A 105527-nucleotide genomic window follows, 5' to 3' on the forward strand; every position below is an offset into this window, starting at 1 on the left:
ATTGGGTCAGAATAAATATTGTGAGATATTGTGAGATAGAGGGAGAATATAATGATACCGTGCAGGTAGAATGCACATGTGAAGGTATTCCAGTTGCTGGGAGCAGCCATATTGATGACCTAAAACCCCAAATAGCAATGTTCAGATACATACACCATAAATCGTGAGCTCTGTTATGAAGTATAGAAGCAGAACTACTAAAGTAGTTTATATGACATATTTTATTAAAAGTACAGAATATTTAGCAACATATAAAACACATACAGTAGATAAAATTATAACTTAAAAGACAGAAAGGGCTCTTCACACTGTGGGGGGCTGGCAGGGTGCCTCTGCGTCGATGGACACCTGGTTATTATACTGTATTCCTGTCACGTTCTGCGAGGTAGTCACTGCGGAGAGAGAACGTGGCGTCATTAGTTTGGCAACTGAAGACTGGGAATTATTATTAGTGCTTGGGAATATTCAGAGTCGGGTTTTCCAAACACTTAGGCGACCCGGTTCCATTTCATCAAAAATTCCCTTTTATTTCCAAATATATTGTGTAGTCCACCCAGACATACAAAACTTCCCATTACATCCCTGGCCCGGGGACACTTGTCTCGTTAGCCTCCCTATAACATACACTTTCCACTGTTAAGAGTTCCTTAAATCTTTCTACAAGTCAGCCCATCAGGCCATGTTTGCAGGATTTCCCAGTGTGAGAAGACAATAGTGACTAGTCTACTCAGTAAAGGTGAATTCCCAGATGCGAATCATCGCCGAGTCTCCCAGTATGGGGGATAAAGAAATACAGGCCGCCGATTCCTGCCTCAGTGAGGTCACTGGTTCTACCTAATACTGTTTCACCCCACAGGACGGCTGCTTGCACTGTGACAAAGGGACGGGGCACTTTAAATCTTCTGTTATTCCTGGGTAAACAAATGCCAGGCCGGAGAGTGAGCCCTGTACAATTCCCGGGAGCTAAATACCAGTCTGAGACCGAAAAGCCTCCAGAATCCTCTACGTCGTGATCAATGGATCAATCCCTTCATTACATTACACGGCCATGTACGGCCGGGAGACGGCTGTATAAAGGTTAAGAGAACGCTTCTATTACTTAAAGATCGATTGTGAATCCCAGCGATGAACGTACTGGGTGTACTGCCTTATATATCATCATACGACTGCAGTCCTCACAGTAATATAAACGCAATGGGTCATTTCGTATCCTTCTTATATACACGGCCTCCGAATTAGAGGCTGGAATGAGCTGTAGAAAATGGGCAACGTTCTAGGGGGAGATGATGCAAACCTGCAGGAGAGATAAAGTGCAGAAGTTGCCCATAGTAACCAATTAGATTCTAGCTAGCATTTATCTAGGACAAGCTGGAAAATGTAAAAAAAAATCTGATTGGTTGCTATGGGTTACGTCGTTGCTTTATCTCTGTCGAAGTGAGGGAGACATATTCCCTGAGCTTTCTGGCTGGTCAGCCTCATCCATGTTCTTTACATGGGGCACAGACCGCACCTTCCAGCTGCGCACACTTGTGGAAAAGCGCAGTTCTAGGTGCCATTTACACAAACGTATATAACCATTCCCAAGCACAATAGTGACACGCAATGGAGACACTGCGTCTGATTCATGCTTGTAATTAAAGCAAAAAAAGCATGTAACTTTGGTGGTCATTCCGAGTTGTTCGCTCGTTGCCGTTTTTCGCAACGGAGCGATTAGGTGGAAAATGCGCATGCGCATGGTACGCAGCGCGCATGTGCTAAGTATTTAACACAAAACTTAGTAGATTTTCACAAGGTCGAGCGACGTTTATTCCACGCTTGAGTGATCGTAGTGTGATTGACAGGAAGTGGGTGTTTCTGGGCGGCAACTTGACGTTTTCAGGGAGTGTGCTAAAAAATGCAGGCGTGCCAGGTAAAAACAGAGTGGCTGGAGAAACGGGGTAGTGGCTGGCCGAACGCAGGGCGTGTTTGTGACGTCAAACCAGGAACTAAACGGACTGAGGTGATCGCAATCTAGGAGTAGGTCTGGAGCTACTCAGAAACTGTTAGGAATTATTTAGTAGCAATTCTGCTAATCTTTCGTTCGCTATTCTGCTAAGCTAAGATACACTCCCAGAGGGCGGCGGCCTAGCGTGTGCAATGCTGCTAAAATCTGCTAGCGAGCGATCAACTCGGAATGACCACCCTTGTGTCTGGAACAAACCTCGCTGCCATGCAAGGGATGGAAATACATATATATGTTTTCTGTGCAGGTAAATACTGGCTGCTTTTGCATGTAGCCCACAAATGTTAGATAGCTTTATTTTATTTATAGATTTAAGTTTGAACACACCCACCCAAATCTAATCTCTCTGCACATGTTACATATGCCCCACCTGCGGTGCAACATAGTTTTGCCCAGTTGCTTGCCTTTTTGCTTTACTTACAAACATGAATCAGGCCCATTCATGATTACTAGAGGACATAAAAAGGGTTAAACTGAGCAGTGTATTAGGAGACATGAACGGAGGGGTTGGTAGTTAAGCGGAGGCAGGTAGAACTCTGAGGTTTTGTTTTCAGAAACCTGTGAGTGTAGACAGGGCCGTTGAGACATCCAGTTGGCCTGGGTACTCCGGGGGCGTGGCCTATTCCAAGAAAAAAGACCACACTCCCTCCTGCGACAAAAAGGGGCATTTGTCCACCTCAGCAGCTAGCTTGGGCCCCTGTCTGGCTCCTCCTCCAGGCCTGGGAAACTAGTACCTGCTCCCCACTCCGTCTTGGCACCCATGAGGATATTCCGGAAATGGGAGTCTCTTGAAATGTATTTGGTGAACTAATACTCCTTTCAGACCGCTATTTGCGAGTCGCACCTGGGATTTGTGCACGAGTCCTTCCCAGGTGCGACTCGGTGAGACCCCTTTCAGACAGGCGGCCCGAGCCGGCAATATGCCAGGTTGGTGACGTCACCACCGACGTGTGCGGAGGCAGTGCTTGGAGATGAGATGATCTCCAAGCGCCGCCTCTTCCTATGTTGCGAACGGGTCCCGGGTCGCATTGACCAGCCTTACCCATTTACACCGCACCGCGAGTCGGGTTGAACACGGTTCAACCCTGTACCTACCCTGGTTGAAATACCAGGACACTCGACTCTGGTTATTTCAACTGACCCCTTTTAGACTGCGCCGCAAACCGGATTGCTGCACGATCTGAAAGGGGTATAATTCTCAGAACTCCATGGTGATGGCTGGGATCAACCTCAATACGAGGCAACAATGGTTACCACTGTGCTATCGTGCCGGCCCAGAATTGAGCATTTAAGTCAACTTTATTTCTGACTCTTCATGGAAAATCCCAAAATATAAAATCCACCCACCAGAACTCACTTTTACCTCACCTAGACAGACGTTCTTCGCTTGACCAGTAGCGTCCTCATTACACTTGGATTTCGTGCTGTCCAGCGTCTGATCAGATGTTTCATTTTCTGGCAGAAGGAAATGAAAGAACAGAGATAAGATAATCTGCAGACGTTTCCTTACTAGGAACATTTCACCGCGCTTTTGGTTCAGTATACAGTCTCTACGCCCCCTGGTACAGGCCGCCTCATTACAGACACAGAATACAAGGCAAAGGCCGCGGGAAGAGTCGGGAACACCTTGTAATCAGCCTTTTGTGCGCAGGCTGAAGAATGGGGAGTAGCAGGTGTGCAGAAAGCGAGTAACAAAAACATGGCGTGCGCACAGAATCCCCAGCTGCACCCGGGAGAGAGCGCGGCGCATTGTCATCTCGTTCATTCCCCGTAACTCGGATAATTTGCCGATTGTGTCAGTTTGTGGCTTAAATCGGAGTTTTGTTCTGTAAAAGGTGGAAACATAAACAAGCCTTCACCATTAATTAATTAGAATCCCATTAGGGAAGAGAAGTGCTGGGCCTTGTCCGCGCTGCATTACTTAAGACAACATCCCTCCCTCTCTCAACAGTCGGCAGCCCCCATTAATGGGTTAGCCATAAGATATTGTGGGCTTTAACATGAGTGATGCTTGAAGCACGGTTATATACAACTTAAATCAAGGCTTCTTTCAGAGTGGTAAATATGTGCTTGAAAGAAGCGACGTTGCACGATTAGCACGGTGATGAATGGAGCGCTGTTTGTCTGAACAATTAGTGTCGCCTAATTATACCACAATGCTGGTTCTCCGCATGGCCCAGCACTTTATAGCTTTCAGTATTATTATTTGAACCGTTTCAGAGGTTTCCCTAATGGATAAAAAGCCTGTGATAAATCTGCTCAAAGGCTGCGGCCGCCACGAGCGCAGAAGATGGAGGGGACGGGTCTACAATGAAACGGGTTATTAAATAATTTTCTTTAGTAATTATCGGTAACATCACTATAATACTGCATGCAATGGCAGAAATCTGCGTCAGAACATTTCCTAAACATCGATAATGTACAGATGTAGGCCCTCATTCCGAGTTGTTCGCTCGCTAGCCGCTTTTAGCAGCCGTGCAAATGCTAAGCCGCCGCCCTCTGGGAGTGTATTTTAGCTTAGCAGAAGTGCGAACAAAGGGGGTCATTCCGAGTTGTTCGCTCATTATTTTTTTTCGCTACGGAGCGATTAATCGCAAACTGCACATGCGCAATGTACGCAGCGCGCCTGCGCCAAGTAAATTAGCTCAAAAGTTTGGTATTTTACTCACGGCCTAACAAAGTTTTTTCATCGTTCTGCTGATCGGAGTGTGATTGACAGGAAGTGGGTGTTTCTGGGCGGAAACTGACCGTTTTCTGGGAGTGTGCGGAAAAACGCAGGCGTGTCAGGGAAAAACGCGGGAGTGTCTGGAGAAACGGGGGAGTGGCTGGGCGAACGCTGGGTGTGTTTGTGACGTCAAACCAGGAACGAAAAGGACTGAACTGATCGCAGTGTAGGAGTAAGTCTCGAGCTACTCAGAAATTGCTAAGAAATTTCTATTCGCAATTCTGCTAATCTTTCGTTCGCAATTCTGCTAAGCTAAGATACACTCCCAGAGGGCGGCGGCTTAGCGTGTGTAATGCTGCTAAAAGCAGCTAGCGAGCGAACAACTCGGAATCGGAATCACCCCCAAAAGGATCGCATCGCAGCTACAAAAAAAGATTGTACAGTTTCTGGGCAGCTCGAAACTTACTCCTAGCTTGCGATCACTTCAGACTGTTTAGTTCCTGTTTTGACGTCACAAACACGCCCTGTGTTCAGCCAGCCACGCCTGCATTTCCCCAGGCACGCCCACGTTTGTAGCTGACACGCCTGCGTTTTTCCACACACTCCCTGAAAACGGTCAGTTACCTCCCAGAAACACCCACTTCCTGTCAATCACTCTGCGGCCAGCAGTGCGATTGAAAAGCTTCGCTAGACCTTGTGTGAAACTGCATCGGCTTTTGTGAAAGTAGGTCGCGCGTGCGCATTGAGCCGCATGCGCAGAAGTGCCGATTTTTTAGCCTGATCGCTGCGCTGTGAACAATGGCAGCTAGCGATCAACTCGGAATGACCCCCGTAGTCTGGCTCATGGTGGCTATATCTTTTGGGGGTGCATGAATCGGAGCGGCAAATGCTACGGCTTGTCGCGGCTAGGAGCGGGACAGTCATGCAACAAGTAATTTACCACCCTTTATCTAAGGCGCTTCTCAATTGACCGTCAAGTGAATGTTCAATCTCAGTGTTTATGGGGATAATTGCCCTTAAAAGATAAAACATAACACAGGCATAGCATAATACTGTGATAACAATAAAGCACGTAATATATAGATGCAAGATCCAGTCTCGTACCAAAAGGGATGGTCTACTAAATAGTAGACAAACTCGCTTTTTGTGGAGCGGATCACCGACTTAGAGATGTTCTTGGTCTGTTTGCTGCATGGACGATGTTTCCTTATTCAGCCAATTTATCATATATAGAGGAAATAATACTTGGATAGTGTATTACCATAAAAAATGTATTTCCACAAACAACATAAAATCTCTAAAAGATGGATTCTCACCAGACTGAGTGGTCTACCAAGGTAGACAAATGCGTTTTGTTTAAGATAACTACCAGGCGTCCCCAGGAGTGATCGTCCCCAGCCAGGCGTGACCAAGGTGAGGGTAGCAGGACTCTGGTGGACCTCTCGCCTGGCTGGGGACGATCACTCCTGGGGACGCCTGGTAGTTATCTTAAACAAAACGCATTTGTCTACCTTGGTAGACCACTCAGTCTGGTGAGAATCCATCTTTTAGAGATTTTATGTTGTTTGTGGAAATAAATTTTTTATGGTAATACACTATCCAAGTATTATTTCCTCTATATATGATAAATTGGCTGAATAAGGAAACATCGTCCATGCAGCAAACAGACCAAGAACATCTCTAAGTCGGTGATCCGCTCCACAAAAAGCGAGTTTGTCTACTATTTAGTAGACCATCCCTTTTGGTACGAGTCTGGATCTTGCATCTATATATTACGTGCTTTATTGTTATCACAGTATTATGCTATGCCTGTGTTATGTTATATCTTTTAAGGGCAATTATCCCCATAAACACTGAGATTGAACATTCACTTGACGGTCAATTGAGAAGCGCCTTAGATAAAGGGTGGTAAATTACTTGTTGTATGATATGTTTTTGAAGTATTGGTGATACTTTTAAACCACCCCTTGTTTTGGCTGCTGGGGCGCACTGATTGTTATCAATTGTTTTTTAAGGAGCGGGACAGTGCTCGTTAAGCGCAGATGTGGCTACATCAGTATCAGTCGTAGAAACTGGCGCTACATATGTGTCCTCGCATAGGGGGAATTCAGTTAGAGGTGATAAAGTGCAGGATGTACTTTACCGCATTTTCCATTTGTACAAAGCCCCAGCCGCCGGGTCAGCGCTGCGGAGGGGTTGGCCAGCTTTTGCTGGCAATACCCCATAGAAGCCTGGTGTGAGGGAGCCGATCGGATCCCCCCGCGGCTGCCCCCGTCACTCTGCACAGAATAACACCGGGGGCCAAAGACTGGAAGCCAGGGAAACGCCGGGGATCGCGAAGGACAGCTCTTATCGGAAGAGCTGTCATTCGCAATGCTAAGGGCATGTGTAAGCACATATGCGCTTGGCACCAGGAGGATTGGCGGCGTTGGGCGGTGATGTCACATAGTACATCCCGCCCATTGCGTTACGTTTTCGAGTGTAAGATAATTAAAAAATTACAAGTGACTAACCTGGAGAATTAAAGCACGCTAATTGCACCTGCAATTGAATAGCTCGTTAACTAGTTTTCATGGAAAGTGAAAACTTTTCACGCGGAAACTGGTTATCACTTGCAATTGAATCTCCCCCTTACAGTTGCTTCAGTCGCCCCAAATAACCCCTCTCAGCGCGACAGGTCCCATGTGACTGCAGCGATCGTCTCTCTTGCACAACATGTGCTGGTGACTCGCAGAAATATAACACTGGGAGTGACAAAACTACTTCTCTTACACAGATCAGTGCGTTGTGCGACATCTGAACATCTGTGTCCGTCTGAGTCTGTTGTACAGCACGTGTCATTAAAGTCGCAGGCCGGGGGGTCTCTGATACAATGTCAACAGCTTTTCGGGGGAACGCCGCAGATACTATGTATCCCTGCAATGTATGGAGGAAGGGTCTCTGATACCTGCTGCAATGCCCCATAGTTCCCTATGGAGAAAGCGACGCTGCCCGATGTATCAAGTGAAGCTGTGATTGGGGTTTGCCGACACACCTTTCTGTATGTTCTTCTAGGGCTGCTGCGGACAGGGCGTCGGAGAAGTAGTTCCCATCACTAAGATCCAGCTATCCTCTTCTTAGCCGCTAGATCTGCCGGGCCTATGGTGTAAAAGGGGCCTGGGTTGGCTGCCGCATCATTCCTCCTATTAATCTGACCCCGAGTCCATAGTCGGTAATTACGGCACATGTGTGAATTGTAGATAACGTCTGTGTATGCAAGTACTACTACTAATAGCTCCCAATAGACCAGAAATAGTGCAAGTTGACATGGCATGCTGGGACTGTTAGTTCCACATCAGATGGAAGTCCTAACTTGTCTATCTCTACCAGTAAATGTATGGTTCTGCAAGTTCAGAGTCAGAGCAGCAGATGGCGCTCTTGTTTACGTGACTGATGCTGTCCCCATCTTACCTCTGATATGAACAGCTGTAACATAGTAGGGCTGGACATAGATGGCATGACCAGCAATGGTTGATGGTTTAAAAACATTGTAGGACAGCCATTGATGGTTGCTAGGTGCAGGTACGCAAACCATTGCCACAGGCTACCACTGGACTCCCACAGCCAATGTCCACCCTCAGTGACAGATATTGATGGTGAGCCCTCAGACTTGGAGAGTGATAAAGTGGAAAGAGATTTAAGTGCCAACCAACCAACACAGCCTGTAACATGGCAGCTAGGAGCTGAGTGGCTGGCACTTTATCTCTCTCCACTTTATCTCCCTTGACGGTTTAGTACATCTCCCCCAGTGATCCATACACATCCCACCTTTTTTCCACATTGAGTGGGCCTTTTTCAGCTTCATCAGGAACAGATGTACAATGACCAGCAATACACAGATCATGAGAGACACCAGGACCAGAACGAGCGTGCTATCCGATTTCCGCCTGAAAGCGTCCAGGTCTGCAAAAAATAAAAGAAAAAATACAGTACTTACAGTTGTGGTGACAAAAATATGCATTTAATTCTAGGTGATATCTACACATAAGAAAGGCCCCCACTTCTGGCACCAATATCACCAAAATTCCTGAGAGGAAAGCAGTGAAGACGGAGTCCCGACATCTGTCCACCCAGACAAATGTGAAAAAGTATAAAGAAGGAGAACAATTACAATGGTATCCACTTACACGTTCGATATTTGTATATGATACAAATTATATGGTGTATATGACCTGTGCCCTAGAATAGACCACAAAGTACACTGTTCAATAAACCTGTGGCTTGAACGAAACTCTTTGTTGTCATAACTGGTCAGCAATCTTCTCTTCTTCATTTTCATGGGGGTCTATTCATGAAGCAGTGAAAAGTGTGGAGAAGTGATCCAGGGGAAAAGTTGCCCATGGCAACCAATCAGCTGCTCTGTATCATTTTATAGTGTGCAAATTACAAATGTTACTTCAATGCTGATTGGTTGCCATGGGCATCTTCTTCACTGGTTTACTTCTCCACACTTTTCACTGCTTTATGAATAGAGCCCTTAGTCCCTTACAGGGCTGTGGAGTCAGAGCCCGTTTTGGGTGGTGTCGGAGTGGGTAGAAATGTGCTGACTCCGGCCTGAAAAAGTGAGCAGCACTACTAATGTGGGGATTAACTACTGGGTCTTCAGTGTGCACACCGCAAGGATGCGTGGTCACGTTTCACATTGGGGACAAGGCCATGGGTCCTGTCCCCCCCTTCATTGCACATCACGCTGGGGACGTGCCTAGTGCTTCCCAAGTTACTGGGCTGCCGTGAACCTCTTGCATTACTGAACATATCCATAAGCCACTTACTGTATAAGGGGGAGGGGTCTACTACCTACCTTTCCGTAGGCCTGACACGGTCCGCTGGTCCTTGGTGTGCTATTTCAGTGCCATTATTGGAACAGATTCTACACCTTAGTGGTCCTCTACCTGCTCCGGAATCTCAAAACCCCGGTCCTCTACTTTATTCCACGTTACATTTGTCCTTCTTCACTGCAAAGCTCCTCCCCATCACTTTCTTGCTGGACTCCCAGTGAGGACTGTGGTTTCCAAGAGACACTGGTCCCCGGCTTAGCCAGCACCAATAATTATTGTATGTTCGCAATTGGGACATGCCGTGCTAGTAGCCTGTGCAGCCAGACAGACAGGTGGTTCATCCGTGTGGTGAAACGCACCTCACAGGTAACATGACATACTGTAATGCACTCTTCTCATTTAATTTTAGCCACAGTGGGATTTTCCATGCAGTTACCAGCAGTCCTGTTTACATTAGTTACCTGAGCTGATATTCTTATTATCCTTTGTTGTTGTGTCCTCGTCAGTTCCCGATATTGTGTTTCCCTCTGGTAACAGGATCAGAGTTACAGCTTCTAAGAGGGTAACCAAAATATGAACAGTCAGTATTCAGCCACCACTTGCCTTATCTATTAGGTATTGGAAAACAATCAGCCTGTGGTCCGCCCAGACACGCTCACAAAATGCTCCGGACAAGCACCCAATTTGAATTTAAGGGATACTTTTTTTTAGGGATACTCCTTGAAATAGTTGGTCCATGTAGGCCCATCTTAATATATAGGCACACCGGGCAGCTGCCAGAGCCCCACAATTCTAGGGGAATCCACAGGGGGCGGCTGGTGGTCACACAATCGGAGCTGCCAGGCAGCATTTTCAACCTGCCTCCCAGTGAATGGCTGTCAGCGTGCTGATTGGTGGATGGCTGGAGCTATCCACCAATCAGAGTGCTGATAGCCATTCACTGTATGGAGTCAGGTGGAGAGAAGGCACGGGACTGCAGGATAGGCATGTTATGATTATTTATTGGTTCGTGTGAATGTGTGGGTAGGGGCCCCAGTGCATTGCTTTGCCCAGGGCCTACAATGCTGAGAAGACAGTCCTGGGCTCATGGGCTAATGCAGCCTTACTGGTCATTTCATTTGTGCAGGTTCTTTTTGTGGCCATTACAGATATATTATTACTGTGATAATAGTTAGCAAAACTTAAACGTGCAAAACACGCCCTCTTCAGTGCCGCGCACATAGGTGTGCCTATTACACAAATCTCCCCTGAGTATGCTGCACTCTGCAATGAGTGGGTGAGTATACAATAAAATACCAGAACGTTTCATATACAGTAGCGTTGATTTACATGCTATACAATGTTATAAATAGTTACCTGTGGTTCCATGTCCGCTTGTGACTATAATATCCGATCCTAATGTATTTCTTTCTGCTATTGCAGTAAGTGTTACAGTCCCTGAACGGGGAAGACAATATGAACAGTCATAAACAAGTCATAAAACTGCGAAGCTTATCCTCCAGTCTGCGCTTCCTTCATCTATTTGGGCCCCCATTTATCAAGCCCTGGAGAGTGATACATAGCACGGTGATAAAGTACCAACCAATCAGCTCCTATCTGCCATGTCACAGACTGTGTTTGAAAAATGACAGGAGCTGGTTGGCTGGGGTTTTTATCACCGTGCTATGTATCACTCTCCAATTCTTGATAAATCTGGACCTAAAGGTGGGTACACACTAGTAGATATATCTGCAGATCAACTGATCTGCAGCTATATCTATGGACGGATCGGGCAGTGTGCTGTGCATACACACTGCCCGATCCGTCGGGGACTGACGTCATGAACTGGGCGGGCGTGTACACACGCCCGCCCAGTTCAGCTGTCAATCACCGCCGGCCGCCGCAACATGTGTACGGGCGGTCGGCCGACCGCCCCATACACACACAGCGACGCGCCAATATATCGGTAGATATATTGGCCGTCAGCTGTGCTATGCGGCTGACGCGATACGTCTGTGAACGACGGAGGTCACAGACGTATCGGCCGTACACACTGGCCGACGGTCCCGCGATATATCGGCCGTTCAAGAGAACGGCCGATATATCGACCAGTGTGTACGGGCCTTTAGTATTTAAAAAATTAGGACTAAAAGAGGTCACACCCCTGACCCACCTAGACACGCCCACTGCATACACTGGCTCCACCCCTAGATCATTACACCTGTGGTTTATGCCCACGGCTAGCAGAGGCTTTGAGAACACCGAATACTGCACGCCAGAGGCGGATTTAGGGGTTATGCCACCACTAAGCACAACACTATTGCCCCACCCCCCTCCACAGCAAGTGACGCCGCTGTCCTGCACAGGGGTCCAGGCACAAACAAGCTGTCTGTGGTTCTGTATCAGCACACGTTTATGTTATGTTCTAAGAACACAGCAAGGTCTCATTCACCTGCTATGTCATTTGCGTTACCTAGAGCAGCGTTTCTCAAATCCGTTTTTCTCTATCGTCCTAGTGGATGCTGGGGTTCCTGAAAGGACCATGGGGAACAGCGGCTCCGCAGGAGACAGGGCACAAAAAGTAAAGCTTTTGGATCAGGTGGTGTGCACTGGCTCCTCCCCCTATGACCCTCCTCCAAGCCTCAGTTAGATTTTTGTGCCCGGCCGAGAAGGGTGCAATCTAGGTGGCTCTCCTAAAGAGCTGCTTAGAAAAGTTTAGCTTAGGTTTTTTATTTTACAGTGAGACCTGCTGGCAACAGGATCACTGCAACGAGGGACTTAGGGGAGAAGAAGTGAACTCACCTGCGTGCAGGATGGATTGGCTTCTTTGGCTACTGGACATTAGCTCCAGAGGGACGATCACAGGTACAGCCTGGATGGTCACCGGAGCCTCGCCGCCGGCCCCCTTGCAGATGCTGAAAAGAGAAGAAGGTCCAGAATCGGCGGCAGAAGACTCCTCAGTCTTCTTAAGGTAGCGCACAGCACTGCAGCTGTGCGCCATTGCTCTCAGCACACTTCACACGGCAGTCACTGAGGGTGCAGGGCGCTGGGGGGGGGCGCCCTGGGCAGCAATGAAAATCCTTTTTTTGGCAAAAAATACCTCACATATAGCCTCCGGGGCTATATGGAGATATTTAACCCCTGCCAGAATCCATTTTTAAGCGGGAGACGAGCCCGCCGAAAAGGGGGCGGGGCCTATCTCCTCAGCACACAGCGCCATTTCCTCACACAGTTCCGCTGGTCAGGAAGGCTCCCAGGCTCTCCCCTGCACTGCACTACAGAAACAGGGTTAAATTATTATTATTATTATTATTATTATTATTATCATTTATTTATATGGCGCCACAAGGGTTCCGCAGCGCCCAATTACAGAGTACATATGCACATAATCAAAACAGTGACTTACAGTTGAAATCAATTTTGGACAAGTACAGGGTAACTAAGCATAACTACACCAGTAAATGACAGAGATAAGTTCCAGGTGGCCCAAAAACTGTGATTTGGGCAGTTGAGAATTATTAAAGAAGAAAAGGGTGAGCACATGAGGGAAGAGGGCCCTACTCGTGAGAGCTTACATTCTAGGGGTAGGGGTAGACAGACAGGGGTGACACAGATGGGGTACATAGAAAGCATGGAACAGGGGGTTAGGATGAGATTTGGCTGGGTTTGGTAAAGAAATGGGTCTTGAGAGCCCGTTTGAAGTTTTGTAGAGAGGTGGAGAGTCTGAGGGGGAGAGGTAAAGAATTCCAAAGGAAGGGAGCAGCACGTGAAAAATCTTGGAGATAGGAGTGGGAGGAAGTAATCAGGAGACAGGAGAGGCGGCGTGCATTAGCAGAGCGAAGAGGACGGGTGGGAGAGTAAAGGGAGATAAGGTCAGAGATGTAAATGGGAGAGGATTGGGTGAGAGCTTTGTAAGTGAGAGTGAGAAGTTTGAATTGGATTCTCAAGGGGAAGGGAAGCCAGTGAAGGGCTAGTAGGAGAGGGGAGGTGGATGTAGTGCGTTTGGTGAGGAAGATGAGCCGAGCAGCAGCATTGAGGATAGACTGGAGTGGAGAGAGGTAATTGTCAGGGAGGCCAGTTAGGAGGAGATTACAGTAGTCCAGTCTGGAAATAATCAGTGAGTGAATAATGATCTTAGTGGCATCCTGGGTGAGAAAAGGTCTGATCCTGGAAATGTTTTTGAGATGAAAATGACAGGTTTGTGAGAGGTGCTGAATGTGTGGTTTGAAGGAGAGGGAGGAGTCAAGGATTACACCAAGACAGCGTACGTGGGGGCTAGAGGAGATAGTCGTGCCATCAATGGATAATGAGACTGTGGGAGGTGAGGTTGTGCGGGAGGGTGGGAAGATGATCAGCTCAGTCTTAGACATGTTGAGTTTAAGAAAGCGCTGGGACATCCAGGAAGAGATAGCAGAAAGACAATTAGAGGCACGAGTGAGGAGAGCCGTGGAGAGATCAGGGGAGGAGAGGTAGATTTGAGTGTCATCAGCATAGAGGTGATACTGGAAATTAAAAGAACTAATGAGTTCACCTAAAGAGGACGTATAGAGAGAGAAAAGGAGAGGCCCAAGAACAGAACCTTGGGGGACACCAACAGTTAGTGGAAGTGGGGGCGAGGTAGCATCATGAGAGGAGACAGAGAAGGAACGATCGGAGAGGTAGGAGGACAGCCAGGAGAGGGCAGTATCACGTAGACCAAGAGAGTGAAGGATTTGCAGAAGAAGAGGGTGGTCCACAGTGTCAAAAGCAGCAGAGAGGTCAAGAAGAATAAGCAGAGAGTAGTGGCCCTTAGATTTGGCGGCATGGAGGTCATTGCAGACTTTTGTGAGGGCAGTTTCAGTGGAGTGGAGAGAGCGGAAACCAGACTGGTATGGGTCAAGCAGTGAGTGAGAGGAAAGAAAGGCAGTAAGGCGATTATAGACAATACGCTCAAGAAGTTTGGAGGCAAAGGGGAGGAGAGAGATCGGTCGATAGTTGGAGAGAGTGTTAGGATCAAGGGTAGGTTTTTTAAGAATAGGGGAGACAAGAGCATGCTTGAAGGCAGAGGGGACAGTGCCTGATGAGAGGGAGAGATTGAGAAGGTGGGCAAGATGGGAACAATCAAGAGAGGGGGGGCAAAATTTGGCTAAATTGTGATTTTATAAAAGCAGCTATAAGGGAGCACTTATTATAAGGCTATCCCTGTAAAATATAGCGCTTTGGTGTGTGCTGGCAAACTCTCCCTCTGTCTCCCCAAGGGGCTAGTGGGGTCCTGTCCTCTATCAGAGCATTCCCTGTGTGTGTGTGCTATATGTCGGTACGTGTGTGTCGACATGTATGAGGACGATGTTGGTGAGGAGGCGGAGCAAATTGCCTGTAATGGTGATGTCACTCTCTAGGGAGTCGACACCGGAATGGATGGCTTATTTATGGAATTACGTGATAATGTCAACACGCTGCAAGGTCGGTTGGCGACATGAGACGGCTGGCAAACAAATTAGTACCTGTCCAGGCGTCTCAAACACCGTCAGGGGCGTTAAAACGTCCTTTTACCTCAGTCGGTCGACAGACACAGACACGGACACTGATTTCAGTGTCGACGGTGAAGAAACAAACGTATTTCCCTTTAGGGCCACACGTTACTTGTTAAGGGCAATGAAGGAGGTGTTACATATTTCTGATACTACAAGTACCACAAAAGAGGGTATTATGTGGGATGTGAAAAAACTACCTGTAGTTTTTCCTGAATCAGATAAATTAAATGAAGTGTGTGATGATGCGTGGGTTCCCCCCGATAGAAAATTATTGGCGGTATACCTTTTCCCGCCAGAAGTTAGGGCGCGGTGGGAAACACCCCTTAAGGTGGATAAGGCGCTCACACGCTTATCAAAACAAGTGGCGGTACCGTCTATAGATAGGGCCGTCCTCAAGGAGCCAGCTGACAGGAGGCTGGAAAATATCATAAAAAGTATATACACACATACTGGTGTTATACTGCGACCAGCGATCGCCTCAGCCTGGATGTGCAGAGCTGGGGTGGCTTGGTCGGATTCCCTGACTAAAAATATTGATACCCTTGACAGGGACAGTATTTTATTGACTATAGAGCATTTAAAGGATGCATTTCTATATATACGAGATGCACAGAGGGATATTTGCACTCTGGCATCAAGAGTAAGTGCGATGTCCATATCTGCCAGAAGAATTTTATGGACACGACAGTGGTCAGGTGATGCAGATTCCAAACGGCACAAAGGTGTATTGCCGTATAAAGGAAGAGGAGTTATTTGGGGTCGGTCCATCGGACCTGGTGGCCACGGCAACTGCTGGAAAATCCACCGTTTTTACCCTAAGTCACATCTCTGCAGAAAAAGACACCGTCTTTTCAGCCTCAGTCCTTTCGTCCCTATAAGAGTCATATCTGCCCAGGGATAGAGGAAAGGGAAGAAGACTGCAGCAGGCAGCCCATTCCCAGGAACAGAAGCCTTCCACCGCTTCTGCCAAGCTCTCAGCATGACGCTGGGACCGTACAGGACCCCTGGATCCTACAAGTAGTATCCCAGGGGTACAGATTGGAATGTCGAGACGTTTCCCCCTCGCAGGCTCCTGAAGTCTGCTTTACCAAGGTCTCCCTCCGACAAGGAGGCAGTATGGGAAACAATTCACAAGCTGTATTCCCAGCAGGTGATAATCAAATTACCCCTCCTACAACAAGGAAAGGGGTATTATTCCACACTATATTGTGGTACTGAAGCCAGAAGGCTAGGTGAGACCTATTCTAAATCTAAAAAATTTGAACACTTACAAAGGTTCAAATCAAGATGGAGTCACTCAGAGCAGTGATAACGAACCAGGAAGAAGGGGACTATATAGTGTCCCGGGACATCAGGGATGCTTACCTCCATGTCCCAAATTTGCCTTTCTCACTAAGGGTACTTCAGGTTCGTGGTACAGAACTGTCACTATCAGTTTCAGACGCTGCCGTTTGGATTGTCCACGGCACCCCGGGTCTTTACCAAGGTAATGGCCGAAATGATGTTTCTTCTTCGAAGAAAAGGCGTCTTAATTATCCCTTACTTGGACGATCTCCTGATAAGGGCAAAGTCCAGGGAACAGTTGGAGGTCGGAGTAGCACTATCTCGGATACTGCTACAACAGCACGGGTGGATTCTAAATATTCCAAAATCGCAGCTGATCCCGACGACACGTCTGCTGTGCCTAGGGATGATTCTGGACACAGTCCAAAAAAAAAAAGGTGTTTCTCCCGGAAGAGAAAGCCAGGGAGTTATCCGAGCTAGTCAGGAACCTCCTAAAACCAGGAAAAGTGTCAGTGCATCATTGCACAAGGGTCCTGGTAAAAATGGTGGCTTCCTACGAAGCAATTCCATTCGGCAGATTTCACGCAATTTTCAGTGGGATCTGCTGGACAAATGGTCCGGATCGCATCTTCAGATGCATCAGCGGATAACCCTATATCCAAGGACAAGGGTGTCTCTCCTGTGGTGGTTACAGAGTGCTCATCTTCTAGAGGGCCGTAGATTCGGCATTCAGGATTGGATGCTGGTGACCACGGAGGCCAGCCCGAGAGGCTGGGGAGCAGTCACACAAGGAAAAAATTTCCAGGGAGTGTGATCAAGTCTGGAGACTTTTCTCCACATAAATATACTGGAGCTAAGGGTAATTTTATAATGCTCTAAGCTTAGCAAGACCTCTGCTTCAAGGTCAGCCGGTATTGATCCAGTGGGAAAAACATCACGGCAGTCGCCCACGTAAACAGACAGGGCGGCACAAGAAGCAGGAGGGCAATGGCAAAAACTGCAAGGACTTTTCGCTGGGCGGAAAATCATGTGATAGCACTGTCAGCAGTGTTTCATTCCGGGAATGGAAACTGGGAAGCAGACTTCCTCAGCAGGCACGACCTCCACCCGGGAGAGTGGAAACTTCATCGGGAAGTTTTTCCACATAATTGTGAACCGTTGGGAAATACCAAAGGTGGACATGATGGCGTCCCGTCTGAAAAAACGGGACAGGTATTGCGCCAGGTCAAGAGACCCTCAGGCAATAGCTGTGGACGTTCTGGTAACACCGTGGGTGTACCAGTCGGTGTATGTGTTCCCTCCTCTGCTTCTCATACCTAAGGTACTGAGAATTATAAGACGTAGAGGAGTAAGAACTATACTCATGGCTCCGGATTGGCCAAGAAGGACTTGGTACCCGGAACTTCAAGAGATGCTCACAGAGGACTTATGGCCTCTGCCGCTAAGAAGGGACTTGCTTCAGCAAGTACCATGTCTGTTCCAAGACTTACCGCAGCTGCGTTTGACGGCATGGCGGTGGAACGCCGGATCCTAAGGGAAAAAGGCATTCCGGAAGAGGTCATTCCTACCCTGGTCAAAGCCAGGAAGGAGGTGACCGCACAACATTATCACCACATGTGGCGAAAATATGTTGCGTGGTGTGAGGCCAGGAAGGCCCCACGAAGAAATTTCAACTCGGTCGATTCCTGCATTTCCTGCAAACAGGAGTGTCTATGGGCCTCAAATTGGGGTCCATTAAGGTTCAAATTTCGGCCCTGACGATTTTCTTCCAGAAAGAATTGGCTTCAGTTCCTGAAGTCCAGAACTTTGTCAAGGGAGTATTGCATATACAACCCCCTTTTGTGCCTCCAGTGGCACTGTGGGATCTCAACGTAGTTCTGGGATTCCTCAAATCACATTGGTTTAAAACCAGTCAAATCTGTGGATTTGAAGCATCTCACATGAAAAGTGACCATGCTCTTGGCCCTGGCCTGGGCCAGGCGAGTGTCAAATTGGTGGTTTTTTTCTCAAAAAAGCCCATATCCGTTTGTCCATTCGGACAGGGCAGAGCTGCGGACTCGTCCCCAGTTCTCTCCCTAAGGTGGTGTCAGTGTTTCACCTGAACCAGCTTATTGTGGTGCCTTGCGCCTACTAGGGACTTGGAGGACTCCAAGTTGCTAGATGTTGTCAGGGCCCTGAAAATATAGGTTCCAGGACGGCTGGAGTCAGGAATACTGACTTGCTGTTATCCTGTATGCACCCAACAAACTGGGTGCTCTTGCTTCTAAGCAGACTATTGCTAGTTGGATGTGTAATACAATTCAGCTTGCACATTCTGTGGCAGGCCTGCCACAGCCAAAATATGTAAATGCCCATTCCACAAGGAAGGTGGGCTCATCTTGGGCGGCTGCCCGAGGGGTCTCGGCTTTACAACTTTGCCGAGCGGCTACTTAGTCAGGGGCAAACACGTTTGTAAAATCCTACAAATTTGATACCCTGGCTAAGGAGGACCTGGAGTTCTCTCATTCGGTGCTGCAGAGTCATCCGCACTCTCCCGCCCGTTTGGGAGCTTTGGTATAATCCCCATGGTCCTTTCAGGAACCCCAGCATCCACTAGGACGATAGAGAAAATAAGAATTTACTTACCGATAATTCTATTTCTCGGAGTCCGTAGTGGATGCTGGGCGCCCATCCCAAGTGCGGATTATCTGCAATACTTGTACATAGTTACAAAAATCGGGTTATTATTGTTGTGAGCCATCTTTTCAGAGGCTCCGCTGTTATCATACTGTTAACTGGGTTCAGATCACAGGTTGTACAGTGTGATTGGTGTGGCTGGTATGAGTCTTACCCGGGATTCAAAATCCTTCCTTATTGTGTACGCTCGTCCGGGCACAGTATCCTGGCTGAGGCTTGGAGGAGGGTCATAGGGGGAGGAGCCAGTGCACACCACCTGATCCAAAAGCTTTACTTTTTGTGCCCTGTCTCCTGCGGAGCCGCTGTTCCCCATGGTCCTTTCAGGAACCCCAGCATCCACTACGGACTCCGAGAAATAGAATTATCGGTAAGTAAATTCTTATTTTTTTTTTAGGAGACACTGCATGTTTTCCAGGTCTCCTGAAAGCGTTAGATCCACCTGTGTACAATGTGGAAGTCTGTAATGAACACAACTGGGCTGCGGCTGGTAGCTACGGACATCATGTTCTGTCAGCAGTCCCACAGGACTGTATTTTGTCACACTGACCTAGAACAGTACTTCTCAGACTAGGGACTCAAGACACAATAACAGTCCAGGATTTCAGGATATCCTTACTAGAGCACAGGAGACTTAATTATGACCTCAATAATTTTTATTTAGACATCTGTGCTCAAGCATGGATACTGTATTCTTAAAACCTGGACAGTTATGGGGCCCATAGCACATCCGGGAAAGTGACCGCCGATTTCTGGATCAGGTCATTGGCAAAACCCAGTATGTTGGAAAACCCTTGATTTGCTGATTCCGATCCAAAAATGATTGGAAATTTGATTTTCACCATGTAGGATTTCTCCTGATCCCCCCAAAAAACGCCATTCATCGGATTGGCATCGAGGAAGAATGCCAGGTAGATGTATGACCTACACTAGTGTGTCTTGGGGGTATCAATTTGCCGGCTGTCCGGATACCCGGTCCACGCCACCACCTGAGGGGGAATAGATTAGTGTGATGACCGGAGGTTGCCACTGGGCCCAAAGCGTGGCAAGCGCATCGAGCCCGCGAAGGGTCACACTGCGTTCGCCACTGGTATTCCAGCTGACGGGATTCTGATGTCGGTCTGCTGTCCGCCAGGATCCCAACAGCTGGGATATCATACTGATCCCGTCTTAAGGACTAATGCCCTTATTTATCAATGAGGGATACATTTCACTGTGAGTGATAAATTGCACCAGCCAATCACCTCCTGTCATTTTTCAAACCCAGCCTGTAACATGGAAGTTAGGAGCTGATCGGCTGGTGCAATTTATCACTCACAGTGAAATTTATCACTCATTGATAAATAAGGCCCTAAGTTTGAGAAGCACTGACCTAGAAGACCATTATACTGAGTGAGGGGCATATTTGCTTGTTATGCTTTATTTAGAGTCATTCAGAATGTGCGTGCCGGTTACTGCATAATATACAAGTTTTGGCCAAAACAAGCAGACTGGCCAACATGATCTGTACGGTGAGTTCAGTCCGGTCTCCCCTGTGATCCTCACCTGTGACGGGGGTGCTGGGAGGAGATAGCGTACAGCTGGCCGGATGCTCCAGGGGGCTCTACACACTGCAGGGAGAAATGACTGTCACAACTGAGGGCTGGTGCTGACCAGGGGGAAGCCTCAGTTGTAACAGTAAGCACTGACCTAATGGATCCGGCCGGAGACCAGGTCCAAGCGACCAGGCCGATGCAAGAACTTGCAGCCTGCCTTGAACGTCAGGAGACTGCACAGGGCCATGTGATCCGCTGTTTCCATGACCTCTCCTCTCGGCTGGATGGAATACAAGTAACCCTCCGTGGTTCAGGGGCGTCCAGTGTGCCGACTGCAGTACCTTTGGTGGTATCCCCACCCACCATTCCCGTTTCTGCTCCTTGTCTCCATTCACCGACACCTGCCAAGTTTGATTGTTCCCCAAAAGCCTGTCGGGGTTTCCTAAATCAGTGTGAGATATATTTTGAGTTACAGCCTGGCAGTTTCCCAACTGACCGCACCAAGGTTGCTTACATCATCTCCCTCCTCAGTGGCTCCGCCCTCGATTGGGTATCACCTCTATGGGAGAAGTCTGATGCCCTGCTCTCTTCGTATGCAGATTTTGTGGCAACCTTCAGGCGCATCTTTGATGAACCAGGTCGTGTGACCTCTGCCTCCTCTGATATCCTCCGGCTACGTCAGGGGACACGAACAGTCGGTAAATATCTGGTACAGTATCAGATCCTAGCGTCCGAACTTTCCTGGAATGATGATGCTCTTTACTCAGCCCAAGGAGGGGCGTCTGTGTCTACAGCCCAAGGAGGGGCGTCTGTGTCTACAGCCCTAGGAGGGGTATCCAATGTTCAAGCTCTAGTAGGGGCATATGAGTCTTCTCAAAAAGGAGTTTCTGATCTGTCAACCCCAGGAGGGGTGCTGGAGAAAACAACCCTGAGAGAGGTGTATGATTCATCAACCCCAGGAGGGGTCACCAAAGTTTCAGTCCCAAGGGAAGTATCCAGAGCCAAGTTCCCAGATGGAAATTTTTGTGCTACAGATGCAGTTATGAACTCCTGTTTGCCGTCTTCAGAGAGCACCACCCTGTTGGCATCCAGCATGGACCAGGTCCGGGATGGTCTAACTGAACACTCGGATACCACTCATTCCGGTTCTAACCGGATTCTGACTCCTTCAGTTCCAGATGATTCAACTGTCTTTAGACTCAATCCGGTTCCATCCGTCTGTCTGAAGATTCCTTCGGTTCCAGCCGATTCCGATATCTCTGGACCCAATCCGGTTCCATCCGTAGGTCCAAAGACTCCTTCAGTTCCAGCTGATTCAACCGTCTATCCAAAGACTCCTCCGGTCCCAGCGGGTTCAAGCTTTTCTGGACCCAATCCGGTCCCATCCGTCTGTCCGGATCAGCCTCCTTCGGTTCCAGCCGATTCCAATACCTTCGGATCTAATCCGGTCCTATCCGTCGGTCTAAAGTCTCCGCCGGTCTCAACCGGTTCAAGGTTGTCTGGACTTAATTTGGTCTCGTCCATAGATCCGGTATAGTCTCCTCTGGTCCCAGCCAGTTCAAGTTCATCAGGATTCAATCTAGATCCTTCCATTTGTTCAGGTAAAGAACTTATAAGAAGTGTCCTGGGGCCACTCCTAAAGGAGGGGGTGCTGTCACGATCTAGGTAATTCCTTATCAGTATTTACCTTCCAAATGCCTCCTGAGACTGTCCCAGTGTTCCAAGCCTGGATTCCATCTGCACTGTCTGTGTGCAGCACGCTGCATCTCATTGTCTCAAATCTCTTTACTGTGATTCTGGCAGCTTCATGGTTAAAGCTCACATTCAAGTTACAAACAATCTTTCCCTCCAAAAGCTACCATGGGCGCAGCCATGTTTTCCTAATCACATGTTACCTTTCAGCCTATCAGCTGCACTCTGCTCTCAGCCTGATTACACAGCAGCTGCACTCTGGTCTCTGGTTAATCAGCCAGCCAATCCCTGCTTCCCAGCAGGTATAAATATCCTGTTCCTGGGGTGGAAAGATGTCAGTGCTTCAATTGTCTTCAGTGATTCCAGTGTGCAGTTCTCCCATGGACTTTCTCTGCAGTACAGCCTGACTCCCTGGTGATTATACTCTGCAGGGTAACCAGACACTCCAGTGATTAACCCTCTACAGTCTACCCTGATTCACCTGTGTCTGAACTCCGGCTTCCCAGCAGCCATTCTCCAGCTTCTTCTACAGCGATCCCCAGCATCACTTCATGCTTCACCTGTGCTTCTAAGTACAATAGTGCATTTCTATCTGCTAACCCCAGCTTCACTCAAAGCTTACCATTGATCCCAAAGTAACCATCGGTGTTCCGTCATCGATTCCAAGTCACCATCGGTGTTCCGTCATCGATCCCAAGTATTTCTCTGAACTGTGTTTCCTATTACCAGTACCAAGTCATCAGTATTCCTCTGAACTGTGTTTAATAAAACCTTTGAACTTTCCCTTGTTGTCGTGGTCACGCCTTCGGGCATTTGTTCTAAAGGTTCCCTGCATGTCCAAGAACCCTGTACTGCCTCCCAGGTACACATATACCTCAGCCCCTACAACTGAGGCTTCCCCTTGGTCAGCACCAGCCCTCAGTTGTGACAAGGACGCTCTGGGCGGCTCTCACTGCAGGACGCATGGGGCATAGGGCAGTGCCCATGCTCAGTGGTTCCCGAGAGAGGGGGGGAGGGTACAAATTACCCGGGCTCAGGTCTGATGGAGGGGCCCAGTGAGGGTCCAGTAGAGGCCCAGGACCTCTTACCTTGCAGCAGCTGCAGCTCTTTTCCTCAGCCCAGCGCACTCTGCTGTATACTGGACTGCAGTGTGACCATGGAGGTGCTTAAAATACTATGTTTTTTTCAGTATTTTTTTTTAAGGGTACATGACCACACCTCCTGTGATTAGGCCACACCCCTTGAAAAGTACCCGGGCCCATCCCGGATCTCGACCGCCCTGCCCATGCTGTCCCCAGTGCACTGACATCGCCCGCACACCCCTCCCTTTGTATTTCTATTTGATGTACGTTTTTCCACGTTTCCACATTAGGGAGACAGCACTGTGTGCGTTGGGTAAAATGCACACACTGTATGCACCAGCCTGCCGGTCACAGGGATCAAATCATTCCCTACATTCGTCCACGACAACTATTTTTAATTTGTTTCAATTATTTACATTTGATTCATTAAAAAAAAATATTTTCAGTTAATAAAATAAAACACTTTGGTTACACAGTTACCAGCAGATGCGCCTTCGCCTGCGCCACCCGTCGGCGCGTCAGGGCTCAGTGTCGGACGTCTCTCTGAGGACGGAGCAGAGGCTGCAGCATCTAAGGGTGAAGGTAAAAATAAAATATATCATGTCCTGAAATAGGAAAGCGCTTTATATTATAGGTCAGGTGCTGGAAGCGTCCCGGGAAGCTGAGGAGAGCGCTGCTTTCCACCACTCTACCAAGTACCAAGCCTTGGAGAGAGATAAAGTGGACGGAGATAAAGTTCCAGCGAATGGATATCTAGGTGGACCTTAAGTAGGTCGACCGTCAATAAGCCGAGCCCATATGGTCGACATGACAATTTTTGGGAGATTTTTGCATTTTTTCAACTTTTTTATACTTTACTATCTACGTGGACTACGATTGGGAATAGTAGTAACCTGTGTAGAGCGCAGCGGTAGCGGAACAAGGAACCGTGCCCTAAGCATGATATAGCGTGCAAGGGGACACAGTACACTAATTGGGGTTCCATGTGATGTGACGGAGAAAACAACACTAATGTTTTTGAAAAAAATGTTGTGTCGACCTTTTGTGTGTTGACCATATTTCATGTCGACCTCTTGATGTGTCTGCCTTTTGTACCCGTTGACCTTTTACAGTATCTACCCTTTGACCGTGTCAACCTTATGACCCTTTCAACCTTTTCCATGTCGACCATATGGGGTCGACCTACTGACCGTCGACCTAATTAGGGTCGACCCATTGATCCATACCCCAGCCAATCAGCTCCTGACTGCCATGTTGCAGGCTGCGTTTGAAAATGACAGGAGCCAATTGGCTGGTACTTTATCTCTCTACACTTTATCTCTTGCCAAGGCTTAGTACATTGGGGGTCATTCCGAGTTGCTTGCTAGCTGAAAATGTTCGCTGCGCAGCGATGATGCAAAAATCGGCACTTCTGCGCATGCGGCGCAATGCGCACGCACGACGTACTTTCACAACGGCCGATGTAGTTTCACACAAGGTCTAGCGAAGCTTTTCAGTCGCACTGCTGGCCGCAGAGTGATTGACAGGAAGTGGGCGTTTCTGGGTGTCAACTGACCGTTTTCAGCGAGTGTGTGAAAAAACGCAGACGTGCCAGGAAAAAACGCAGGCGTGGCCGGGCGAACGCAGGGCGTGTTTGTGACGTCAAATCCGGAACTGAACAGTCTGAAGTGATCACAAGCGCTGAGTAAGTTTGGAGCTACTCTAAAACTGCACAAAACACTTTGCCGCCGCTCTGCGATCCTTTCGTTCGCACTTCTGCTAAGCTAAAATACACTCCCAGAGGGCGGCGGCTTAGCGTTTGCACGGCTGCTAAAAACTGCTAGCGAGCGAACAACTCGAGATGACCCCCATAGACCACAAAGTCTTCTGCAGCAGCTGAGGATTCCTACAGACGTTACACAGGAGTCTGTATGTTTGTACATACGGCTAGGCGCGTGCCAGTGATAAATGGCTATTTTGTGAGGACACAATTTCTTTAATAAATAAGATGGGCGGGTGCCAGTCCCGCATTCATTATACATGAAAGCACTGGTCGCACTAATACAGATCGTTACGGTACCACAGGAATTGAGAAGGTGCCATCTCTGCCGTCACCTCAGGCCGCAGAATGACTTGGCACATACGAGGCCAAGAACATCCCCGCCACCTTCATTACTTATGTCTTTCATTTGTGAAATTGCTGCAATACCGCCACAGGTTGAGCTCAGCTAAAGCCTTAACAGCCAATAATTAATCCTCATCGTCAATCTCCCTTCGTTACACAAAGCCCGCCGTGTGCCAGTCTCTGATCTGCCACAATTACTTTCAATTAATTTACTAATTGTTTGTTTCAATCCTGCAATTAGTGAATGCACACAGTCATTTTATCGCAGCCATCAGGACGGCTCTTTCATCCGCCTGGTCTAGACACATTCAAGGCTCCTGTCTACGAGATATTAAAGGTGATGAACATGAAAAAGCAAAAGCTGCTTTATGGCAAATTAATTTAATTGAACTTGAAGTTCTATTAGTTATGCAAAAGAGAACATTATGTGGGCTAAATATCTGGAAACTGCATCTGTTTCCAGAAAGGTTTAAGTGCTGAGCGGAGGATGGAAACTACCTGACAAGTGGGGATAAGTGCGCCGAGTGAGCGACTGACGGGAACAACCTATACAACCCAAGTACAGACAGTGAGAATAAGGGGTCTATTCACGAAGCAGTGATAAGTGTGGAGAAGTGAGCCAGTGGAGAAGTTGCCCATGGCAACCAATCAGCATTGAAGTAACATTTATAATTTGCATACTATACAACTGTACGGAGCGGCTGATTGGTTGCCATGGGCAACTTCTCCACAGGCTCACTTCTCCACTCTTTTCACTGCTTCATGAAGAGACCCCTTAGGGAGGAACAAATCTCTGCCATTAACGGAGCAAACGTGTACGGGGAACAGGGCCGTAACTAGGGCGGTGCTAGTTGTGCTTTCGCACAGGGCTCACTGCCCCACGGCGCCTGCATGTTGTTTACAGGGTCCCTTGAACGACACCGTGCAGCCAGTAGCGCTACTGCAGAACCTTAGACGCTCCGGCCAGGCACCCTGCAACTTGTGGAGCTATAAGAAGTTCTGGCAGCGCTCTACTTCCAAAAGTCGGTGGCCGCGGCTTTGGGAAGTATACATTATTATATTGTTCCAAGAGTTATATAAACCGCGCATGCTTCTCTTGTGTCACATGGTTACATGATATTATGCAGGAATAAGGTGATGCAACTTTTGAATTGATCAATAGCACCGTCTAGCCGCATCCTTGCGCTATCGCCAGGTGTAAGTATACACATTTGTACACCTGATGCAGAAACGTCGCTGCTATTTGGGCTACGTGTACCTTTGGATTGCTGCGACTCAAAATACGTGCGTAAGGCCACAGTTTTGCAACAGACATATTACTGTATGTGTAAATTCACAGCACAAAATGCAGCAAACTCTAACAGGTAACTGCAATATAACATGGTAGCTGACCGATCAATTTAGTAATACCTCTCAGGTGCCTGAAAGGGAGGGGTTATTCTAAACAAAAAGATTTCCCCCAACACACCAAGAGGTATCAGCAATAAGACTTGAACACTACATAATTATAGAAAATTCTGAGATCTTGGTTACATAAACAGTATTTGCAAACATATGGTAAGCCACGAGGCCTCGGCACAGCTTCTCTGATACTAGTGGTCCCTAACCATACATAATAACAGCACCCACTCTGGGCCATATAATTGCTGGTTGTCATGCATGCACCTGAGAGGTGTTACTAAATTGATTTGAGCAGCTACCAGAAGGGACCAGCATTTGGAGGGCATGCTGGTTCTTGTAGTGCCATTTGGAGAATCTAGGGGTAACTTCAGGTGAGTTGGCTGTTAATTTAGATATATGTTTGTATGTGCTATTATCACGTGGCATAGCAATAAGCAATTATATGGCCCAGAGTGGGTGCCATTATCATGCAGCGTTAGGGGCCACCAGTATCAGAGAAACCTTGTGTGGCCTGGTGGCTTAACCATATCTTTGCAAATATATGTAACTAAGATCTCTGAATGTTCTATTATCATGTAGTTTTCAAGTCTTATTGCTGATACCTTTTGGTGTGCTGGGGGGAACTTTTCTTTATCTAACAGGTAACTGTCTCTTCCAGCTTCTGCTCTTCTCACATGTTCTCTTGTTCCTTAGATAGTCAGCTCTTATCACCGAGGCTGATATCCCCATAGCATTTAATATCCTCTCTCTGAGTTGTGATGGGTGCCGGGGACATATCATTAATAATATTAATAGTACATTTTATCTTATTGTTCCAACTAAATCTGCTACATGATCTCTTCACAAAACATCCATACGGTAACACGCTTCTTTTTAAGTCGTCTCAGTGGTTTCGGGGGTAGAAGCATTGTATTTTAATGCTTAAAGTAGCCAATCTGCTATGCCAAATACATTCCCCCTTTCAGTCACTAAGCGCTGCTTTGCTATTGATTGGAGTGGTGTGTAGCCGCTTGGTACAGAGAGAATGCGAGGTGTTACAGCTCTCGTTCAGCCATTGATCGTATCCAGGTGGTTGGTGCCCCTCCAGCTGGGATTTAGCACATTTGCAGAGCATGAAAGCCATTTCACTCTATAAATGTACAAGTTGACTGTGATGCCAATACCATTACCACTAATTCTGTACCCGGCTTCCTGCTTTCAGCGCTGACATGTCTGCAGCTCCCTCCTGATCAGAGAGGGAAGTAGCGGAGGCCTAGGCCAGTACACATAAGTGCACAGAATATGCATTAACCCTTTCAGATGCAGCTGCAACACTACGGATGGTACTACGACTAAGTGCAGAAATAGCTAGAGCAAGATAAGGCTTGGCAGAGGGGATAACAAGGAGGTAGATGGAATTGAAGGTGTTACTGAATGTACTTATTTAAACAACGCGGATTTTTAATACAACAGTAGATGTGTTATTTCCCCCAAGGTCATTATCCAAATGCAAAACCTAGGTAGAGGCCCAGCAATGCCACTGTAGCCTCCGGGGCTAGTGTTCTGCTATGAAACGAGTTGACAGTGGGCCTCGTCTAACCATGCACCCCTACATAAAACGCTGGTCCTCCAGGATTGCTGCGGAGCCAGGGAGGGGGACACCATATATTGTCACACTCACTATAGTGCCGCCACTTTCCTCTGATGTCCCATTACCAGGATGCAGCAATAGGCACAGTAATTCTTCCTGTATAGGGTATGAGAAATCATTAAGTTTGAAGTTACATTAGTTCACGCTAATACTAACGCACGCGTTTCAATTGCACACAAAAAGACGCTATAATTATGCAAAGCGTCTGCTCAGATGGAATGTGACATTGCTCTTAGCACCACAAAACTGTTGCAGGATTGTGATTGGTGGCCAAATAGCAAAAATTATTTCATTATTATATATATATATTTTTTTATTTTTAACACATACTAGTTTTGCATATGGATTAGTAGCAGCCTGTCAGCTATACTGAGCGTAGGGGCCAAGGTCAAGTGGATGCGTGGAGGTCAAAAGCTATTGGTGGCATATAGTTCAGGGACAAACTAGTATTGGATTGGTAAGAGCGTCATTAGTGTATTGTAGTGCTTAATATAATACTCAGATGCGGCTACACTGAGCGGGTGAGTCACTGCAGGCTGCGGGGGCTTGTCATTCCTACTTCTGCAGACTGTATTAAGGAATCACCTAAGTTAAAATCGAAAATGATTACCTTGTTGTGTAAATCATTGGACCCCACCTCTGTATGTAACAGTTATTATATAATCCTTGGCTTAAACCGATCCAATCCAGAGAAGTAGACAAAGAACAGTGTGGAATAAAATATTACAGGATCAATAGTTAACCCTCATCCTTACTTTAAATGTTATATCCTTGTTTCTATTATAGCGAGCATGTTAAAAACATATAGTATGATACGGCGCCATCTACTGCTCATATTAGGAACATCAGCCTGAGGTCAATATCCGTCTGCTCATAAAATTTGCAGATAACTCATAGCACACTTGTGGGATTAGGACGGTCATTCCGAGTTGATTGCTCGCTAGCTACTTTTTGCAGCGCTGCGGTCAGATAGTCGCCGCCTATAGGGGAGTGTATATTCGCTTTGCAAGTGTACGATCGCTTGTGCAGCCGAGCGGTACAAAAACAGTTTGTGCAGTTTCTGAGTAGCTCTGAACTTATTCAGCCGCTGAGATCACTTCAGCCTGTCCGGTCCCGGAATTGACGTCAGACACCCGCCCTGCAAACGCTTGGACACGCCTGCGTTTTTCCAAACACTCCCAGAAAACAATCCCACAAACGCCCTCTTCCTGTCAATCTCCTTGCAAACGGCTGTGCGAACGGATTCTTTGTTAAATTCATCGCTCAGTAACGATCCGCTTTGTACCCGTATGACGCGCCTGCGCATTGCAGTGCATACGCATGCGCACAGGGGCGGATTGGGAACAAAAAGCGGCCCTGGAAAAATTTGTACTAGTGGCCTCACATGGGCAGCACCAGAGGTGTAAGGTCTAGCCATGGGCCATGGCAGCAGCACCCTCCCCCAAAAACTTTCCAGATAGTGGGCATGTCCTGCATCAAAGGGGAAATTAAAAAGAAATAAAATTAAATATTATGAGCACATTATATGATACACCTTCAGAATTTAGGAAACTATATAATTCTATAGAAAGATATATTTTCTTGCTTATTACACCAACCGTATACCAATCACTGGTGGTCATTCCGAGTTGTTCGCTCTGTAATTTTCTTCGCATCGCAGCGATTTTCCGCTAATTGCGCATGCGCAATGTTCGCACTGCGCCAAGTAAATTTGCTATGAAGATTGGTATTTTACTCACGGCATTACGAGGTTTTTTTCTTCGTTCTGGAGATCGGAGTGTGATTGACAGGAAGTGGGTGTTTCTGGGCGGAAACTGGCCGTTTTATGGGTGTGTGTGTAAAAACGCTACCGTTTCTGGGAAAAACGCGGGAGTGGCTGGAGAAACGGAGGAGTGTCTGGGCGAACGCTGGGTGTGTTTGTGACGTCAAACCAGGAACGACAAGCACTGAACTGATCGCACTGGAAGAGTAAGTCTCGAGCTACTCAGAAACTGCACAGAGAAGTCTTTTCGCAATATTGCGAATCTATCGTTCGCAATTTTGATAAGCTAAGATTCACTCCCAGTAGGCGGCGGCTTAGCGTGTGCAAAGCTGCTAAAAGTAGCTAGCGAGCGAACAACTCGGAATGACCACCACTATTCACTCAATCTTATATGTCAGCCAAGCAGGCAGACAGAGCATACACTAGATCATCTGCAATCACAGGCTAAGTGGCAAAGAAATTTTCATATATGCAAATTATTTTGCATCTTATTCATTATGTCTATAAATAGGACCACATGTCCTCAAACAAAACAGGCCCCACGGGTGCAGGGGCGGATCCAGAAAAAAATTACAGGGGGGGCACCATAAGGGGCGTGGCTTCGTTGGAATGGGCGTGGCTTCGTTGGAATGGGCATGGCATTGCAGGAAAAGACTACCTTATACCCCAGTTTTGCAACCTGCACGCCCAGACGTTGGCCACCACAGGAAAGAAAAATAATCCTGATTCATGCCCCTTACATTATTTGTCATTTTTCCTCCTTTTAGTAATGCCCAGTATACATTATGCCACATACTGCAATGGCCCTTAGACATTATGCCACACACAATAATGCACATGACACAGTATGCACACACCGTAATGCCCCCGACACATTATGCCACACACCGTAATGCCCCCGACACATTATGCCACACACTATAATGCCTGTGACACATTATGACAGGAATTGCAATGCCCGTTATACATTATGCTACACACTGCACTGCCCCTGATACATTATAGCACATACAATGTCTGTGACACATTATGACACACACTGCAATGTCCGTGATACATTATACCACACACTGCAATGCCCGATACATTATAGCACATACAATGCCTGTGACACATTATGCCACACACTGCAATGACCTTGAGACATTATACCACAATGCCCGTGATATAGTATACCATACACCGTAATGCCTGTGACACATACCGCAATGCCCGTTATATATTATGCCACACTGCAATGACCCTGAGACATTATACCACATACCACAATGCCCGTGATATAGTATACCACACACCGTAATGCCTGACACATTATGACACACACCGCAATGTCCGTGATACATTATGCCACACACTGCAATGACCCTGAGACATTATACCACATATCACAATGCCAGCGATATAGTATACCATACACCGTAATGCCTGTGACACATTATGACACACACCGCAATGTCCGTGATACATTATGCCACACACCGTAATGCCCATTACACATTAAGTCCTACAGTAAGGCTTCTAATTACTTTTCAAATACCTGCTCGTTGTCAGGGGTTTCATGCACTGGGTGTCATGCTCGTTGCCAGGGGTTTCATGCTCTTGGTTCCATGCACGGTGCCAGGGGTTTTCATGCTCAGGGTGTCATGCTCGTTGCCAGGGGTTTCATGCACTGGGTGTCATGCTCGTTGCCAGGGGTTTCATGCACTGGGTGTCATGCTCGTTGCCAGGGGTTTCATGCACTGGGTGTCATGCTCGTTGCTAGGAGGTAGTCCTTGTTGCTAGGGCTGTGCTCCCAGTGCCACATATGTCCCCAGTGCCAGATATTCCCCCACGGTGCCAGGTACTCACATGCCCCCAGTGCCAAATATAGCCCCCCCCCCCCATGTGCCAGGTACACATATACCCCCCCAGTGCCACATATGCCCCCAGTGCCAGATATTCCCCGACAGTGCCACATATGCCCCCAGTGCCAGATATCCCCCCCCAGTGCTATATATGCCCCCAGTGCCACATATGCCCCAGTGCCAGATATTCCCCCCCAGTGCCACATATGCCCCCAGTGCCAGATATTCCCCCCCCAGTGCCACATATGCCCCCAGTGCCAGGTAATCCCCCCCCCCCAGTGCCATATATGCCCCCAGTGCCAGATATTCCCCCCAGTGCCATATATGTCCCCAGTGCCAGATATTCTCCCCCCGCCCTCCCTGCCAAATATGCCCCCAGTGCCAGATATTCCCCCCCAGTGCCAGATATGCCCCCTCAGTGCGTACCCCCCCCCCCCCCGCCGCTTCCTCCGCCGCCGCCGCTCCCCCCGCTCCCCTGCTGTTAGGAGGGACACGGAGGGCACAGCGCACGCCTCCCTGTGTCCCTCCTGGGTCTCCGGCGGCCGCGGGTCACTCTAATAAAGGAAGTGCTCACGAACGGCACTTCCTTTATGAGACCCGCGGCCGCCGGAGACCCAGGAGGGACACAGGGAGGCGTGCGCTGTGCCCTCCGTGTCCCTCCTAACAGCAGCGGAGGAAACGAGACCGCAGACTGACATGCGGACGCTCGTCCGCATGTCAGTCTGCACTAAATCAGTGGCGCCCCCGCAGCCCCTCGCCCCCAAGCCACCGCGAGGGCTGCGGGGGCAGGAGTTACGCCACTGTACATCCTTCAGGACCAGCAGCAGCAGCCTCATGTCGGGTGGGTGCGCCGCGGCGTGCGCACAAAAGAAAATAAAAAAAAAAATACAAAAATCAACTAAAAATGACAGGGGGGGGCACGTGCCTTGGTGCCCCCCCCTAAATCCGCCACTGCACGGGTGCGTCGGCCCACCGGGAATCTTCCCTGTGGTCCCTATGGCCAATCCACCTCTGCATGCGCAGTTTAGACCTGATCGCACCGCAGCGAAAAAACCTAGCGTGCGACCAGGTTGGAATGACCCCCTAGGTTACCAATGCTATGCCAGCCCTAATGACATAAAGATACATTTGCTTTGTTAACTAATGCAGTTGACATTTTCCATGACGGTCCCGTATGAGCTGATCATGTAATATTTTGCTAGTAAATATATAGGACAGGTGTCACATACTGTATACTGGGAGCTAGCAAGCAGCGCCAATTTGGTCTGTCGGTTAATTCCCAGATCTTTGAAACCCGCTGCATTTGCAATCCATGTCGCCATCCCAGCGTCGGTATTCCAAGCAGTGTTGGGATTCCATGCGTCGGGATTCTGACTGCCGGGATCCAGAACTCAAGGATATGGCTTGGGTAAATATTGTGATGCCCAGAAGTGGGCATTACAGTGCAATGATCCAGCGCAAAGTCCAGGTTTTCCATTAACTAATATGTGCTCTGTCCAAACTAAACACTGACTGCCACATAAATTATTACATGTGATCAGCGACTGCACCAATCCCACAACATATACGTCAAGGACGCGTATCTGGGTTTTACAAGCCTTTCTAGAAATATGCAATGTGTTACGGGAAATTCCGTGAGCGTTTTTATGCAGGGAAAATACTATGATTTTCTGGCTTGGAAACCCAGTATAGCACTGGGAGAACTGGGCTAGATGTGTGTGCGGCCTAATCATGTATCAGCTGCATAACACCTGGGGGTAACTTAGTTCTCTGCCCCCCTGGCTACTTCCTGTCACGCTGTACACAGTGTTATAATCCCAGCATTGTGTGAGGAAACCTTACCTGTGGAATGTGGAAAAGCCTGTGCGGTCATTTCACGCTGCGTGATCGGCGATTCCGTGACTGTCGCTGCAACAATTTATAATTACCACTGATTAGCGCAAAAACATTCTTATTGATAAGGGAGCAAGCACTAGTATCATTTCACCAACAGCGCAGGATCACACGGATTATAACAACGTAGTAAAAGATGTAAAAACCAAGTGTCCACGTATATAAGCAAATTTATATGCAATTATATAATTACTAGGTGATTCATCGCGCCCTACGGGCGTTCTTCACACCGTCGTAAGAGGCTACGCTCCCTTAACCCTTGCACGCCCTTGTGGCGTGCAATATTTTTATTATATGGAGTATTACCTCCAATCAAAATTGTGTGAGTGGTTAAATATTGCACTGACAAAGGGCGTGTAATGGTAAAGGGGTCGTAGCCCCTTGCAACGGCGTGAACAGCGCACACGCAGGGACTGATGAATCATCTAGTAGGTGCTTTGGTTGGGGGAGTGGCAGGTTCGGGGGAGACACGGATGGGGGAGGGGGTCCGGGGGGTGCCGGGGGTGGGGGAGGGGAGGTTGTGGGGGTGCCGCGGGTGGGGGAGGGGCTGCCGTGGTGGTGCCGTGGGTGGGGTAGGGGAGGGTGTGTGGGTGTCAAAGGTGGGGGAGGGGGTCTGGAGCCAGCGCGGGTGGGGGAGGAGCGATTGCGGGGGTGCCACGGGTGGGGGAGGGGTGTGTGCTGTGGTGCCGCGGGTGGGGAAAGGGCGGGTGCGGTGGTGCTGCGTGTGGGGGAGGTGGTCCAGAGCCACCGCGGGTGCTGGAGGGGGGGTGTGGGGGTGTTGCGGATGGGGCGCGGAGGTACTGCGAGTGGGGGAGGGGCAGGTAATGCTTCTCCACCTGGAAGCAGCTAGGCTGCTGTCCTCCCTTTGGCAGTGGCTCTCCCGGAGACTCGCACAGCAGGAAGTCACTATTGTTAGCGCCGGTGTCCCAACGCGCCGCATTACAGGGAAAAAGATACACTCAATAAACTACAGCTCCCAGCAGCCGTAAGGGCCGGAATGCTTCGACGCTAAGTGCTGCTGGGAGCTGTAGTTTATTTAGTGCGTCTACTTCCCTGTAATGCGGCGCGTTGGGACACCGGCGCTAACAATAGTGACTGGCTGGCAGAACTGACTGACTCGCTGAATCACTGTAAAAGGTGAGAGTGCTGTGCAGTGTCAGTGATACTGCACACCCACTGCACTGCACAGCACTGTCACCTTTTACATTGATTCAGGGTCCAGACATTACCCTCCGCGATATCACCCACTCTATCCGTTACATTAGCCATCTCTGGGCTTCCAGGCCGGCAGCCCAGGTGCTGTGTTGCGGAGTCAGGGCCTCTGGGGATCTGGGTGCGGCTGTGGCGGGGAGGCACTTCTGTGACATCACACGCAGAGGAGGCTCCGGGGCTCAGAGAGTATGCGGCGCAGGGAGGGCTATGAAAGCCTTCTGCTGCGCTGCTTTCATACACATCTATGCCGGTGACCGCAGCAGCTTTTGTTCCACCTGCGCCGCGGCTAGGGAGTGGGGATTGTTGATGCCAGAGGGGGCAGGTGGACTGGCAGCAGGACATCAGGGACGTGCAGTCAGGGGAGGTAGGAGGCAGTGCCTCCCCTATCATTACTATTAGTGCTTAAAATAATACAAAGAAGATAGTGATACACAGATTCTGTGTCAGATGTATCTGCTTTGTATTATACTAATAATTGTTACTTTCAAATTAGGTTTGGGATCGGTGCCTCCCGTTGCCAATAGGAAAGGTGCGGGAACGGGGGGGGGGGGTGCAGGGCCAAGCCATTGGCAGTAAAAGGCTATACAAAATAACATGTAAAGCGGCACTTGTATAAGTGTCTTGGTGACAGGGGCGTGCAATCACTGCACAGGAAAGCACGCCCCTGTCAGTCAGCCAGATGTGATTGGACAGCGGATCTGTCTCTGGATATAGCTGTCCAGTGATGGATCTGCTGTCATCACTGCTTGGGCGGCGGGGATGCGGCGGAGGTGCGGGTATTTGCAACGGCGGGACCCGGCGGGGATGGATCCAAGAGGATCCAGTCCCTGCCTGTCATTTTGCAGATTTCGGAAGCGGAGCGGCTCCAATTTAAAAAATGGCGCCATCAGCGTCATTTTTTAAATCTAAGATGGCCGCCACGAGCCAATCACGGCTCGCTGCATCATCGCCCCGCCCCTCAGCGCTGGCTTATATAAGCTGTCAGTCCGCCGGCGGGGAGGGAGTGTGCAAGAACTCCCGAAGACAGAAGACGCCGGAAAGTCCTGGGAGGCAGCGCCCATGGAAAAGAGCTGGCCAAAGGCTACCACCCTCCAGGTGAAGACAGAAGACGCCGGAAAGTCCTGGGAGGCAGCGCCCATGGAAAAGAGCTGTCCAAAGGCCACCGCCTCCCAGGTGAAGACAGAAGATGCCGGGAAGTCCTGGGAGGCGGCGCCCATGAAAAAGAGCTGGCCAAAGGCCGCTGCCCTCCAGGTGAAGACAGATATTTTCTTTACAGGAGGACTACAGTTGCCAGCGGGCCCTGATTGTCCGGGCATGCAGGCACTTGTGGTTGTCCAAGTGCCGACATGCTGGGTTCTGTAGGCCACCTGTATAGAACATTGGGAGAGGAATCAGCAGCAGAAAGAAAGAAGTAATAATGCCACTGTATAGGTCATTGGTACGGCCTCATCTAGAATACTGTATTCAGTTCTGGAGGCCATATCTCCAGAAGGATATTAATACATTAGAAACTGTACAAAGGAGGGCAACTAAAATGGTGCATGGCCTACATCACAAAACATACCCAGAAAGACTAAGAAATCTCAATATGTATAGTTTGGAGCAGAGAAGGGAAAGGGGGGACATGATAGAAACTTTCAAATATATCAAGGGTTTTAACAAAGTCCAGGAGGGAAACATTCTCCAAATGAAGAGAAGCAATAGGACACGAGGACATATACTGAGGCTGGAGGGGGGAGGTTCAGGGGAAATTTGCGGAAAAATTATTTCACAGAAAGGGTAGTGGACAAGTGGATTAGCCTCCCATCGGAGGTGGTAGGGGCTAAGACAGTAGAGCAATGTAAACATGCATGGGATAGACATAAGGATATCCTTACAAAGAAATAAGGATCAAACAAGGTTAGAGATAAAAATAATGTAAAAAAAAAAAAAAGGGGCAGACTAGATGGGCCAAGTGGTTCTTATCTGCCGATAAATTCTATGTTTCTATGTTTCTATGAACCCCGCACCCACCACCACCAGGGGTGCGAGGCATAGCACTGCTGGTTGTTGCTCAGGAAGGGGGACTCTATTTTATTTTTTGAGTCCCCACTTTCTCAGGAATTCCAGCCCTGGGCTAACTGGTTTGGGGGGGGGGGGGGGGTTAATGTTATGGCAGGGGGACCCCACAGCGAGTGTATCCCCTGCTAAGGCTGGTTCAGCCTGGTGCTGGTTTTTGTCAAGTATGGGAAACCCAATATATATATATATATATATACACACACACTGGGGGGGGGGGGGGGGGGCTAGAGTGTCCAAGTGCCTCCCCAGCCAAAGACCTCACCGCACGTCACTGCAGGACATAGGACGCAGCAGTAAAAGGATTTTTTCCCCTGTCTACAGCACAGAGACTTGCTGCAGATGCAGGGGCATATCCTCCAGCTGGACCTTTTTGGCAGGTACAGTACCTTTTTTTATGGTCTGTACCGATTTTTGGCTCTCCAAACTTCTATTGAAAGTATAGGATTTTTCGATTTGGTAGCGATGTTTATGTGTAAAGTATTGGCGGGTGTGTTGCTGCAGATGCAGTGGGACTATTTTGGGGTGTGGGCCTGGAGCTGCAGCTCCATCAGCCCCATTGCTAATCCTGCTCTGTGAAAACACAGCAGCCAAAGGGCAGAGACTCCCATTGGATGTAACCTGTGTGGGAGGGCGTTTCTCGATCAATCAGCTGTGGACTGGGTGTGACAGACCTGCCGCTAACCCAATGAGAGCTCCTAGCCACGCCCAGCGTTATCCACACAGTCACAGAGTGACAGATCTGGGCAATTATATAGGAGATTATTCTGATCATAGCCAGCTTAAGGGGGGGGGGGGGGGCAGCAGGGCATACTGTACCCCAGGCCCCCCTTTGTCAGGGGGCCCCCTGGCCAGAGCACACTGACATCACTAGCTTTCCCTCTTAAGCAGCAGCAGAACCAGAAGCCAGAATGAAGGCAGGACAGTATGTAGTACAGGCAGAGACACAGGACTATCATGTTTCATGAGTTACCAACGGAGCTTTCCGACCAGAGGAGAGATAGGAGGGTGGAGAGAGCTGTAAGTGACCCAGGGATCAGAGCTTCTCCTCCTCCCTGCCTGGGTGTCTGAGTCCTGTGTAACCTGTTATGCAACTAAACCATTTGTGTCTAGAGATAGAGACACACACAGAGAGTCCTCCTGAGTCCTGTCCCAGTGTGTAAGTATTACAGAGGCTACTACTATTCTTGCATGTGACAAGATAAATTATTTTATTTTTCTATGTGTATTTTATAGGTTACGTTGCCTTCGTTCCACTACAAGAAAAGTTTATAAAACAGTTATCTTTCAATTAGGTGGAGCTATAAACAGTACTCAGGCATTATTAAACTATCAGTTAAATCTAATATACATCATTGGTTTAAATGTAATATACACAATCCATACCTCCCAACATGACCCATTCCAGGAGGGACAACATGCTCTCTACCTGGACTTCCTTCCTAATTTATGATTGCAATCACCTGTGGTGAAACACCTTTCTTATCAATTAAATAGTTCAACACAGGTGACACCAATCATATATTAAGAGGGAAGTCCAGGTAGAGAGCATTTTGTCCCTCCTGGAATCGGACATGTTTGGAGGTATGCACAATCTAATATACACCCCCCACCTTCCAACGGGGACCCCCGTCTTAAGTGCCCCGGGCAACCCCACGCTTAATCCGGCCCTGATTCTGATTCCAGACACCTGATAGTATAAAAACAAAGCGTCTGATTGAGAGTTGGGAGCAGAGAGCGCAGTGACACCAGGTACTCACATAACACGGAGAACATAAAGGATGCAGTCAGGTTTCCGGAGGACAGCGTTCTGTGTCTCACAACACATATGGCGGTTGACGTGTGGGTATACGCGTTGATCCGCAGGGTACTGCTGGCTGCGCATCTCTTTCCATCACTGTCAATGGTGTTATTCTTATTACCTTCCAAACAGAAAAGGGACATTTATTACACATCCACGGCAGCCAGGGACTGGCAATTATCCAGCACAGTCTGTAATATCAGGGGATGTCCCTGCTTAGGTGCTGGGGGTTATAGCTTCATCTGTGCAATGCTACCAGGGCACCAGTTTTACATATCATCCTCCCACCCGTCAGATGGCTTACACTTGTGCCCCTGCAACTTGCCCTAAGGACATTGCTTCTTCTAGGTTACAACCCAGCTAGGATAACAGAGTATCCTGGAATGAATCCCTGTGTTGTCTCTAGAGATGTGCACTTGAAATTTTTCGGGTTTTGTGTTTTGGTTTTGGGTTCGGTTCCGCGGCCGTGTTTTGGGTTCGACCGCGTTTTGGCAAAACCTCACCGAATTTTTTTTGTCGGATTCGGGTGTGTTTTGGATTCGGGTGTTTTTTTCAAAAAACACTAAAAAACAGCTTAAATCATAGAATTTGGGGGTCATTTTGACCCCAAAGTATTATTAACCTCAAAAACCATAATTTCCACTCATTTTCAGTCTATTCTGAATACCTCACACCTCACAATATTATTTTTAGTCCTAAAATTTGCACCGAGGTCGCTGGATGACTAAGCTAAGCGACCCTAGTGGCCGACACAAACACCTGGCCCATCTAGGAGTGGTACTGCAGTGTCAGGCAGGATGGCCCTTCCAAAAAATACTCCCCAAACAGCACATGACGCAAAGAAAAAAAGAGGCGCAATGAGGTAGCTGTGTGAGTAAGATAAGCGACCCTAGTGGCCGACACACAAACACCTGGCCCATCTAGGAGTGGCACTGCAGTGTCACGCAGGATGGCTCTTCCAAAAAACACTCCCCAAACAGCACATGACGCAAAGAAAAAAAGAGGCGCAATGAGGTAGCTGTGTGAGTAAGATAAGCGACCCTAGTGGCCGACACAAACACCTGGCCCATCTAGAGATGAGCGGGTTCGGTTCCTCGGAATCCGAACCCGCCCGAACTTCAGCTTTTTTTACACGGATCCGAGCGACTCGGATCTTCCCGCCTTGCTCGGTTAACCCGAGCGCGCCCGAACGTCATCATGACGCTGTCGGATTCTCGCGAGGCTCGGATTCTATCGCGAGACTCGGATTCTATATAAGGAGCCGCGCGTCGCCGCCATTTTCACACGTGCATTGAGATTGATAGGGAGAGGACGTGGCTGGCGTCCTCTCCATTTAGATTAGAAGAGAGAGAGTGAGATTGAGACAGAGACACTTGATTTACTGGAGCTTAGGAGTACTAGAGAGTGCAGAGTTTACTAGTGACTGACCACTGACCAGTGACCACCAGTGCAGTTTTATTTAATATAATCCGTTCTCTGCCTGAAAAAAACGATACACAGTGACTCAGTCACATACCATATCTGTGCTCAGCCCAGTGTGCTGCATCATCTATGTATAATATCTGACTGTGCTCACACAGCTTAATTGTGGGGGAGACTGGGGAGCAGCAGTTATAGGTTATAGCAGGAGCCAGGAGTACATACATATTATTAAAATTAAACAGTGCACACTTTTGCTGCAGGAGTGCCACTGCCAGTGTGACTGACCAGTGACCTGACCACACTGACCACCAGTATAGTATACTATATTGTGATTGCCTGAAAAAGTTAAACACTCGTCGTGTGACTTGTGTGGTGTTTTTTTATTCTATAAAAAAGTTTTAAACTCATTCTGCTGACATAAAGTCAAATCCCCAAAAGGAGGGGAAAGAAAAAAGAAATCAGTTTTTTTGTGCGGTGCACACAACCCAATATCCAATATATTAAAATAATTTTTCTTTATTGATAAATTGTTAAAAAATCCCTATGTGATTCGTATTTATAGGCAAAATTGCCACACTTAATATTTATTAATTTTATGTATAATTAAGGATATTAATCAGACTAGTATTGTCCTGCTGACAGACAGTGTCCAGCAGGTCCGTCATTATATAATATATACCTGTCCGGCTGCAGTAGTGATATATATATATTTTTTATATAATTATTTATCATCCAGTCGCAGCAGACACAGTACGGTAGTTCACGGCTGTAGCTACCTCTGTGTCGGCACTCGGCAGTCCATCCATAATTGTATACCACCTACCCGTGGTTTTTTTTTTCTTTCTTCTTTATACATACTACATCTCATTATCATCCAGTCTATATTAGCAGCAGACACAGTACAGTACGGTAGTCCACGGATGTAGCTACCTCTGTGTCGGCACTCGGCAGTCCATCCATAATTGTATACCACCTACCCGTGGTTTTTTTTTTCTTCTTTATACATACTACATCTCATTATCATCCAGTCTATATTAGCAGCAGACACACTACAGTACGGTAGTCCACGGCTGTAGCTACCTCTGTGTCGGCACTCGGCAGTCCATCCATAATTGTATACCACCTACCCGTGGTTTTTTTTTTTCTTTCTTCTTTATACATACTACATCTCATTATCATCCAGTCTATATTAGCAGCAGACACAGTACAGTACGGTAGTCCACGGCTGTAGCTACCTCTGAGTCGGCACTCGGCAGTCCATCCATAATTGTATACCACCTACCCGTGGTTTTTTTTTTTTTCTTCTTTATACATACTACATCTCATTATCAACCAGTCTATATTAGCAGCAGACACAGTACAGTACGGTAGTCCACGGCTGTAGCTACCTCTGTGTCGGCACTCGGCAGTCCGTCCATAATTGTATACCACCTACCCGTGGTTTTTTTTTCTTTCTTCTTTATACATACTACATCTCATTATCAACCAGTCTATATTAGCAGCAGACACAGTACAGTACGGTAGTCCACGGCTGTAGCTACCTCTGTGTCGGCACTCGGCAGTCCATCCATAATTGTATACTAGTATCCATCCATCTCCATTGTTTACCTGAGGTGCCTTTTAGTTGTGCCTATTAAAATATGGAGAACAAAAATGTTGAGGTTCCAAAATTAGGGAAAGATCAAGATCCACTTCCACCTCGTGCTGAAGCTGCTGCCACTAGTCATGGCCGAGACGATGAAATGCCAGCAACGTCGTCTGCCAAGGCCGATGCCCAATGTCATAGTACAGAGCATGTCAAATCCAAAACACCAAATATCAGTAAAAAAAGGACTCCAAAACCTAAAATAAAATTGTCGGAGGAGAAGTGTAAACTTGCCAATATGCCATTTACCACACGGAGTGGCAAGGAACGGCTGAGGCCCTGGCCTATGTTCATGGCTAGTGGTTCAGCTTCACATGAGGATGGAAGCACTCAGCCTCTCGCTAGAAAACTGAAAAGACTCAAGCTGGCAAAAGCACCGCAAAGAACTGTGCGTTCTTCGAAATCCCAAATCCACAAGGAGAGTCCAATTGTGTCGGTTGCGATGCCTGACCTTCCCAACACTGGACGTGAAGAGCATGCGCCTTCCACCATTTGCACGCCCCCTGCAAGTGCTGGAAGGAGCACCCGCAGTCCAGTTCCTGATAGTCAGATTGAAGATGTCAGTGTTGAAGTACACCAGGATGAGGAGGATATGGGTGTTGCTGGCGCTGGGGAGGAAATTGACCAGGAGGATTCTGATGGTGAGGTGGTTTGTTTAAGTCAGGCACCCGGGGAGACACCTGTTGTCCGTGGGAGGAATATGGCCACTGACATGCCTGGTGAAAATACAAAAAAAATCAGCTCTTCGGTGTGGAAGTATTTCAACAGAAATGCGGACAACAGGTGTCAAGCCGTGTGTTGCCTTTGTCAAGCTGTAATAAGTAGGGGTAAGGACGTTAACCACCTCGGAACATCCTCCCTTATACGTCACCTGCAGCGCATTCATAATAAGTCAGTGACAAGTTCAAAAACTTTGGGCGACAGCGGAAGCAGTCCACTGACCAGTAAATCCCTTCCTCTTGTAACCAAGCTCACGCAAACCACCCCACCAACTCCCTCAGTGTCAATTTCCTCCTTCCCCAGGAATGCCAATAGTCCTGCAGGCCATGTCACTGGCAATTCTGACGAGTCCTCTCCTGCCTGGGATTCCTCCGATGCATCCTTGCGTGTAACGCCTACTGCTGCTGGCGCTGCTGTTGTTGCTGCTGGGAGTCGATGGTCATCCCAGAGGGGAAGTCGTAAGCCCACTTGTACTACTTCCAGTAAGCAATTGACTGTTCAACAGTCCTTTGCGAGGAAGATGAAATATCACAGCAGTCATCCTACTGCAAAGCGGATAACTGAGGCCTTGGCATCCTGGGTGGTGAGAAACGTGGTTCCGGTATCCATCATTACTGCAGAGCCAACTAGAGACTTGTTGGAGGTACTGTGTCCCCGGTACCAAATACCATCTAGGTTCCATTTCTCTAGGCAGGCGATACCGAAAATGTACACAGACCTCAGAAAAAGACTCACCAGTGTCCTAAAAAATGCAGCTGTACCCAATGTCCACTTAACCACGGACATGTGGACAAGTGGAGCAGGGCAGGGTCAGGACTATATGACTGTGACAGCCCACTGGGTAGATGTATGGACTCCCGCTGCAAGAACAGCAGCGGCGGCACCAGTAGCAGCATCTCGCAAACGCCAACTCTTTCCTAGGCAGGCTACGCTTTGTATCACCGCTTTCTAGAATACGCACACAGCTAAAAACCTCTTACGGCAACTGAGGAAGATCATCGCGGAATGGCTTACCCCAATTGGACTCTCCTGTGGATTTGTGGCATCGGACAACGCCAGCAATATTGTGTGTGCATTAAATATGGGCAAATTCCAGCACGTCCCATGTTTTGCACATACCTTGAATTTGGTGGTGCAGAATTATTTAAAAAACGAGAGGGGCGTGCAAGAGATGCTGTCGGTGGCCAGAAGAATTGCGGGACACTTTCGGCGTACAGGCACCACGTACAGAAGACTGGAGCACCACCAAAAACTACTGAACCTGCCCTGCCATCATCTGAAGCAAGAAGTGGTAACGAGGTGGAATTCAACCCTCTTAATGCTTCAGAGGTTGGAGGAGCAGCAAAAGGCCATTCAAGCCTATACAATTGAGCACGATATAGGAGGTGGAATGCACCTGTCTCAAGCGCAGTGGAGAATGATTTCAACGTTGTGCAAGGTTCTGATGCCCTTTGAACTTGCCACACGTGAAGTCAGTTCAGACACTGCCAGCCTGAGTCAGGTCATTCCCCTCATCAGGCTTTTGCAGAAGAAGCTGGAGACATTGAAGGAGGAGCTAACACGGAGCGATTCCGCTAGGCATGTGGGACTTGTGGATGGAGCCCTTAATTCGCTTAACAAGGATTCACGGGTGGTCAATCTGTTGAAATCAGAGCACTACATTTTGGCCACCGTGCTCGATCCTAGATTTAAAACCTACCTTGGATCTCTCTTTCCGGCAGACACAAGTCTGCTGGGGTTGAAAGACCTGCTGGTGAGAAAATTGTCAAGTCAAGCGGAACGCGACCTGTCAACATCTCCTCCTTCACATTCTCCCGCAACTGGGGGTGCGAGGAAAAGGCTCAGAATTCCGAGCCCACCCGCTGGCGGTGATGCAGGGCAGTCTGGAGCGACTGCTGATGCTGACATCTGGTCCGGACTGAAGGACCTGACAACGATTACGGACATGTCGTCTACTGTCACTGCATATGATTCTCTCAACATTGAAAGAATGGTGGAGGATTATATGAGTGACCGCATCCAAGTAGGCACGTCACACAGTCCGTACTTATACTGGCAGGAAAAAGAGGCAATTTGGAGGCCCTTGCACAAACTGGCTTTATTCTACCTAAGTTGCCCTCACACAAGTGTGTACTCCGAAAGAGTGTTTAGTGCCGCCGCTCACCTTGTCAGCAATCGGCGTACGAGGTTACATCCAGAAAATGTGGAGAAGATGATGTTCATTAAAATGAATTATAATCAATTCCTCCGCGGAGACATTGACCAGCAGCAATTGCCTCCACAAAGTACACAGGGAGCTGAGATGGTGGATTCCAGTGGGGACGAATTGATAATCTGTGAGGAGGGGGATGTACACGGTGATATATCGGAGGATGATGATGAGGTGGACATCTTGCCTCTGTAGAGCCAGTTTGTGCAAGGAGAGATTAATTGCTTCTTTTTTGGGGGGGGGTCCAAACCAACCCGTCATATCAGTCACAGTCGTGTGGCAGACCCTGTCACTGAAATGATGGGTTGGTTAAAGTGTGCATGTCCTGCTTTGTTTATACAACATAAGGGTGGGTGGGAGGGCCCAAGGACAATTCCATCTTGCACCTCTTTTTTCTTTTATTTTTCTTTGCGTCATGTGCTGTTTGGGGAGGGTTTTTTGGAAGGGACATCCTGCGTGACACTGCAGTGCCACTCCTAGATGGGCCCGGTGTTTGTGTCGGCCACTAGGGTCGCTTATCTTACTCACACAGTCAGCTACCTCATTGCGCCTCTTTTTTTCTTTTGCGTCATGTGCTGTTTGGGGAGGGTTTTTTGGAAGGGACATCCTGCGTGACACTGCAGTGCCACTCCTAGATGGGCCCGGTGTTTGTGTCGGCCACTAGGGTCGCTTATCTTACTCACACAGTCAGCTACCTCATTGCGCCTCTTTTTTTCTTTGCGTCATGTGCTGTTTGGGGAGGGTTTTTTGGAAGGGACATCCTGCGTGACACTGCAGTGCCACTCCTAGATGGGCCCGGTGTTTGTGTCGGCCACTAGGGTCGCTTATCTTACTCACACAGCTACCTCATTGCGCCTCTTTTTTTCTTTGCGTCATGTGCTGTTTGGGGAGGGTTTTTTGGAAGGGACATCCTGCGTGACACTGCAGTGCCACTCCTAGATGGGCCCGGTGTTTGTGTCGGCCACTAGGGTCGCTTATCTTACTCACACAGTCAGCTACCTCATTGCGCCTCTTTTTTTCTTTGCGTCATGTGCTGTTTGGGGAGGGTTTTTTGGAAGGGACATCCTGCGTGACACTGCAGTGCCACTCCTAGATGGGCCCGGTGTTTGTGTCGGCCACTAGGGTCGCTTATCTTACTCACACAGCTACCTCATTGCGCCTCTTTTTTTCTTTGCGTCATGTGCTGTTTGGGGAGGGTTTTTTGGAAGGGACATCCTGCGTGACACTGCAGTGCCACTCCTAGATGGGCCCGGTGTTTGTGTCGGCCACTAGGGTCGCTTATCTTACTCACACAGTCAGCTACCTCATTGCGCCTCTTTTTTTCTTTGCGTCATGTGCTGTTTGGGGAGGGTTTTTTGGAAGGGACATCCTGCGTGACACTGCAGTGCCACTCCTAGATGGGCCCGGTGTTTGTGTCGGCCACTAGGGTCGCTTATCTTACTCACACAGCTACCTCATTGCGCCTCTTTTTTTCTTTGCGTCATGTGCTGTTTGGGGAGGGTTTTTTGGAAGGGACATCCTGCGTGACACTGCAGTGCCACTCCTAGATGGGCCCGGTGTTTGTGTCGGCCACTAGGGTCGCTTATCTTACTCACACAGCGACCTCGGTGCAAATTTTAGGACTAAAAATAATATTGTGAGGTGTGAGGTATTCAGAATAGACTGAAAATGAGTGGAAATTATGGTTTTTGAGGTTAATAATACTTTGGGATCAAAATGACCCCCAAATTCTATGATTTAAGCTGTTTTTTAGGGTTTTTTGAAAAAAACACCCGAATCCAAAACACACCCGAATCCGACAAAAAAAATTCGGTGAGGTTTTGCCAAAACGCGGTCGAACCCAAAACACGGCCGCGGAACCGAACCCAAAACCAAAACACAAAACCCGAAAAATTTCCGGCGCTCATCTCTAGGCCCATCTAGGAGTGGCACTGCAGTGTCACGCAGGATGGCCCTTCCAAAAAACACTCCCCAAACAGCACATGACGCAAAGAAGAAAAAAAGAAAAAAGAGGTGCAAGATGGAATTGTCCTTGGGCCCTCCCACCCACCCTTATGTTGTATAAACAGGACATGCACACTTTAACCAACCCATCATTTCAGTGACAGGGTCTGCCACACGACTGTGACTGAAATGACGGGTTGGTTTGGACCCCCACCAAAAAAGAAGCAATTAATCTCTCCTTGCACAAACTGGCTCTACAGAGGCAAGATGTCCACCTCATCATCATCCTCCGATATATCACCGTGTACATCCCCCTCCTCACAGATTATCAATTCGTCCCCACTGGAATCCACCATCTCAGCTCCCTGTGTACTTTGTGGAGGCAATTGCTGCTGGTCAATGTCTCCACGGAGGAATTGATTATAATTCATTTTAATGAACATCATCTTCTCCACATTTTCTGGAAGTAACCTCATACGCCGATTGCTGACAAGGTGAGCGGCGGCACTAAACACTCTTTCGGAGTACACACTTGTGGGAGGGCAACTTAGGTAGAATAAAGCCAGTTTGTGCAAGGGCCTCCAAATTGCCTCTTTTTCCTGCCAGTATAAGTACGGACTGTGTGACGTGCCTACTTGGATGCGGTCACTCATATAATCCTCCACCATTCTTTCAATGGGGAGAGAATCATATGCAGTGACAGTAGACGACATGTCCGTAATCGTTGTCAGGTCCTTCAGTCCGGACCAGATGTCAGCATCAGCAGTCGCTCCAGACTGCCCTGCATCACCGCCAGCGTTTGGGCTCGGAATTCTGAGCCTTTTCCTCGCACCCCCAGTTGCGGGAGAATGTGAAGGAGGAGATGTTGACAGGTGGCGTTCCGCTTGACTTGACAATTTTCTCACCAGCAGGTCTTTCAACCCCAGCAGACTTGTGTCTGCCGGAAAGAGAGATCCAAGGTAGGTTTTAAATCTAGGATCGAGCACGGTGGCCAAAATGTAGTGCTCTGATTTCAACAGATTGACCACCCGTGAATCCTTGTTAAGCGAATTAAGGGCTCCATCCACAAGTCCCACATGCCTAGCGGAATCGCTCCGTGTTAGCTCCTCCTTCAATGTCTCCAGCTTCTTCTGCAAAAGCCTGATGAGGGGAATGACCTGACTCAGGCTGGCAGTGTCTGAACTGACTTCACGTGTGGCAAGTTCAAAGGGCAGCAGAACCTTGCACAACGTTGAAATCATTCTCCACTGCGCTTGAGACAGGTGCATTCCACCTCCTATATCGTGCTGAATTGTATAGGCTTGAATGGCCTTTTGCTGCTCCTCCAACCTCTGAAGCATATATAGGGTTGAATTCCACCTCGTTACCACTTCTTGCTTCAGATGTTGGCAGGGCAGGTTCAGGCGTTTTTGGTGTTGCTCCAGTCTTCTGTACGTGGTGCCTGTACGCCGAAAGTGTCCCGCAATTCTTCTGGCCACCGACAGCATCTCTTGCACGCCCCTGTCGTTTTTTAAAAAATTCTGCACCACCAAATTCAAGGTATGTGCAAAACATGGGACGTGCTGGAATTTGCCCATATTTAATGCACACACAATATTGCTGGCGTTGTCCGATGCCACAAATCCACAGGAGAGTCCAATTGGGGTAAGCCATTCTGCGATGATCTTCCTCAGTTGCCGTAAGAGGTTTTCAGCTGTGTGCGTATTCTGGAAACCGGAGATACAAAGCGTAGCCTGCCTAGGAAAGAGTTGGCGTTTGCGAGATGCTGCTACTGGTGCCGCCGCTGCTGTTCTTGCGGCGGGAGTCCATACATCTACCCAGTGGGCTGTCACAGTCATATAGTCCTGACCCTGCCCTGCTCCACTTGTCCACATGTCCGTGGTTAAGTGGACATTGGGTACAACTGCATTTTTTAGGACACTGGCGAGTCTTTTTCTGACGTCCGTGTACATTCTCGGTATCGCCTGCCTAGAGAAGTGGAACCTAGATGGTATTTGGTAACGGGGGCACACTACCTCAAGAAATTGTCTAGTTCCCTGTGAACTAACGGCGGATACCGGACGCACGTCTAACACCAACATAGTTGTCAAGGCCTCAGTTATCCGCTTTGCAGCAGGATGACTGCTGTGATATTTCATCTTCCTCGCAAAGGACTGTTGGACAGTCAATTGCTTGGTGGAAGAAGTAAAAGTGGTCTTACGATTTCCCCTCTGGGATGACCATCGACTCCCAGCAGCAACAACAGCAGCGCCAGCAGCAGTAGGCGTTACACGCAAGGATGCATCGGAGGAATCCCAGGCAGGAGAGGAATCGTCAGAATTGCCAGTGACATGGCCTGCAGGACTATTGGCATTCCTGGGGAAGGAGGAAATTGACACTGAGGGAGTTGGTGGGGTGGTTTGCGTGAGCTTGGTTACAAGAGGAAGGGATTTACTGGTCAGTGGACTGCTTCCACTGTCGCCCAAAGTTTTTGAACTTGTCACTGACTTATTATGAATGCGCTGCAGGTGACGTATAAGGGAGGATGTTCCGAGGTGGTTAACGTCCTTACCCCTACTTATTACAGCTTGACAAAGGCAACCCACGGCTTGACAAATGTTGTCCGCATTTCTGTTAAGATACTTCCACACCGAAGAGCTGATTTTTTTTGTAATTTCACCAGGCATGTCAACGGCCATATTCCTCCCACGGACAACAGGTGTCTCCCCGGGTGCCTGACTTAAACAAACCACCTCACCATCAGAATCCTCCTTGTCAATTTCCTCCCCAGCGCCAGCAACACCCATATCCTCCTCATCCTGGTGTACTTCAACACTGACATCTTCAATCTGACTATCAGGAACTGGACTGCGGGTGCTCCTTCCAGCACTTGCAGGGGGCGTGCAAATGGTGGAAGGCGCATGCTCTTCACGTCCAGTGTTGGGAAGGTCAGGCATCGCAACCGACACAATTGGACTCTCCTTGTGGATTTGGGATTTCGAAGAACGCACAGTTCTTTGCGGTGCTTTTGCCAGCTTGAGTCTTTTCATTTTTCTAGCGAGAGGCTGAGTGCTTCCATCCTCATGTGAAGCTGAACCACTAGCCATGAACATAGGCCAGGGCCTCAGCCGTTCCTTGCCACTCCGTGTGGTAAATGGCATATTGGCAAGTTTACGCTTCTCCTCCGACAATTTTATTTTAGATTTTGGAGTCCTTTTTTTTACTGATATTTGGTGTTTTGGATTTTACATGCTCTGTACTATGACATTGGGCATCGGCCTTGGCAGACGACGTTGCTGGCATTTCATCGTCTCGGCCATGACTAGTGGCAGCAGCTTCAGCACGAGGTGGAAGTGGATCTTGATCTTTCCCTAATTTTGGAACCTCAACATTTTTGTTCTCCATATTTTAATAGGCACAACTAAAAGGCACCTCAGGTAAACAATGGAGATGGATGGATACTAGTATACTTATGGATGGACGAGCGACTGCCGACACAGAGGTAGCTACAGCCGTGGACTACCGTACTGTTTCTGCTGCTAATATAGACTGGATGATAATGAGATGAAATTAATATATATATATATATATATATATAATATCACTAGTACTGCAGCCGGACAGGTATATATATTTATTATGTAATGACTGATGACGGACCTGCTGGACACTGTCAGCTCAGCAGCACCGCAGACTGCTACAGTAAGCTACTATAGTAGTATATATCAAGAAGAAAGAAAAAAAAAAAACCACGGGTAGGTGGTATACAATTATGGATGGACGAGCGACTGCCGACACAGAGGTAGCTACAGCCGTGGACTACCGTACTGTGTCTGCTGCTAATATAGACTGGATGATAATGAGATGAAATTAATATATATATATATATATATATAATATCACTAGTACTGCAGCCAGACAGGTATATATATTTATTATGTAATGACTGATGACGGACCTGCTGGACACTGTCAGCTCAGCAGCACCGCAGACTGCTACTGTAAGCTACTATAGTAGTATGTATCAAGAAGAAAGAAAAAAAAAAAACCACGGGTAGGTGGTATACAATTATGGATGGACGAGCGACTGCCGACACAGAGGTAGCTACAGCCGTGGACTACCGTACTGTGTCTGCTGCTAATATAGACTGGATGATAATGAGATGAAATTAATATATATATATATAATATCACTAGTACTGCAGCCGGACAGGTATATATATTTATTATGTAATGACTGATGACGGACCTGCTGGACACTGTCAGCTCAGCAGCACCGCAGACTGCTACAGTAAGCTACTATAGTAGTATGTATCAAGAAGAAAAAAAAAAAAAAAAAACACGGGTAGGTGGTATACAATTATGGATGGATGAGCGACTGCCAACACAGAGGTAGCTACAGCCGTGGACTACCGTACTGTGTCTGCTGCTAATATAGACTGGATGATAATGAGATGAAATTAATATATATATATATATATAATATCACTAGTACTGCAGCCGGACAGGTATATATATTTATTATGTAATGACTGATGACGGACCTGCTGGACACTGTCAGCTCAGCAGCACCGCAGACTGCTACAGTAAGCTACTATAGTAGTATGTATCAAGAAGAAAGAAAAAAAAAAACACGGGTAGGTGGTATACAATTATATATATATTATATACAATTATATATATATATATATATATATATATATATATATTAAACTGGTGGTGATTAATTAAACTGGTGGTCAGGTCACTGGTCACACTATCAGCAACTTGCAAGTAGTACTCCTAAGCAGACAATCACAATATATACTGGTGGTCAGTGTGGTCACAATGGCAGTGTGGCACTCTGGCAGCAAAAGTGTGCACTGTACGTTAAAATATGTACTCCTGCTCTCACACTCTAACTGCTCCCCACTGTCTCCCCCACAAGTCAGATATACAGTCACACTATCACTTCAGCAAGTAGTAGTACTCCTCCTAATGCTCCCCAAAATTACTAAAGTAAATACTGTGTCTCTCTCTACTCTAGTCTCACTCTCTTCTCTATAAACGGAGAAGACGCCAGCCACGTCCTCTCCCTATCAATCTCAATGCACGTGTGAAAATGGCGGCGACGCGCGGCTCCTTATATAGAATCCGAGTCTCGCGATAGAATACGAGCCTCGCGAGAATCCGACAGCGGGATGATGACGTTCGGGCGCGCTCGGGTTAACCGAGCAAGGCGGGAAGATCCGAGTCGCTCGGCCCCGTGTAAAAAAACCTGAAGTTCGGGCGGGTTCGGATTCCGAGGAACCGAACCCGCTCATCTCTAGTTGTCTCCATGGATAAATATAATAAACAACCAGCGTATGCGCACAATCAGATGCTTGACTGCTCATGCGCAAACCCTAACTTCATTGGACTGCATCTGCTGCAGCCCGTAGAAGCTGCATTAGGCAGACGATCAGGCAGGGAGTGGCGTACTACTGGACGCATGCTCTCTGCTAATCGCAGCCAGGCCTGGCAGTCCCAGAGGGAGGAAACTCCTCCCCATGGGACAGCATGTCCTGCTGGTGACTGGCAGGTAGGATTTCCAATAGGAAGTCACTGCCAGTCACAGTGAAGCCACTGAGCCAGCGCAATCACACAGACTGCAACTGATGTGGTGGATATTACTAGGGGGGGGACTGCAGCCCATAGGTCAAATCCACCACTGTGAACAACTGCATATTGTGCATAACAATAAAAAGTTATGGCTAGGAAGCTAAACGGAGTAACATATATACAGCAAGATCACAAGCCCATACATGAACGTCATCTGCAGGTGGGAAAACCACTTTATTTCCTGTTATTGTAATGAGTGAGACGCTAACAGGTATCACTTGTGTGGGCTGACTGTGATCTGAGGCAAACATGCTTATTTATCAAAGGATATTTATTTGTAGGATATCGCACAAGGGCCCTCATTCCGAGTTGTTCGCTCGCTAGCTGCTTTTAGCAGCTTTGCACACGCTAAGCCGCCGCCTACTGGGAGTGTATCTTAGCTTTGCAGAATTGCGAACGAAAGATTAGCAGAATTGCAAATAGAAATTTCTTTGCAGTTTCTGAGTAGCTCGAGAGTTACTCCTACACTGCGATCAGTTCAGTCAGTTTCGTTCCTGGTTTGACGTCACAAACACACCCAGCGTTCGTCCAGACAGTGACACTCCCCCGTTTCTTCAGATACTCCCGCGTTTTTCCCGCATTTTCAGATACTCCCGCGTTTTTTTACTCACGGCATTACGAGGTTTTTTCTTCGTTCTGGTGATCGTAATGTGATTGACAGGAAGTGGGTGTTTCTGGGCGGAAACTGGCCGTTTTATGGGTGTGTGGGAAAAAACGCTACAGTTTCTGGGAAAAACGCGGGAGTGGCTGGAGAAACGGAGGAGTGGTTGGGCGAACGCTGGGTGTGTTTGTGACGTCAAACCAGGAACGACAAGCACTGAACTGATCGCAGATGCCGAGTAAGGGGGGTCATTCCGAGTTGTTCGCTCGCAAGCTGCTTTTAGCAGCATTGCACACGCTAAGCCACCGCCTACTGGGAGTGAATCTTAGCTTCCTAAAATTGCGAACGAAAGATTTGCATTATTGCGAAAATACATCTCTGTGCAGTTTCTGAGTAGCTCGAGACTTACTCGGCATCTGCGATCAGTTCAGTGCTTGTCGTTCCTGGTTTGACGTCACAAACACACCCAGCGTTCGCCCAACCACTCCTCCGTTTCTCCAGCCACTCCCGCGTTTTTCCCAGAAACTGTAGCGTTTTTTCCCACACACCCATAAAACGGCCAGTTTCCGCCCAGAAACACCCACTTCCTGTCAATCACATTACGATCACCAGAACGAAGAAAAAACCTTGTAATGCCGTGAGTAAAATACCTAACTGCATAGCAAATTTACTTGGCGCAGTCGCACTGCGGACATTGCGCATGCGCATTAGTGACTAATCGCTCCGTTGCGAGAAAAAAATAACGAGCGAACAACTCGGAATGACCCCCAAGTCTCGAGCTACTCAATTACTAAATAACCAATGAATGCATCTGCTGCAGGGCACAGACATTCCACTTACTCCGAGTGTGACTGCAGGGCACAGACATTGCACTGACTCTAAGTGTGACTGCATTGCACAGACATTACACTTACTCCGAGTGTGACTGCAGGGCACAGACATTACACTGACTCCGAGTGTGACTGCAGGGCACAGACATTGCACTGACTCAGAGTGTGACTGCAGGGCACAGACATTACACTGACTCCGAGTGTGACTGCAGGGCACAGACATTGCACTGAATCTAAGTGTGACTGCATTGCACAGACATTACACTGACTCCGTGTGCGACTGCAGGGCACAGACATTACACTGACTCGAGTGCGACTGCAGGGCACAGACATTACACTGACTCCGTGTGCGACTGCAGGGCACAGACATTACACTGACTCAGAGTGTGGCTGCAGGGCACAGACATTCCACTGACTCCGAGTGTGACTGCAGGGCACAGACATTCCACTGACTCAGAGTGTGACTGCAGGACACTGACATTCCACTGACTCAGAGTGTGGCTGCAGGGCACAGACATTCCACTGACTCAGAGTGTGGCTGCAGGGCACAGACATTCCACTGACTCCGAGTGTGACTGCAGGGCATAGACATTACACTGACTCCGAGTGTGACTGCAGGGCACAGACATTACACTGACTCAGAGTGTGACTGCAGGGCACAGACATTACACTGTCTCCGAGTGTGACTGCAGGGCACAGACATTGCACTGACTCTAAGTGTGACTGCATTGTACAGACATTACACTGGCTCCGAGTGTGACTGCAGGGCACAGACATTACACTGACTCTGAGTGTGACTGCAGGGCACAGACATTCCACTGACTCAGAGTGTGACTGCAGGGCACAGACATTCCACTGACTCACCGAACACCTCTGTGTGACTACAGGGCACAGACATTGCACTGACTCTAAGTGTGACTGCATTGTACAGACATTACACTGGCTCCGAGTGTGACTGCAGGGCACAGACATTACACTGACTCCGAGTGTGACTGCAGGGCACAGACATTACACTGTCTCCGAGTGTGACTGCAGGGCACAGACATTGCACTGACTCTAAGTGTGACTGCATTGTACAGACATTACACTGGCTCCGAGTGTGACTGCAGGGCACAGACATTACACTGACTCCGAGTGTGACTGCAGGGCACAGACATTCCACTGACTCAGAGTGTGACTGCAGGGCGCAGACATTACACTGACTCCGAGTGTGACTGCAGGGCACAGACATTCCACTGACTCAGAGTGTGACTGCAGGGCACAGACATTACACTGACTCAGAGTGTGACTGCAGGGCACAGACATTACACTGACTCAGAGTGTGACTGCAGGGCACAGACATTCCACTGACTCCGAGTGTGACTGCAGGGCACAGACATTCCACTGACTCCGAGTGTGACTGCAGGGCACAGACATTCCACTGACTCTGAGTGTGACTGCAGGGCACAGACATTCCACTGACTCTGAGTGTGACTGCAGGGCACAGACATTCCACTGACTCCGAGTGTGACTGCAGGGCACAGACATTCCACTGACTCAGAGTGTGACTGCAGGGCACAGACATTCCACTGACTCAGAGTGTGACTGCAGGGCACAGACATTCCACTGACTCCGAGTGTGACTGCAGGGCACAGACATTCCACTGACTCAGAGTGTGGCTGCAGGGCACAGACATTCCACTGACTCTGAGTGTGACTGCAGGGCACAGACATTCCACTGTCTCCGAGTGTGACTGCAGGGCACAGACATTGCACTGACTCTAAGTGTGACTGCATTGTACAGACATTACACTGACTCTGAGTGTGACTGCAGGGCACAGACATTACACTGACTCCGAGTGTGACTGCAGGGCACAGACATTCCACTGACTCAGAGTGTGACTGCAGGGCGCAGACATTACACTGACTCCGAGTGTGACTGCAGGGCACAGACATTCCACTGACTCAGAGTGTGACTGCAGGGCACAGACATTACTCTGACTCAGAGTGTGACTGCAGGGCACAGACATTACACTGACTCAGAGTGTGACTGCAGGGCACAGACATTCCACTGACTCAGAGTGTGACTGCAGGGCACAGACATTACACTGACTCCGAGTGTGACTGCAGGGCACAGACATTACACTGACTCCGAGTGTGACTGCAGGGCACAGACATTACACTGACTCAGAGTGTGACTGCAGGGCACAGACATTACACTGACTCAGAGTGTGACTGCAGGGCACAGACATTACACTGACTCAGAGTGTGACTGCAGGGCACAGACATTCCACTGACTCACCGAACACCTCTGTGTGGCTGCCGTCCACCAGCCAGGTGAGCCTGGGACAAGGCCAGCTTCCCACTGTCCGACAGTGTATGGCATATTCATCCTTCCTGGCTCTCCCAGGGATATGAGTGACTTCTATCACAGGCTGGGATGGGACAGCTAGGACATAATGACATATATTATATTAGTAACATATCCAATAATAATACTTATTCTAACACGCTGCAATAAGGCGCTATCACCGGACCGTCTGCCCAGAGTGACTTCATGGTAAATGTGCAGTTTGCATCTTCACTGCACTCTGTACAAACGCATATTGCATTGCAATTCTGGGAGCAAATATTGTGCCCAGATCACAATGCATATGCCATTAATGATAAATGGGCAGCTATGTAGGAAGGCCCCATTACAGCCCAGTTATGCAAACCTTGGTTACACGGCACGTGCTGAGCTAGAACACACCATATGTGCTCCGCTAGCTGGCGTATGCTCTGTTCTGCGTCAGGGCCAGAAGAATACCTTGCGCTGTATTAGGGGGGTAATTCAGAGTTGATTGTAGCAGCAAATTTGTTAGCAATTGGGCAAAACCATGTGCACTGCAGGTGTGGCAGATGTAACATGTGCAGAGAGAGTTAGATTCGGGTGGGTTATTTTGTTTCTGTGCAGGGCAAATACTGGCTGCTTTATTTTTACACTGCAATTTAGATTTCAGTCTGAACACACCCCACCCAAATCTAACTCTCTCTGCACCTGTTACATCTGCCCCACCTGCACTGCACATGGTTTTGCCCAACTGCTAACAAATTTGCTGCTGCGAGCAACTCTGAATTAGGCCCAGGGACCGACGCCCAGGAGATACGGCTTAGACCTGGGATACCAGACACCCGTACTTCCCCAGCACTGACGGAGCCCTCACCAGCTGACAGTCTCTATAGGTTTCCTGTACTGAGTCACTTTATTTAGGTTCTTTCCATCTGTCCTGTGTTGCCGGTTTCACTTTCAGAGCTTGTTGTTGTATCCTCATACTGGGAGCTGTCAGTCTCTGGGCCCCACTGTGGCCTATTTGCAGAACTTTGTGAAAAGTTTGTAAAAGTTTATATTGTTCTGAAATCTTATATCTAGAGATGTGCGGGTTCAGATTTACTCGGCTTTTAACACCAAAATTAACCCGAGTTCGGATATATCCGGATATTTCTTTCTTATTGGCTATCCAAAACACGTGACATCCAAGAGCCAATAAGATGCCGGGTAAATACGGGTAAATTTTGGTAAATCCGAACCCGCACATCTCTACTTATTATATCATCAGCAGTGTGCTAATATTTACGTTCAGTCAGGTCCCGCGGGGAATATCCCTGTGTCTGCCACACGTTACGTACTAAGTACACGTTGAGTGTCTAAGTACGTTTCTGCACTTACCCAACACGGTAACCTCCACTTTCTGGCTCTGCACCGGAGAACTGAAGTAAAAACACGTGTAAACTCCGCTGTCCGCGATCGTTATATTGGATAAGCGGATAATTAGCGTATTCCGCAGGTGCCGAACTAACTGGAATCTTCTGTCTTTTAGAACTGCAACGGGTAATTATCTTTGTTATGTAAGTATCAATACAGCGACAATACCTAAATATACATGTAGTATTTGTATTATGTCAATATCAATATGGTAAGGTTACTGAAATATACATGTACTCTAACTTTGGCATGAAACACATATATGCAGGGCCGGCTATACCATTAGGCAGCTGCCTAGGGCGCCAGGATCTGGGGGGGCAGCCCGAAGTCTGCTTATCACAGAATGAAGGATAACTTTGAGAGATGCATCCTTGTTAAACTTAATGCAGACGGCGGCTGTTGAACTTCTTTTTTCTTAATTACTCAGTAAGAAACTTCTGGCCTAGGGGTGCCATGGAAAAGTTTGTGAAGCACTGGGTTAATCTACTGTCAGTAACCTTCCTGATGACTGGCGTGTGAACTCTAATCTGTGTAGTTATATAATCTGATGACTGTCCCTCTTACATATATTTCAATGTGGCCGTGTGCACCTAGAACAGAGTTCTCTTCAATAAATTCTACTCCACCTGCGCCTGTAACAAACATCTGCTACCACTGATATAATAATGTCTGTGGTTACCGCACCCACCTTTCTCCCCGTTAAGGAAAGCCACGTAGCCCCTCGGCGTAAGCCACTGCATAGCAGAGTGGTCCCCCCTCGGAAACTTGCACCTCAGAGTCACCGTCCCTCCTTCTGTCGCAGCGAGGCGAGAGGCGTGAAATTCCGCTGCAAGAAATAGCCGTGGTTAGACCCCCCCACACTGCACAGGATGTGCTCAATGTGTTACTTTGTGTGTCACATACACTGATCTGTGATTCTCCACAGGAAATAATAATATTATAGGGTGAACATCCCCCCCCGTGCATCGGCTAATGGCTAATGGCTACTGGGAAACTACCATCACTCTATCAGGCTGACACACATGACGGGAAAATATGCTCAATAAAATATTCCATACCATGGGCCTGATTCTGTGCCGGACCGTACGCTTGTGTATCTGCCCGTGGCCTTCTGTGCGACTGTCCGTGAGTCGCCCGTCTCTGCCCGCTGTTTTTCCCCAGTTGCAGCCATGCAATGTAGTTTCCCACCAGACCCTCCAACATGACCTCTTCCCATCCAGTATAAATTGCTCTGCACTGTATTTTCCTACCAGACCTTCCAACATGACCCCTTCCACCCAGTATAACTTGCTCAGCACTATAGTTTCCCATCAGACCCTCCAACATGACCCCTTCCCATCCAGTATAAATTGCTCTGCACTGTAGTTTCTCATCAGACCCTCCAAAATGACCCATTCCCATCCAGTATAAATTGCTCTGCACTGTAGTTTCCCATCAGACCCTCCAACATGACCCCTTCCCATCCAGTATAAATTGCTCTGCACTGTAGTTTCTCATCAGACCCTCCAAAATGACCCATTCCCATCCAGTATAAATTGCTCTGCACTGTAGTTTCCCATCAGATCCTCCAACATGACCCCTTCCCATCCAGTATAAATTGCTCTGCACCATAGTTTAGTTTCCCACCAAACTTTACAACATAACCCCTTCCACCCAGTATCATTGCTCTGCACTACAGTTTCCCACCAGACCCTCCAACATGACCCCTTCCACCCAATATAAATTGCTCTGCACTGTAGTTTCCCACCAGATCCTCCAACATGACCCCTTCCGCCCAGTATAAATTGCTCTGCACTGTAGTTTCCCACCAGACCCTCCAACATGACCCCATCCGTCAAGTATAAATTGCTCTGCACTGTAGTATCCCACCAGACCATCCAACATGACCCTTTCCCACTCAGTATAAATTGCTCTGCACTATGTTTTACCACCAGACCCTCCAACATGACCCATTTCCATCCAGTATAAAGTGATCTGCGCTGTAGTTTCCCACCAGACCATTCAACATTACCCCTTCCACCCAGTATAAACTGTTCTGCACCATAGCTTCAACATTACCCCTTCCACCCAGTATAAACTGTTCTGCACCATAGCTTCAACATGACCCCTTCCCACCCAGTATAAATTGCTCTGCACTGTAGTTTCCCACCAGACCCTCCAACATAACTCCTTCCCAACCCAGTATAAATTGCTCCGTACTGTAGTTTCGCACCAGACCCTCCAACATGACCTCTTCCACCCAGTATAAATTGCTCTGCACTGTAGTTTCCAACAAGACCCTCCAACAGTGAGATTGTAGAGCAAGTTGGGTACTGGGCAACTGGAAGTTCCTTTAAATGTGTGCCTTGGGTACAGAATGGGAGGAGGGAAGAAAAGGAGACAATTCACTGAAACATAGGCACAAACACCCACAGTGTACAGACAAAAAACAAACAAACACAGGGGGTAGTTGCACTGTAACAATTCTGTGCAACTGGAATCCCCCACAGGGTTGCCCCTGTAATAACAGACTGTTATGAAAATTGCTCTACAGACAGCTGTGTACACCTGAATGGGGTGGACGAGATATAAGATCATATCAATGCCTTAGATATCCATCCATAACCTTATCCTTGAATTCTAGATTGTCATATTTCCATGTACTGTATAGTATACCATATATACCATGCCTTGACCATTTATATTGTTACCTTATGAAATCAAAATGGATTTATTCTGGGACAGTTACCAGCCATTAACACAATATACTCTGTGGTGTCTTACATTAAAAAGCTTTATTTAACTACTTACAAAAAAAAATTGTATATATATATATATATATATATATTCTTTCTAAGCATATACCCACTATTGTTGAGATATGCTTAAACGAGTGCTTCATGGGTTAAATAACTGATCCTCATCCATCTGTTTACAATTGAAGTTTTAATTGATTCAAAAAGCAAAAACACCTGTTAGGGAGATGTCCCACAGCTGATTTCCAAACAAGAGCTTCATCATGAAGCTACAATATTATTCAAGTCACACCCAAAAAAAGTAATTGGAAAGCACCAATCAGGAAAATTATATAACATGATATGGACAGTTAATATTTCCCAGGGTAAAAGAATAAGGTCAGCGTGTGACTGATATGGAGCCAGTGCCGTCATCCCAGGAGGACTACATTATCTTGGGACCTCAGGGTGGATTGGTAGCATACCTCCCAACATGACCCTCTCCAGGAGGGACACAATGCTCTGCTCCTGGACTTTTCTCTTAATGTATGACTGCTGGCACCTGTGTTGAAACTGTGTTGAACAGGTTCATGGATAAGAAAGGTGTTTCACCACAGGTGAGGGCAATCATACAGTAAGAGGGAAGTCCAGGAGCAGAGCATTCTGTCCCTCCTGGAGAGGGTCATGTTGGGAGGTATGTGGTAGCCTTGGAGGGTAGTGGAGAGATAATGACTGGGACAAGTGATGGGGTAATGGATAGGGTAGTGGGTTGGGTAAAATGTGTCAATCTAGGAAGAAGTTGATTGCAGTCTCCAAGAGACCTATAACTTGGAATTATACTTATATACCAGCAATGCCTCATGCATATACTGTAGCAAAGACACACAGGACTGGGTCAAATACAAAAACTCCTGGAGGAACCTACCCAGAACCCAGACATTACTTGGATGGCTTAAAGAAAAGCGTTACAGAGGATTTATTAATGAGGTGACGCCTGTCCTAATACAGTCCGCCGAACACAGTTGCTATTAATGTGTTTAATTAGACTGTCAGCTCTTTGCCACACAGTGTGGTTACAGCAATATTTTATCATGTCCGTTTATTTCTCTGACTTCTTGTGTAAGTTCTATAGATGGATATATGATAATAACCAGATTATCCCCATTCCCTTTATACTTGCACTCAGTTGGTATTTATACGTGTGTTGATAACTGGGTCTCAGGCGTGATCAGTAGCACAGTAGTGAGTATGACACACTTTATAAAGTATGACTCTTACCTTTCATGGGCAGCAATGACACCAGTATACAGACAGCCACAGTCACAAACATGAGTCCTGAGAGACGCTCTGTACTTCTCCCTCAGCACTTCCTCTGCAGTGACAGCACTGACTCCAGGTCAGGGCTTTAAGGGGGGCACGGAAGTGTCTGACACAAGTACAGCAATGTGTCAGCAAGAGCGCAACACTTTCCACTGTGAGAGAGTGACTGAGCGGTGTGACTCCAGCGAGAGCCTGACCGCAACACAACCTGCCCACCGTACACACTAATACAACACAACCTGCCCGCCGTACACTAATATAACACAACCTGTCCACAATACACTAATACAACACAACCTGCCCACCGTACACACTAATACAACACAACCTGCCCACCGTACACTAATATAACACAACCTGTCCACAATACCCTAATACAACACAACCTGCCCACCCTACACTAATATAACACAACCTGCCCACTGTACACACTAATACAACACAACCTGCCCACCGTACACTAATATAACACAACCTGTCCACAATACACTAATACAGCACAACCTGCCCACCGTACACTAATATAACACAACCTGCCCACAATACCCTAATACAACACAACCTGCCCACCCTACACTAATACAACACAACCTGCCCACTGTACACTAACACACCAAAACCTGCCCACCCTACACTAATACAGCACAACCTGCCCACCCTACACTAATACAGCACAACCTGCCCACTGTACACTAACACACCAAAACCTGCCCACCCTACACTAATACAACAAAACTTGCCCACAGTACCCTAATACAACACAACCTGTCCACAATACCCTAATACAACACAACCTGCCCACCCTACACTAATACAACACAACCTGCCCACTGTAAACTAACACACCAAAACCTGCCCACCCTACACTAAAACAACACAACTTGCCCACCGTACTCTAAAACAACACAACCTGTCCACAATACACTAATACAACACAATCTGCCCACCCTGCACTAATACAGCACAACCTGCCCACCCTATACTAATACAGCACAACCTGCCCACCCTACACTAATACAACACAACCTGCCCACCGTACACTAATACAACACAATCTGCCCACCCTGCACTAATACAGCACAACCTGCCCACCCTACACTAATACAATACAACCTGCCCACCGTACACTAATACAACACAACCTGCTCACCCTACACTAATACAGCACAACCTGCCCACCCTACACTAATACAGCATAACCTGGCCACCCTACTCTAATACAACACAACCTGCCCACCCTACACTAATACAACACAACCTGTCCACCGTACACTAATACATCACTAGCTGCCTACCCTACACTAAAACAACACAACCTGCCCACCCTACACTAATACAGCACAACCTGTCCACCCTACACTAATACAATACAACCTGCCCACTGTACACTAATACAACACAACCTGCCCATCCTACTGTAATACAACACAACCTGCCCACCGTACACTAATACAATACAACCTGACCACCATACACTAATACAGCACAATCAGCCCAACGTACACTAATACAGCACAACCTGCCCACCCTACACTAATACAGCACAACCTGGCCACCCTACACTAATACAACACAACCTGTCTACCGTAAACTAAAGCATCACTACCTGCCTACCCTACACTACTACAACACAACCTGCCCACCCTACACTAATACAACACAACCTGTCCACAATACACTAATACAACACAACCTTCCCACCCTGCACTAATACAGCACAACCTGCCCACCCTATACTAATACAACACAATCTGCGCACCCTGCACTAATACAGCACAACCTGCCCACCCTATACTAATACAGCACAACCTGCCCACCCTACACTAATACAATACAACCTGCCCACCGTACACTAATACAACACAATCTGCCCACCCTGCACTAATACAGCACAACCTGCCCACCCTACACTAATACAATACAACCTGCCCACCGTACACTAATACAACACAACCTTCCCACCCTGCACTAATACAGCACAACCTGCCCACCCTACACTAATACAGCACAACCTGCCCACCCTACACTACTACAACACAACCTGCCAACCGGCGTACACTAATACAACACAACCTGCCCACCATACACTAATACATCACAACCTGCCCACAATACACTAATACAACACAAACTGCCCACCGTACACTAATACAACACAACCTGCTCACCCTACACTAATACAGCACAACCTGCCCACCCTACACTAATACAGCACAACCTGGCCACCCTACACTAATACAACACAACCTGCCCACCCTACACTAATACAACACAACCTGTCCACCGTACACTAATACATCACTAGCAGCCTACCCTACACTAATACAACACAACCTGCCCACCCTACACTAATACAACACAACCTGCCCACCCTACACTAATACAGCACAACCTGTCCACCCTACACTAATACAACACAACCTGCCCACTGTACACTAATACAACACAACCTGCCCATCCTACACTAATACAGCACAACCTGTCCACCCTAAACTAATACAACACAACCTGCCCACCGTACACTAATACAACACAACCTGACCACCATACACTAATACAGCACAATCAGCCCAACGTACACTAATACAGCACAACCTGCCCAACCTACACTAATACAGCACAACCTGGCCACCCTACACTAATACAACACAACCTGCCCACCCTACACTAATACAACACAACCTGTCCACCGTACACTAATACATCACTAGCTGCCTACCCTACACTAATACAACACAACCTGCCCACCCTACACTAATACAACACAACCTGCCCACCCTAAACTAATACAGCACAACCTGTCCACCCTACACTAATACAACACAACCTGCCCATCCTACACTAATACAACACAACCTGCCCACCGTACACTAATACAACACAACCTGACCACCATACACTAATACAGCACAATCAGCCCAACGTACACTAATACAGCACAACCTGCCCACCCTACACTAATACAGCACAACCTGCTCACACTACACTAATACAGCACAACCTGCCCACCCTACACTAATACAGCACAACCTGCCCACAGTTCACTAATACAGCACAATCAGCCCAACGCACACTAATACAGCACAACCTGCCCACCCTACACTAATACAACACAACCTGCCCACCCTACACTAATACAGCACAACCTGCCCACCCTACACTAATACAGCACAACCTGCCCACCCTACACTAATACAGCACAACCTGCCCACCCTACACTAATACAGCACAATCATCCCAACATACACTAATACAGCACAACCTGCCCACCCTACACTAATACAGCACAATCTGCACACCGTAAACTAACACAACCTGCCCACCATAAATTAATACAACACAACCTGCCCACCCTACACTAATACAGCACAATCATCCCAACATACACTAATACAGCACAACCTGCCCACCCTACACTAATACAGCACAACCTGCCCACCCTACACTAATACAGCACAACCTGCCCACCCTACACTAATACAGCACAATCATCCCAACATACACTAATACAGCACAACCTGCCCACGTTACACTAATACAGCACAACCTGCCCACCCTACACTAATACAGCACAACCTGCCCACCCTACACTAATACAGCACAACCTGCCCACCCTACACTAATACAGCACAACCTGCCCACCGTACACTAATACAGCACAACCTGCCCACCCTACACTAATACAACACAACCTGCTCACCGTACACTAATACAACACAACCCTCCCACTGTACACTAATACAGCACAACCTGCCCAGCCTACACTAATACAGCACAATCATCCCAACATACACTAATACAGCACAACCTGCCCACCCTACACTAATACAGCACAACCTGCCCAGCCTACACTAATAAAGCACAACCTACCCACACTACACTAATACAGCACAATCTCCCCACCATAAACTAATACAACACAACCTGCCCACCGTACATTAATACATCACAATCATCCCAACGTACACTAATACAGCACAACCTGCCTACCCTGCACTAATACAGCACAATCAGCTCACCCTACACTAATACAGCACAACCTGCCCACCCTACACTAATACAGCACAACCTGCCCACCCTACACTAATACAGCACAACCTGCCCACCGTACACTAATACAGCACAACCTGCCCACCCTACACTAATACAACACAACCTGCCCACCGTACACTAATACAACACAACCCTCCCACTGTACACTAATACAGCACAACCTGCCCAGCCTACACTAATACAGCACAACCTGCCAACCCTACACTAATAAAGCACAACCTACCCACACTACACTAATACAGCACAATCTCCCCACCATAAACTAATACAACACAACCTGCCCACCGTACATTAATACATCACAATCAGCCCAACGTACACTAATACAGCACAACCTGCACACCCTACACTAATACAGCACAACCTGCCCACCCTACACTAATACAGCACAACCTGCCAACCCTACACTAATAAAGCACAACCTACCCACACTACACTAATACAGCACAATCTCCCCACCATAAACTAATACAACACAACCTGCCCACCGGACATTCATACATCACAATCAGCCCAACGTACACTAATACAGCACAACCTGCACACCCTACACTAATACAGCACAACCTGCCCACCCTACACTAATAAAGCACAACCTACCCAAACTACACTAATACAGCACAATCTCCCCACCATAAACTAATACAACACAACCTGCCCACCGTACATTAATACATCACAATCAGCCCAACGTACACTAATACAGCACAACCTGCACACCCTACACTAATACAGCACAACCTGCCCACCCTACACTAATACAGCACAACCTGCCAACCCTACACTAATAAAGCACAACCTACCCACACTACACTAATACAGCACAATCTCCCCACCATAAACTAATACAACACAACCTGCCCACCGGACATTCATACATCACAATCAGCCCAACGTACACTAATACAGCACAACCTGCACACCCTACACTAATACAGCACAACCTGCCCACCCTACACTAATACAGTACAACCTTCCCACCCTACACTAATACAGCACAACCTGCCCACACTAAACTAATACTGCACAATCTGCCCACCGTACACTAATACAACACAACATGCCCACCGTACACTAATACAGCACAATCAGCCCAACGTACACTAATACAGCACAACCTGCCCACCCTACTCTAATACAGCACAATCTGCACACCGTAAACTAATACAACCTGCCCACCATAAATTAATACAACACAACCTGCCCACCCTACACTAATACAGCACAATCAGCCCAACATACACTAATACAGCACAACCTGCCCACCCTACACTAATACAGCACAATCGGCTCACCCTACACTAATACAGCACAACCTGCCCACCCTACACTAATACAGCACAACCTGCCCACCCTACACTAATAGAGCACAACCTGCCCACCCTGCACTAATACAGCACAATCAGCTCACCCTACACTAATACAGCACAACCTGCCCACTAGAGATGAGCGGGTTCGGTTTCTCGGAAACCGAACCCCCCCGAACTTCAGCCTTTTTACACGGGTCCGAGGCAGACTCGGATCTTCCCGCCTTGCTCGGCTAACCCGAGCGCGCCCGAACGTCATCATCCCGCTGTCGGATTCTCGCGAGGCTCGTATTCTATCGCGAGACTCGGATTCTATATAAGGAGCCGCGCGTCGCCGCCATTTTCACACGTGCATTGAGATTGATAGGGAGATGACGTGGCTGGCGTCCTCTCCATTTAGAGTAGACTAGAGAGTAGTAGAGAGTAGAGACACTTGATTTACTAATTTTGGGGAGCATATTAGGACGGAGTACTACTTGCTGATAGTGTGACCAGTGACCACCAGTTTAATTAATCCGTTCTCTGCCTGAAAAAAAACGATACACAGTGTGACACAGTCACATACCATATATGTGCTCAGCCTCAGTGTGCCCTCAGTGTGCTGCATCATCTATGTAATACTGTATATCTGACTGTGCTGAGTGCTCACTGCTCACACAGCTTAATTGTGGGGGAGACTGGGGAGCAGTTATAGCAGGAGTACATATTTTAACAGTGCACACTTTTGCTGCCAGAGTGCCAGTGCCAGTGTGACTGACCAGTGACCACTGACCACCAGTATATTGTGATTGTCTGCCTGAAAAAGTTAAACACTCGTCGTGTGGTGTTTTTATTCTATAAACGCATTCTGCTGACAGTGTCCAGCAGGTCCGTCATTATATAATATATACCTGTCCGGCTGCAGTAGTGATATATATATATTTTTTATATCATTATCATCCAGTCTATATTAGCAGCAGACGCAGTACGGTAGTCCACAGCTGTAGCTACCTCTGTGTCGGCAGTCGCTCGTCCATCCATAATTGTATACCACCTACCCGTGGTGTTTTTTTTTTCTATCTTCTTGATACTAGTAGCTTACTTTAGGAGTCTGCAGTGCTGAGCTGACAGTGTCCAGCAGGTCCGTCATTATATAATATATACCTGTCCGGCTGCAGTAGTGATATATATATATATTTTTTATATCATTATCATCCAGTCTATATTAGCAGCAGACGCAGTACGGTAGTCCACGGCTGTAGCTACCTCTGTGTCGGCAGTCGCTAGTCCATCCATAATTGTATACCACCTACCTGTGGTGTTTTTTTTTTTTCTATCTTCTTGATACTACTAGTAGCTTACTTTAGGAGTCTGCAGTGCTGAGCTGACAGTGTCCAGCAGGTCCGTCATTATATAATATATACCTGTCCGGCTGCAGTAGTGATATATATATATATTTTTTTTATATCATTATCATCCAGTCTATATTAGCAGCAGACGCAGTACGGTAGTCCACGGCTGTAGCTACCTCTGTGTCGGCAGTCGCTCGTCCATCCATAATTGTATACCACCTACCTGTGGTGTTTTTTTTTTCTATCTTCTTGATACTAGTAGCTTACTTTAGGAGTCTGCAGTGCTGAGCTGACAGTGTCCAGCAGGTCCGTCATTATATAATATATACCTGTCCGGCTGCAGTAGTGATATATATATATATATATATTTTTTTTATATCATTATCATCCAGTCTATATTAGCAGCAGACGCAGTACGGTAGTCCACGGCTGTAGCTACCTCTGTGTCGGCAGTCGCTCGTCCATCCATAATTGTATACCACCTACACGTGGTGTTTTTTTTTTCTTCTATCTTCTTGATACTAGTAGCTTACTTTAGGAGTCTGCAGTGCTGAGCTGACAGTGTCCAGCAGGTCCGTCATTATATAATATATACCTGTCCGGCTGCAGTAGTGATATATATATATATATTTTTTATATCATTATCATCCAGTCTATATTAGCAGCAGACGCAGTACGGTAGTCCACGGCTGTAGCTACCTCTGTGTCGGCAGTCGCTCGTCAATCCATAAGTATACTAGTATCCATCCATCTCCATTGTTTACCTGAGGTGCCTTTTAGTTGTGCCTATTAAAATATGGAGAACAAAAATGTTGAGGTTCCAAAAATAGGGAAAGATCAAGATCGACTTCCACCTCGTGCTGAAGCTGCTGCCACTAGTCATGGCCGAGACGATGAAATGCCAGCAACGTCGTCTGCCAAGGCCGATGCCCAATGTCATAGTACAGAGCATGTAAAATCCAAAACACCAAATATCAGTAAAAAAAGGACTCAAAAATCTAAAATAAAATTGTCGGAGGAGAAGCGTAAACTTGCCAATATGCCATTTACCACACGGAGTGGCAAGGAACGGCTGAGGCCCTGGCCTATGTTCATGGCTAGTGGTTCAGCTTCACATGAGGATGGAAGCACTCAGCCTCTCGCTAGAAAAATGAAAAGACTCAAGCTGGCAAAAGCACAGCAAAGAACTGTGCGTTCTTCGAAATCACAAATCCACAAGGAGAGTCCAATTGTGTCGTTTGCGATGCCTGACCTTCCCAACACTGGACGTGAAGAGCATGCGCCTTCCACCATTTGCACGCCCCCTGCAAGTGCTGGAAGGAGCACCCGCAGTCCAGTTCCTGATAGTCAGATTGAAGATGTCAGTGTTGAAGTACACCAGGATGAGGAGGATATGGGTGTTGCTGGCGCTGGGGAGGAAATTGACCAGGAGGATTCTGATGGTGAGGTGGTTTGTTTAAGTCAGGCACCCGGGGAGACACCTGTTGTCCGTGGGAGGAATAGGGCCATTGACATGCCTGGTGAAAATACCAAAAAAATCAGCTCTTCGGTGTGGAAGTATTTCAACAGAAATGCGGACAACATTTGTCAAGCCGTGTGTTGCCTTTGTCAAGCTGTAATAAGTAGGGGTAAGGACGTTAACCACCTCGGAACATCCTCCCTTATACGTCACCTGCAGCGCATTCATCATAAGTCAGTGACAAGTTCAAAAACTTTGGGCGACAGCGGAAGCAGTCCACTGACCAGTAAATCCCTTCCTCTTGTAACCAAGCTCACGCAAACCACCCCACCAACTCCCTCAGTGTCAATTTCCTCCTTCCCCAGGAATGCCAATAGTCCTGCAGGCCATGTCACTGGCAATTATGACGAGTCCTCTCCTGCCTGGGATTCCTCCGATGCATCCTTGCGTGTAACGCCTACTGCTGCTGGCGCTGCTGTTGTTGCTGCTGGGAGTCGATGGTCATCCCAGAGGGGAAGTCGTAAGACCACTTTTACTACTTCCACCAAGCAATTGACTGTCCAACAGTCCTTTGCGAGGAAGATGAAATATCACAGCAGTCATCCTGCTGCAAAGCGGATAACTGAGGCCTTGGCATCCTGGTCGGTGAGAAACGTGGTTCCGGTATCCATCATTACTGCAGAGGCAACTAGAGACTTGTTGGAGGTACTGTGTCCCCGGTACCAAATACCATCTAGGTTCCATTTCTCTAGGCAGGCGATACCGAAAATGTACATAGACCTCAGAAAAAGACTCACCAGTGTCCTAAAAAATGCAGTTGTACCCAATGTCCACTTAACCACGGACATGTGGACAAGTGGAGCAGGGAAGGCTCAGGACTATATGACTGTGACAGCCCACTGGGTAGATGTATGGACTCCCGCCGCAAGAACAGCAGCGGCGGCACCAGTAGCAGCATCTCGCAAACGCCAACTCTTTCCTAGGCAGGCTACGCTTTGTATCACCGCTTTCCAGAATACGCACACAGCTAAAAACCTCTTACGGCAACTGAGGAAGATCATCGCAGAATGGCTTACCCCAATTGGACTCTCCTGTGGATTTGTGGCATCGGACAACGCCAGCAATATTGTGTGTGCATTAAATATGGGCAAATTCCAGCACGTCCCATGTTTTGCACATACCTTGAATTTGGTGGTGCAGAATTATTTAAAAAACGACAGGGGCGTGCAAGAGATGCTGTCGGTGGCCAGAAGAATTGCGGGACACTTTCGGCGTACAGGCACCACGTACAGAAGACTGGAGCACCACCAAAAACGCCTGAACCTGCCCTGCCATCATCTGAAGCAAGAAGTGGTAACGAGGTGGAATTCAACCCTCTATATGCTTCAGAGGTTGGAGGAGCAGCAAAAGGCCATTCAAGCCTATACAACTGAGCACGATATAGGAGGTGGAATGCACCTGCCTCAAGCGCAATGGAGAATGATTTCAACGTTGTGCAAGGTTCTGCAACCGTTTGAACTTGCCACACGTGAAGTCAGTTCAGACACTGCCAGCCTGAGTCAGGTCATTCCCCTCATCAGGCTTTTGCAGAAGAAGCTGGAGACATTGAAGGAGGAGCTAACACAGAGCGATTCCGCTAGGCATGTGGGACTTGTGGATGGAGCCCTTAATTCGCTTAACAAGGATTCACGGGTGGTCAATCTGTTGAAATCAGAGCACTACATTTTGGCCACCGTGCTCGATCCTAGATTTAAAACCTACCTTGGATCTCTCTTTCCGGCAGACACAAGTCTGCTGGGGTTCAAAGAACTGCTGGTGACAAAATTGTCAAGTCAAGCAGAACGCGACCTGTCAACATCTCCTCCTTCACATTCTCCCGCAACTGGGGGTGCGAGGAAAAGGCTCAGAATTCCGAGCCCACCCGCTGGCGGTGATGCAGGGCAGTCTGGAGCGACTGCTGATGCTGACATCTGGTCCGGACTGAAGGACCTGACAACGATTACGGACATGTCGTCTACTGTCACTGCATATGATTCTCTCCCCATTGAAAGAATGGTGGAGGATTATATGAGTGACCGCATCCAAGTAGGCACGTCAGACAGTCCGTACTTATACTGGCAGGAAAAAGAGGCAATTTGGAGGCCCTTGCACAAACTGGCTTTATTCTACCTAAGTTGCCCTCCCACAAGTGTGTACTCCGAAAGAGTGTTTAGTGCCGCCGCTCACCTTGTCAGCAATCGGCGTACGAGGTTACATCCAGAAAATGTGGAGAAGATGATGTTCATTAAAATGAATTATAATCGATTCCTCCGTGGAGACATTGACCAGCAGCAATTGCCTCCACAAAGTAGTACACAGGGAGCTGAGATGGTGGATTCCAGTGGGGACGAATTGATAATCTGTGAGGAGGAGGATGTACACGGTGATATATCGGAGGATGATGATGAGGTGGACATCTTGCCTCTGTAGAGCCAGTTTGTGCAAGGAGAGATTAATTGCTTCTTTTTTGGTGGGGGTCCAAACCAACCCGTCATTTCAGTCACAGTCGTGTGGCAGACCCTGTCACTGAAATGATGGGTTGGTTAAAGTGTGCATGTCCTGTTTATACAACATAAGGGTGGGTGGGAGGGCCCAAGGACAATTCCATCTTGCACCTCTTTTTTCTTTCATTTTTCTTTGCGTCATGTGCTGTTTGGGGGGTGTTTTTTGGAAGGGCCATCCTGCGTGACACTGCAGTGCCACTCCTAGATGGGCCAGGTGTTTGTGTCGGCCACTAGGGTCGCTTAGCTTACTCACACAGCTACCTCATTGCGCCTCTTTTTTTCTTTGCGTCATGTGCTGTTTGGGGAGTGTTTTTTGGAAGGGCCATCCTGCGTGACACTGCAGTGCCACTCCTAGATGGGCCAGGTGTTTGTGTCGGCCACTTGTGTCGCTTAGCTTAGTCACACAGCGACCTTGGTGCGCCTCTTTTTTTCTTTGCATCATGTGCTGTTTGGGGACTATTTTTTTGAAGTGCCATCCTGCCTGATACTGCAGTGCCACTCCTAGATGGGCCAGGTGTTTGTGTCGGCCACTTGTGTCGCTTAGCTTAGCCATCCAGCGACCTCGGTGCAAATTTTAGGACTAAAAATAATATTGTGAGGTGTGAGGTGTTCAGAATAGACTGAAAATGAGTGGAAATTATGGTTATTGAGGTTAATAATACTTTGGGATCAAAATGACCCCCAAATTCTATGATTTAAGCTGTTTTTTAGGGTTTTTTGAAAAAAACACCCGAATCCAAAACACACCCGAATCCGACAAAAAAATTTCGGTGAGGTTTTGCCAAAACGCGTTCGAACCCAAAACACGGCCGCGGAACCGAACCCAAAACCAAAACACAAAACCCGAAAAATTTCCGGTGCTCATCACTACTGCCCACCCTACACTAATACAGCACAACCTGCCCACCCTACACTAATACAACACAACCTGCCCACCGTACACTAATACAACACAACCCTCTCACTGTACACTAATACAACACAACCTGCCCACCTTACACTAATACAGCACAACCTGCCAACCCTAAACTAATAAAGCACAACCTACCCACACTACACTAATACAGCACAATCTCCCCACCATAAACTAATACAACACAACCTGCCCACCGTACATTAATACATCACAATCAGCCCAACGTACACTAATACAGCACAACCTGCCCACCATACACTAATACAGCACAACCTGCCCACCCTACACTAGTACAGCACAACCTGCCCACCCTACACTAGTACAGCACAACCTGCCCACCCTACACTAATACAATACAACCTGCCCACCGTACACTAATACAGCACAACCTGCCAACCCTAAACTAATAAAGCACAACCTACCCACACTACACTAATACAGCACAATCTCCCCACCATAAACTAATACAACACAACCTGCCCACCGTACATTAATACATCACAATCAGCCCAACGTACACTAATACAGCACAACCTGCCCACCCTACACTAATACAGCACAACCTGCCCACCCTACACTAGTACAGCACAACCTGCCCACCCTACACTAATACAGCACAACCTGCCCATCCTACACTAATACAGCATAACCTGCTCACACTACACTAATACAGCACAATCTGCCCACTGTAAACTAAGACAACACAACCTACCCACCCTACACTAATACAGCACAATCTGCCCACCCTACAATAATATAGCGCAACCTGCCCACCCTACACTAATATAGCACAACCTGCCCACCCTACACTAATACAGCACAACCTGCCCACCATACACTAATACAGCACAATCTGCCCACTGTAAACTAATACAACACAACCTGACCACCCTACACTAATACAGCATAACCTGCTCACACTACACTAATACAGCACAACCTGCCCACCCTACACTAATACAGCACAACCTGCCCACCATACACTAATACAGCACAATCTGCCCACCCTACACTAATACAGCACAACCTGCCCACCCTACACTAATACAGCACAACCTGCCCACCCTACACTAATACAGCACAATCTGCCCACCCTACACTAATACAGCACAACCTGCCGACCCTACACTAATACAGCACAATCTGCCCACCCTACACTAATACAGCACAACCTGCCAACCGTAAACTAAGACAACACAACCTATCCACCCTACACTAATACAACACAATCTGCCCACCTTACACCAATACAGCACAACCTGCCCACCCTACACTAATACAACACAACCTGCTCACCGTACACTAATACAACACAACCCTCCCACTGTACACTAATACAACACAACCTGCCCACCCTACACTAATACAGCACAACCTGCCAACCCTACACTAATAAAGCACAACCTACCCACACTACACTAATACAGCACAATCTCCCCACCATAAACTAATACAACACAACCTGCCCACCGTACATTAATACATCACAAGAGATGTGCACCGGAAATTTTTCGGGTTTTGTGTTTTGTTTTGGATTCGGTTCCGCGGCCGTGTGTTGGATTCGGACGAGTTTTGCCAAAACCTCTCTGAAAATTTTTTGTCGGATTCGGATTTTTTGTTTTGGATTCGGGTGTTTTTTTTACAAAAAACCCTCAAAAACAGCTTAAATCATAGAATTTGGGGGTCATTTTGATCCCATAGTATTATTAACCTCAATAACCATAATTTCCATTCATTTTCAGTCTATTCTGAACACCTCACACCTCACAATATTATTTTTAGTCCTAAAATTTGCACCGAGGTCGCTGGATGGCTAAGCTAAGCGACACAAGTGGCCGACACAAACACCTGGCCCATCTAGGAGTGGCACTGCAGTATCAGGCAGGATGGCACTTCAAAAAAATAGTCCCCAAACAGCACATGATGCAAAGAAAAAAAGAGGCGCACCAAGGTCGCTGTGTGACTAAGCTAAGCGACACAAGTGGCCGACACAAACACCTTGCCCATCTAGGAGTGGCACTGCAGTGTCAGACAGGATGGCACTTCAAAAAAATTGTCCCCAAACAGCACATGATGCAAAGAAAAAAAAGAGGCGCACCAAGGTCGCTGTGTGACTAAGCTAAGCGACACAAGTGGCCGACACAAACACCTGGCTCATCTAGGAGTGGCACTGCAGTGTCAGACAGGATGGCACTTCAAAAAAATAGTCCCCAAACAGCACATGATGCAAAGAAAAAAAGAGGCGCACCAAGGTCGCTGTGTGACTAAGCTAAGCGACACAAGTGGCCGACACAAACACCTGGCCCATCTAGGAGTGGCACTGCAGTATCAGACAGGATGGCACTTCAAAAAAATTGTCCCCAAACAGCACATGATGCAAAGAAAAAAAGAGGCGCACCAAGGTCGCTGTGTGACTAAGCTAAGCGACACAAGTGGCCGACACAAACACCTGGCCCATCTAGGAGTGGCACTGCAGTGTCAGACAGGATGGCACTTCAAAAAAATTGTCCCCAATCAGCACATGATGCAAAGAAAAGAAGAGGCGCACCAAGGTCGCTGTGTGACTAAGCTAAGTGACACAAGTGGCCGACACAAACACCTGGCCCATCTAGGAGTGGCACTGCAGTGTCAGACAGGATGGCACTTAAAAAAAATAGTCCCCAAACAGCACATGATGCAAAGAAAAATGAAAGAAAAAAGAGGTGCAAGATGGAATTGTCCTTGGGCCCTCCCACCCACCCTTATGTTGTATAAACAGGACATGCACACTTTAACGAACCCATCATTTCAGCGACAGGGTCTGCCACACGACTGTGACTGAAATGACTGGTTGGTTTGGGCCCCCACCAAAAAAGAAGCAATCAATCTCTCCTTGCACAAACTGGCTCTACAGAGGCAAGATGTCCACCTCATCATCATCCTCCGATTCCTCACCCCTTTCACTGTGTACATCCCCCTCCTCACAGATTATTAATTCGTCCCCACTGGAATCCACCATCTCAGATCCCTGTGTACTTTCTGGAGGCAATTGCTGGGGAATGTCTCCGCGGAGGAATTGATTATAATTCATTTTGATGAACATCCTCTTCTCCACATTTTCTAGAAGTAACCTCGTACGCCGATTGCTGACAAGGTGAGCGGCTGTACTAAACACTCTTTCGGAGTACACAATGGAGGGAGGGCAACTTAGGTAAAATAAAGCCAGTTTGTGCAAGGGCCTCCAAATTGCCTCTTTTTCCTGCCAGTATACATACGGACTGTCTGACGTGCCTACTTGGATGCGGTCACTCATATAATCCTCCACCATTCTTTCAATGGTGACAGAATCATATGCAGTGACAATAGACGACATGTCAGTAATCGTTGTCAGGTCCTTCAGTCCGGACCAGATGTCAGCACTCGCTCCAGACTGCTCTGCATCACCGCCAGCGGGTGGGCTCGGAATTCTTAGCCTTTTCCTCGCACCCCCAGTTGCGGGAGAATGTGAAGGAGGAGCTGTTGACGGGTCACGTTCCGCTTGACTTGACAATTTTCTCACCAGCAGGTCTTTGAACCTCTGCAGACTTGTGTCTGCCGGAAAGAGAGATACAACGTAGGTTTTAAATCTAGGATCGAGCACGGTGGCCAAAATGTAGTGCTCTGATTTCAACAGATTGACCACCCGTGAATCCTGGTTAAGCGAATTAAGGGCTCCATGCACAAGTCCCACATGCCTGGCGGAATCGCTCTGTTTTAGCTCCTCCTTCAATGTCTCCAGCTTCTTCTGCAAAAGCCTGATGAGGGGAATGACCTGACTCAGGCTGGCAGTGTCTGAACTGACTTCACGTGTGGCAAGTTCAAAGGGTTGCAGAACCTTGCACAACGTTGAAATCATTCTCCACTGCGCTTGAGTCAGGTGCATTCCCCCTTCTTTGCCTATATCGTGGGCAGATGTATAGGCTTGAATGGCCTTTTGCTGCTCCTCCATCCTCTGAAGCATATAGAGGGTTGAATTCCACCTCGTTACCACCTCTTGCTTCAGATGATGGCAGGGCAGGTTCAGGACTGTTTGCTGGTGCTCCAGTCTTCGGCACGCGGTGGCTGAATGCCGAAACTGGCCCGCAATTCTTCGGGCCACCGACAGCATCTCTTGCACGCCCCTGTCGTTTTTTAAATAATTGTTAGGCGCCGGGGTCCGCTCGTCGGTGCGGCCCGGCGCCTAGCAACCAGGGACGCCGTGCGCGTACAGCCGCCGGCTCCCTGGCAACGCTAGACGCCGGGCGCACGGAGCCGCTCTGACCTTAGCAACGGGGACGCCACGTTCGGCCGCGTTCCCCGTTGCTGGGTCTGTTCTAATTACATTGTGGTGTGCTGGCCGTGCAGCATGCAAGCTGCACGGCATTACCTGAGATTACCTTGTCTGGGTCCTGATTGGAGGGTTCCTGAATAAAGGCACTCTCAGGACTTCTTACAGACGCCGGTGATAGCTTCCTGTTTGCCTGTGTCAGCTACAGAGAGTTTCCAGTCCTGCTCAATCCGGTTGTTCCTGTCCTCAGTGATCCTGTACTCGGAAGTTTGTCATCTTTTCCTGGAGTCTGACCGAGCACCTTTAACATCCTGTGGTGTTCGTGAGTCGCGGCGCAGCCGTGTGTTGCGGCTTGTCCGCTTACTGTTTATTATTTAGTTTATTGGTGTTCTGGAGCTTTTGCGGAGGATTCCGCTCCCACAGATCCACTCTGGTATCCAGCGGTGCTGGATAGGAGTAACGGATCAGTGGATCTTTGGTTGTCCTTTTCCCTGGCGGCTAGTCCGCACATACCTTTGGTTTAAGTTAGTTAGCTTGTAACCCCTGGCCTGGTTGCTTAGTCAGAGGGCCCCTTGTTATCACCCTGTCTCGGATTTCCCTTTGTCTCCCATTAAGACCTGCGGGGGCATCGGGGTTGGGCAGACATAATCCGCCCTTCGAACGCGGCTGCCATGGGCTCAAGCAACCATAGTCTCGCAGGGGATTTCTGATAACACGGGCGAGACAACGGAGTTAGGGCGCCAGGGGTTACTAGGCTCTCCTGCTCCCACAACCAGCATATCTTCCCAGTACTCAGACCTCTGCCATAAGATCTCCTCTGGTCTGGAGTACGGGAATCATAACATTATCACCGGCCAGACAAAAGAAAAAATTTAAATTAACAGGAGTTCATTTTTTCACTTATTCAGTTGGGAGATTTTGTCGGCCTCATGAATCCCGCCGGTGTTGGGCCAAATCCTGGCCAGCTTCTAGTTAGTCAGATTCAAGAACTTACTCAGATGGTTCAGGATCTGTCCCTCCGGGTGAGGTCACAGGAAGATCTGTTACGGACTTCCCCAAGGGTCATCCCTGAACCAAAAATGCATCTGCCTGACCGTTTTTCTGGGGATAGAAAACAGTTTTTTAATTTTAAAGAGTCTTGTAAACTTTATTTTCGTTTAAGACCAGTCTCCTCAGGTACGGAGGCTCAGCGGGTTGGAATTATTATTTCTCTGCTTCAGGGGGATCCTCAGACCTGGGCTTTTGGTTTAAAGACAGACGATCCAGCCTTATCGTCTGTAGACGCCTTTTTAAAATCTTTAGGGCTATTGTATGACGACCCTGATAGAGAGGCGTCCGCTGAGAGTCAGTTGCGTGCTCTTAGACAGGGTAGGAATCCCGCAGAGAATTATTGTACGGAGTTTCGCCGTTGGTCGAACGACTGTGGATGGAATGACCCAGCCCTACGCAGTCAGTTTCGCCTCGGCTTATCTGAATCTATAAAAGACAGTCTCCTTCAGTATCCCGCTCCTGAGACTCTCGATAAACTCATGGAGCTCTCTATTAAAATAGATCGTCGGCTCAGAGAGCGGAGGGCTGAAAAAAGGGGCATCTGTCGGGTCTACTCCTTGTGTTCTTTCCATTCCTGTAGAAATGGAGGAGCCTATGCAGATAGGTCTCTCCAAATTGTCTCCTGAAGAAAGAACCAGGAGGCAAAATTCTGGTCTTTGTTTATACTGTGGAGGTAAGGGACATTTTGCCCGTAGTTGTCCGAACAAGTCGGGAAACTTCCTGACCAAGTGAGTTGTGAGGGGGTTCACTTTGGTCTGCAGCTTATCTCCTCAAATAATTCACTGTTGGTTCCTGCTAAAGTTTCCTTTGGCAGCCTCTGTTCCTCGGTCTCTGCTTTTGTGGACAGTGGAGCTGCAGGGAACTTTATGGATTTAACATGGGCCAAGGCCTTAGGTATTCCTCAGTTAACCTTGGGTAGGTGTGTCACCATGCATGGTTTAGATGGGAGTCCCTTGTCCAATGGGGTTATTTCTCTATGTACACCTCCTGTTTTACTCTCGGTAGGAGCTCTGCATTCTGAAAAGATTGAGTTTTTCCTTACCCATTGTCCAGCAGTTCCTGTGGTTCTGGGTCACCCTTGGCTGGCCTTTCATAATCCCATCATTGATTGGCAGTCGGGGGAGATCTTACAATGGGGTACCATCTGTAATAAAGAATGTATTACGCTTCCTATCCGAGTAGCTGCCGCCGTTCCCGCACCCATTCCTGGGGAATACCAGGATTTTGTTGATGTATTTTCCAAGGGCAATGCGGATATTCTGCCTCCCCATAGGCCTTATGATTGTGCCATTGAGCTAATTCCTGGTGCCACGTTGCCTAAAGGAAGGTTATATGCATTGTCTGGTCCTGAAACTGTGGCCATGAATGAGTATGTGAAAGAAAGCCTTGGGAAAGGATTTATCAGGCCATCTAAATCCCCTTTAAGTGCAGGTTTCTTCTTCGTAGAGAAGAAGGATGGTTCACTCAGACCCTGTATTGACTTTAGAGCTTTGAATAAAATCTCGGTAAAGAATACTTACCCTCTGCCGCTGATCTCTGTCCTCTTTGATCAGCTACGTTCGGCTGTGATTTTTTCTAAGATTGACCTGAGAGGAGCATATAACCTCATCAGAATCAAGTCAGGGGATGAGTGGAAAACGGCATTCAGTACTCAGTCAGGCCACTATGAGTATCTGGTTATGCCATTCGGCCTGTCTAACGCTCCGGCAGTTTTCCAGGATCTCATTAACGATGTGCTCCGTGAATTTCTTGGAAGATTCGTTGTAGTCTACTTAGACGATATTTTGATATATTCTGACTCTGTAGAACAACATGTTACCCAGGTGCGTCAGGTTCTAAAGAAATTACGTGAAAATCACCTATATGCCAAGCTGGAGAAGTGTGAATTTCATGTCACGGAGGTATCCTTTTTAGGGTACATTATTTCCCCTCGGGGATTCCGTATGGAACCAAAGAAGCTCCAAGCCATCCTTAGTTGGGCGCAACCCACCAACTTAAAAGCAATTCAGCGCTTTTTAGGGTTTGCGAACTACTACAGAAGATTTATTCACTCTTTTTCTGACCTAGTTGCTCCCATTGTGGCACTGACTAAGAAGGGAGCAGATCCTACCAATTGGTCACGTGAAGCTGAGTTATCTTTCCAGGCCTTGAAACAAGCCTTTGTCTCAGCCCCTGTCCTTAGACATCCCAACCCAGAATTGCCTTTCATTGTTGAGGTTGATGCCTCGGAGGTTGGAGTAGGGGCTATCCTTTCTCAGAAGGATCCGGATTCCCTTGAATTACATCCTTGTGCCTTTATGTCCAGGAAATTCTCATCTGCAGAATCCAACTACGATGTTGGTAACCGGGAATTGCTGGCTATTAAATGGGCTTTCGAGGAGTGGAGGCATTGGCTTGAAGGAGCGACTCATACCATTTCAGTTTTGACTGATCACAAAAATCTTCAATATATTGAATCAGCTAAACGACTGAATGCCCGGCAGGCTCGTTGGGCTTTATTTTTTACTCGTTTCAAATTCATTATCACCTTTAGGCCAGGTTCCAAGAATACTAAGGCAGATGCCCTGTCACGTAGTTTTCTTCCAGTTCAAGACAACAGTCCTGTTACTCCCATACTTCCGTCTTCAGTCATTCGGGCAGGCCTCACACAGGATGTATTTACCCAGTTAAAGCTGCTTCAACATCAAGCTCCTGGAAATACTCCTGCTGGTCGCCTTTTTGTCCCTGAGTTTTTGAGAGCAACTGTTTTGACGGAGTTTCATGATAGCAAAGTTGCCGGGCATCCGGGAATCGCTAAGACTTTGGAATTAGTCTCCCGCTCAGTATGGTGGCCTGGTCTTTCCAAAGACATTAAAGAGTTTGTTTTTTCGTGTCAGGTCTGTGCACAGCATAAAGTTCCCCGTTCTTTGCCTATAGGTCAACTTATGCCCTTGAATGTTCCTCTTAGGCCATGGTCGCATATCTCCATGGATTTTGTGGTGGACCTTCCTCTGTCAGCCGGATGCCGAGTCATATGGGTGGTAGTGGACCGTTTTAGCAAAATGGCCCATTTCATTGCTCTTCCCCGATTGCCATCTGCCCAGGGATTGGCAGTCTTGTTCCTCCGCCATGTTTTCAGACTCCATGGCTTACCCACTGATATTGTTTCTGATTGGGGTCCACAATTCATTGCACAATTTTGGAAGTCTTTTTGTGCTTCGTTAAAGATGAAATTATCTTTAACGTCCGGCTATCATCCCCAATCCAATGGGCAGACTGAGCGAGTTAACCAATCTCTAAAACAATATTTGCGTTTGTACTCGGCCAAACTCCAAAATGACTGGTCTGAGTTTCTTCCATTGGCGGAGTTTGCTTATAATAATGCCTGTCATTCCTCCACCAATGTGTCTCCATTTTTTGCAGTTTTTGGTTTTCACCCCAGAGCTAATTCATTTTTTCAACATTCCTCTGTCTCCTCTCTGGCCCTGACCTCTCATCTTAAATTTATTTGGAGAAAAGTGCACCTGGCTCTCAGAAAAGCAGCATTCCGGGAAAATAAATTTTTTGACAGGCTCCGGCGGCCGTGCACTTTTAAAGTAGGAGACAGGGTGTGGTTGTCGACTCGCAACATTAAACTTCGACAAACCTCAGCCAGATTGGGTCCTAGATTTATTGGACCATTTCACATTATCAAAAAAGTCAATCCAGTTGCTTTCCGGTTACGTTTACCAAAAACTTTACGGATCGGAAATACCTTCCATTGCTCATTGCTGAAACCATATGTTTCGTCTAGTAGATTTCCTCGTAAAATATCTCAGGGGAGATCACCAATAAATGTACAGGGTCAGCAGGAGTTCTTGGTGGAGAAGGTTCTCGATTCCAAGTTGTCCCGGGGTCGGCTTTATTTTTTGGTACATTGGAGAGGTTATGGGCCAGAGGAAAGGTCTTGGGTCCTGGATGAGGATCTTCATGCCCCGAGGCTCAAAAGGGCATTTTTTTGAGAATTTCCTCAGAAACCTGGTTTTAGGGGTTCCTTGACCCCTCCTCAAGGGGGGGGGTACTGTTAGGCGCCGGGGTCCGCTCGTCGGTGCGGCCCGGCGCCTAGCAACCAGGGACGCCGTGCGCGTACAGCCGCCGGCTCCCTGGCAACGCTAGACGCCGGGCGCACGGAGCCGCTCTGACCTTAGCAACGGGGACGCCACGTTCGGCCGCGTTCCCCGTTGCTGGGTCTGTTCTAATTACATTGTGGTGTGCTGGCCGTGCAGCATGCAAGCTGCACGGCATTACCTGAGATTACCTTGTCTGGGTCCTGATTGGAGGGTTCCTGAATAAAGGCACTCTCAGGACTTCTTACAGACGCCGGTGATAGCTTCCTGTTTGCCTGTGTCAGCTACAGAGAGTTTCCAGTCCTGCTCAATCCGGTTGTTCCTGTCCTCAGTGATCCTGTACTCGGAAGTTTGTCATCTTTTCCTGGAGTCTGACCGAGCACCTTTAACATCCTGTGGTGTTCGTGAGTCGCGGCGCAGCCGTGTGTTGCGGCTTGTCCGCTTACTGTTTATTATTTAGTTTATTGGTGTTCTGGAGCTTTTGCGGAGGATTCCGCTCCCACAGATCCACTCTGGTATCCAGCGGTGCTGGATAGGAGTAACGGATCAGTGGATCTTTGGTTGTCCTTTTCCCTGGCGGCTAGTCCGCACATACCTTTGGTTTAAGTTAGTTAGCTTGTAACCCCTGGCCTGGTTGCTTAGTCAGAGGGCCCCTTGTTATCACCCTGTCTCGGATTTCCCTTTGTCTCCCATTAAGACCTGCGGGGGCATCGGGGTTGGGCAGACATAATCCGCCCTTCGAACGCGGCTGCCATGGGCTCAAGCAACCATAGTCTCGCAGGGGATTTCTGATAACACGGGCGAGACAACGGAGTTAGGGCGCCAGGGGTTACTAGGCTCTCCTGCTCCCACAACCAGCATATCTTCCCAGTACTCAGACCTCTGCCATAAGATCTCCTCTGGTCTGGAGTACGGGAATCATAACAATAATTCTGCACCACCAAATTCAATGTATGTGCAAAACATGGGACGTGCTGGAATTTGCCCAGATGTAATGCACGCACAATATTGGTGGCGTTGTCCGATGTCACAAATCGCCAGGAGAGTCCAATTGGGGTAAGCCATTCTGCGATGATGTTCCTCAGTTTCCGTAAGAGGTTGTCAGCTGTGTGCCTCTTATGGAAAGCGGTGATACAAAGCGTAGCCTGCCTAGGAACGAGTTGGCGTTTGCGAGATGCTGCTACTGGTGCCGCCGCTGCTGTTCTTGCTGCGGGAGGCAATACATCTACCCAGTGGGCTGTCACAGTCATATAGTCCTGAGTCTGCCCTGCTCCACTTGTCCACATGTCCGTGGTTAAGTGGACATTGGGTACAACTGCATTTTTTAGGACACTGGTGAGTCTTTTTCTGAGGTCTGTGTACATTTTCGGTATCGCCTGCCTAGAGAAATGAAACCTAGATGGTATTTGGTACCGGGGACACAGTACCTCAATCACGTCACTAGTTGCCTGTGAATTAACGGTGGATACCGGACACACGTTTCTCACCACCCAGGCTGACAAGACCTGAGTTATCCGCTTTGCAGCAGGATGACTGCTGTGATATTTCATCTTCCTCGCAAAGGACTGTTGGACAGTCAATTGCTTACTGGAAGTAGTACAAGTGATCTTCCGACTTCCCCTCTGGGATGACAATCGACTCCCAGCAGCAACAACAGCAGCGCCAGCAGCAGTAGGCGTTACACTCAAGGATGCATCGGAGGAATCCCAGGCAGGAGAGGACTCGTCAGTCTTGCCAGTGACATGGCCTGCAGGACTATTGGCTTTCCTGTGTAAGGTGGAAATTGACACTGAGGGAGTTGGTGGTGTGGTTTGCAGGAGCTTGGTTACAAGAGGAAGGGATTTAGTGGTCAGTGGACTGCTTCCGCTGTCATCCAAAGTTTTTGAACTTGTCACTGACTTCTGATGAATGCGGTCCAGGTGACGTAAAAGGGAGGATGTTCCTAGGTAGTTAACGTCCTTACCCCTACTTATTACAGCTTGACAAAGGCAAAACACGGCTTGACACCTGTTGTCCGCATTTGTGTTGAAATAATTCCACACCAAAGAGGTGATTTTTTTTTGTATTTTGACCAGGCATGTGAATGGCCATATTCCTCCCACGGACAACAGGTGTCTCCCCGGGTGCCTGACTTAAACAAACCACCTCACCATCAGAATCCTCCTTGTCAATTTCCTCCCCAGCGCCAGCAACACCCATATCCTCATCCTGGTGTACTTCAACAGTGACATCTTCAATTTGACTATCAGGAACTGGACTGCGGGTGCTCCTTCCAGCACTTGCAGGGGGCGTGCAAATGGTGGAAGGCGCAAGCTCTTCCCGTCCAGTGTTGGGAAGGTCAGGCATCGCAACCGACACAATTGGACTCTCCTTGGGGATTTGTGATTTAGAAGAACGCACAGTTCTTTGCTGTGCTTTTGCCTGCTTAAGTCTTTTAATTTTTCTAGCGAGAGGATGAGTGCTTCCATCCTCATGTGAATCTGAACCACTAGCCATGAACATAGGCCAGGGCCTCAGCCGTTCCTTGCCACTCCGTGTCGTAAATGGCATATTGGAAAGTTTACGCTTCTCATCAGACGCTTTTAATTTTGATTTTTGGGTCATTTTACTGAACTTTTGTGTTTTGGATTTTACATGCTCTCTACTATGACATTGGGCATCGGCCTTGGCAGACGACGTTGATGGCATTTCATCGTCTCGGCCATGACTAGTGGCAGCAGCTTCAGCACGAGGTGGAAGTGGATCTTGATCTTTCCCTATTTTAACCTCCACATTTTTGTTGTCCATTTTTTAATGTGTGGAATTATATGCCAGTATCAATAGCAATGGCCTACTACTATATATACTGTGCACAACTGAAATGCACCACCAGTATGGATGGATAGTATGTTTGACGACACAGAGGTAGGTAGAGCAGTGGCCTTCCGTACCGTACTGCTATATATACTGGTGGTCACTGTCAGCAAACTGCAAAACTAAAATGCACCACAGGTATAGAATCTAGATGGATAGTATACTTGACGACACAGAGGTAGGTAGAGCAGTGGCCTTCCGTACCGTACTGCTATATATACTGGTGGTCACTGTCAGCAAACTGCAAAACTAAAATGCACCACAGGTATAGAATCTAGATGGATAGTATACTTGACGACACAGAGGTAGGTAGAGCAGTGGCCTTCCGTACAGTACTGCTATATATACTGGTGGTCACTGTCAGCAAACTGCCAAACTAAAATGCACCACAGGTATAGAATCTAGATGGATAGTATACTTGACGACACAGAGGTAGGTAGAGCAGTGGCCTTCCGTACCGTACTGCTATATATACTGGTGGTCACTGTCAGCAAACTGCAAAACTAAAATGCACCACAGGTATAGAATCTAGATGGATAGTATACTTGACGACACAGAGGTAGGTAGAGCAGTGGCCTTCCGTACCGTACTGCTATATATACTGGTGGTCACTGTCAGCAAAACTCTGCACTGTACTCCTCCTATATAATACTGCTGGTCCCCAGTCCCCAAAATAAAGCAGTGTGAGCACAGATATATGCAGCACACTGAGCACAGATATGGAGTGTTTTTCAGGCAGAGAACGGATAAAACTGGTGGTTACTGATCAGCAAAACTCTGCACTGTACTCCTCCTATATAATACAGCTGCTCCCCAGTCCCCACAATTAAGCAATAAGCACAAATATTTGCAGCAACATTAATAAACGGAGAGGACGCCAGCCACATCCTCTCCCTAACATTTCCAATGCACGAGTGAAAATGGCGGCGACGCGCGGCTCCTTATATAGAATACGAATCTCGCAAGAATTCGACCGCGGGATGATGCCGTTCGGGCGCGCTCGGGTTAACCAAGCCATACGGGAGAATCCGAGTATGCCTCGGACCCGTGTAAAATGGGTGAAGTTCGGGGGGGTTCGGTTTCCGAGGAACCGAACCCGCTCATCACTAAGCACAACCTGCCCACCCTACCCTAAAACAGCACAACCTGCCCACCCAACACTAATAAAGCACAACCTGCCCACACTACACTAATACAGCACAATCTGCCAACCCTACACAAATACAACACAACCTGCTCACCGTACACTAATACAACACAACCTGCCCAGCCTACACTAATACAGCACAACCTGCCCACCTTACATTAATACAGCACAACCTGCCCACCCTACACTAATACAATACAACCTGCCCACCGTAAACTACTACAACACAACATGCCCACCCTACACTAAAACAACACAACCTGCCCACCGTACACTAATACAACACAACCTGCCCACCATACACTAATACAGCACAACCTGCCCACCGTATACTAATATTGCGCAACCTGCCCACCCTAAACTAATACACCTCAACCTGCCCACCATACACTAATACTGCACAATCTGCCCACCCTACACTAATACAGCACAACCTGCCCACCCTACACTAATACAGCACGACCTGCCCACCGTACACTAATACAGCACGACCTGCCCACCCTACACTAATACAACACAACCTGCCCACTGTACACTAATACAGCACAACCTGCCCACCCTACACTAATAAAGCATAACCTGCTCACACTACACTAATACAACACAACCTTCCCACCCTACACTAATACAGCACAACCTGCCCACCCTACACTAATACAGCACGACCTGCCCACCCTACACTAATACAACACAACCTGCCCACTGTACACTAATACAGCACAACCTGCCCACCCTACACTAATACAGCATAACCTGCTCACACTACACTAATACAACACAACTTTCCCACCCTACACTAATACTGCACAACCTGCCCACCCTACACTAATACAGCACGACCTGCCCACCCAACACTAATACAACACAACCTTCCCACCCTACACTAATACAGCACAACCTGCCCACCGTACACTAATACAGCACAACCTGCCCACCCTACACTAATACAGCGCGACCTGCCCACCCTACACTAATACAACACAACCTTCCCACCCTACACTAATACAACACAACCTGCCCACCCTACACTAATACAACACAACAACCTGCCCACTGTACACTAATACAGCACAACCTGCCCACCCTACACTAATACAGCATAACCTGCTCACACTACACTAATACAATACAACCTGCCCACCCTACACTAATACAGCATAACCTGCTCACACTACACTAATACAGCACAATCTGCCCACCCTACACTAATACAGCACAACCTGCCCACCCTACACTAATACAGCACGACCTGCCCACCCTACTCTAATACAACACAACCTTCCCACCCTACACTAATACAGCACAACCTGCCCACCGTACACTAATACAGCACAACCTGCCCACCCTACACTAATACAGCACGACCTGCCCACCCTACACTAATACAACACAACCTTCCCACCCTACACTAATACAACACAATCTGCCCACCCTACACTAATACATCACAACCTGCCAACCCTACACTAATACAGCACAACCTGCCCACCCTACACTAATACAGCACAACCTGCCTACCCTACACTAATACAGCACAACCTGCCCACCCTACACTAATACAGCACAATCAGCTCACCCTACACTAATGCAGCACAACCTGCCCACCCTACACTAATACAGCACAACCTGCCCACCCTACACTAATACAGCACAACCTGCCCACCCTACACTAATAGAGCACAACCTGCCCACCCTACACTAATACAACACAACCTGCCCACCCTACACTAATACAGCACAATTAGCTCACCCTACACTAATACAGCACAACCTGCCCACCCTACACTAATACAACACAACCTGCCCACTGTACACTAATACAGCACAACCTGCCCACCCTACACTAATACAACACAATCTGCCCACCGTAAACTAAGACAACACAACCTACCCACCCTACACTAATACAGCACAATCTGCCCACCCTACACTAATACAGCACAACCTGCCCGCGCTACACTAATACAGCATAACCTGCTCACACTACACTAATACAGCACAATCTGCCCACCTTACACTAATACAGCATAACCTGCTCACACTACACTAATACAGCACAATCTGCCCACCGTAAACTAAGACAACACAACCTACCCACCCTACACTAACACAGCACAATTTGCCCACCCTACACTAATACAGCACAACCTGCCCACCGTACACTAATACAGCACAACCTGCCCACCGTATACTAATATTGCGCAACCTGCCCACCCTAAACTAATACACCTCAACCTGCCCACCATACACTAATACAGCACAATCTGCCCACCCTACACTAATACAGCACGACCTGCCCACCGTACACTAATACAGCACGACCTGCCCATCCTACACTAATACAACACAACCTGCCCACCCTACACTAATACAGCATAACCTGCTCACACTACACTAATACAATACAACCTGCCCACCCTACACTAATACAGCATAACCTGCTCACACTACACTAATACAGCACAATCTGCCCACCCTACACTAATATAGCACAACCTGCCCGCCCTACACTAATACAGCACAACCTGCCCACCCTACACTAATACAGCATAACCTGCTCACACTACACTATACAACACAATCTGCCCACCGTGAACTAAGACAACACAACCATCTGCCCACCCTACACTAATACAGCACAACCTGCCCACCCTACACTAATACAGCACAACCTGCCCACCGTACACTAATACAGCACAACCTGCCCACCCTACACTAATACAGCACGACCTGCCCACCCTACACTAATACAACACAACCTTCCCACCCTACACTAATACAACACAATCTGCCCACCCTACACTAATACATCACAACCTGCCCACCCTACACTAATACAGCACAACCTGCCCACCCTACACTAATACAGCACAACCTGCCTACCCTACACTAATACAGCACAACCTGCCCACCCTACACTAATACAGCACAATCAGCTCACCCTACACTAATACAGCACAACCTGCCCACCCTACACTAATACAGCACAACCTGCCCACCCTACACTAATACAACACAACACTAATACAGCACAACCTGCCACCCTACACTAATAGAGCACAACCTGCCCACCCTACACTAATACAACACAACCTGCCCACCCTACACTAATACAGCACAATTAGCTCACCCTACACTAATACAGCACAACCTGCCCACCCTACACTAATACAACACAACCTGCCCACTGTACACTAATACAGCACAACCTGCCCACCCTACACTAATACAACACAATCTGCCCACCGTAAACTAAGACAACACAACCTACCCACCCTACACTAATACAGCACAATCTGCCCACCCTACACTAATACAGCACAACCTGCCCGCGCTACACTAATACAGCATAACCTGCTCACACTACACTAATACAGCACAATCTGCCCACCTTACACTAATACAGCATAACCTGCTCACACTACACTAATACAGCACAATCTGCCCACCGTAAACTAAGACAACACAACCTACCCACCCTACACTAACACAGCACAATTTGCCCACCCTACACTAATACAGCACAACCTGCCCACCGTACACTAATACAGCACAACCTGCCCACCGTATACTAATATTGCGCAACCTGCCCACCCTAAACTAATACACCTCAACCTGCCCACCATACACTAATACAGCACAATCTGCCCACCCTACACTAATACAGCACGACCTGCCCACCGTACACTAATACAGCACGACCTGCCCATCCTACACTAATACAACACAACCTGCCCACCCTACACTAATACAGCATAACCTGCTCACACTACACTAATACAATACAACCTGCCCACCCTACACTAATACAGCATAACCTGCTCACACTACACTAATACAGCACAATCTGCCCACCCTACACTAATATAGCACAACCTGCCCGCCCTACACTAATACAGCACAACCTGCCCACCCTACACTAATACAGCATAACCTGCTCACACTACACTATACAACACAATCTGCCCACCGTGAACTAAGACAACACAACCATCTGCCCACCCTACACTAATACAGCACAACCTGCCCACCCTACACTAATACAGCACAACCTGCCCACCGTACACTAATACAGCACAACCTGCCCACCCTACACTAATACAGCACGACCTGCCCACCCTACACTAATACAACACAACCTTCCCACCCTACACTAATACAACACAATCTGCCCACCCTACACTAATACATCACAACCTGCCCACCCTACACTAATACAGCACAACCTGCCCACCCTACACTAATACAGCACAACCTGCCTACCCTACACTAATACAGCACAACCTGCCCACCCTACACTAATACAGCACAATCAGCTCACCCTACACTAATACAGCACAACCTGCCCACCCTACACTAATACAGCACAACCTGCCCACCCTACACTAATACAACACAACACTAATACAGCACAACCTGCCCACCCTACACTAATAGAGCACAACCTGCCCACCCTACACTAATACAACACAACCTGCCCACCCTACACTAATACAGCACAATTAGCTCACCCTACACTAATACAGCACAACCTGCCCACCCTACACTAATACAACACAACCTGCCCACTGTACACTAATACAGCACAACCTGCCCACCCTACACTAATACAACACAATCTGCCCACCATACACTAATACAGCACAACCTTCCCACCCTACACTAATACAACACAACCTGCCCACCCTACACTAATACAACACAACCTGCCCACTGTACACTAATACAGCACAACCTGCCCACCCTACACTAATACAGCATAACCTGCTCACACTACACTAATACAGCACAATCTGCCCACCCTACACTAATACAGCACAACCTGTCCGCCCTACACTAATACAACACAACCTGCCCACCGTAAACTAATACAACACAACCTGCCCACCCTACACTAATACAGCACGACCTGCCCACCCTACACTAATACAACACAACCTTCCCACCCTACACTAATACAGCACAACCTGCCCACCGTACACTAATACAGCACAACCTGCCCACCCTACACTAATACAGCACGACCTGCCCACCCTACACTAATACAACACAACCTTCCCACCCTACACTAATACAACACAATCTGCCCACCCTACACTAATACATCACAACCTGTTCACCCTACACTAATACAGCACAACCTGCCCACCCTACACTAATACAGCACAACCTGCCTACCCTACACTAATACAGCACAACCTGCCCACCCTACACTAATACAGCACAATCAGCTCACCCTACACTAATACAGCACAACCTGCCCACCCTACACTAATACAGCACAACCTGCCCACCCTACACTAATACAACACAACCTGCCCACCCTACACTAATACAGCACAACCTGCCCACCCTACACTAATAGAGCACAACCTGCCCACTCTACACTAGTACAACACAACCTGCCCACCCTACACTAATACAGCACAATTAGCTCACCCTACACTAATACAGCACAACCTACCCACCCTACACTAATACAACACAACCTGCCCACTGTACACTAATACAGCACAACCTGCCCACCCTACACTAATACAACACAATCTGCCCACCGTAAACTAAGACAACACAACCTACCCACCCTACACTAATACAGCACAATCTGCCCACCCTACACTAATACAGCACAACCTGCCCGCGCTACACTAATACAGCATAACCTGCTCACACTACACTAATACAGCACAATCTGCCCACCTTACACTAATACAGCATAACCTGCTCACACTACACTAATACAGCACAATCTGCCCACCGTAAACTAAGACAACACAACCTACCCACCCTACACTAACACAGCACAATTTGCCCACCCTACACTAATACAGCACAACCTGCCCACCGTACACTAATACAGCACAACCTGCCCACCGTATACTAATATTGCGCAACCTGCCCACCCTAAACTAATACACCTCAACCTGCCCACCATACACTAATACAGCACAATCTGCCCACCCTACACTAATACAGCACAACCTGCCCACCCTACACTAATACAGCACGACCTGCCTACCGTACACTAATACAGCACGACCTGCCCACCCTACACTAATACAACACAACCTGCCCACTGTACACTAATACAGCACAACCTGCCCACCCTACACTAATACAGCATAACCTGCTCACACTACACTAATACAACACAACCTTCCCACCCTACACTAATACAGCACAACCTGCCCACCCTACACTAATACAGCACGACCTGCCCACCCTACACTAATACAGCACGACCTGCCCACCCTACACTAATACAACACAACCTGCCCACTGTACACTAATACAGCACAACCTGCCCACCCTACACTAATACAGCATAACCTGCCCACCCTACACTAATACAACACAACCTTCCCACCCTACACTAATACAACACAATCTGCCCACCCTACACTAATACATCACAACCTGCCAACCCTACACTAATACAGCACAACCTGCCCACCCTACACTAATACAGCACAACCTGCCTACCCTACACTAATACAGCACAACCTGCCCACCCTACACTAATACAGCACAATCAGCTCACCCTACACTAATACAGCACAACCTGCCCACCCTACACTAATACAGCACAACCTGCCCACCCTACACTAATACAACACAACACTAATACAGCACAACCTGCCCACCCTACACTAATAGAGCACAACCTGCCCACCCTACACTAATACAACACAACCTGCCCACCCTACACTAATACAGCACAATTAGCTCACCCTACACTAATACAGCACAACCTGCCCACCCTACACTAATACAACACAACCTGCCCACTGTACACTAATACAGCACAACCTGCCCACCCTACACTAATACAACACAATCTGCCCACCGTAAACTAAGACAACACAACCTACCCACCCTACACTAATACAGCACAATCTGCCCACCCTACACTAATACAGCACAACCTGCCCGCGCTACACTAATACAGCATAACCTGCTCACACTACACTAATACAGCACAATCTGCCCACCTTACACTAATACAGCATAACCTGCTCACACTACACTAATACAGCACAATCTGCCCACCGTAAACTAAGACAACACAACCTACCCACCCTACACTAACACAGCACAATTTGCCCACCCTACACTAATACAGCACAACCTGCCCACCGTACACTAATACAGCACAACCTGCCCACCGTATACTAATATTGCGCAACCTGCCCACCCTAAACTAATACACCTCAACCTGCCCACCATACACTAATACAGCACAATCTGCCCACCCTACACTAATACAGCACGACCTGCCCACCGTACACTAATACAGCACGACCTGCCCATCCTACACTAATACAACACAACCTGCCCACCCTACACTAATACAGCATAACCTGCTCACACTACACTAATACAATACAACCTGCCCACCCTACACTAATACAGCATAACCTGCTCACACTACACTAATACAGCACAATCTGCCCACCCTACACTAATATAGCACAACCTGCCCGCCCTACACTAATACAGCACAACCTGCCCACCCTACACTAATACAGCATAACCTGCTCACACTACACTATACAACACAATCTGCCCACCGTGAACTAAGACAACACAACCATCTGCCCACCCTACACTAATACAGCACAACCTGCCCACCCTACACTAATACAGCACAACCTGCCCACCGTACACTAATACAGCACAACCTGCCCACCCTACACTAATACAGCACGACCTGCCCACCCTACACTAATACAACACAACCTTCCCACCCTACACTAATACAACACAATCTGCCCACCCTACACTAATACATCACAACCTGCCCACCCTACACTAATACAGCACAACCTGCCCACCCTACACTAATACAGCACAACCTGCCTACCCTACACTAATACAGCACAACCTGCCCACCCTACACTAATACAGCACAATCAGCTCACCCTACACTAATACAGCACAACCTGCCCACCCTACACTAATACAGCACAACCTGCCCACCCTACACTAATACAACACAACACTAATACAGCACAACCTGCCCACCCTACACTAATAGAGCACAACCTGCCCACCCTACACTAATACAACACAACCTGCCCACCCTACACTAATACAGCACAATTAGCTCACCCTACACTAATACAGCACAACCTGCCCACCCTACACTAATACAACACAACCTGCCCACTGTACACTAATACAGCACAACCTGCCCACCCTACACTAATACAACACAATCTGCCCACCATACACTAATACAGCACAACCTTCCCACCCTACACTAATACAACACAACCTGCCCACCCTACACTAATACAACACAACCTGCCCACTGTACACTAATACAGCACAACCTGCCCACCCTACACTAATACAGCATAACCTGCTCACACTACACTAATACAGCACAATCTGCCCACCCTACACTAATACAGCACAACCTGTCCGCCCTACACTAATACAACACAACCTGCCCACCGTAAACTAATACAACACAACCTGCCCACCCTACACTAATACAGCACGACCTGCCCACCCTACACTAATACAACACAACCTTCCCACCCTACACTAATACAGCACAACCTGCCCACCGTACACTAATACAGCACAACCTGCCCACCCTACACTAATACAGCACGACCTGCCCACCCTACACTAATACAACACAACCTTCCCACCCTACACTAATACAACACAATCTGCCCACCCTACACTAATACATCACAACCTGTTCACCCTACACTAATACAGCACAACCTGCCCACCCTACACTAATACAGCACAACCTGCCTACCCTACACTAATACAGCACAACCTGCCCACCCTACACTAATACAGCACAATCAGCTCACCCTACACTAATACAGCACAACCTGCCCACCCTACACTAATACAGCACAACCTGCCCACCCTACACTAATACAACACAACCTGCCCACCCTACACTAATACAGCACAACCTGCCCACCCTACACTAATAGAGCACAACCTGCCCACTCTACACTAGTACAACACAACCTGCCCACCCTACACTAATACAGCACAATTAGCTCACCCTACACTAATACAGCACAACCTACCCACCCTACACTAATACAACACAACCTGCCCACTGTACACTAATACAGCACAACCTGCCCACCCTACACTAATACAACACAATCTGCCCACCGTAAACTAAGACAACACAACCTACCCACCCTACACTAATACAGCACAATCTGCCCACCCTACACTAATACAGCACAACCTGCCCGCGCTACACTAATACAGCATAACCTGCTCACACTACACTAATACAGCACAATCTGCCCACCTTACACTAATACAGCATAACCTGCTCACACTACACTAATACAGCACAATCTGCCCACCGTAAACTAAGACAACACAACCTACCCACCCTACACTAACACAGCACAATTTGCCCACCCTACACTAATACAGCACAACCTGCCCACCGTACACTAATACAGCACAACCTGCCCACCGTATACTAATATTGTGCAACCTGCCCACCCTAAACTAATACACCTCAACCTGCCCACCATACACTAATACAGCACAATCTGCCCACCCTACACTAATACAGCACAACCTGCCCACCCTACACTAATACAGCACGACCTGCCTACCGTACACTAATACAGCACGACCTGCCCACCCTACACTAATACAACACAACCTGCCCACTGTACACTAATACAGCACAACCTGCCCACCCTACACTAATACAGCATAACCTGCTCACACTACACTAATACAACACAACCTTCCCACCCTACACTAATACAGCACAACCTGCCCACCCTACACTAATACAGCACGACCTGCCCACCCTACACTAATACAACACAACCTGCCCACTGTACACTAATACAGCACAACCTGCCCACCCTACACTAATACAGCATAACCTGCTCACACTACACTAATACAACACAACCTTCCCACCCTACACTAATACAGCACAACCTGCCCACCCTACACTAATACAGCACGACCTGCCCATCCTACACTAATACAACACAACCTTCCCACCCTACACTAATACAGCACAACCTGCCCACCGTACACTAATACAGCACAACCTGCCCACCCTACACTAATACAGCACGACCTGCCCACCCTACACTAATACAACACAACCTTCCCACCCTACACTAATACAACACAACCTGCCCACCCTACACTAATACAACACAACCTGCCCACTGTACACTAATACAGCACAACCTGCCCACCCTACACTAATACAGCATTACCTGCTCACACTACACTAATACAATACAACCTGCCCACCCTACACTAATACAGCATAACCTGCTCACACTACACTAATACAGCACAATCTTCCCACCCTACACTAATACAGCACGACCTGCCCGCCCTACACTAATACAACACAACCTGCCCACCGTAAACTAATACAACACAACCTGCCCACCCTACACTAATACAACACAACCTGCCCACTGTACACTAATACAGCACAACCTGCCCACCCTACACTAATACAGCATAACCTGCTCACACTACACTAATACAACACAACCTTCCCATCCTACACTAATACAGCACAACCTGCCCACCGTACACTAATACAGCACAACCTGCCCACCCTACACTAATACAGCACGACCTGCCCACCCTACACTAATACAACACAACCTTCCCACCCTACACTAATACAACACAACCTGCCCACCCTACACTAATACAACACAACCTGCCCACTGTACACTAATACAGCACAACCTGCCCACCCTACACTAATACAGCATAACCTGCTCACACTACACTAATACAATACAACCTGCCAACCCTACACTAATACAGCATAACCTGCTCACACTACACTAATACAGCACAATCTGCCCACCCTACACTAATACAGCACAACCTGCCCGCCCTACACTAATACAGCACAACCTGCCCACCCTACACTAATACAGCATAACCTGCTCACACTACACTATACAACACAATCTGCCCACCGTGAACTAAGACAACACAACCATCTGCCCACCCTACACTAATACAGCACAACCTGCCCACCCTACACAAATACAGCACAACCTGCCCACCATACACTAATACAGCACAACCTTCCCACCCTACACTAATACAACACAACCTGCCCACCCTACACTAATACAACACAACCTGCCCACTGTACACTAATACAGCACAACCTGCCCACCCTACACTAATACAGCATAACCTGCTCACACTACACTAATACAATACAACCTGCCCACCCTACACTAATACAGCATAACCTGCTCACACTACACTAATACAGCACAATCTGCCCACCCTACACTAATACAGCACAACCTGTCCGCCCTACACTAATACAACACAACCTGCCCACCGTAAACTAATACAACACAACCTGCCCACCCTACACTAATACAGCACGACCTGCCCACCCTACACTAATACAACACAACCTTCCCACCCTACACTAATACAGCACAACCTGCCCACCGTACACTAATACAGCACAACCTGCCCACCCTACACTAATACAGCACAACCTTCCCACCCTACACTAATACAACACAATCTGCCCACCCTACACTAATACATCACAACCTGTTCACCCTACACTAATACAGCACAACCTGCCCACCCTACACTAATACAGCACAACCTGCCTACCCTACACTAATACAGCACAACCTGCCCACCCTACACTAATACAGCACAATCAGCTCACCCTACACTAATACAGCACAACCTGCCCACCCTACACTAATACAGCACAACCTGCCCACCCTGCACTAATACAACACAACCTGCCCACCCTACACTAATACAGCACAACCTGCCCACCCTACACTAATAGAGCACAACCTGCCCACCATACACTAATACAACACAACCTGCACACCCTACACTAATACAGCACAATTAGCTCACCCTACACTAATACAGCACAAAATGCCCACCCTACACTAATACAACACAACCTGCCCACTGTACACTAATACAGCACAACCTGCCCACCCTACACTAATACAGCATTACCTGCCCACCCTACACTAATACAACACAATCTGCCCACCGTAAACTAAGACAACACAACCTACCCACCCTACACTATTACAGCACAATCTGCCCACCCTACACTAATACAGCACAACCTGCCCGCGCTACACTAATACAGCATAACCTGCTCACACTACACTAATACAGCACAATCTGCCCACCTTACACTAATACAGCATAACCTGCTCACACTACACTAATACAGCACAATCTGCCCACCGTAAACTAAGACAACACAACCTACCCACCCTACACTAACACAGCACAATTTGCCCACCCTACACTAATACAGCACAACCTGCCCACCGTACACTAATACAGCACAACCTGCCCACCGTATACTAATATTGCGCAACCTGCCGACCCTAAACTAATACACCTCAACCTGCCCACCATACACTAATACAGCACAATCTGCCCACCCTACACTAATACAGCACAACCTGCCCACCCTACACTAATACAGCACCACCTGCCCACTGTACACTAATACAGCACGACCTGCCCACCCTACACTAATACAACACAACCTGCCCACTGTACACTAATACAGCACAACCTGCCCACCCTACACTAATACAGCATAACCTGCTCACACTACACTAATACAACACAACCTTCTCACCCTACACTAATACAGCACAACCTGCCCACCCTACACTAATACAGCACGACCTGCCCACCCTACACTAATACAACACAACCTGCCCACTGTACACTAATACAGCACAACCTGCACACCCTACACTAATACAGCATAACCTGCTCACACTACACTAATACAACACAACCTTCCCACCCTACACTAATACAGCACAACCTGCCCACCCTACACTAATACAGCACGACCTGCCCACCCTACACTAATACAACACAACCTTCCCACCCTACACTAATACAGCACAACCTGCCCACCCTACACTAATACAGCACAACCTGCCCACCCTACACTAATACAGCACGACCTGCCCACCCTACACTAATACAACACAACCTTCCCACCCTACACTAATACAACACATCCTGCCCACCCTACACTAATACAACACAACCTGTTCACTGTACACTAATACAGCACAACCTGCCCACCCTACACTAATACAGCATAACCTGCTCACACTACACTAACACAGCACAATCTGCCCACCCTACACTAATACAGCACAACCTGCCCGCCCTACACTAATACAACACAACCTGCCCACCGTAAACTAATACAACACAACCTGCCCACCCTACACTAATACAGCACGACCTGCCCACCCTACACTAATACAACACAACCTGCCCACTGTACACTAATACAGCACATCCTGCCCACCATACACTAATACAGCATAACCTGCTCACACTACACTAATACAACACAACCTTCCCACCCTACACTAATACAGCACAACCTGCCCACCCTACACTAATACAGCACGACCTGCCCACCCTACACTAATACAACACAACCTTCCCACCCTACACTAATACAGCACAACTTGCCCACCGTACACTAATACAGCACAACCTGCCCACCCTACACTAATACAACACAACCTTCCCACCCTACACTAATACAACACAACCAGCCCACCCTACACTAATACAACACAACCTGCCCACTGTACACTAATACAGCACAACCTGCCCACCCTACAATAATACAGCATAACCTGCTCACACTACACTAATACAATACAACCTGCCCACCCTACACTAATACAGCATAACCTGCTCACACTACACTAATACAGCACAATCTGCCCACCCTACACTAATACAGCACAACCTGCCCGCCCTACACTAATACAGCACAACCTGCCCACCCTACACTAATACAGCATAACCTGCTCACACTACACTATGCAACACAATCTGCCCACCGTGAACTAAGACAACACAACCATCTGCCCACCCTACACTAATACAGCACAACCTGCCCACCCTACACTAATACAGCACAACCTGCCCACCATACACTAATACAGCACAACCTGCCCACCCTACACTAATACAGCACAACCTGCCCACCCTACACTAATACAGCACAACCTGCCCACCGAATACTAATATTGTGCAACCTTCCCACCCTAAACTAATACAGCACAACCTGCCCACCCTACACTAATACAGCACAATCTGCCCACCGTAAACGAATACAACACAACTTGCCCACCCTACACTAATACAGCACAACTTCCACACCCTACACTAATACAGCACAACCTGCCCACCCTACACTAATACAACACAACCTGCCCACCCTACACTAATACAGCACAATCTGCCCACCCTACACTAATACAACACAACCTGCCCACCCTACACTAATATAGCGCAACCTCCACACCCTACACTAATACAGCACAACCTGCCCACCCTACACTAATACAGCACAACCTCCACACCCTACACTAATACAGCACAACCTGCCCACCCTACACTAATACAGCACAACCTCCACACCCTACACTAATACAGCACAACCTGCCCACCGTACACTAATACAGCACAACCTGCCCACCCTACACTAATACAGCACAACCTGCCCACCCTATACTAATACATCACAACCTGCCCACCCTACACTGATACAGCACAATCTGCCCACCCTACACTAATACAGCACAACCTGCCCACCCTACACTAATACAGCACAACCTGTGCCCACCCTACACTGACACAGCACAATCTACCCACCTTACACTAATACAGCACAACCTGCCCACCCTGCACTAATACAGCACAATCCGCCCACCCTACACTAATACAGCACAACCTGCCCACCCTGCACTAATACAGCACAATCCGCCCACCCTACACTAATACAGCACAATCTACCCACCCTACACTAATACAGCACAACCTGCCCACCCTACACTAATACAGCACAATCTGCCCACCCTACACTAATACAACACCACCTGCCCACCCTACACTAACACAGCACAATCTACCCACCTTACACTAATACAGCACAACCTGCCCACCCTGCACTAATACAGCACAATCCGCCCACCCTACACTAATACAGCACAATCTACCCACCCTACACTAATACAGCACAACCTGCCCACCCTACACTAATACAGCACAATCTACCCACCTTACACTAATACAGCACAACCTGCCCACCCTACACTAATACAGCACAACCTGCCCACCGTACACTAATACAGCACAACCTGCCCACCCTACACTAATACAGCACAACCTGCCCACCGTACACTAATACAGCACAACCTGCCCACCCTACACTAATACAGCACAATCTACCCACACTACACTAATACAGCACAATCTACCCACCGTACACTAATACAGCACAACCTGCCCACCCTACACTAATACAGCACAATCTACCCACACTACACTAATACAGCACAATCTACCCACCGTACACTAATACAGCACAACCTGCCCACCCTACACTAATACAGCACAACCTGCCCACCGTACACTAATACAGCACAACCTGCCCACCCTACACTAATACAGCACAACCTGCCCACCGTACACTGATACAACACAACCTGCCCACCCTACACTAATACAACACAACCTGCCCACCGTACACTAATACAACACAACCTACCCACCCTACACTAATACAGCACAACCTGCCCACCGTACACTAATATAGCACAACCTGCCCACCCTACACTAATACAATACAACCTGCCCACTGTACACTAATACAACACAACCTGCCCATCCTACACTAATACAACACAACCTGCCCACCGTACACTAATATAGCACAACCTGCCCACCGTACACTGATACAACACAACCTGCCCACCCTACACTAATACAACACAACCTGCCCACCGTACACTAATACAACACAACCTACCCACCCTACACTAATACAGCACAACCTGCCCACCGTACACTAATATAGCACAACCTGCCCACCCTACACTAATACAATACAACCTGCCCACTGTACACTAATACAACACAACCTGCCTATCCTACACTAATACAACACAACCTGCCCACTGTACACTAATATAGCACAACCTGCCCACCGTACACTGATACAACACAACCTGCCCACCCTACACTAATACAAGACAACCTGCCCACCGTACACTAATACAACACAACCTACCCACCCTACACTAATACAGCACAACCTGCCCACCGTACACTAATATAGCACAACCTGCCACCCTACACTAATACAGCTTAACCTGCCCACCCTACACTAATACAGCACAACCTGCCCACCGTGCACTAATACAGCACAACCTGCCCATCCTACACTAATACAACACAACCTGCCCACCGTACACTAATACAGCACAACCTGACCACCATACACTAATACAGCACAACCTGCCCACCCTACACTAATACATCACAACCTGCCCACCCTACACTAATACAGCATAACCTACCCACCCTACACTAATACAGCACAACCTGCCCACCCTACACTAATACAGCACAACCTGCCCACCGTACACTAATACAGCACAACCTACCCACCCTACACTAATACAGCACAATCTCACTTCTCCACTCTTTTCACTGCTTCATGAATAGACCCCTATGTGAGACAGCTGCGCACCAAACAGAAGGGTAACGATGGATTATAGCTATTTATTTGACGCTGAATCCACTCCGGCTTCAGAGTAGGACCGTCTCCCCTGTGATTGGGCCGATGTACGCTCAGCGCGTTACACCACTGGAGCCTGACCCTGAGAGCGCAGTCACATGGTGCACCTGAGATGAGGAACCCTCCCCTGTGATTGGGCTGGCGGAACCTGCAGCGTTTGCATCTTAGTTCTAGAATGGAAGCAAGTGCTGTAACGATCTGCAGGTGCCGGAGAAGCATTTCCCACAGGTAAAAATGAAACGTCACGCACAGTACAAACAGTTTAATACATAAACAGAGGTTCATTCTGGGTATTAGCTGCAGTCTGCTGCAATATGTCATTTCCGTTATGTGTATACAGCCTGGAATAAATAGAGCCCCTCCCCTCACCTGATGTAAAGCAGGAGTGGGCTGCACACAGGGGGCCTGATTCAGAGGTTGGCGCAGAAGCTGGCATTCTGCAACTTTATGCAAATGCCGCTAGAAGTCTGTATGCAAGGACTGAGACGCCCGCTGTCATTGCCCATAGCGCTGATATAAGATTAGTGCGTCTTCAGACAACTGTCCTCCGCAATTGTGTACTCATACGCAACATCGGCGCAATAACGAGCAGCACAGACTCCTAGTTTTGTCCTATGGCTACACAAACTGGCATACCCTCCAACATTTTACACATAAAAATCGCTACAAATTAGGAAAAAGGGGCGTGACCGTGGGCCCGTTTTTCTATACTTTGAATGGAAGTTTGGAGAGCCAAAAATCGGTACAGACCATAAAAAAAAAGTAACTGTACTTGCCAAAAAGGTGCAGCTGGAGGGTATGGACTGGCTGCTGCAGTAGCGGCGCTGGCGCCATGTTTCCGTACATGATCGCAGTACATATAAATGTCTTGAGCACGCCAGTTACACGCCTGCGTTTTTACTGTCACTTCCCATTACCGCCCCCAAACAGTCTCTTCCTGTCAGTCACTCTGCAATCAAATCCTCACTACGAGCGGCATCGCAGAGGTACCCTGGTGCGGCGCAGTGCGGGCGCGGTACATGCGCGGTCTGACGATAATCGCTCTGTTGTGAAAACATCAGTATTGTGTACAAACATGAATGAGGCCCAGAGTGTATAGAGGAGGCTGCACAGAGTGTATAGAGGAGGCTGCCCAGAGTGTATAGAGGAGGCTGCCCAGAGTGTATAGAGGAGGCTGCCCAGAGTGTATAGAGGAGGCTGCACAGAGTGTATAGAGGAGGCTGCACAGAGTGTATATAGGAGGCTGCACAGAGTGTATAGAGGAGGCTGCACAGAGTGTATAGAGGAGGCTGCACAGAGTGTATAGAGGAGGCTGCCCAGAGTGTATATAGGAGGCTGCACAGAGTGTATATAGGAGGCTGCACAGAGTGTATAGAGGAGGCTGCACAGAGTGTATATAGGAGGCTGCACAGAGTGTATATAGGAGGCTGCACAGAGTGTATAGAGGAGGCTGCACAGAGTGTATAGAGGAGGCTGCCCAGAGTGTATAGAGGAGGCTGCACAGAGTGTATAGAGGAGGCTGCACAGAGTGTATAGAAGAGGCTGCACAGAGTGTATAGAGGAGGCTGCACAGAGTGTAGCGTCTGACACCGATGGTACATGGGCCCTCATTCCGAGTTGATCGCTCGCTAGCTGCTTTTAGCAGCCGTGCAAACGCTTAGCCGCCGCCCTCTGGGAGTGTATTTTAGCTTAGCAGAAGTGCGAACGAAAGGATCGCAGAGCGGTACCAAAATATTTTCGAGCAGTTTCTGAGTAGCTCCAGACCTACTCCTAGCTTGCGATCACTGCAGACTATTTAGTTTTTGTTTTGACATCACAAACACGCCCTGCGTTCGGCCAGCCACGCCTGCTTTTCTCTGGCACGCCTGCATTTGTATCTGACACGCCTGCGCTTTTCAGCACACTCCCTGAAAATGGTCAGTTGACACCCAGAAACACCCACTTCCTGTCAATCACTCTGCGGCCAGCAGTGCGACTGAAAAGCGTCGCTAAACCTTGTGTGAAAGTACTACAGCTGTTGTGAAAGTACGTCGCGCGTGCGCATTGCGCGGAATACGCATGCGCAGAAGTGACGCTTTTTTGCCTAATCGCTGCGCTGCGACCGAAAACAGCTAGTGAACAACTCGGAATGACCCCCATAGTGTGATT

The 105527-nt window shown here is 48.0% G+C and overlaps 1 protein-coding gene across 2 annotated transcripts; it reads right to left on the reverse strand.

Annotated features, from left to right (window-relative positions):
• Nucleotides 1-203: 203 nt before the first annotated feature.
• Nucleotides 204-61774, reverse strand: CRTAM (cytotoxic and regulatory T cell molecule). Of its 2 annotated transcripts, none has more exons than XM_063943721.1 (12): nt 61652-61774; nt 58348-58485; nt 57624-57776; nt 56217-56363; nt 38907-39068; nt 33826-33891; nt 23723-23812; nt 10841-10921; nt 9946-10038; nt 8475-8609; nt 3371-3457; nt 204-392 (listed from the first exon to the last, which is right to left on the reverse strand). In XM_063943721.1, the coding sequence occupies exons 1-12, from the start codon at nt 61701-61703 to the stop codon at nt 304-306; spliced, it is 1293 nt and encodes a 430-aa protein (XP_063799791.1). In that variant the 5' UTR covers nt 61704-61774; the 3' UTR covers nt 204-303. The 2 variants fall into 2 exon arrangements, with proteins under 2 accessions (XP_063799791.1, XP_063799792.1); XM_063943722.1 differs by lacking the exon at nt 61652-61774 and adding an exon at nt 60859-60925.
• Between the last annotated feature and the right edge of the window lie 43753 nt (nt 61775-105527).

The sequence above is a fragment of the Pseudophryne corroboree genome, chromosome 10 (assembly GCF_028390025.1).
Source record: "Pseudophryne corroboree isolate aPseCor3 chromosome 10, aPseCor3.hap2, whole genome shotgun sequence".
Taxonomy (NCBI): Eukaryota; Metazoa; Chordata; class Amphibia; order Anura; family Myobatrachidae; genus Pseudophryne; species Pseudophryne corroboree.

Bases quoted from the DNA above. Each gene is read 5' to 3' on its own strand.
- CRTAM (XM_063943721.1), bottom strand. From the start codon at position 61,703: ATGTTTGTGACTGTGGCTGTCTGTATACTGGTGTCATTGCTGCCCATG. The intron at 57,777-58,347 runs GTGGGTGCGGTA...TACCCGTTGCAG, and splicing joins TTTCCTTAACGGGGAGAAAG to TTCTAAAAGACAGAAGATTC. The intron at 33,892-38,906 runs GTGAGTACCTGG...AAATTGTTGCAG, and splicing joins CTTTATGTTCTCCGTGTTAT to CGACAGTCACGGAATCGCCG.